Consider the following 144179-nt stretch of genomic DNA (forward strand, 5'->3'; position numbering starts at 1 on the left):
GAATCTAGCCTCAGCATAACCTGCTGCAAACTAATACAAATACTTCTTGAGGTTGTAGGCCCCTATTCTATGGGGTCTACTACCTCATAGGATTTGGTGCCTGGGAATGGGTGGGCACACACACACACACACACACACAAAATAGCATGAGGTCTTTCATCGGAGTCTTCTATTACATGGGACAAAAAGAAGAAGGGCTGATAAGTATTTTGGGAGACCCTCATCTACATCTCTATTAAACTGCCCATTACATGATCACACAAACAACTATCATAGTAAAAACAGGTGTTTGGACGCTCTGCGAAAGGCAAGATACGAGTTGCCAAGACTAACCCATACTCCCGGGTGCATGGAGTACTGTTAAAATACCCTCTTAATTGATGACCATAACTACGATACAAAAAGATCTTATGAGGTGGAAGGAATTGGGCTAGAAGGTATAACCGCTTGGAAAAACCTGGCTTCAATGAATGTTCTATGTAGTAATACTGTGGCCCTAGGCCCAGAGCTTTAGTAACCATCGCCAATCTGATATTGTTCCTAAAATACTCGCGACCCCAAAGCGTTACACAAGTCACTCTATTTTGATATGACCACCATTAGTCTGGGAAACAGAGGTTCCTAATTGCGGGAATAGATGTAGTTCATAATGGTGTAAAGTAGCTCTCCGTGTAGAGTCACCTGATTGATAAAGGTGTGCTATTGCTATAGAAAAAACCAGTTCTCGATTGTAGGCCATTTTCTGATTAACTCACCTGAGGAGCAAATATATGGATATGTAAATTACTTGAGTACAATTACTCCTTACTTTTACCTTGAACGTGTTTATGTATAAGTGTCATCTGGTTTATATACCCACATTTTGAATTTAAGTCGGAATTGGAAGTAATAATTAATCACAAAAAAGTGGTGTTGCTATGTAGTGTATCATACAACGTAAAGATCCTTGCTGGTATACTGTACCCTAGTGGATGGCTGCATGACTTAAGCTGAGTATAAGGTTCAGTTGAATTGGTAAACGGGATGTGTGGAATCGACCTGAGCAGGTTCAAAAAGCTCGTAAGGTAATCCGAACCGGGTATCGACCGCATTTGGTTTTTTTTTAGTTGGTATACATAATGTGAGTTGGTATTATTGGACTTGACCTTGCTTTAAGGTAAATAAAATCTCTCTCTCTCTCTCTCTCTCTCTCTATACACTCATTAGCGTATTTTAAAAGCTTCTCTGTTGAGTCGGCGGGCTGCCTACAACACGCCACTGCCTGCGCTAGGGTTAAGGTGGCAGATGAGTGTAGCAGCGAATGCTGGGGCGAGTTGGTCAAGATCAAACCGGATCTTCAGCTGGGATTGTCCCGGAGTATCTGGCCCGTATAGGCGCTGTCTAATGCTATAGCTAGTCCGAGTCTGTGGCGGATCTGCTCCCAATTTGCTTTAGGAATGTATAAATACCCCTTAAAAAAGTGAGTACTCTTACTCACCTAGCATCGTGCTGTATTCACTTGTGTGCATTCTATACTGTGTGGGTTAGAAAATATTTTCTACTGTGTGATCAATTATGCCGAAAAAGAATGGAAAGGAGATTGTGGAAGCTTCCTCGTCTCCTAATCTACAGGTTAAACAAATTTTCTGTCTTGCTCTAGAGAATTTCTTTAAATTCTGTATTGCTTTGCTGAGACTGTTTTGATAAAGTTTTTTTTAAAAACCCAGTTAATTCATTTCTGGATACTGACCTTTCTTGTAAGGGGTGTAAGAGGAGATATAAGATTGGCTTACTTAGGGATTGATGCAAGTTATGGACTTATGTGGTATGGGTCCGTGAAATCAGTGGAAGGGGAAATAAAAAACTGGTTTTGTATGCTTTATCCTTTTTGGAGGGGATTAGTCTGACACTATCGGCTAAGGAATAATATGACTTGAGCATGTCTAATGGCATGATTATGGAGCGGATTGCATTGGAATAGGTAAAGTTAGCTGGGATTTTTCAATTATTTGATGTATGTTTAGCTGGTCTTTGCATAGAGTCAGAAATTCACAAATATCTTTAAAAATAAGCTAAAAATAGTGTGCATGTAATGTTGGAGACCTATGTCTGCTGTAATACTAAGGAATTGGAGTACATTTTGTACATGTGCTGACCTCAGGCTGAATAAACTCAGAATACTGGTACCGAATTTTTTGGAATGAAGAGACTTTGAATAAATGAAAGGCTGTTTTCAGATTTGCTGACCATATTGGATACTGACCTTTCTTATGTCAAACAGAAAATATCTCTTACTCTAGAGACTGGCAATTGTTTTTTTTGAAGCTATGCTAAAAAAAGTTTTGAAAGGCCTTGAAAAACCAGTAATATAGATTTTTTTAAAATGGAAAATTGTTCCGGAAACTGTTCTTACAGGTTTATGGGAGTAATTTTAGTGGGAGTACATGTCTGCTCTGGGACATATAGGAAATTGTAACCCTCTTTGACTAATGGTGTTTGTTTTTGTAAAATAAACAAAAAAATAGATATATAACCTGGTTCTGGAAACTGACTCTTTCTGTAATGGAAAGAAGTGTGAATGGATCAGTTAAACTAAGAACTAACTAAATTTTTTTTGAATGATGGTTGTAATATGTCTGGTTGCCGTAAAAAGTGCTGTAAACCTGTTTTTTTGAGGAATAATCTGTAATTTAAAAAAAAAAAAATGGGGAGACTGCCAGGTATAAGGGATTTTGACTGCTGAGGGAAGAGGATTGTATGGTACTTAAAGGAAAGGAATTGTATATATGGGTGATGATGTTATGTTCTGTTAAAAACTACTCAATAGATATAATGTACTCTTGAAAGGGATACTGCGGATCGAAAAAAAACAAAAAATGAGCCGTAATGATCTTATAATGTTGAAAACATATTTTGGTTTATTCTAACACTACATTGCTGAGGTCCTTTGAGTAAGAGGACAGTCCCTTGACTGATTCACTTTCTAGTTCTGGTACCTATTCTATTGAATCAGTTGTAGATTATTCTGAGGGCACTTAATATAGGTTTCGAAAATGGTGTCCTGTCGTCTAATATTTGGTTGGTAGTAAGTAGTATCTCATAACCACGTGTAGGAGTAAATTTTGGTTTTGCAAATTGACTTAACCGTTTTTACCATATTACATCACCCACTAGTAAGATCGAATTGTTTTTTAGAGCAGATGCCTATCTCACTGAGTCGGCTAAAAACTATTTTGTATTTACCTAGTACTAGCTTCTGATATGTCGCTCTTTCTCTAATTCTTTAGAAAGCTAAGAGTGGAAACACATACTGGATTGATTAAGAGTTGCAACACATACCGGATTGTCTATAGAGCTAAAGAGTGGCATCACATACCGGATTGATTAAGTTGGTTTCAAAGTTACTTGATCTTTTTTACATCACATACTATGAAGTGTAGTGATAGTGTTCGGTGACTTACCGTTACTTCAACATAGTGATTGAGGTCTGAAGGTCTTGGTTGGTTTGAACCTCGGCTATTCAATAGAATTTGCTTGTCATCATCTGCTGGCTTCCTAATTTCACTCAAGTATATATGAACTAAATCGTACCTAACATCTTGCAGTATATACAAAAAAGCTTCTAGAAGTTGGTTTTAAAGGCCTTGGTATTATAAGGAAAGTCATATAATTCCCTTTAATTGATCTTTGTTGGTTAATCTTTTGTCGTATCTTTCTTGGACAAGGTCTGAGTCTGTTCTAAGGACTGACTCATCTAGGGATTTATGATATATTTTGAAAAAAGAAAACAATTTATTTTTGGCTTGGGCTACAGTATGTCAGGCATGACATGATAAGCATAGATATTTCTTGTGAAATAATGTTAAAAAAAAAAGGGAGTGAGTTTAGGTTTATAAATTTGTAAATTCTTAGAAGATCTTTTTGAAGATATCTCAAGGTGCTTATAAAAAGGGTTCTTGAAGTAGGATCTTCTCTAAAAGATTGTTTTTTTCTATACTTCAAACCACAAGGATGAGGTGGTCCTTAATGGAGCTGTGATCTGGCTTGAGATTAACTATGCCTACCGATAGAGAGTGAAATTCTCTCCAATCAAATTAAAAAAGAAGTTTTTCTTTTTCCTAAAAACTTAAGTGTAGCAAAGAAAGTTTAAAAAAATAAATAAAAAAAAGATATATATATAAAATTGAGGAATAAACAGATACATAGCTGCTTTATGGGTGTTCACTTTCCTTTATCAGATTGGCAAAAATGCCAAAGAAATGTTTTTTTCAAATATAAACAATATATTAGTTAAGAACTATGTGTTTTTTTAAGGTGACATGGATAACAACTGGGATGCCCTGCATCACCTGCGTACAGTCACGTGCTAACGAATAGTTTTCTTGTGGCTATGGGTGCAGGTGAGGGCTACCTTCCTTGATTAAAATGTCCAGTTCTTAACAAATGGTGGATCTCTTAGTATGATGCAAATTTTCGCAGACTTTGGGTTTATGGATTCTTGAGTTGTATCTTGATATCTTCATTACCTTGTACAAAATTTATTTTCAACTGCAAATAAATTATTGTGCAAAGCCACTGTACTTTTCTAGAATTGTTAATCTATGAAGAGTTAGTGTTCATTTGAGTATATATACATAGATTTAAAACTGCTACACACACACACATTGTATATGTGTGTGTGAGAGATAGATAGATAGATAGATTGAATTATCATCCACGGAGGTCAAATATGACCTATGGGATTGAACAGAAAATAGTACAAAGGGGTTGTCAGATACATCCCAGTTAAGGATTGAGGGTCTAGTGAGGGGTGAACAAAAAGAGAAGATAAAATGAACAAAGCCTAAGGAGGGGTAGATGAAGGGGGAGCCGGTTTGGGAGTTTGAAACTTCTGGGGATAATGGCTTTGCCTCCTCAATAAACTACCCATTTTTGTGTCATGCACGCCTCTCTCATCTTTTGTAGTTTTGCCTTCTTCTACTTTAGTTGGGTAGGAGTAAGGTGTTCTCCAAACCAAATCTTAATGTCTTTAAGAAGCTTCAATTTCTTGAGAAGTTTGGTTCGGTCCACCTTGGTCTTGAAAGTGATGATTTCATAGTTAATACGATGTTTGTGTGTGAGGGAGTTGATTGTGCTAGATCCCATTGTATCATGTGGGTTGTTGATTGGATGCGGCAAAAGGGCTCGTGGAACTTGAGATCTAGGTCACCTTTGAGTCGCTTGGGAGCCCACCAATGCCAACATTGAGAGCTATATCATCTTGTCATTGTTGTTCATGTAGCATGGATGCCACACGATGGTTGATCTTGTGAAGGATGACCTCTTGCATTTGATTCTTGACCATGTTGGTGAGAGAGGTCTCTACCTCTACCTTTGTTTTGTTGAACTTGACTTCCATTTGTTCCATCTCTTCTTTCTTGTAGTTCTCCACTAGAGAGAGAGAGAGAGAGAGAGCAAATAATGTACACACACACACGCATAAACAAAGAACACATACACACACAGATTGAGAGAGAGAGAGAGAGAGAGAGATAAGTAGAGAAAACAAATAGAGAGAGAGAGAGAGCAAAGAGAGGGAGAGAGAGAGAGAGAGAGAGAGAGAGAGAGATAGAGAGATAGAGAGAGAGAAAGCAAATAATGTACACACACACACACGCATAAACAAATAACACATACACACACAGATTGAGAGAGAGAGAGAGAGAGAGAGAGAGAATATGAGATAAAAATGTTATATTAAACGTCTTCAAAATTTCAAAATGATTTATGAGACCAATCCGATAAACTCCTTGTGGATCTAATATAATGTCTATGTTGTCCAAGAAAATAGGGCATCGGTTGGTGAAGAGCTGTGTCAATGTGTGTCTTTGTAATTAGACATACTATGACATATATAGATGAAGAGATAGGGAAAGAGAGATAGAGTGAGAGAGTATACATAAGTTTCGGATTTAATTTTAATATGTAAGTTAGAGTTTAGGTTTATATTTAATATTAGAGATTTGGGGTTAGGTTTAGGATTTAACTCAAGATTTAAGGCTTAGATTTGAAGAAGAGGCCCAACCATCTCTCTCCTTTTTGTAGAGCTTAAAGGTGTTTGAAGCTAGTAGCTTGGAATGTTCAAAGTGTAGGCAACAACACTAGGTGCTCAAAACGTTCTCCTTTTGTTGAGCTTGAGTGATGGAAAAGGAAAGTGGATAACTCAGGAATTTCACAATGTATCAAGTTGGCTTGTGTGTGTGTGTGTGTGTGTGTGTGTGTGTGTGTGTGTGTGTGTGTGTGTGTGAGAGAGAGAGAGAGAGAGAGAGAGAGAGAGAGAGAGAGAGAGAGAGATTTCATTATCGTATCAAGTTGGCTTGTTTGTGTGTGTGTGTGTGTGTGTGTGTGTGTGTGTGTGTGTGTGTGTGTGTGTGTGAGAGAGAGAGAGAGAGAGAGAGAGAGAGAGAGAGAGAGAGATTTCATTATCGTCCTCGAAGGTCAAATATGACCTATGGGACCAAAGTTACATGTGATGTAGTATGTGTATGGCTGATGAGTGACTCTTGATGCTCCAAACTTGTGGTGATGAGAGTCACAATGGAGAGCCCACACTGTGGCTGGGAGAGGAAACTGTGTAGGTGTAGGTCATGGCTGAAAATGTGAGAGAAGCAAGTTCGGATGTGACCAAAATATGAGCACTCTAGTAGTGTGTGGTACTCAAACTCTTGAACTTGCAGTGAGCATAATGTGCACAATCGATTTGACTATTCTCCATTGCCCCAACGCCCTGTCTCGCATCGAAGGAAATGGGAGCTAAGCCGAATGGCTGCGATAGTGTGTATCACCGACAAGGAGATAGGCTCAAGCATGTAAGTGTGAGTACGGTTTCCTCTTTCAACGAAGAACATGGTTTTGTAGTGGGGGCAATATGGGTGGTGTAATGTATGAAGCGTGACCCACCGGATTTCTCCCAAGCCATAATTGGCGTTGTAGAAAAGCTTCATTCACTTGGGAGTCAATGGAAGCATCATGTAGCAAGTGTAATGCATCCCATCTCTCAAACAATTTAACTGCTCCAGTTGGAGATACATCTTCAATGACAAACGGTCCATTTCCCTTTTTCTTGAATTTGGGAATGTGTTGCTTAAGGGAATAAACTAAAACTAGGTCCCCTTTTTTGGAGATTTTAGTGACTAGATGTGAATCAATAAACTATTTTTTCTTCCGTTTGTGTCCATAGATGTGTGCTACAGCTATTAGCCTTTGTTCATCAAGATTTTCTAAATCTTCAAGTCTGTCTCACAATTCATGTCCTGTCCACTCAAGAGATTTAGCTACCCTTCGCGTAGGCAATAGAAATTCCATCGGTAGTATGGCATCAAGACCATAAACAAGGTTAATGGGTGTAGCATTTAAAGTTGTCTTGAATGAAACTCTATAAGCCCATAGCGTAGTATGTAGATTCATTTCCCAATCAGTCCTTCCTAAACTAACAAATTTAGTCAATGCCAAGCTAAGAATTTTATTCGTGTGCTCAGCTTGTCTATTTTCTTGTGGACGATATGGAGCGGATTTTTTATGGATGACCATAAATTCATTCAGTAGATACTCAATTACCTCATTGTGGAAATGAGTTTCCCTATCAATGACAATATATATTGGAAGTCCGTATCTTGTGAATACATTCTCATACAAGAATGTGGTTGTGGTTCGAGCATCATTCTTCCTGGTTTCCTTAGCCTCTACCCACTTGGACAAATAGTCTGTAGCTACAATGATATATTGAGCTTGAGTTTAAGCAGGTGGTTGTATTGGTCCGAAAATATCTATGTCCCATTTCACAAAAGCTCTAGCCCCCATTATTGGTCTTAAAGGCTTACTATCTACCCTTGTTGGCATTTTTTTGTCGTTGGCATGCATCACATATACAAACATATTCTTTGGTGTCTACAAAAAGTGTTGGCCACCATATGATGGCGGTGGCTTGATGGCAACTAGGGTGGGTGGTGGCGTGTAGAAGCCATGGTGAGAGAGAGGGAAAAAAGCAGAACAAGAGAGAGAAGAGAGCAGACTCGATACTACAAAAACTCACACTATGTATTGATTGTGTTCCTTTGTAAAAAGGCTTACAATATAAATAAAAAGTGGCCATGAAAATTGTCTCTAAACTACACTTTCCTCTGCATGCTATAAGGAGAGTTTCCCACGGGCTTAGACCATAGGGCTTGAGCACTTATACCAGAGGGCTTGAACACTTAGACCACAGATCTTGAACCCAACAACCCCCCCCTCAAGCCCAAACCACTGACAATGGACTCAAGATAGACCATGGTAGAGTTCAATCACTTGAAACTATGAGTAGAAGTCCCCCCCTTGACACTAACATAGGTGTGTGTGTGCACTTTCCTCAAACAACTATCAGTGTGAGACAAAGGAGAACTGATAATCAAACATTAAAGGGTGATCTTACCACTGATATGTGGCAGTGTCTATAACCGGTACATTTTATTGACAAATGACTGACATAAAAGGAAACATTAAAAAAAAAAACTACAAGACATCACCATCTACAAAAAGTGTTGGTGCTTCACCATTTTCATCACTTTCAACCATGTTGATATGTCGCTTATTCTTCTTTAAAAAATTGCTCTTTCCACAGTGGATGCAAGGATTTTTGCTGAAACAATCCTTGGTTTGATGATTGCTAGCACTACTTATCGCACAAGGTCTAGTGCTGGTATTAGGCCTGGTTGAAGTTGCAGTACTGGTTGAATTTGCAGTCAAAGTGCAACCACAAGCTACATATATAGTTGATATAAAAGAACTAGTATGTGGTCCTCGTTTCTTTTCTTCCTGTAATGAATTAACATTACAATTTAAAGAAGGCAACAGATCCTTCTCTTCTAAACTATTTACACTTTGACAAAATTTTGTAGGTAGGCTATTCAGAGAAATGGCTATAAGATCCTCATCTGGGATAGGAGCTTCAACAAAAATTAGCTGGGTGCGAATGCTACTAAATCTGTTAGCTGTAGCTGCAATATTTTCATCATCACGCATAGAAAGAGAATATAGCTCCATTTTAAGGCTCATTTTGGAGTATTTGGCTTTAGGACCAAACACTTTCTCTAGTTCCATCCAAGCAGCATTTGCAGATTGCACGTCATCCAACTAATGAATAAAATCATCCTCAAGAGATGTCAGAATAATACCTAATTCTTGCTCGTCCTTGCGTTGTTGCTTGGCAAATAATTCTCTGGTAGCTACAGCCGATATACTTGCTTCGTTGATTGATAAGGGTTTCACTATAGTCCATAGCTTCTTCCGCATAAGATAACCTTTCACCTTTATTTTCCATGTATGAAAGTCGGATCCATTGAATTTGTCCACTTTTGACGTCATATTGAAGTCTTCAAGAAGATTTTAGGTGCTTTGTTATTGCATTGGCAAAGCTTCTTCACGAGCAGCTTTTCAAGGTGCTGCAAAAATGGTAGACAATTTCTATTGCCTTTGCCAAGTGCTACCGATGATGACTAGCCAAACTGTACCTTTGGTAAGAGCGTTTTGATATGGTGATGATTTCCTAGCTTTTCCCACTACATTTTGAGATGCTCAAAAATCACCAACTGGTTGTAAACAATAGCCTTTTGATATGCTCGAAAAATTACCCACAATCTTGTCAACGCTTGCAAAAAAGGCAACATTTTGAGAAGCTAGTTAATGAGCAACCACTTTTTGCATAGCCAATTACACAGCTTTTTGACAGACTTTTGAAATGCTTGTAGATAGATCTCCTTGCCACCCTATTTTCACCACAGCATGCACTGTTTTTATGGGCATTTTGAGATGCAATCTGTAGAGGCTTGTCCTTGACGACACTGCATTGTCTCTGCTCGCATAAACGCCAACGCCCACCTAGCGCGCCTTTCAATATGCTCACAATACTATGAATTGGAGTGTTTGGGTTGTCTTCCTGCAGCATCCGCTTGTGAACCCCTTACCCACAGTGTCTTGAGAAGCACTTGAAGCTCCTTGCCTGCAGCCCTAATACCACTTGATGGTGGCGAATTGTTGGCGACTAGTGTGGGTGGTGGTGTGCAGAGTCCATGGCGAGAGAGAGGGAAAAAAGAAGAACAAGAGAGAGCAGAGAGAAGACTCAATACTGCAAAAACTCATGCTATGTATTGATTGTGTTCCTTTGCAAAGAACTTACAATATACAGCAGAAGTGGCCATGCAAACCGGCTCTAAACTAAACTTTCCTCTGCATGCTATAAGGAGAGTTTCCCACGGACTTAGACCACAGGGCTTGAACACTTAGACCACAAGTCTTGAACCCAACACCATATACCTGCCATTAAAATTGCTTTAGCAGTGGTTTCACTAGAAAAGTGACCTTTAGCTAATCCAGTGTGTGCTTGTTCTAGAATGGGTATATATTCCTCTTCATTTGCACAGACATGCAAATATTGATCCTTTCCTCTAGGATACAATTGGTTTCCAATAAGAGCATAGTCTCTTGCTTCAGTTTCAATAGATCTTTGGCGGCGTTTACCCATATCCTCTAGAAATGGTATGCTTGATAAGTAAGTAGCTACATAGTTACTCCACTTAGGAATGAATCACATGAGGTACGGGTGTTTGTTTCTAGAATTGAAAACAGTCTTTCACAAATGAGTGAACATCACTCCTCATGGTTGGCCAAAATACTCCAAGTCAAAGTATCTGTTGCATAGTTCAGTCTTCTGGAAAGTAAAGTCCTACTATGGTAATGTTTTCTCCTCAGGATTAATACACAAAAGCAATATTCCATCTCGATTTCTTTTGTATAGCCTCCCAACAATTAATTGATACATAGTCAATTGCCCAATTGATCTTGGTGTAATAGGAAGTGATATTTGAGAATCCACATGAGCTATAGTCATCAATGAAACCATGTCTTCTGACCAACGGGGTATCATTTCCACGGAGAACAAATATGCATGTGGAAGATCATCTTCTACCCCTTTTGGTGGTACTCCTGAACAAATCCTTGATAAATGATCTGCTCTTTGGTGTGTGGATCCTTTTTTTACAACTTGTGTGTAGTGGAAATTGATTAATCAAACTACACATTTAATGCACTAGTAACTTGTGTGTAGCGGAAATCGATAACATAGTGAGCATTTCATTAAGAAAAAATTCCTAATGAGAATAGAGAGTACTTAATTTGAGAAAGCAACATTGCAATTTACGCCTAGCTAATTTGGCGCAATAGTTGAGGACCAGATTTACATGGAGCCGGTTCCCCCTCCATAAAGGCTTTGTATTATAGCTTCTCCCATCAAAGGAGAAATTTTTACAATACAATCTTTGTGTTCCTTAACAAAACTAGTTGGTGCAATGAATATGTAAGATTCATGCACCAAATAATTCTTGAAAAACACACCTAGTGTCCCTAGCCTCGGTCCCAAGACCTCACACACCTTCAAAAATGGTGAGAGCTAGCAAGGAATGAGGATAGATTGATAGGAAGAAGATGTATCTTACGAGAAAGAAGTATTATCCTCACATAATCCCTCTAAAAGCATAGATTAGCTTAGTAATTAGCATGGTAGAGGAGATGAGCATGCCATTGAAGCTTGGCTCTTGGTTGGATTTGCATTCCATAGCCAAGAGTTGTTGGTATGGGCCTCTATTTCCCAATGCTTGGAGAAGGAGATGGAGTTCTTGCACACATGAGTTGTGTGTGTGTGTGTGTGTGTGTGTGTAGCAAATAAGTTAGACTAAAATGCAGCCCTCTCTCTCTTATTGATCGACCCCTCTTGCTAATTGCTCATGTTGGCCTCCCATTGGCTCCTGTAAAGCTTAGCCAATCACACATTAGAAGAATAATTGATAGCCTTGTGACATGTGTCCCCATTCCCCTTTCGTGAGAGCTTTAGGTAATTAAATAATTCAATTAAAATCTCATTGGACCTCTTAGTCTTCTGGCCAATAGGAATCAGGCAAGCCATTGGGCTGAACTGGATGCTCATTGGACCCCTTGGTAGACTGTCCAATAGTCTTCTAGGGAGCTTAATTTCTATTGGTTCTTTTATCAAGAATTTTAAAATTGATTAGAATAGTTTTACTCTAGCTTAATTCTCATTAGTCCACCTCTATGGCCATCCAATAGGATTTAAAGAAAAATTGGGGACAACTGTCCTAGGAGTCTGCCATGTGTCCAGTATTCCCTTTGGGGATGCTTTGGAGTGTGTGTGTGTGTGTGTGTTTCTCTCTCCTCCCCTACTCTTACGGATCGCCCCCTCCTTGATAGGGATGTGGAAAGACTTTTGAGTCTTCCCTCCACCATCCAATTTTCCCATCTTTGGCCATTTGGACTTTTCAATTGAAGTCTTGGAGCCTTAGCTTATGGAAGTCTTAATGGAGCTAAACCTTAGGTTGTTTAAGCTCCAGTGATGCACATTGCTCTTTTGCAGACTGCCCCCCTTTGGATCCCTGCAGAGATTGGTCTGGCAGCCTTACCAATATTCTAGCTTTTACTCCCCTGGTACTTTCCCATATTAAATGGTCAGTTTAACATGAGAAAATCATTTGGGAGAGTTAGATATTAGTTTTTACGACATTACCTCTCTCTTGAGATCATAGTCGTCCTTGACTATGAAATAAAGAAGATAAAGCCTAGTCATTAGTCCGTTTTCTAGTGGGTAGAGGATCCCTATTGTACCCTACGACACCATTCCAGAGTGGATGACTGGTCCATTTGGTGCTTGAGAGCCTTAGTTTCCGCAAGCATGTTTGCACGTTAGTCTGTATCAATCTTCCATAGTAAAGGGACAAACTCTACTTGGTGTTCGGGAGACGCCGTCTCCACAAACATGATCCTAAGCATGCATACTTACTAACATGTGCACACAATAAAGAAAAAGAGAGTCTTATAAGACAAAAAATTTGTTCATTTAAACATATTTACATTTGCTTACTCTAGGGAATCATTGTAAGCATTGACAAGGTTTAGGTTATCCTTTAATTGTATGCCTTGCATCCATCTAGTATATTCAAAAGGATAATTTTTCAACTTGATAAGATATCATTGGATAGTCTATCCTCCTTGTAACACCTTGTCTTCATATCGGAGAATGGATCTCGGGCTGCAGTACCTCTTCTTGGTCCTCTATATCCGGTGGGTCTTCAATAATTGCTTCTTGAGGTGGCTCTCCTTTGTAAGGCTTTATTAGGCTCACATGGAAAGCATTGTGTATGAGCCAATTGGTTGGGAAACTTAAGTTGATAGGTCATCTCATTGATTGGCCTAAGAATCTGAATGTAAGGTCTCCACCTTTCTAGCTGCAGAGGGATAAACTCAAAGTTTTAGGGGAAAGCATTGGACTTACATGACGCTCTTAGCCATAAGGTTTTTCGTGGGGCTATTTCCACAGTTGACAATCAAATCCTCAACAAGGTTAAAGAAGCTTCCTTGGAAGATAAGGATTATCAAAAACTTCTACAGGTTATCAATCAACATGACCTAAAAGAGAAAGAGAAAGACAGAATCAAGGATTCTTCACTTGAGGAGGGGCTTCTCTACTATAAGTATCGGCTTTACATTCGTAAAATCCAACATTAAAGGAGTTAATCCTTTATGAAGGACATAACGCTCTAGTTGCCGGCCATCCTGGCTATGCAAAGACCCTTAATGCCATAAGGAAAAGCTATTTCTGGCCAGGAATGAAAGGGAATATACTACGCTACATCAGAAAATGTCTTTCTTGTCAAAGGATTAACGCTGAACAAATAATGATGCTAGGAAAACTTCAACCTCTGGACATTCCTCAAATGAAGTGGGAATTCATTAGCATGGACTTTGTAACAGGTCTTCCCACTGTTCAAGGGGGTTACGACTCCATTATGGTGGTAGTAGATATGTTGACTAAAGTCTCCCACTTAATGCCTGTAAAAACAACTTACACTGCATCATACATAAGCTGTCTCTTTATCTAAGAGATCTTCAGATTACACGGTCTTCCTAAGAGAATAGTCAGTGACAGAGACGCAATATTCACTTCAAAATTCTGGAAAGCTTTGTTTGAATCCTTAGGTACTCGGCTATGTTTCAGTACATCCTATCACCCCCAGACAGACGGACAGACAGAAAGAGTGAACCAAGTTATTGAAGACATCCTTAGAGCCTATTGTGGAAGGGAACCCCGGAAATGGATCCAATTTCTTCCTCTGGTGGAATTCGCCTATAACTCTTCCTTTCATCAAAGCATTGCGATGTCACCATTCAATGCTCTTTATGGGCATGAATGTATATCACCCCTAAATTTTTGTGACCCTCCTACAAGAGTAGAAGCTTCAAAGCAAATGTTGGAGGAGATGGATGCCCAAACCAAAGCCATAAGGCAAGACATTCAGGCAGCCAAGGATCGCCAGAAACAGTATGCTGATCAAAAACGGTCTAATCGGGTTTTCAAACAAGGAGATAAAGTATTCCTAAGGGTTCGGCCAAAAAGAAGCACTCTATCCTTGGGAAAATACAAAAAACTAAGTCCCAGATATTGTGGACCGTATGAAGTGATTAAAGTAATCAGTGATCAAGCTTATAAACTAAAATTGCCTGAGCACCTCGAGGTCCAAAATGTATTCCATATCAGTCTTCTAAAACCTTGCATCCCAAATCCAAATCATACTCTAGATGATGAACAAATTGTGATGCAGAAGCAAGGAATTCTTGAACTCCAACCAGATTGTATTCTTGACACTAGGGAAAGGAGTCTGAGAAACAAGGTTATCAAAGAATATTTGGTCAAATGGAAGGACTACCCTACCGAGGACGCCACCTGGGAGGATGTAGTACCCCTTCACAAGGATTTTCCCAATTTTGGTTGAGATGAGGACATCTCAAATCCTTAAGTTTGGGTGATTGTAAGGTTTCCAGTTTTCGAAACCTTAAAAAATTTTACAAAAAGTTTGCAAAACTTAATAAAAAACACTATTGAAGGATTCCAAACACTATTAATTTTGGTATTTTTGGAATCATAAGCAGAGCTTTACTATGTTTAGAAATTTTCAAAATCTGAATTTGATAAAAACTCGAACAGTTACGGGTCCTGGAAAATTACAATAGAAATTCAATTAGTAACAAAAATTGGTGGTTCTAGTATTAATCATTAGCAAAGACTCTTTACACTAAGGTTCTAGAATTACCTAGAAAATTCCAATTTTCATCATTAAAGATCTGCAAAAATCAACCAAGTAAATTTTGGAAGATATGGGGGGAGTGTGGAAGCTGAGGAAACTTGTCAAACACAATGATAGCTGAAAATGGCGCAAATTGCAAGCAGGGGGGCTGCTTGGACTGTGGGAAAACTGCCAAAAACTACCAGGTGCTCAGAAAAAGCTATAAAAGGGTTCCTTCTCTTCATAATTCCACAGACTCGGAGCCTTGATACTTTATCTCTCATCTAGGGAGAACACTACGTAGAAATCATTAGAGTTTAATCTCTAATTGATTAACCCTAACGATAATTATCCTAATCCTTCTTAATTAGCAAGGTTAGATTAAGATATTTGTTAATAAACCAAAGATTAGGCCTATGTATACTTATCGAACCTCTCTTAATTAATTAATCTCTATTGATTATTATAATTAAGCTTAGTAGTATTAAACTAATTAATTATCCTATAATATTAGGACTGAAATTAGCCAAATTAACCATGAACTAATGAAAAATATATTAATTAAGGTTAGATTGAGTTGAAGTAATTATCAGAGAAGGATTAGATAGTTATTAATCTAGAAAAATTATTCTATAAATTTTTGAATAGTTTTCCTAATTAATTTAGCAAAAATACTCTGTTTTTTGAGTAATTTAAATAGGGGAAATTAGTAAATGGATTTCAAATGTTGTGATATATTTATCAGTGGTTAATTAGGTGTTCAAGAACTCATGATAGTTAGGAGAAGTTCAGAAAAGTAACCTAGCTAATTAATTCAGCAGAAATACTCTGTTTTTTGCGTAATGTAAATAGGGGAAATTAGTAAATGGATTTCAAATGTTGTGATATATTTATCAGTGGTTAATTAGGTGTTCAAGAACCCATGATAATTAGGAGAAGCTCAAAAAATTAATCTAGTAGAAATACTTTGTTTCTTGAGTAATTTAAATAGGAAAAACTAGTAAATGGAATTCAAATGTTAAGATATATTATTCAATGGTTAACTAGGTGTTCAAAAACCCATGAAAATTAGGAGAAGCTTAGAAAATTAATCTAGCTAATTAATTTAGCAGAAATACTCTGCTTTTTTAGTAATTTAAATAGGGGAAATTAGTAAATGGAATTCAAATGTTAAGATATATTTATCAGTGGTTAATTAGCGTTCACAAACCCTTGATAATTAGGAAAAGCTCAAAAATTAATCTAGCTAATTAATTTAGCAGAAATACTCTATTTTTTGAGTAATTTAAATAGGGGAAATTAGTAAATGGATTTCAAAGGATGTTATATATTTATCAGTGTTTAATTAGGTGTTTAAGAACTGGTGATAATTAGGAGAAGCTCAAAAAATAAATCTAGCTAATTACTTAAGCGGAATTACTCTGTTTTTTGAGTAATTTAAATAGGGGAAATTAGTAAATGAATTTCAAAGGATGTTATATATTTTTCAGTGGTTAATTAGTTGTTCAAAAACCCGTGATAATTAGGAGAAGCTCAAAAAATGAATCTAGCTAATTACTTAAGCGGAATTACTCTGTTTTTTGAGTAATTTAAATAGGGGAAATTAGTAAATTGAATTCAAATGCTGTGATATATTTATTAGGGTTTAATTAGGTATTCAAGAATGCGTGATAGTTAGGGGAAGCTCGTATAATAAATCTAGCTAATTGTTTTAGTAGAAAAACTCTAAATTTTAGACAAATTAAATAGGGGAAATTCACAAATAGATTTAAATTGAATTAAGATATTTATCAGAGGTTTATTAGACCTCAGGGAACCCATGGTATTTATGCTACCAATAGAAAATTAGTTTAACTATATATCCCAGTAAAATTACTCTAATTTTTGGGAAAAATAAAAAGGGACATATAGTAAAGTAAACCAAAAACCTTTGATATCAATACCAGAGAATGAATATACCTTGAGGAACTATGATAATTATCCTAACCTTAGATAAATAGTTTAGGTACGCATTTTGGTTAAAAGTAACTGATTTTTGGTATATAATGGACAAGAAAAATTAGGAAATGAATTTATCTAATTGCCAAATAATTAACCGAGGTCCAAAATCCTTATTGAAGGATGGGAAAAAAATTACTTATAGCATAATTAAGTTATGGGATGAGAAACCTATCAAATCGACTATTAAAGATCCCTATCTATTCCAAAAATCCTTATTTTTGGGTAAACAAGGAAAATAAAGGTTATTCAATTAATCTTCTAATGGATTAAGTCTTTTTATAAGGCTGCCAAAATGGCTCCCAAGAGAACTAGGGGGAATCCTTTGACTGAAGAAGAAGATGTTAGTAACAAGCGCAACGAAGCAACTAATGACCACGAAGCAGGGCCTAGGCATAGGCCAACAGAGGAGAGTCTACGGGCAGCTGGCCCACAGTACATGGACGATGAGTCCCAGGTGGATTTCTTTTATGTCATTAATAGATTTTAGAGTTTATTTTAAGTTAAGCATTGCATACGTAAGGGTAGGAAGGAAAAAGAACTAGTTGTAAATGGAAAGTAACTTCCACGAAATCCACGAGAAATGATTGTAACTAGGAAATGAATGATTGGGTTATGACTAATTGACCTAGGAAAGAAATGTTTGACCATCCTCAAGACAGCTTGTCTCAAGAAACCTCTGATTCCTTGGAAATATTTTACTCCAGGTAATGAGTAATGATGGAGATACCATTATGGAGGAGTCGGTTACCTCAGCACGTTTGAAGTCTTTACCCCATGCTTGTTTATGTTTATGGATAGTACTTTTAAGTTTATCCTAGAGAAACCGTCCGATTGTATGGGCAACTGGTTTTGGCGCATGGTCGCCCGAACATTGGGTGAAGACTTTTTCCACCCCGGTTATATAAATAAGGAATGGGTGCCGTTTTTCACCCCTGTATAGGTGGTCTTGAGACAAGTTAGTACTGGTCAGTGATACTTGTTTTAAGTTTAAAGATGTTTGTTTTCTGAAAGAATGTCCTCAATACTATTTTCAAAGGTTGTCTTAAGGAATGCAGTTTTGAAAAGTTTAAAAGGAATCATTGTTTTAGTTGTGGAAAGAATGTGGTAGTAATTAAACAACAATAGAATCATGTGTGAGTGCGGGGTGGTAAGTGGGGATTGACTAAGGTTGTCAATCATGGACGGGTGGACCTGATTAGTCAGGTAACTATCCATTCCCGCGCACTAAACTGTTTAGAAACTTCTTCACTTGGACGAGGAATCCACCAACGGATGTGCCCTCACATATGCTAGAGGGAAAAAAGCGTTGGCTAAGGAAACCTTAATCTAAAGGATGAAGATTTAGGGCCGGAATTTTTTTTTATAGGGTCCCGTTTCCATTGCGAGACAGGACTAGGTCTTTTCTAGGGATATAAACCTAAACCATTGCCAATGGTAAGGGTGAATTCCCTGGAATTTTTCTTGTTTAAAGACTTTGACTTTAGTAGGCCTAGAGACCTGTCAATGGTACCATCCTATTTTTGGTGTCGGCGGGTTTGGAGTCCTTACAAAAACATCTCCAAGGCAATCACCACAAGCGTCACATTGGACCTCAAATGGCTTTGAGAGATCCACTAGTGTAAGCACAAGTTGAGAGATAAGCTTATCTTTAAGATTTTTGAAAGTGTTATTCTCCTTGGTGGACCATACATAACTAACGTTTTTCTTTGTTAGGTCATGTAATGGTCCTGCGATTTGTGAGAACTTTTCTATGAAGAGTTTACAGTATGCACACATACCTATAAAGCTTCTTAGTTCATGCAGATTCCTTGGATTAGGCCATCCTTTTATTACCTCTAATTTTGATGGATCCATTTGGATGCCATCTTGAGAGATAATGTGACCTAAATATTGAATCTCTTGTAAGAAAAATTCACTTTTCTTTCGATTATTATAAAGTTTATTCTCTCGTAAAACTTGAAATATTACTAGGAGGTGTTGCTTGTGTTTGTCAAATTAATTAGAGTAGATGATTATATCATCAAAGAACACTCCAGTGAAGGTTTGGTGAGGCCTGAATAGCAGTTAAATGTGGATTGTGCATCGATCAAGCCAAAAGGCATGACAATGTACTCATGAAGACCAAACGTAGTGCGAAATGCGATCTTTACAATAGCTTGATCAACTATCCTTATTTGATGGTAGCCACTTTTTAGGTCAATCCTACTGAAGTAGGTCGACCCATGTAGCTTATCAAATAGGTCTTCTACCCGTGGGACGGGAAACCTAGTTTTGATAGTGATCATATTTAGTGCTCTATTGTCAACACACATACGATATGTGTCATCTTTCTTTTGTACTAATAACATTGGTGAACAAAATGGAGATGATCTAGGCCTAAACATGCCTTTCTCAACAAACTCATGCACTTGCCGCATAATCTCCTCTTGTTGAGCTTGAGAAACTCGATAAAAGGAGGTTTATTAGGCGGTTAGCTTCTTGGAAGAAGTTCATTTGCATGGTCGTCATTGTCTTATTTGGGAGGTAGTTCACAAGGGATATCATCAATAAAAATTGATAGGTGGGCTATGGTGGATGATGGTCTGCAGGACTCATGGCGAGAAGGCTTTGGTGCAGAACAAGAGCAAGAGAGAGAGAGAGAATTCGATATAGCAAGCAATAATAAAAAAGCACACGCTATTGTATTACTATGAATTTCTTACATACATAGATTTGGACCTTCCATGCAACAATCCACTTCAAACTAGAGTGTATAGATGCATGGTATAAAAGGTGGTTCCCATGAGCTAAACGACCACAACCTGGTCTTGAAACCCAACAATCCCCTTCTCAAGCCCGAACTAGACAAACCACTCTCATGATACCTTGAGTTTTTGGTGTACTCGAGAACCGTGAGTTTTAGGTTCTCACAACCAAGGATTTCTGGTGTATCCATAACCAGGTGCTATGATAGTAGAACCCCCCCTTGAACAGATAGGGTGTAGGTCAAAAAATTAGCTACCAATAAATAGAGTTTTTGGTTCACTATCAAACCTTGGATTTCAGGTGTATCCCAGTAACCTCATGAAAAGCAGTAACAAAAAAGGACTTGAGAACAAAAAATTGATAATTTGGGAGGTCTTACCACTCATGTGTGGCAGTGTCTATAGCCGGTACAATTTATTTTGACTAAAAACATGAAAAGAGTTTTAACTAAAGAACGTCATTGTCAACAGAATATATTGCAGGCTTGGTGTCTCCCTCAGTCATATGAATTTGATTTTTACCCTTTTGAAAGCATCTGTTTGACGGATGATTTGTTTTACCACAGTGAACACAAGGATTCTTCTTGAAACAGTCTTTTGTGTGGTGATTGTTGCACCCACAAATGACACAAGATCAGGTTTCAATGAATGGTCGAGATGAAGCTGAGGTAGAAGCACAATTAGTGACTACATAGGCACTTGAAGTATCAGAAGAACTGTTGGGGGATACTGCATTGGAGATTGTATATGCATTGGGAAAAATAGTAGAATTGGTACTAGGTACCCTTCGTTCTTCTTCTGCAATGAATTGATGATACCATCCAAGGAGGGCAGCGGATATTTCTCCTTTAAAACAGTAAGAATCTAATGAAATTTGTCAGGCATACTTTTTAACAAAACGGCTATGAGATCTTCTTTTGGTAATGGGGCTTTAACATAAACAAGTTGAGTTTTAATACTCTTCATCCGGTTAACTAAAGATGTAATATTTTCATCAGCACGCATAGCAAGAGAATACAACTCCATATTTAGATTCATCATTGAATATTTAGCTTTAGCACCAAAAACATTCTCTAGTTGTATCTAGGTAGCACTGGCTGCTTGTCATCCAGATAATGAATAAAATCATCTTCAAGAGATAGCAGAATTATACCTAATGCTTGCTCGTCCTTGCGTTGTTTCTCGGCAGATAATGCTCTGGTAGCTGCAGAGTATGTGCCTGATTCGTTGGTTGATAGCGGCTTGACAACGTTCCACAATTTTTTCTGCATCAGATATCCCTTTACTTTAATTTTCCAGGTGTGGAAGCCGGATCCATTAAATTTATCCACTTTTGATGCCATGATAAATTGGCAAAAGAGTTTGATGTTGAAGGCCACTTTCGAATGAAATTGGTTTGTCCACACCACCGGTAGTAAAAATTGTAAGTCATTTTAAAGGTATCGATTGATTTAACGCCGTTCGAATTGGGGCTTGTAAACTCTCAGTAAAAGATTGCCAATATGCCACCAATCTGGAAGTGGGGCTTGAAAGACATCTTCCAAGATCATTTGCTAATCAACCATGAGTATTGACGAGCACCAAGGGTAATAAGCTTTGTGTGTATGACCTCTTGAAAAAAAACAAGTTTTGTAATACCATAAACCAGCGCAGACGATAGGTCAAAGCAGATATGCGCTCAGGGCCGGCTGTAGAGGCCAAATTGACAGACACTAAAGAATCAAAAAAGCACCAGGGAGCCAGGGCAATCCTCCTGCTATTGATTGCGAGAAAAAATTTGCAGGTCTTTCAACCTCCTCTCTCCTCTCTAAGCGGCCGCTCCCACGTTGGTGTATTGAGCCAAGACCGAGGGTAAAGCTCTGATACCAAGTGATAGGTGGGCTATGGTGGATGATGGTCTGTAGGACTTATGGTGAGAAACTTTGGTGTAGAACGAGAGAAAGAGAGATAGAATTCGATAAAAAAACACACGCTATTGTATTAATTTGAATTTCTTACATATATAGATTTGGACCTTCCATGCAACAGCCCACTTCAAACTAGAGTGTATAATTGCATGGTATAAAAGGTGGTTCCCACGAGCTAGACGACCACAACCTGGGCTTGAAACACAACAAAAACATCTTGAAACCCCTTGAGGAAATTGGTTAACTTTAATTCCTTTTGATTGTTTATATTTTCTTTTGCTAAAGCATTAGGTTCATTTTAAGAATCTTCAACAAAAATCATGTACACAGAAATAGAGCTCTTTATTGACTTATTGAAAGCTTTCTTATGTACAATGGGTATGGTACTACCCAACTCCTTAGCATCTATGTACATATCTTTTTCCCTGAACCTAAAGTAGATTTGCCTTTCAAGGAGTTTAACATTGGTAGTCATGCAATCAAACCATGGTGCCCCTAGGATTACATCCCCATGCTTGAGAGAAGAGATAAAGAAATCCTTCTTGTCCACATAGCTTTGTACATGGAGCCTCAATTTCTCAATTAAGGGAGTGATTGAGGCTTCTTTCCCCTTGAAAGCACCATTGGTAGGTAGGACATCTCCCATCTCATAGACTTGGATGCCAGCTTGGTGGCCAACTCTGTGGATATGAAATTGTGAGTAGAACGAGGGTCAAATAGAATGAAAGCATCATGTTCTCTTACCTTTCCCCAAGCATGGCATAAAGGAGATCCTTTGTGATGAGCATCCTCTCCTTGAATTTCAACCATGGTAACTCTAAGAGGCTCATTACATGTATTCTTGTGGGGGTAAGCACAATAGGCATGCCCTTTCTCCCCGCACTTGAAACAACGATTATCTTTCCAATAACACTCTAGCTCTTCAAGAGAGTGTTTATTTTTGCCTTGATAAACTCCCTTATCCTTAGCTTTGTTGTTTTTGTCATTGCCCTTGGGAGACTTTTGGACGTTGTCCTTCCCCTTAGGCTCGTTACGGTCCTTGTTTTACGGTGGGCTTAAGATTTCTCTCAGCCCCTTGTTGGAAGTTGATTCTTGAATCCACCATGGTATTGTGTATGACCACAAATATGGTGCGTGGACTTTGGGAGTTAACATACTCGATCATATCCTTAGTTAAACCCGCAAAAAATTGTTGTTTTTGCTCTCAAAAATCCATCCTTTTGAAATAGTGGCTTTGAAATGTAAATCCCAAAGCTTGTCTACATATTTGTGAATAGATTCGTAGGGAGAGAGCTTCAAGCTTCACTATTCGGTGAGTACTTGGAATTTGGCATCGGTAACCAAAAACTGCTTCATGATGGAAGCTCTTAAGGATTTCCATGTTCGTGGAGCTTCAACATTTTCTCGTTGGCTAGACCACCATTGCGTATCGTAATTTTGAAAATGCATAGCTACATGACATAGCTTAGAGGACTCCGTGAAGCCCTCGTCTCCAAACGCAGCATCAAATTGTTGGATAAAGGCCAAGACTTTGTCCGTAGCACCAAAGGTACCAATATAGGTAACAAAAGAGACGTTCTTTCCTCTCTCTTTGAACTTTTTGAGCTTGGATGACCTTTTCTAGGTGGCATAGTATTTCCTGTGGCCTCTTCTTTTAGGTGGTTTGAGAGCTGCACCATCACTTTCTTCAGAAGAGGAAGAGTATGAGGATGATGGAGAAGAGGGTGGCCTCTTTCTCGCCTTTTTCTTCCCTTGTTCCTCCTTGTTTGCACTATCACTTTCTTCAGAAGAGGAAGAGGATGAAGAAGATGGAGAAGAGGGTGACCTCTTTCTCACCTTTTTCTTCTCTTGTTTTCTCTCTTTCCTCTTTGAATTATTGTGTAGAGAAGTATGCGATGGTCTTCTGCGTTTAAGGGGTGTTGGAGAGCAATTTTTTCGCTATCTTTGTGGAGCCATATCTGCCGAGGTGGCAAGAGACTCACTTGTTTCTTGTTCTTTTGGTGGGGGCTCTACCATTGAAACTTGGGTTCTCCTTTGGGAGGGAGATGCCTAATGGAGTAGCAACTTTTTGAGCCCTTCGTACGGATCCTCCTCTTCTTCCCTTATTGGAGAGAGTCCTCTTTTGGAAGTCTCACTAGGAGGCTTCCTAGGTACTCTCTCTTCTTGGTGGGGAGTTTGGAGAATACCATGGGTTCGCAATTGCTCTAGCACTTCACCTTGGAGGGATGGATTGCCCAGGGCTTGTTGCAACCTAGAAACAAGATAGTTTACAAGCATAGGGCCATCATTAGTTGCTATTTCATTATCAAAATCAAAGCTATCAACATTCATTTCAATCTCTTTCCCCTTGTCATCCATACTAGCAAATTTTAGGTGTGAATGTTTACCTGTACTTTGGCACTTCAAGCCCTACTTGCTACTCCTCTTTACCTTCAAAGATAAGCACTCAAGAATTTATACCCATGACTTGAATATTATCAATTGCAAGGAATATAAGAGAGGGTTCAATAGGGCCAAGACAGCACCAATCCTTGTCAAGCTTCTAATAGCTCAATAATGGTTAAGCCATAGGCAACAAGCCCCGTAGGACTCCATTGTTAAGACCACAGCTCTTGACGGTATCCCAAGCAGGCGTGCTTCAAGGATAAAAAATCCCTATCCTACTTACTCTTTTGCAATTGATAACACCAACCATTTGTAGCAAGCTTGAGGATCTCTCTTCTTGAGCAAGAAAAGAGGTGGCAGAAGCTCTGATACCAATGTAACATTTAATGCACTAGTAACTTGTGTGTAGCAAAAATTGATAACATAGTGAGCATTTCATTAAGAAAAAATTCCTAATGAGCATAGAGAGAGTACTTAATTTAAGAAATCAACACATCAATTTACACCTAGATAATTTGGCATTGACAATACTTGAAAAGAGAGAGAAATAAAACAATTGACAATAGTTGAGGACCGGATTTACATGAAGCCGGAGGTTCCCCCTCCATAAAGGATTTGTATTATAGCTTCTCCCATCAAAGAAGACCTTTGTACAATACAATATTTAAGAAAACTAGTGGGTGAAATGAAGATGGAAGATTCATGCACCAAATTATGCTTGAAAAACACACCTAGTGTCCCTAGCCTCAGTCCCAAGACCTCACACACCTTCAAAAATGGTAAGAGATAGCAAGGAATGAGGATATATTGAGAGGAAGAAGATGTATTTTATGAGAAATAAGTATTCTCCTCACATAATCACTCTAATAGCATAGCTTAACTTAGTAATTAGCATGGTAGAGGAGATGAGCATGCCATTGAAGCTTGGCTCTTGGTTGGATTTGCATTCCATAGCCAAGAGTTTTTGGTGTAGGCCTCTACTTCTCAATGCTTGGATAAGGAGATGGAGTTCTTCTTCCACACATGCGTTGTGTGTGTGTGTGTGTGTGTGTGTGTAGCAAATAAGTTAGACTAAAATGTAGTCCTCTCTCTCTTCTTGGTCGACCCCTCGTGCTTATTGCTCATGCTGGCCTCCCATTAGCTCCTGTAAAGCTTAGAAAATCACACATTAGAAGAATAATTGATAGCCTTGTGACATGTGTCCCCCTTTCCCGTTTTGTGAGAGCTTTAGGTAATGAAAGAATTCAATTAAAACCTCATTGGACCTCTTAGTCTTCTGGCCAATAGGAATCAGGCAAGCCATTGGGCTGCTAGATGCTCATTGGACCCCTTGGTAGATTTTCCAATAGTCTTCTAGGGATCTTAATTTCTAATGGTTCTTTTATCAAGCATTTTTAAATTGATAGGAATAATTTTAGTCTAGCCTAATTCTCATTGGTCCACTTCTATGGCCATCCAATAGGATTTAAAGGGAAATTGAGGGCAACTAGCCTAGGAGTCTTCCATGTGTCCAGTATTTCCTCTGGGAAAGCTTTGGAGTGTGCGTGTTTGTGTTTCTCTCTTCTCCACTACTCTTAGGGATCACCCCCTCCTTTGAGTCTTCCCTCCACCATCCAATTTTTCCAGCCTTGACCATTTGGACTTTTCAATTAAAGTCTTGGAACCTTAGCCTATGAAAGTCTTAATGGAGCTAAACCTTAGGTCTTTTAAGCTCCAGTGATGTACATTTTTCTTTTGCAGACTAACCCCCTTCGGATCCCTATTTTCTTTCCTTTCGATCCCTATAGAGACCGGTCTGGCAGCCTTACCAATATTCTAGCTTTTACTCCCCCGGTACTTTCCTATATTAAATTATCAGTTTAACATGAGAAAATCATTTGGGAGAATAAGATATTAGTTTTTATGACATAAGAAATCAGGCTGCCCGGGATTTATCAACAGCTAGTGCTTCAGATCCTACGCCACTCTCGATTCATAAGTGCCACCAGCACCCCAAGTTGCCCCTATGCCACATCCCAACCAAATGTCGCTTGCTTAAGCCCTTGTAGAGGATTTTGGGTGTGACATCTCAAGGACCTTCTCAAATCTGTGCAACCACATCCATTTCTGGGCACGGGTGATGATATGCCTACTCAGTTAGAAGAATGTGTAATTCAGATGGAAGATTACTTTGATTTTGTTGGTTAAGTTCAGTATCTCAAGGGATAATGGGGAGAGCCAAGCTAGAAGGAACAACATAAACATGGTGGAAGATCAATTTTTATTCTCGCCATGTAGCAGAGGTCACTCAGAGTTGGGTTGAGCTAAAGCATCAACTCAAGGAGCACTTTATTTCCCTAGACTACACCACCACTAAGATGAATGATTTTCTTTCATGCAACCTGGGGAATAGGTCTATTGAATCTTACTATGAGTAATTTGTTTGACTTTCATAATATTCTCCTCTCATGATAGAGGAACAAAACCTAAGTTGCTTCATCCTTGGGCTTGGAGGAGATTTGGCTCTGGAAGTAGGGTCCTTTCGACCGGCCTCACTTGTAGATGCTCTACTCTCGGCGAAGTCAAAGCATAAGAGCCTTTTTAAGGGAGTCCTTACAACCAATAGGAAGTGAGAAATTCCTTCTTACCCCTGTTATCCCTTTCAAGAAACCAAGGTACCATTCATACAAAAGACAGCTACCCCACCCCAACCGCCATCACATTTTGTTCCTGTGAATGCCCTTCCAGTCACTCAAAGTGGAAGGCAAATTTAGTGCTACAAGTGCCTAGAGTTTGGTCATAATAAGTTTGAATGCCCTAAAGAAAATGACTCCAGTAATTTGGCCCCCCATTTTAACCTTTTGAATCCACCCAATCAAGGGGGACAATTCAAAAACCTTCTCACAAGAGGAAGAAATCCAACACAGGCAAGATCCCTAAAGAGTCAACAAGGCGAACACACTCTTGTTGTTGCTGCAGGCGGACCTCCACCTCTCGCCATCGTTGCCCCCTTGCCCTCGCGCTACCCTTCCGCCCTCCCCTCCTGCGTGCAGTCCCTCTCTCACTGCCCCGCCCGCTACCCGCTCTCCAACCCCACTTGCCACCCTGGCCGCTGCCCGCTGCCCATCCTTCGTCGCTACCCTACCCACCTGCCTGCCCACTACCCCGCCCATTTGCACGCTACCCTTATTTTCTGCCTCTTCTTTGCAACAGCAGACACATATGGACTCCAAGGAAGTCCCCTCACCCAACCCCGTTGAGCCCACTATTCGACCTGCTCTCTCAGTGATCGAGCAAGCAAGCCTAGCCGTAGAGGTGGAACACCTGCAGGCGACTTTTGTTATCTGCAAGATTCTCAACACCAGACCAGCAGAGGAGAGCTGCATGACCTCCAGGACCACCTTCTTGCAGAGGTGGGCAAGATCTTGGACGTTCAGTTCCTCGAACGCGACTACTAGCAAATAGAGTTTGAGACCTTCGAGATGGAATCCAAGGTCATCACAATGAGCCCCTTGACCATCCGAGGAGTTCGAGCCCACTTTTGATAGTGGAGACACGGTTTTGACCCAGCTTCGGATTTTTTGGTAGAGGAGACAAACCTTCCTATCTACGTCTACTTTCCTGGTTTGAGGAGGGAGTACCTACCACTTTTTTCCAGGATAGGCTCACCTAGAGACACCTCACACGGCAGCCTCAGTAGCTGCCAAGGCAGCCGGCATTCCCTCAGTACGAGTTTTGGTTAGGGACACCCACACTCTCCCGAAGGTCAAACTACTTCCTCGGGTGACTGGGGGTTGGTTCCAATAGAGTGTGGAGTATGTAGGCCTCCCGAATCAATTTTTCATTTGGCGATAGATGGGCCATCTTGCGAAGGCCTTTCCACGGAGGACACCCCAACCTACACCACAAGCCCAACCCCAGCCCTGAAGGGTTGGCCAGCACCAGTAAGCAAAGTCACGGAGTACGCAGGTAGAGCCACCCTCTGAGCCTAGGTCTCAAGCGGAGGAGGGCTGGCAGTAGGTTTGTGGTCGACATCGACAAGGGCCACCGCACCAGCCTGGTACTCAGAGTGGTCCTCAGGCTCCTGCCCAGTAGTAGTGGGCTCCCACGGGGAACTGTTTTGACCCTCTTCGGTAGGATGAGGTCCCTGCTCCAGCCTCCACCTCAGACTCACCCTTGACAAGCCCACCTCCCTCCCGAGTCCCCACCCCCCCCTTCTGTCCCTCACCCTCCTCCTCGTCCCTCTGCATCTCCATCTTGCCCTCCTACCTTTTCCCGATCAACCTCCCCCCCCCCCCCCCCCTTGCTCCCTCACCTCCTCCCGCTCTAGTCCCGTAGTCGTCCCAGGGGGCAGGGCCCTCCTTGACTACTAGGAGATCTCTTGGCAGCACCTTTGCCACGAGTCGCTTCGTGAGAGAGGGATAGCCTTTCTTGCGACCCCCTCTTCTGATATAGACATCTTCCTTTGCAGGAGTTCCTCGTGGTCTAACGAGCTTTAACATTTGTCATTGTTGGGATTTCTTTGCCTACGACTTTACATGGTTTCTCAACGACCCCTCACCAGACCTTGAGGTAGCCTGCTTCATAGTTCATGTGTTGTTCCTTGCAGCTAGGGGGATAGAGGCCTTAGAATTAGCTGTTGGCTTCTCTTTTGCCCTAGGCGATAGGGACCACGCTGAGTGGACTATAGAGTTAGTGTTGGAGTGGTTGCAGACTTAGGTCCTAGAGTTCTCTCATCATATGGGAGACCTAGGGCTTGGAGACCTGCTTCAAACTCTTTCGCCATTGGCCAAGTTTGTTGTGACACCTCCAGACGTAGCATGATGTAGATACATTGTGGTTCACTTTTTTGCTAACACGCAGAGCCCACCATTCTATGTACACATACATGAGGACTCTTGGACATAGGAGGTTTCTTTATGCACGGCTCGGTCTACTTGGGCTTGGGCTAGACATTCTATGCAGTCATGCCTATCTCAAGGACGCTTGGATGTGGATTACTCCCCATCCAAGCCTGCCTCGAAGATAGCATGGTTAGTTGTTGCGGTAGCACCAGTTCTCTCTCACTCCCCATGAGGATCGTCTCAAGGAATGTACACGGACTAGGTGGGCCCCAGTTTTAGCATCAGAAGGGCCGGCTTCGTCATGAGCTTCAGTGATTGAACTTCTTATGCTACAGGAGCATCATCTGTGTGAGAGTCGCATTAGACGTTGTGTTCAGCTTTTGCGTGGACGATATGAGACTTTTTGCTCAGCTGCATTTGGACCTGGAGGCATCAAGGGTGGGGTATATATTACTATTGCGAATTCTTTGTAGCAGGCCATTGTAGGCAAAGGGATTATTGTGCCAGGCAAGGCTCAGTGGATCACTATGCAAGTTCAGGGTTGTCTCGTGGGCTTCCTGAACATCTATGCACCCAATATTGTGAGTGCATATGCAAAGTTTTGGTCTCAGATTGTTGAGTCTCTGTCGTAGGCAGAGCAATGGTGAATAGGGGGTGACTTCAACATGCTGGAGAAACCCTCTGACAGGATTGGTGGCAGCTATACTACTGTGCATGGAGTTGAGCTAGTAGCTTGGGAGAGGTTTTGTATGACTTTGTAGGTTTCAGATGTGTGGCAACATTCTAGCTTTGTGAGGCCCCCAGACAGCCTAGCCTTCTCTAGTTTGGACCGTAGAGTGGGAGGTGTGAATCTATCTCGGATAGATCACTTCTACACTAGTGACCACTTCTGTGACTTGGGTGGGACAGTTGGCATTCTGGTAGGGACTTCCTTTTTGGACCATGCACTAGTGATCCTTACAATGATTGATAGGCAGAGGAGGGGGAGCACGATGCTACACATTCCTGAGAGAGTCTTATTGGACTCACTGCTCAGAGAGCGAGTGAAGGATCTTTGTACAGAGAGCTTAGACATGCAAAATTCTCCTTCTGATAGAGTGGATTCATGACTTGCTTAGCTCGGCTGATTCTTTCTCCAAGAGTCTTCGGCTCGCCTGGCTGCAGCAAGCGAGGAGGAGCAGAGTCTCCGACGGGGTGTTGCTTCCTTGTAGAGGATGCACGAGCAACATCAAGACAATCCTTGGTTGGAGGAGCAGCTATAGCAGGCTCGCCAGGAGCTCGTCAGCACAGAGGAGAGGTGCCATAAGTTTGTTTTCCATCGACAAGCATCACAGTGGACCCAGGTGGGTGACTGTGACAGGCACTTTCTTTGAGGTAGTGGGACCCCAGCATATGCATGCCAAGGTCAGCCAGTTGATGAGCCCTGATGGGTCAGTTGCTTTAGAGCTAGAGAGCATACGTGTAGTTGCTACTGACTTCTACCATAATATATTGTCTATAGAGCCTTAGTCAGAGCGTCAGGATGCATGCAGAGAGTAGGTGTGGGCATAAATTTCTTGTCTTGTGACTGAGAAGATGCACCAGAGGCTTGAGCTGCCTCTTCAACTAAAGGAGCTTCACACGGATCTTAGAGAACTCCCCCGTGGTAGCTATCTCGGTGAGGATGGCTTGACTCCTAGCTTTTTCTTGGAGTACTGGGACTTGCTTGGCACAGATCTTTGCAGTGCTTTTCAGTGCATCCTGCACACAGGAGAGATTCCTGACAACATGAGTGAGGGCCTGATCTACCTCATTCCGAAGGAGGGTGGATCCTTGGATGAGATTCGATAGTGGTGCCCCATCACCATCCGCAACTCCGCCTACAAAATTATTGCCAAGGCTCTGATTTTGAGGATCCAGCCACTTCCAGAGAGCATTATACATGGGACACAGACAGGCTTGTCAAGGAGCGTAGTATCCTTGACAACATTTTACTTTTTGGGAGGCTTCTGCCCTCGTGCGGCTCCGTGGTGAGGATCTAGTGTTTCTTCTTCTCGATTTTGAGAAGGCCTACAATAGAGTTGATTGGGAATTTTTGGAGGTCACTCTATGCAGGATGGGCTTCTCAGATGCTTGGATCAGAGGGGTATCAGCTCTGTACAAATGAGCACACAGTCAGGTACTTTTGTCAGGGGTAGAGGTGATGGTTTCATGCTCACACGTTCGATCAGACAGGGCTACCCTCTTGCCCCCTTTCTCTTTTTGTTCTATTCTGAGGTGATGAGAAAGTTTTTGGTTTCTCAGTAGGGTGGTTTGCGTGGCTTAGCACTCCTTATTTGGGGAGATGAGTTACTGGACGCTGAGTTTGCAGACGACTCAGCCTTGTACTTGGATGGCTAGGAGGCCAACCTTCACAGGTGTGAGCAGGCTTTGGAGACCTTTTGTTGTGCATCAAGCACACTGATCAACTGGAGAAAGACAATGGCTTTCTTGGTTGGTAGTGCTCCTACACTTGATTGGATACCAGGTGAGGGTTTCGAGTGGATTCCCCCAGGGGCTACAGTTTGGTAATTGGGCTATTAGGTTGGTTTGGAATTGTATCCCAAGAAGCAGATTGCTCCCCTCCTTGTGTCTATCAAGAGAAAGGTGTTACATTGGAGATTTGCACGACTTTCTCTGGCAGGCAGAGTTGTAGTGGCCAACCAGGTGTTTTTGGCAACTATGTGGTACATCACTTCTTGTTGGATCTTTATGAGTTCTTGTATTAGCCAGGTAGAGAGGCTGATCAAGAACTTCCTTTGTTCAGGGCCTGACACTCAGATAGCCCTGGCCAAAGTGGCATGGCAGGTCATCATTCTTCCTTATTCTCGGGGAGGATTGGGGATCATAGACCCATCCCAGCAGAGTAGAGCCCTTCTTGGGAAGTTTATAGTCAGAGGACTTCTTCCAGGAGAGGAGCCCTAGAAGGAGTTCTTGCTTCAGCGGCTTAGTACTAGGGTGTCTCAGGCTGGAGGCCCCTGGCGCCCTCGAATAGATAGATTTTCACAGAGATGGGTAGAGTTGGCTTTAGCAGGATACTAGAGGACCGCTTCGCTGTGAGTCTGCTCTGATCTTGGGAGCAATTGCAGAGAGGTCTAGAGCAACGTTAGCTTACTTGCATGGAGGAGTGCCTAAGACGGCCCCTTGTTTGGAACCCCATGGTTATCACTCAGAGAGGCCACTTGGTTGGTAGTTGGCCTCATGTTTCCTAGGATCCCATGGCAGAGGGTCCACCACGCACTTTAGGTGATTGGATACATTTTTTAGGTGTAAGGTCTCTGACCCCGATCAAAAGAGCACCATTGTACCTTGAAATGAATATAATGGAAAAAGTTACTATTTTTAGTAGTTTTCTGAATTCTGTCAGTGCCATGATATTTAGAATATTTTTAAGCTTCTAAATGTGAATTAAAATAAATTTTGAAAAAAAAATCCAAAAATAGAAAGTTTTTGGTCACCTGACCCATCCAGTTTTGACCGTCTCGAAAAACTGCACCCGTACTCTAAATTTGAAAAAAATGCATTTTCGGACTCCGGGGGCTGCTAAATATGGCAGGTACTTGGGCCAGTACGCCTTAGTTAGAGCACCGTATAGCCATTTACGGCATCAAAATCCGACTCGTATGACCCGTTTTAGCCTAAAACCAAATTTTCCCAAAATTGGCCGGGGAGGTACCGGGGGCCTGAGGCTGTGTGGGAACAGGTTCCAGCCCACTCCAGCTCAACTTTAGCAGCTAGGGGGAGCCCTCTTGCCTTGTGGAAGTCTTGGGAGAGTTTCTAAGCTTGCCACTAAGTGTGAGAGTCAGTTAACCAAGGCAACCGGACACTTGGTGGGTAGGCAACTGGACTTGCCATGCTTAACTAGAGAGGCTCCCAGATGTAAATAGCAACCCAGATCAATTTTCAGCTTGAGGAGGCCTATTTCAAGGTGTGCTCACACACACACAGACACACATGCTCACACACTCACTTAGTACACACACACACACATACACACACCTTGGGGAGGTGCTGCCGGTACACACACCTTTTGAAGGAGAAGCAAGGAGGGAGGTGCTGTCGAATTCTCCCCTCAAGAAGCTCGATTAGATCAGTGAATTGAGAAGATTATCAGCCCTTAATCACGGTAACCACGGTTTAATTAATGCCTTCTGTAAATTCTTTTCATTACCATCTAAATTCCTCATCTATTATGCTTATTCCTAGTCGTAATTCTCTATACTTACTCCCTAATTTTTCCTTAACCATATTCTATTATGTAATCATCACACCATAGCTGAATTATCAGCCATCCATTATCTTTAATTAATGATTAGTGCATGATTAATAGAATTTCTCTCTCTAGGTAGCATAGTAATTAACCAGTAAGCCGGTAATTGTGTAGACTGACGAGAATCACACTCTTTTATCACTCATTAATATTGTAGCTGAATAATTAGATTCATTTCTCTTATGAATTAAGATATAATTAAGGTAAGATTAATCTGTCATTAAGTCTCTAAGAGGTGGTTTTTCTCACACCTATGCATGCGGTGATTCTGCACCCTCTAATTGCTAGGAAAGAGATTAATCGTGCTTAATTCATCTCTCTTGTAATTTGATTAGTGAAATCCTATTATTCTTAATCATCTAAGCAGAGTGATTATCTTAAGGTACAATTCCCATAGGATTAAATATCATCCATAATTTAAATCTCACAGATTGGCTGGCCAAAGAAGATTGGAAGAATGCGAAGCGAGTAGTGCGTGAGAATCCTGACAAATGGAAGCAACAAAGGGAGGTAGCCAAAGCGCAAGTAGAGGCAGGGAGCTCACACCACTTGGGGAGCTTGGCAGGTGGATATGATTGAGGTCAATTTTTTAAGTGTTTTTTCATTGCTATTTAGGTTTGGTAGTTACGTCTATTTGTACTTTTAAATTCTAACATAATGTATTCTTTGTATGTTTTGAATAGTGGTCGATGACAGAACGTAACCCCACACCGTACGAGCGCGAGTACGCAGGTAGAAAGGGCATGGTTAGTATTTCACTTTACACTTTTACATTTGTTGTATTTCAATGAGATAAGCTAAGAAAATAGATTGTTTTGTAGTTATATGTTTATACTTACATAAAGTTTTATTGATTTTTTTTGTAGAATCCGACAGATATGCCGCTTGGATGCAATGAGATGTCCGATAAGACGATGTCAATCTAGTTGTAGCCAGCTAGTTGTAGCCAGATAGCACTAGTTTTCTTTTGTCATAGCATGTATAATGAGATGACGTGTGTACGTCTTTTTGTAACTATTGAAAAATAATGTATTTTCTCAATAATGACAATTGTGTTGTAACTATTACATTTGCAAAGCTTAACAACAATCAAGTGATTTTGCCTATGATGTGTATAATTGTCATTGATTTACTTTTGTCAATTCACTTTCGTCCAATTATTTTTTTCAGTTTTGTATCTTTATTCTCCAAACAATACTATGCATAATGGAGTTAATGGTTATATTGTCTTGTGGATGACTACTTTGGGTCTATACCTTGCACTTTCTTTCAAAGGTGAATCTGGAAACGTTCAATATGGTTCAATGCTTTGCCACCCAAAAAATTTTACTCTCGGGCGTCGCTATAAGCATCTCTATATAAGGTTCTGCAACGTCGCTATAAGCGTCGCTACAGAAAGACATCAATCATTGCTATAGGTGTTGCTATATGTGTCGCTAAATAGCAACGCATATAGAGACGCTTATAGTGATGCCTACAATGACGTTCTCATCGCTACAAAAAGATTGCAATCAGCGCTAGAGGCCTCGCTATATGTGTTGCTTAATAGCGATGCATATAGCAACACCTATAGCGACGTTCCCGTAGCAACACTTTTAGTGACGGTCTTATCGACGCCGAGGAGTAAAAAAACCCAATGTATTTTTGTCGTTAAAAGCATCACAAGTGCACATAACCTCTTGTAGTCATTTTTGACCCTAAAGGGCGCTTTTGGGGTTCATATTTTCCTCAATGGAACTAGTGCATGAGATTAATCTCATTCCTGGTGCCCAGCCAATAGCAGGGAGCCCCTACAAGATGTCGCCTTCTCAATCCATAGAGTTGAAGAATCAGTTGACTCAGCTTTTAAAACAAGGTTTCATCAGACCGAATGTCTCTCCCTGGGGTGCTCCTGTGCTCTTACAAAAGAAGAAAGATGGGACGTTCAAACTTTGCATAGATTTTTGAGGCCTTAATCAATGCATTGTCAAGAACAATTATCCCTTTCCTTGCATAGATGAGCTACTTGATTGACTTGGGGGTGCTAAATATTTCACCAAGATTGATTTCTGATCTCAGGTCAGGCTATGACCAAGTTGGGATAAAAATGGAGGATATCTAAAAACAGCTTTCAACACAAGGTTTGGGCATTATGAGTTCATCATCATGCCTTTTGGCTTGATTAATGCCCCTGCCCATTTAACCATCTCCTCGCTGAGCTCTTCAGAATAGAGCTAGGTAATTTTGTTCTAGTCTTATTTGATGGCATCCTTATATATTCAAAGAATAGAGAAGATCATGAACGGCATGTACACCATGGCCAACTCTACACCAAGCGAAGAAAATGCTATTTCTTTGTAGAGAAGGTTGCCTATTTGGAATTCATAGTCCCTAAGGATGGTCTCTCTCCCAACCAAGCTAAGGTGGAAGTTGTAGTCCAGTGGCCCATTCCCAAGTCTATTTCAGAAGTTCAAGGATTCCTCGGCCTCACAAGATGGTGTAGAGTATTTATAAAAAAATATTCACTCATCGTAGGTCCTCTCATTAAACTTGCCAAGAAAGAGGAATGCTTTATCTGGTCTGATAAGAGGGATATAGTCTTCAACAAATTCAAAGAGATCTTGGTCGGTGAACTTGTTCTCAAACTTCTAGGTTTTCAAAAAACCTTTGAGGTGATAGTGGATGTTTGCATACAAGGTGTAGGTGGGATCCTACAGCAAGAAGACCATCCCATAGCTTATGAATCGTGACAGCTCCGGATTCATGAGAAGAACTCACACCCATGACCTCAAACTACTAGATATGGTTCATACCCCCAAGAAGTGGAAACACTATCTTTTAGGTCAAATTTTTAAGCTTGTTATCGATCACAAAAGTCTCAAGTGGATTTTCACCTAGCGAGATCTCAATATGTGACAAAGGCAATGGGTTGAATCTATACAAGAGTACAATTTTGAGATCAAATTAAGACCAAGCAAGGAAAATCAAGGTGCGGATGCTCTAAGCCAACAGGTAACTTGGCCCTTTCCATCTCGCTATTCCATTCAACCCTACCAAAAGAAGCTCAAAATTCCCTCCAAATTGATGATCAATTCGGTCTATTGATTCAAGAAATCCAAGCTCGAGTTCAAAAAGATATATCAAGACTACTCTATTCAAGATGGACTCTTATTCTTCAGGAATTGATTGTGTATACCTACACGCTTAAGTACGAAAATTCTAAAGGAAGCTCATGAAACTCCCCTTGCAGCTCACCCAGGTTATCACAAAATATTTTCTTCTCTTTAACAAAATTTAACCTAGCCTAAGATGAAAAAGGATACCCTAGAGTATGTTAAGAAGTGTTTGATATTCTAGAAGGTGAAACCTGAGAGAGTTAAGATTCCTAGGAAGCTACAACCATTAGATATACCTACAATGAAGTGGAAGTGCATCAGTATGTATTTTGTGGCATGGTTACCCAAGACTACTCAAAAATTTGATTCAATTTTTGTAGTGGTAGACAAACTAACCAAAGTAGCTCACCTTGTCCCAATCAAAATCACTACCTCTGTAGCTGATATTGCTCAATTTTTGCAAAAGAAAATCAGATTATATGGAACCCCTCCTAGGATAATCAATGATCGTGATGCCAAGTTTACCTCCAAATTTTGGGAGGCCATGTTCCAATCCTTAGCCACTCAGTTAAACCTAAGTTCAACCTATCATCTAGAGACAGATGGACAAACTGAAAGAGTTAATCAAGTCATAAAAGATATGTTGAGATCATATTGTAGTCAACAGCCTCGTCTTTGGATCAAATATTTACCCTTAGTGGAATTTGCCTATAATTCATCCTACCATATTGTGAGGTCCCCAACCCCGAGAAGATTGGGGTGACTTGATAGATGACCTTCCTTTATTCTCCTTTTCCATTGACGACACCCTACTCCGTTTCCACAAAGTAGAGATACAAGCAACAGAAGAGAGAAAGTCCTCTATCCATCGTATTCGTGGTTATAAGGGTCATACGCCACAAGCCAGGTCAATAAATAAATGATTCTAATGAAAATTGTTTCCTAGCATGGAGATGAAATCCCATGGACATATTTAGAATCCATAAACAATGCCTTTTCCCCCACGTTTAAAAGGCGGGCTGCCATCCATAAACTATAAATATGATATGAGACTTAGTCTAAATTAGCTCAACTAATCAGGTCCATAGCTTTCAAGGGCACGTAGATTTGGGACGTCTCGGCTGTTGGCACAATGAGTCTCTAATTTCACTTCTTTCAATAAGATATATGATATGAGACAGTCTAAATTAACTCGACTAATCAGGTCCATAGCTTTCAGGGGCACGTAGATTTGGGACGTCTCAACTCTTGGCACAATGAGTCTCTAATTTCACTTTTCTCAATAAGAGCGGATACGGATTCCGATGCGCGATTTCGAGTCTCTAAGTTTAGAAGAAGTTTGGCTTCCAAGACAAGAACTCTAAACTTGACTCTCTCCTCTTATTTTCTAAAAGTACTCCTCCTTTCCTAAAATTGCTCTTTCTTTCCTAAAGGGTCAACTCTTATCATTAGATACAATCTTGAGGATTAAGTTTCCTATCAACCTATAGTTTTCAAGTGAATAAAGACCATAAGTAATAGTTCCGGAGTCCGACTTTTGATCCGATCGTTTCGTTTGAACGCATTATGATTTTAACAAAATGCGAACCTTAAATATTTGCAAAGTGAATAAAATACTTTTATTGAAAAATGTTGGGTACATTAGAATCTTCCCAACTTAGGGATTCGAGATGTCCTCATCTCAAGAAAAAGTGAAGATACTCCTACTCTAATTACTATCTCGATCATCATTATATGCAAAGATGTCCTTAGTCTTCTTCACTCGCTATTGCTACTCCATTAGTGAGTCATGGACAAGTGTTCCGATAATGTCCTAACTTTCCATATTCAAAGCATTGAACATTCAAGCGTCGAGAATCTTGTGCATTAGTGGCATAAACCCTTTGTGATTATCTATCGCTGACTCTTTGATTCTGCTCAATTCTTCTTGTAATCCCTTGTTCCTTCATTAAAGTTTTGGCTCGTAGTAAAGTATCTTGTACATAGTGGTAGGTATCAAGGCTTCCAAACTAATTGGTTCTCTTAAACCTTGACAAAAGCGAGCTAACTGCTGCTCTATGGTCATTGATGGTGCGTAGCGTCTAAGCCTTACAAACTTTGAGTAGTACTCTTCCAAGGATAAACTGTTTGTTTCAAGCTAAAGAACTCATTCATCTTTATCGCTTCATGGGCAGGGGGTAAGTATCTTTCCTTCACTACTTGTTTGATTTCCCACCAACTTTGAGAGTTTTCCAATACTCCCATGTCACGACAATGTTGTTTCCACCATAATTTCACTTCCCCTGAGAGGCAAAACATTCCGAGCATCGCTTGATTTGCAAGTGTGGTGCTTGCAGCAGAGAACTAATCATCCATAACTTCAATCCATAGTTCTACATCTCTCTCAATATCATCACCCTCTCCTTTAAAAGAAGGTGGTTGCATTTTTTTGAGATACAACTTCTTCTCCTGAATCTCCATATAGATAGCATCATTCTGAGGGTTTTCTAATGTAGAAGTGATTTGAGGATTCCCCTGAGTGTACATCAATGTTTATAATAACTCAACTCAATATGATACTTTCCAAACTTAAACTTATCCAGTCCACTAAAAGCTCAATCGTATGACTTAACCAATCCTTACTTATTCGATTCATTTAAACTCAAGCACATGACCTAACCAATCTTGACTTAACCAGTCCATCAAATCTTAGCCAATTGACTTAACCAGTCATGATCATCTCAATCACATGACATAACCAGTCATGGGTTATCCAATCACATGACTTAAATAGTCATGGATCATTCAATCCACCAAAAAAATCACTTTCATGACTTAACCAGTCAAACAATTTCTTTGTAGAAAAACAACTCAATCTTCTATTCATAAAATCATCAAAATGTCATATAGGGGTCTACAAAAGATCTCTTCATGAAAAAAAAACATAATAGAGGTTCAACCATAACTATAGTACACGTCAATCGACATAGTGTAATATCTCTACGAGTCGGAAAATTGGGTATAGAAAACTATACACATGAGGAAGCTTGAAGTAGCCAATTAAATCTTTTCAACCTAGGCTCTGATACCAATTGTGAGGTCCGCAACCCCGAGAAGATTGGGACGACTTGATAGATGGCCTTCCTTTATTCTTGTTTTTCGTTGACGACACCCTACTCCATTTCCACAAAGTAAAGATACGAGCAACAGAAGAGAGGAAGTCCTCTATCCATCGTGTTCATGGTTATAAGGGTCATGCGCCATAGGCTAGGTCTATAAATCAAGGATTCTAATGAAATTTGTTTCCTAACATAAAGATAAAATCCCATTGACATATTTAGAATCCATAAACAACGCCTTTTTCACCACGTTTAAGAGGCACGGCCGCCATCCATAAACCATAAATATGATATAAGACTTAGTCTAAATTAACTCGACTAATCAGGTCCATAGATTTTAGGGGCACATAGATTTGGGACGTCTTGACTCTTAGCACAATGAGTCTCTAATTTCACTTCTCTCAATAAGAAATATGATATGAGACTTAGTCTAAATTAACTCGACTAATCAGGTCCATAGCTTTCAGGGGCACGTAGATTTGGGATGTCTCGACTCTTGGCACAATGAGTCTCTAATTTCACTTCTCTCAAAAAGAGAAGACACGGTTTTCGATGCACAATTTTGAGTCTCTAAGTTTAGAATAAGCTTGGCTTCCAAGAAGAGAACTCTAAAACTTGAATCTCTCCTCTTCTTTTCTAAAAATACTCCTCCTTTCCTAAAATTGCTCTTTCTTTCCTAAAGGGTCAACTCTTATCATCATTAGATACAATCTTGAGGCTTAAGTTCCCATCAACCTATAGTTTTTAAGTGAATAAAGACCATAAGTAATAGTTCCGGAGTCCGATTTTCGATCCGATCGTTCCGTTTGAACGCATTATGATTTTAACAAAATGCGAACCTTAAATATTTTCAAAGTAAATAAAATACTTTTATTGATAAATGTTGGGTACATTACACATATAAGCTTGGGAATGTCCCCATTTAAAGATCTTTATGGACAAGATTGTCTCATTGCCCTCAGGATGGCCGACTTAAGTCTCCTAGTGCCTACAGCCAAGAATCTGGGGGGGGTGGGGGGGGTCACTTAATAACTATGTGACTATCACGTGAGTGCAGCGCAGAAAGAGTTATCTATTTTTATTTTTTCTCACACTTTCACATACAAAAGGGTACCGCAAAATGAAATTTTAAAAAATTACAAATTAAATAGAAAAAGGGTGTATTTCATTTGTCAAAACATCACAAATAAGGAGTATTAAAAATAGTCCTTGAATGCAGGTGATATAGACAATTTATATATAGTGACCCCCCTAAGCCAAGAATACACTGAAATGGATCGCCAAATCAAAATAATAAGAGAGAACCTTAAAAGAGCAAGTGACAGGCAAAAGGGTTATCCTGATTTGCATAGATCTCTCGAGATTTTCAGGGTAAGAGATAAAGTTTTCCTTACGGTCAAACCAAAGAGAAGTTCAGTCAAATTTGGTAAATACAAGAAGTTAGCATATAGATATTGTGGACCCTTTGAGGTTTTGAGAAGGATAGGTTACCAATCTTATGAACTCGCTTTACCCCCTCACTTGCACATTGTGCACAACGTCTTTCATGTCAGCTTGCTAAGAATATGTTGCTGATCCTCTTTACATCCTAAATGATGAGGATACTATTATTTTCACATAGGAAGAATTCCAGATGAAGCTAGAGAAAATTTTAGACATGAAGGAGTGGAAGCTACGACATTGAACAATTTGAGAAGTTTTGGTCCAATGGAAGGGTTATCCCATTGAAGATGCCTCTTGGGAAGATTGGGAAAGCCTTACTTCTTAATTTCATCATCTTTTTTTATGGGAATTTTCTTCTTTTTGTGCTAATTTTTTTTTTGAACCCTGCCAGCCCATGTAGTTACCACTACAAGCTCTATCTTAGTTTGTGTCACCCAAGCAATGTAACCTGATTGTCTTTTCTACATATAATAACGAGATTATTGTTATCCTTTAAATTTTGTAACTCGGATCACTATATGGAATTGAAAAATAAATATATAAACATATCTAGTTATGTTAGGAATTCTCTCAAGGACTTCTACAAAATACCAAATACAGGAGACTAAGAATGAATTTAATTGTAGCCATCAAGAGAGATCATAGAAAGAAGGATTCAAGACAAGAACCAAGATCTTAATATACAATGAACTTTTTAAAGATACAATGAAGATTTTTTTTTTACAAGTCAATAAACAAATTCATGACATGATCACAAAAGCAACTATCACAAGCAAGGAATATATTAGGTCTTTCATCCATAGGAAGAATTTGTTGTGAAATTGTTTCACTAATCTCTATAGTATGAGGTGAGAAGTTAAAGGGCCCTCTAATAGGTAAACCAGAGTGAGGGTAAATATATATTTTTCAATGAGAAAGAAGTTGAGCAAGCAAAAAGACGCGCTCAGAAAACCCTCGATGCATTGACCTCATCACACAGTAATATTGAGGACCCAAACCCATAACTTCAATAACCATAGCCAAGCGAACATTATTGGGAAAGTGATATTGACCCCAAAGTGTCCGCCTTGTTATACATCAAAATGTCCACCATCTGGTTTAGGCTAATAAAGTTCCCAAGTTAGGAAAGAGCATGCGCTCATATCACTCCACAAAATCTCTCCTCACAAATTCACTTGTTTGTTGAAGATGAGGAATAGCCATAGTTAAAACCAACTCTTTCCACCAATCCATAAAGTAAGGTAACGAGCAAAGAGACACCCTAAAGGTAAAAAGAGACAAATCATAAGAAGTTCTTAATAAGGAGATGGGAAGAAAAGAGAAAGATAAAGATAAAAATATTGCTCAAATATTATAAGAGATGAAGATAGATTGCACCTTATATAGATGAGCAAGCTAGCAAAGACTAAATTAGCATTACCTACAAGTTCAAATTGTAACTTGTAGTTGAAGATTTACCACCTTCCTTATTTGTTTCAAGCTTAGAAAAGCTCTTTCTTTTTGTTGGGGAGTTTGTAAGAACCTCCTCTTAGCCCTTACTCATGACCAACACATCTAATCCACCAGCTCAAAAAACAAAAGATAATGATAATAAAATACAAATATTTGAGTAAATTCGGACTAAATCCAAGCTCCAAAGTTTACCCGCGAGTTACTTCCAGCTTATGCCATGGGGATAGGGGCATAACAAATGCATGATAAATTACCTTTCCCTCTCAATGAAATTAGAAAAACAAAAAAGAAAGAGAAGATAAGGATAAGGATAAGGTGAGTCGGAGCTTGGTGAAAAGGCCTTGAAAAGGAGGAAAAGTTATCAAGATAAGTAAAAATGACTTATTGATAAAGAAGAAAAGCTATCTAGGTAAGTTAAGGCCTTTATCAAAGTAAGCATAAAAAGAGAGCTTTCCTACTTGTTCAACATTTCTCTTCTCATTTTTGGAAGTGCAAACTTGAGAATAAGCTTGGTGAATCCATAGATAAACCTCTTTCACACATACTCCAACACGCCTCTCCTACACACACACATCTCTCCAAGAGAATCCATGGCCAGAAGCCCAATCAAATTTCTATTACACTCTCCCTCTCCTCTCTCCAAATTCCCAAGATTTCCATAGCTTGAATTCCCTTCTTTTCTTTCCATTCTCTCATTCTAAGTAGCCAGATCGGTAGTCTTCAAGAACTGAAGTAGGAAAGAGCCAGTTACGTCAATAGACTCTTTTGTTACTCTTCCAAAGAGAGGAGAACAATCTACCATACACACACTAAGGTAATGTTTTCTTGCGATTGCACTTTCTTGAAAGTGATTTGCTTTCATGCTTACTTAAATTCATGCTTAAGCTCTCACATTCCATAAGCAAGCTTTTTTTCTTAGGAAGAATATATAACTTCTTAATTTTATTGCTCCTTTCTAATTATGGTTCATTTTTAATATTTACTAGCACATTGCTAACCACTAACCCAATGTTATTTCAAGTTCTGTTATTTCAATTTTCTTAAATTACCAGACTAATATGGCATAAAGAGAGTAGAAAGCGCTCTCTTTAACCTAGGTGATTGGAGATCATATTTACCTAGATAGTATGTATAATTGAATGGTGGCTTATATCTTTAATTATCCCTTAATCTACTGCATAAACTTTTTTATTGATTATTCTCTTACCTGAATTACTCTTATAAAGGTAATGCCATAAATCAATGGCAACTACGTAATGGAATTGTTTTTGGAACTAACCTTATTTTCCAAAAGAGGAACTATAATTTCTCCAAAAGAGATGCTTTTGACTTTGCATAAATTATGTAGGTAAAAGTTTTAGTGACATTCTAAGTTAATATCTAATTTTCAAGAGGAAGTTGAGTTTTGAAGGGTAAATTAGCATAATCAAAGGAAGTTCTTTAAGAAAGAGGATTTTGATTCCAAATAAGGTCATTCCCTCCTTTCCCTCTTGTCAATTGGAAAATCTAAATCTTTAAGCCTCTCCTAGCTACGTGAGTAATCCTCTCCACGGTAGAAGTGGTAAGCCTAAATCCCATCTTAAGAAGATTTTGTTAAACATTCATACTCCCTTGCACGAGCATTTCTCGCTACACGAGCATATCCACTCTTAGGAGCTTTTCATTTTACTTTTATACTATCATTCATTGAATCGTTCTACTCTTATACAATCAAACATCGACTCTTGCATAATCACTCATAGGAAGTTTATGATTGTGGGTGGTGTACTCTAAAGTTCTATGTTTGCAATTCATGACCCACACTAAACCAAAGACTATCATAAAGAGCATGTGCATTGTTCTTTTCAATTTTGAATTCTTTCAAATTGGTTTTGCAATTGTAATATGAGGGGGGGGGGGGGGGGGGGGGGGGGGGGGGGGGGGGGGGTAAAGGGATATATTCACAGAAGTGACAATCATGTTGCTTGAGCATAAAAATCCCATCGCACCATGGAAAGAGAGGGCTTGGGAATCATATACTCTGTAAAAGAATTTAGACATTACCTGCTCACAAACAAATTTGTGTTCTTTGTAGACCATCAAGAATTGTTATACCTAGTGAACAAACCATGCAACACGTGTCGCATTGTTTGATGGTTCCTAATATTGCTTGAGTTTGATTTCATGATCGTGGTCAAAAAAGGAACTACACGTCAGATCGTAAACCATTTGTCATGAATGCTACATGGGGAAGCTCTTATACCCTTGCTCACCATAGATTCATTGCAGATTCAGAGACAACTATAAATTCTCGAACAATCTCACAACTTAGTGTTGATTGCATGGAGGTTATATCAAAGAAGATGATGGCATACTCAAGTTATGCATCAAGCCGTGCAAAAAGAGCTATATCTGCTGCAACAAGCTCATGTACAAATCACGGGCATACGTAATGTCAACACTCAAACATATCACAGACTGATGCTACTTGGAATATATTGGCCTCACATGCAGAAATGTGTGCTTGACTATGTTTTCTCGTGTAATTTTTGTGTAATCAAAAATCAAATTGAACATGCTACATTGTTTAGGATAGCAATAGCACCCAAGTGGGTGATGTACATTGTGGAGTACTTAGAACAAGAAGTTCTACCAGAGAACCTGAGCAGAGCCAGAGTACGATCAATACAACATTAGAAACCAGCTTTATCAAAGAGGAATGGATCACAACTTAAGAATTTGTGCTACAGAAAGCGAGTACCTACCCATACTTGAGCAAGGTCATGCTGGTCCAGCAACGGGACACTTTCTAGCAGAAAAAATCTTAAAAACAATACTCCTAGGAGGGATTTGGTGGTCCACTCTATTTATTGATACGAAACATTACGTAAAACATTGCGACACATGCCAATGTACTAATGTAACGACGTGATGAGCTGACATGCCACTAAGACCATTGATGGGAGAATGCACTTTTGCCAAATGGGGATTAGACTTTGTGAGGCCAATCTCTCCACCGGTATGTAGAACGCATGCTCAATACATTATAGTGGCTACGAATTATTTGACCAAGTGGGTTGAGGCTAAGGCAACCCAAAGCAATGACGCTTGAACCATAGCACAATTCTAGTTATACAAGAACATTTTCACATGCTTTGGCCTTCCGATTGAAATTGTGAGTGATTGAGACACACACTTCCTCAATGACATGAATGAATTCTTGTTGCATGAATTTATGATCATTCATTCTAAATTGGTTCCATATCACCCTCAAGCCAATGGATATGCTAAGAGTATGAACAAAGTTTTGTGCAGAGTGCTCACAAAGATTGTCAGTGAATCTAGGACGGATTGAGAATTGAAGCTACATTGAGCCATATGGGCATACCGGGTAGCATATAAAACACCTCAAAATACAAGTCCTTTCAACTTACTGATTGGAATAAATGCTATTTTGCTAGTAGATTTCTTGATTCCTACACTACATGTAGCTCAAAACTTGGAGTGGACTGGACATGAGTTTTATGATAGATTGGACCAACTAATCCAATTAGGAGAGACCAAACTTCAGTCTGTTGTAGCTATGTATGCGCACAAACGACAATTGAAACAATTCCATGACCAACGTGTAAAAAACAAGGAATTTCAAAAGAGTGACTACGTATTAGTCTATACTATTAAGCAACATTCCAAGAAACTTAAAAAGTGGGGTAACGATCCCTTTATGATCAACAAAAAATCACCAAGTGGAGCCGTCCAACTCGCAACATTAGAGGGAGAGGTGATGTCTAGCTGGATAAATGGTTGCAGATTGGAAAAGTGTCACCAACCTCTCATAGCGAACATGCTAGAAAAGATACATTTATCTGAGTGATAGAAAAATTTCAAGCATTCAAATATCAAGCACAGGAGGAAGCCAAATTATGGAGTTTGAAGAGAAAGAATAAATAGCAACCACCGCCTCTTATTGTAGCAGTTCAAGTCAAACAAACTTGGCTTGGTGGAATGGATGGTCTGATCAATGTCCGGCTAGACAATGGCACAATAGAAAGAGCACTTGTGGATACTGAAGCACATGTCAATGCTATGTAATATTTAACATATCTCAAACTATCAGAGTCTATGATTGAAACTACCAAGATTGAACTAAAAGCAGCCAATAGGAAAACCATGGTTAGTTTGGAACAAGCCAATGTCTCGATTAACGTCGATAGGATCCTCTGTCCACATCTGCTCCATATTATGGATGATACAGATCTCAACAAGCGCATCATCTTTGGGAGTTTTGTGGATGCAAAGTTATAAAGTTGTTCTAGATTGGAAGGATGACGTGTTTTATTATTGGCTAAAGGATCAATCTTATGTTATGACATTTGCACGGACATATCACATCTGGGATGAACAAAAAGGTTCAAGTGCGGATGAAACAAAGGAAGAAGTGCTTGGTTCTATACTTGAACTACCCGTCAGTAATCCAGAAAACTGAATTACCCAAGTCTAGATCAAGAAATCCATGATGGCATCAAAACCAACTCAATTATGGATTCCAAAAAAATGCTTGTGACTTGATCCTTGGCCTCACCACCCAGCAGATTTTCAAGTGGCCAAACCAAAAAAACTAAAGCAACCCGATGCGAGAACTGAAGTCAACCAATTCAAGCTTCAATCGGATTCACCAACTGCAAATGGATGCCCAAATCCAAAGTGGAGCTACCACAAAAATCCACAGCAACCAAATGGGAATGGCAACAAAAACCAACAAACAACCTACTTGTGACGCGACCTTTGGAAACAACCCTCAAATCGATCCCTGGAATACAATCAATCATCTTGTGGGGCCACACAATGGACAATCCCAAATCCAACCATCAAAGAAATGGCATCCGTTGTTGTGCCGCTTTGCGGACATGGGGTGAAAGATGCCAATCTGCATACATATTTGACGTTTTTCCAAACTTATGAACAATGTTAGAAGATGTTATGTCACCAAGAGGATTGAGATGTGTGCTAAATGTTTCCTAGGATAAGAGTTGCTTCATGCAAGCCAAGTTGTAAGTGATGCTGCCAAAATGTGATTTTATAAGCCAAATGTGTAGTGTTTGACGTGCTCTCCATGCCTGTCTTTATGGATTGTCAATTAGAGCTTCGGTGGAGAAGTTATGTTAGTTTGAAATTGGGTGAGTTTGCAGATTTGAGCATAATTGGGCAGTTGTAGATGAAAGGTCGAAGTTGATATGAATGCATGGGCCTAAAGTGCTCACTTTGTGGAGAGCATCGGTCTTTTTAGATCAGTAAACCGAGTTTTGGTTGCCAAGATATCGCAGATTAAAGTTTCACCGGGGGCCAATTTCATACCATTTTGGTTGCCTTGATCGAGGTTCCATCTGGAAGTTTTGAGCTTCACCCAAGATTTGGAATGCGGTACAATAAGTGCTCAAGGCGAATCTTAACCGAAATGTCATCTATTGTAGTGCACTAATTGCTGGATATGCTCGTGGACTTGTGATCGGCACAACCCTGGACGAGGTATATGAATAATGTAGTGGCCATTGCTCGATAGGTTTGTGACAAAGAAGCTTTGGATAATTTAACCGGATGCAAAGGGAAAGGACTTCCAAGAAATTCAATTACCTATTCTTGCAGCTTGAGGCATGTGGCACCATTCAAGACACTAATAGGGGAAACAAAATTCATGATGATATTTTCAGTCAAGGGATGCTGAAAGTAAATTCCATGGGAGGCAATGCTTTGGTCAATATATACGCCAAAAGTGGTGCCTTTACGAAGCCAAACAAGGGCCGGCCATGTTGTGTTGGTAGTGCTTGGTTGACATGTAAACCAAATGTGAGGCATTATGTGGGCATTGGCCGCCCAAAAGTTCGATGGTCGCCCAACTGAGGGAAGGACTTGATGTGGCCACCCAAGAGGAAGGCCGCCCAAAGAGTAATATGGCCACTCGATTAAAACAAATTCTTAATGGGTGTGAACAAAGGGAGAAAAAAGGAGATATGGAGGAGCGTGAGCAGCGAACAACACAAGGGAGAGAGAAGGGAAGCTCGCATTGGCCGTTGCAAGGCTCGAAAGGTAGTGTCCATGAAGCGAGAGTTCGAAAGCTACTCAAGGTGCATCCTTTTGTTCCTAGTCTCGATGCATGTGGTGTTCAAAGCAAGGTTTCCACGTCAGCAAGAGTGCTCTTTTATGCTCCCTAGCAATGAGGCACCATCGTTGCTTAGGGAGGGGAGGATATGTATAGAGATTACATGCAAAGGAAAGGAATATCATCAAGGAAGAAGGGCTATTTTTAGCATGAAGGGGATATAGCGTGAGGGGGAAGAGAGGAAGGAAGCAAGGGAGAGGGAGGTAATGGAGAAGATAGAGAACTTGAAGAGGAGGGGGAAAAGGATCCTCCACAACATAGGTTGGGAGGTCTCCCTTGTGCTCCATCACTTCAGCTCTCTCTCTCTCTCTCTCTCTCTCTCTCTCTCTCGCCTTGCCATCATAAAGAATCCTTCATAGCCATATCTCTGAAGCTCTCATATGCATGATCAAAATTTAGATGCTAGAGGGGGTGAAGGTGAACTACCAATCCCCCTACCCATGATTGATGATCAACAATTGGATGAGCTAGTTGCACAAGGGATATGGCAGTATCTAGTGATACTTGTTGTTGTATGGGATTCTCTGTTACCCTATGATGTAGAGGATGTTGAGCTAGCTTTTGATCTAGAAGGAAACAATTATATGCACGGTCGGGGGCAATTGATTGATGTGTCGTTTGATCCAAGAGGAAACAATTATGTGCATGATTTGGGGCAATTGACGTATATGCCATATGATCCAGGTGGGGTTCATGATGGTTTATGGGTTAATTCATGCTTATGCTCTATTGCTGAGAAATTCTTGTGTTTTCCCTATGATCCTCGAGGAGAGAATATTCAAATAAGCCAACAAGTTGGAAAATTTTTCAAAGCCTGTTCACAATGGGAAAGTGCTTATATGTTTATAAGTTTTTGCTTGCAGTTTGGAATAATGGTTGGCATAGATCGGAGGCTGTGTAGGTTAAGAGGGGTTGGATGTCGTGAAAGATGCAAATCTACATACATATTTGAGGTTTTGCCAAACTTCTGAACTTCTGAAAGATGCAAATCTACATACATATTTGAGGTTATGTCAGCAAGAAGACTAAGATGCGTGCTAAATGTGGGTTTTGGTGCCTAGGATTAGAGTTGTTGCCTGCAAGCCAATGTGATTTTATAAGCCAAATTTGTAGTGTTTGATGTGCTCTCTAGACCTGTCTTTATGGCTCGTCAATTGGAGCTTCGGTGAAGAAGGTATGCCAGTTTGAAGTTGGGACAGCTTGCAGATATGAGTCGGGTTGGGCAGTTTTTGCAGATGAAGGGTTGAAGTTGATATGAATGCATGGGCCTGAAGTGCTCACTTTGTGGATTGCGTCGGTCTTCTTAGATAGCAATCAGAGTTTTGGTTGCCAAGATAGCGCAGATTAAAGTTTCCCCAGGTGCCCGTTTTGTACTAGTTTGGTCGCCTCAATCGGGGTGCCATCTGGGAGTTTTGAGCTTCATTTGGAATGTGGTACAATAAGTGCTCAAGGAGAATCTTGAACAGAATGTCATCTATTGCAATGCACTAATTGCTCGATATGCTAGTGGACTTGTGATCGACACTACCATGGACGAGGATGCATAATGTAGTGATTTTCCATTGCTAGATAGGGTTGTGGCAAAGAATCTCTGGATAATTTAACTCGATGCAAAGGGAAAGGACTTCCAAGAAATGCAATCACCTATTCTTGCAGCTTGCGGGCATGTGGCACCATTCAAGACATTGATAGGGGAAACAAAATTCACGTTGATATTGTCAGTCAAGGGATGTTGAAAGTAAATGCCATGTGAGGCATTGCTTTGGCCAATATATACACCAAAAGTGGTGCCTTTACAAAGCCAAACAAGGGCTGGCCATGTTGTGTTGGAAGTGCTTGGTCGACATGTAAACAAAATGTGAGGCATTATGTGGGCATTGGCCGCTCAAAGGCCGATGGCCGCCCAAGAGGAAGGCCGCCCAAAGAGTAACATGGCCGCTCGATTTAAAGAATGCTTAATGGGTGCGAACAAAGGGAGAAAAAAGGACAAATGGAGGATCCTGAGCAGAAAATGGCACAGGGGAGAGAGAAAGGAAGCCCGCGCTGGCCATTGCAAGGCTTGGAAGGTTGTGGCCATGAAGCGGGAGATGGAGAGCTGCTCAAGGTGCATCTTTTTGGCCCTTGTCTCGGCACATTTGGCGCTGTTCAATACTTAACTTGGAGAAGTAAAGAATGTTGGCAGTCTTAAAGTGCTCTATCGGTCTGTCTTTACGCCTCGTCGATTGGAGCTACGGTGAAGAAGTTATGGCAGTTTGAAGTTCAAGTCGATTGCAGATCCGTACCGGATTGGGCAACTGCAGTTGAGGTGACAGATATGAAATGAATGCACGGGCCTGAAGTGCTCACTTTGTGGAGCACGTCGGTCTTTTCAGATCAGTGATCGGAGTCCCGGTCGTCAAGATATTGGCCGTTAAAGATTCACCGAGGGGCAGTTCCATACCAATCTGGTCGGCTGGTACTGAGTGCCATCTGGGAAATTTTGAGCTTTAGTCAGGTTTTGGGAACTGGAATCTTGTTCTGTATTTCATCTCTTGTAGTGCACTGTTAACTAGTGCTTCAATTAAATTGTATTTCATGACCAGTTAATGAAGATACGATTGATGTGCTCAGTGCCTTGGATGATAAATATGCTAAGTGGATTGAGCTCGAGAAGCATTAAAATGTCATGCTTAGCAATGCCATGCTAGATTATGCATGCTAAAAGTGGTGCCATTACGAAAGCACTTGATGAGCTCATTGTCCGAAATGTCGTCTCATGGGGCGTATTGATTGTGGGATAAGGCTAGCTAGACAGGGCTGCTGGAGAAACATGTGCTTGGAAATGCTTTGGTAAATTTATATGCCAAATGTGATGCCCTTTAAAAAGGCCGCCCAGCCATTGCCTAAAGAGAATGAGATGCCCTTCAAAAGGCCCCCTGGCCATTGCCGAAAGAGGAGTGGCCACCCAATTAAGGGAAAAAAGTGTGAAGCCAAGCAAGGGGAAAAGTGCCGATGGCGTGCAAGCTGCCGAGCAGGCAGCGCGTGGGAGAGAAATCTGCTCACTGCGAGCGCAGTGATCCTCGGATCACGATGGCCATGAAGCGAATGTTGGTGAGCAGCACAGGGCGAACAGTTTTGGCGTTGTCTCTGCCGCAAACGGCGTTGTCAAATCTGCATCTGCCACGTCATCGAGAGAGTTCACGCCCCTAGCAACGACGGCACCGTCGTGAAGTTTTTTTTAGGGTTTAACAAGAGGAGGGTTATCAACAAAAAGGGGATAACGAAGAGAAGGAGGGGGACTTAGGGGAAAAGCAAGGTTGGGAGGGCGAGGAGGTTACGAAGGAGGAGCTTCGAGGGGAGGGGAAGGTGAAGCTCTCTCTCCTCTCTCTCGTCCTCGGCTAGAGGAAGGCGTGAAGGGAGGAGCGAGCAAGCCCCCTCTCTCTCGCTCTCATGCTCCGCAAGGTAAACAAGGCAAGGCTTCTCTCTCTCGATTTTTCAGAAGGGGCAAGCCAAGGCGAGGAGGAAGAAGGCAAGCAAGCGGAGCTTGAGAAGAGCTTCTCGAGGCAAGCAAGCAAAGCAAGGGAGGAAGCTTGTCGAGGCAATCAAGTAGGTCGAGAAGAAGCTTGTCAAAGCAAGCACGCTTGAGAAGGCGAGCTTGGTTAAAGAAAGCAAGGCGAAGAAGAGCTTAAAGATCTTAAGGAAGGGAGAAGAGGGAAGTGAAGGGAATTAACGAGTAGGGCATAACGAAGAGGAAAAGCAAGGTCGGGAGGGCAAGGAGGTGATGGAGCAGGAAGTTACAAGGAGAATATCTCTTTTGATTTTGAGGGCATGAAAGAAGCAAGGCTTGACCAAGGCAAAGCTCTCTCAAACTCTCTTTTGATCTTGTTCTTGAAGCTACGCAAGGGAGAGCTTGGACGACTACAAACCCCTAAGCTATCGGGGTGAGTTTGGCAGATCCCTTAAGGGAAAGTGAAGGAGTAAAACTGAGGAATCTGTGAAGGAGGTAAAGACCGAGAAAGAGAGGGGGATGTTGAAAAATCTCTCTAAATATTTCTCTCAATTAAGCATAAAAAGGACGATAGAGGCGATTAGAGGATGCTACATAGAGATAACTTGCAGAGAATTTGGTAATAATTTAAGCATAAAGATTGAGGCAATCAGCAGAATTAGGTAAATGAGGCAGATAAAGCGACAGAAGGGAATCTCATCATCGACAGCAGTCCGAAGGTTGATTAAGAATTTTGTTAAGTTCGGTGTCGTTAACGGCCCGGTTAATCCTGTAAACGAGAGCTTAAACTCCTAGTTAGCAGATGATCCAAGTGACGGTGATGTTAACAGCCCGCCTTGGCTAAGAATTAAGTTGTACTCAAATCTTTAATCAATTAATTGAAGGGTACGGTGATTTCTAGATTCAATTGCATTTGTTTTTCTCATTCTCTCTCTTTCACACCTCTCACAGTCAGAGGCCCGACTCATGTTTCAAATACATATCCCCCGACATCGTCATGCTTAAAGGAGGGTATCCATCTCTATCCCTCTCATAATCGAGAAATAACACAGGCTTGGGAAACATAAAGAAGGGACTAGATTGACTCTTAATTGGGGAAGAATGATGCGAGCAGACAGAGGAAGGATCACGAGTTTGGGCCGACGAGCAAGTGCTTGAGGGTAAACCTCGCTCAAAGATGAAGGGCAACAAAGAGGATTAGTGAACTGGAAAAGAGTAGTTTTACAGCCTTTTCATGGGAATCTTGGGGATTCAGGAGCAGAAGAACCGTACGGGGTGGGATTTATGCTCGGCAAGCATGTTTCTTCCATCAGGGTAGGGATTTCTGATTAGGGGTTTCAGTTCAAGGTGCAATGTAATCGAGTTGTAACAAGGTTACAAGAGATCATAAATTTGGAAGCTTTTTTATTTGCGAGCATCAAAATCTGTGTCGTGTTCTTATTTTCTATTGTAATTAGCTATGAATTCGACTTTAATCTTCAATTATCTCTTGTTATTAATCATTGATCTTCAACATACACTCTTATTAACACTAAAACCACCCCTAACTATACTCATGCCCTTTGGTTTGAGCCTATGTTGATTTTCCGTCTACAGCCGTCTACAGCCAGAAGCCCGACGCTTTCTTGATCGACCCTAGTAGACACGCACTTCAACATTGCGCTTTAGAATCTTCTATTTGGAAAATGCCACCTCACCAACAAAAACCACTGAACACTTGGTTCAGAACTCACCTCTTGTACCACACTGTGTTACCCATTGCATCTCTTCTCTCAGCATGATAGGGCCACATTACATGGCCATGCATAGACATAATGTATTTACCCATGCACCTCGCACAAACCTTCGTTGGGGGTGAGTCAAAATGGGAAGGGGGGAGTAACAACAAGACAGTAGTTGACAAGCTGCAAGATGATTGAGAGATTATGTGTGCAATGTATAAAGTGTGTTTGATTATTTTAATTAATTTATTTTGAACATTCTTAGCAAATTTTTACTCTTATTCGATAAAGTATTGAGCCATATTGACAAATTTCGACGGAAGGGATACTAAGAATGAGAGTATGTAATATGAGTGTGAGAAATGATTTTGGGAAAAAAAATTGGCCAACTAGTAATAATATTAATAATTTTTGTTGCTTTTTAACCTAATAATGATCAAAAATTTATAATTAGAGCCAAAAAAATTGGAATCAAGTTCTGAAAGAAAATACCAAACCTACAAAGGAAGAGCTTCGAGCATGACAAATATGGAGTGATTTGAGACAAATCAAATTTTGTGTGAACTTCAAATCAATTAGATTTTCAAAATCAGGAGCGAATGACGACTAGAAATCCAAAGGACAAGTCTTCTGAGTCGTAGGTGGTATGTTATGGAAAGTGTGGCCAACTAGCGTAAGTATGCAAATTGCACTTGGGACAGGTCGGACACATATAGGCAAAATTGGCAAATTTGACTTCATTGTAGCTTGCACTTTCAGAGAGAGATAGAGAGAAATCTATTTTGACCTAGAGTCCCTTGCTGTATTTCTTCCTACTATAGCCACCTTGGGACTCCATACCACACCATATTTCACAGGTATGATCCTTATCAATGCATGAACAAACTTGTATGGTCAAAATTGTACAAAAAATACCATAAAAACTCTATCAATCAAATCAAAGGTGGGATTTTCACAAACTGACAGAGGACTTTTGGGGGAGCAAACCAAATTCACATTCAAAAAGGAATGCATAGAAATGATCCTCTTATTTGGCAGAATGTAACCATGTAATCACAGTCTAAAACTTGGGTGGAACATGGATCGTGATCCATGACCCCCCAAGTCCAATTGCAAGAAAAAGTGATGCAAAATCATGATGGGAAAGTCGCCTGCCCACTAATGCAATCACAAAGAAAAAATGTTGTAGAACATGGATCACAATCCGTGACCCCCAACATGGCCAAACTGGGAATTGCCAGCACAAATAATTTATAACTGCCTTGGGAATTGTGTCATTCATTTTTGGCATAAAATGGATAATGCAATCATCAAAAACCAAGGCAAATTGGGTTTTCAATCTGCAAATGGTCATTTTCAACCATGGTTGGGAAAATTTGAACTGAATCCAATAAAAAGTGCACCAATAGCTTAGAGAAGACACATGGAAGCAAACATGTAAGTCTTGTCCAAAGTGGTGTAAGATCATGGATTGCGATCCATGACCTCCTAGAGCAGATTGGCCATAATTTTAGTGCAGAAGGATTGCAGTGATTTAAAGTAGGAAATATGTCACATTGTGGTTGTTTTCTCGTCTCAAAGGGCCTTGCATGTCAAAGTGAGCAAATTCAGAGTGCAAAGTATGGAAATTGTGATTTTAAACAAACTTAAACACTAAAAGAGAGTTTGGTAACTTGTTTGACCAAAATAATGATAAAAATTGCTTGGACTCCAGCTTGCCAAAGAGCCTAAAGGGTCCAAACAAACTCCAAATCAGATACAACTCATCAAGCAGCTAGGATTGGGGTACAACTTCAATTCCAAATCATCAACAAAGTCAAAATGCCAAACAAATTGATCACCATCAAGGATCTAAAGTGCCATCCAAAACCACTTATGGCAAGTCGGACCAAATCAGACCATAAGTTGGGAAACTGGGGAAACTAGAGATAAAATTATCCAATTTTGAAAAGAACTTCACTAGTGTGCTAGAATAGACTATAGGAACAAGCCCCCGAAGTTTCATCCCAGAATATTTCCCAACATGGATCGCGATCCATGACCCCTTCAAGGATTTACTAGCAAAGACCATGTCAACTGATCCCAAATATCAAGGATGACCTAACCCTAGAGTTTCAAGTCATTTGGATTTCAAAATCCTTACCAAAATGCAAAAAAATCTCTAAGTCTGAGAAAACTTTCAAAATTTGGCATAAAATCCCAACCAGTGATCCAAATCCAAAAAAAAGTGAACCCTAGCATCCCCAACTCATGCTCAATTAGATGGTATCACCAGAACTACAAAATGCTACCTAACATGGATTGTGATCCATGCCCCCTGAGCCAGATCTGACCTATAGTAGTTTGACCAAGTGTTTTTAGCTAGCCTAGATTCACTGGTTAAGTTTGGATCAATTTGGGCTTGTTTTGATCAAGTTATACTCATTTTTCAATTTATGGTCAAAGATTGTGTTTTTTGACTTGTCTTGACAACTTGTTGGCCTATTTTTGGATCTAATTTTTGAAATTCTTGATCACAGAATGCCTTGCAGATGAACAAGGAAGCAGTGGGAAGCCCCACCCTACCAGGTTATAGAGATTGCATCAAACGGGAAGGCCCATGTGTCAGATGAGAAGCTGGCACAAATCCCAGCAAATATCTTTATCAAAAGATTTGAAGCAACCGATGACATGAAAAAGAGAACCATATTTTTCAAAGAACCCTAGAATCTATGCCAACAATAAGAAGTGCTTTCTAAGGAACAAGATGCCTCTAGATGGACACATTTTTCCAACTACAGCCATGGGGAACGGACTTTCAGCGGGCACATGAGTTGATGTCCTCAATCCAATACAACGGTGAGGCAATATGTACAGAAAAAGATGGAGCCAAGGTCAAGGTTTGAATCACTTTGGATATGATCACTGCAGACAACGATAAATCTTTTGTGAAGCATCAAGGGCACAAGTTTACCTACAAGGACCTAGTGTACTCAGATATGGAATTTCCACTCCAACTCATTGCACAACACCTCAAGGTCTAGGAGCCACCAAGGTATACCAAACCAAATCTCCACATTGCAGTGGTAATGGCCATCAGATTGTCTAAATAGAGAACAATAAATTGTGATCTCTGCACATACATTCTGGAAAATTTAGTGGAGGCAAATCTGAAGAACATTGACCGCAACAAGACTTACATGAATGGGGGACCGGTGTTGGCAAGGATTGCTTACCAAGCACTGGGCATGATAGATGAACTACCACCAATGGATACTTAGTTGGATCTAATTCACAAATCCAAATGTGCGGTCAAGTCACAACCCCAAAGAAGAAAGCGATTGGACAGAGCTCAAGAAGAAAAACATTTGACAATGAAGAGACGGAATCAGATATACAAATCAACAGGGAGATAAAGCCAAAGAACATGAATACTCCTTCTGAGTATCAATCCTCAAATGATGGCAAAGAGGATGAGTAAGAAGAAAATGAATATAAACTCCATCGAGTATGCCTCAAGAGAAGATTGATTGAGCATACAAACACTATACCTCAAAGGGTTCACCATTCAAACCCCCCCTATGTAACGTGCGCTCGCGGGGTATTAAAAAACCCGTCTTTTAACATGTCTGAATGAATAAAATGACCCCTTATTTTAGAATTTTTTTTCAAACTTGAATACAAAACCCCCTTTTTTTGATGTATCTCTGTTAAATTTCCTAAAAAATTTGCATTTTAAAACCCCTTCTTTCAAACTCACATTATACATTATCATGATTACATAGTGCACCCCCCGAGCACCATATCCTCAAACTCAAAGATCTATGGAGGAGGCTCAAGCTCAAAGGGAGGAGCTCCACAGAAAGAGAGAGAAAGAAAAGAAAAACCTAGGAGCTGAAGCTAACAATGAAGGGGAGGAATATGAGGACAAGTCGCTAGAACAACGCAAGGTGGAAGCATTAGAAAAAATAAAACAATACAAAAGAAGAGCGGCCAAGGAAAATTTGGATATTGCTGCGAGATGGAGCAAAGAATTTGAATGAGCTCAAAACAAAAGAGGCTCAAAGGGAGCAAGAGGCCCAGGGCACCCACTAGGAAATATGTAAGATAGCACGTGCAAACAAAATAAGGGATTTATAATTATGTACATTTACTGAAAAATGTACTTACCTGAAGTGTTTTCTAATTGAGAGAGTGAAAAATGTACTCACATATAGGGTTTTTTAATTGAGAGAGAGAATAAATTCAAAGGTGGATCTCAGAAATGCGCAACCCTTCACACAAGTCATATATGCAGTATGAGCTCAAAGTAGTAGAATCGGTTGCACTTCTGATGATCACACCCAATGAGGTTGTCAAGAACCACCAGCACGAAATGATATCCCTGCCATTGATGCAACAAGAGGCTCTAGTATGGAAAAATAAGCTGTTGCCAAGCCTAGAGACAAATCACAAGGGGGGATTTTAGGGATCCCAGTAATAGCAAATCAAGTACAGACAATCCTCAACAACCAATCCCTCTAGAGAAATAAATGGTTTGAGAAGCACTTGACAAATGAGACATACTACAAACATGCACCACTGCATCTGAGGATCGACCCAACCTATTATCCTATCAATAGAAGGCAATCATGGGATAACTTCTACTCATGGAAACATAAAAAGGCCCGTAGTTTTGAATTTCTAGTAGGTAACTTCCCTCCATCAAAAAATTATATGGACAACACTCTATGAGGAGTTGTCAATCAAATGAAGGATGTCCCTGACCTAACTTGGAAAATTCTAGTGAAGGTTTCTAAGTTGATCATTACTTGCATCACAACATTTGAAGAAATCAAAGCAGCAAAGCAACGTTCGCAAGTATAGTTATGGCCTCCCCACTGAAGCTGAAATGTGGGGAGATATTCCATTTATAAGTCGGTGTTGTCACATCAAAAGATGGTATCTTCTATAATATAAGAAATATGATAGCATACTATATATCAATGGATAGATCTCAATGAGTACATTCTAAATCCAAAAGGTCCAACAAGTTTTGATTTCATTTGTAAAATTTTTAGTGTGGCCCGTTTTGGACAAGAGAGAGAAAGTCAAAGTCCTAATAGGACCCCTTTGAGAGTCCAAATTTTCCCTAATGTGGAATTTAGAAACAAAGATTCCAAGCTAGAACATCATCATGGGGTTGTATGCCCATGTCATGTTTCTACCCTCTTACTACATGCAAAAATTTGAAGAGGCGTTCATGACCGGGTTCTTCGAGGTAGATTCATCTATTTTCAACCCCATGACAAATAATTTACCTGCTTAACACATTGCCTATCAGAGCATACTAAGTAACAACCCTTTCATATATTTGGCAAAAAAGGTGGAAATTGAAACCATAGCAAAAAAATTCAAGTAACTCATGAGTACACCCGAGAAGCAAGCACTAGACTACTAAAGAAAAAAAGCTACATCAACTCAGTCCACAGTTGCCAAAACCAACGTGGACTCACTAACAAGTAGACAACGACAGTTTGCATGAGGGTATGAAAAGACTAGGAAGGAGAGAATGTTGGCGGTCAAGCCAGATAGGCACCCTTTGAGTCGACCCCTCCTTCCATGAGTCTCAAATTTCCATATCTCTTCATTTATTTTCCGAATAGTCCCTAATTATAAATGTGCAAGATCTGAGATGTTAAGCCTATGTTGTAAAGTGGGAAATGGACACCTTATAATTATCAAGTTTTGAAGTACTAAGAGTGACAACTATTTGGCAAATTGTAATCATCATATCTTGGGCTTTAGTAATGAAATTTTAGTTTTGAAACTTGCATTGTGCTCCTTGTTCAATGCTCTTTCAGTCAAGTACATTCATTTTTTAGTTCGTTGTGATTTGTGACTACACATTAGTAGGATAAATCTGTTGATTTGAGAGCATTAATGACTATTTTTTGACATTCTGACCATAGGGGAGTGTTCCTAGACCTTAGGGAGACCTTTCTGGTATGTTTTGTTATAGTTTCTAGGACCTTGATCATGATGGATTGTGATTTTGGTACCTCCTTTGAATACATCTAAAATGGATAGTTTAATACCCCTAAGTGTCTTGGACATCATCCTAAAGTTTTGTAGCATTTGAATTCCATTTGAGTGCAGAAATAGGTTGATGACTGAGTGCGGTGACATAGGACATAGGTAGATTTCTAGACTTGAGAGTGATAGATTTGCATATGCTAGAGATAGTGTTATTCTGTGGGTTCACTTCTTGAAGTTGACACCTTCAACGAGTCTCCATGCCACATTCAAGTTGCTTCCTTGAGGATTGACATTATGTTAGTTCCATATAGCTATGTTATAGACGTCCATCATAAAGACCTAATAACACATGTGGTCCAAATGATATACCTTGTTCTGATAATTATTCTTTATCTGAGTCTTCAGATAGTCCCAAGTTTCTACATTAGGGTTGACATTGTTCTCATTGCAATGGTCTCTCACCAATACTTGGACGTCTTTTCCAATTTGAACTTAGTAATAATAGCCTTGTTCTCTACAAATGAATGAGACAAATCAAAGTAATCATCCATATGCTCAATCTAATCTTCAAAAATTTTGCCTACATCTTTTCCTTCCTTGCTAAAGTTCCCAGGTTGAGCCTTCTGAAGCATAGCATCAGTGTCTCTATAAATGATTTTTGGTTAAGATGCAATTGGTACATTGGAATTTTTAGCCACTACATTCCCTCTAGGAGGCATGGTAACCTACTACACCATATCAATAAGATCACTCTTAGTACAATACATCCTATCCCGTTTTAAGTCTCTCTTAGTAAAATAAATTTGACATGAGAATACGATAAAAGAGAGAAAGAAAGAATAATGAATAAATTAAATCAATTCTACATTGCAAAATTTTTGTAGTTCAAAAACTTTACACTATTTTAAAAGTCCATCAATAATCTCTAATGGTCATAACATAGTGTACCCTATGATAACCGTTATGACATTCTTTAACTATTGGATCATGGTGGTCCCATTCCGGAATTATGTCCATTGGGTCATTCCAGTGGTCTCTCAAGATTTTTGGCGCAAACATTTTTTTGGTTGCGTGTAAATTGTACCACTCCTATGTGAGTGAGCGGTTTGTCATAGGCACTCCCATGTTGTTATGGACAGTTGCCTTCTTGAAGGTGAAGTAGTCATTGAGGTAAAAAGAATCCTTGGGGAGCATGTCCAGTGTCTCACATCCATCGGTACTCTATATACTTGCACAATTTGCTAAGCACTAGGATCTATTGTAGGCATTATACAAGATATTTATGTTGTATGGATTGTGGATCATGGAATCTCCAAGTAGGTCAAAGAATAAGTTCTAGGGAACTGGTCTAAAGGAATATGTGTCATTGGGTAGATATTTATGGCCCCACACATTAAACAAAACAATGTCAAGGCATAGCAATGCCATCAATAAAGGCCTAAACTCTGGGTTTTTTGCAGCGTAGATACCATGCTTAGAAGGTATTTGGTACAACATAATACATTGACAGTAATTTCTTCTTCTTTGTCCTATAATGTTTGGTAATGATTAGCCAATGCACCTACATTCCCACGTGAAGATGCTCTTTGGATACCAACCTTGAGACTATATGAGGACTATATTTATCCATATTCCTCAAGGCAAAATGTTAATCATCTATTCACACACCCCATTTCTCAACTCAGTTAAGAATTGGCAAACTTAGGTTAAAACTTAAATATTGTGACTAATTCAAATCAACTCAAATTTGAATTTGTTTCAATTAAAACTGATAAAATATTACATGCTACTTTGGAGAAGGTGCTTAAATGTGTAAAGGTCCAATAAATTAATTCTTGTTTATTATCATCGAGGTTCTACCCTTATATCTACTTACATCTCGTGTTTCAAAGTCTAAAACTTCTACTTGAGCACTTAAAGTTACGTCTTCTTCCTTATACCACTCTTCCCCATGAGAGATATCTATTGGTGGTAATGCATGAATATAGTTCACATGGGCATGCCATTCACTGACATCCTCTCTATAAAAATATTTTATTGGGGTCATCACCATAATGATATGCTTGAGCAAAGTCCCAAACACATCTAGGCTTCTTATAGTCATCAAAATTGATGGTGACATTGTGAGGATTGCACTTAAGGATAGGGCCGTAGACTTTAATAAACTAGTCTTGAGGTACGTAATAGAATCGATTGCCGCTACTTGACTTCTTTCAGATCCCAAGTATGACCTTTTCACAGAAGCTATATCTTTAGCTAAGCATGAGTGCTTTCTTGAAGATAATAATTTTCATGTCTTGGTACTTCCAAAGGTGAGCATAGGTTAAGGTAATACTTTGATTTTTCCCTTCTGCAGCTTTTCCTCGATCCATAGTTGTGGGTTGACCATGTACCTAACATGCACTTGGGTTCGGTGTTTAGGTTCTACATTGATATAAAATTCCCATGCTACATAGGAGATTGAAACAAGAATAAGTCTAGTCCCTTTTGGAGCTCAAACCACTTTAACTCCCCAATAAACATTGAATCCAGCAGCATAGTGGAAAAAGACATTTCTCGCAAAGTCACTTGGGAGTTCATCTAGACGTTCAAGGAGAACCATCTAAAACAAGACAAGGAGAGATAAGACTTAGTACACCTAGATAGCAAAATTGAGTCTATGCTCTTTTATTCATCAAAATTTAATTTTTATGGTTGCTTACAAAATTACGGATTCTTTGGGGCAAACTCTCTAAATAATCTCTTAACTCTCGTTACTGAGAATTCTCTTAGACCTCTTATACCACAATGTGGTATATAGTTATCCTTTAGTCGTTCCTTCCCTATAATGGATGCAAGTGCTTCAAACTTCTTGGAAATTAAAAAATTCTAAGAATTTGTGAACACATTGCCAAGTAGTAGTAGTACATATCTCCCAGGCCTAGCCACATCATAAGTTGCAGTAGTCTAAGGTTGTTGGCAAACCAATCCTTGCACTCTCATCAATGTAGATAAAGAATTGGCAGAAGGGATCTTGATCATGAGTAAGGTAGTTATGGTCAACACGCTTCCAACAAGTCATAGTCTCTGGCATTGCAAAGATTTTGGTCTCAATCTAACAATAAAAGAGTTCCCTTGCATCCCTCAGTAATTGTGTAAACATATTATTGAACATTATGGCAAAAACTTTGTTCCCTTTCTAAAGCATTTAGATATCACCTTAGGAGCCATTGTTAACTACAAAAAGAAATTCAAAGAAAACCTTAATACACTTTTATTATACTCCACTCAATTCCTTGTAACTCAATACCACATATTATTCACTCAAGAAGACAATTCAAGTAGGTATCACCAATCAATGTCACTCATAGATGCATCATGAATATAGCATTTCTTTTCAAACAACATGCATGAATGCGTGCGTGATGCATAACTAACCCGAAAGTATCAGGCTTCAGGCTATCCTTATAACTTTAGTCTCTGATACCAAGTGAGAGATACCCCTCCCCAAGGGTCCATGCAAAAAAATATACAATTTACACTTTTATACAATTTCAATATAGATAAGAGTTGTAGAAGCGTTTGCATATGGGAGAAGTTCTCAGCACCTGACCTAGCATGGAGTTTAGGCCATTAGCTGGACAACATCCAAAGGCACCTAGTGACTAGTGCTACCTCTGAATGGGTGATATTAATAAAAGCATAAAGAAAAACAACAAGGTGGAGGGTGAATATATATGTACACCTCATTACAAAAGTAGAGAGAGAGAGAGAGAGAGGGAGCAATCGTGACAGAAAAAGAAATCCACTTTATTCATATTTGTCCGTATGGTTGGGGATGACTAACCATTTATCCCCATATAGGTTTATGGACATCAAACACTTGAAATAAACTCACCAAAACAAACTGTAAAGCATATGTGAACCACTCATTCATCTCACAATGTCATATGGTACTCCCTCTTGGTTACACCCCTACAAGCGTAGGTAACCCCGTACAAGGAACGGTTAATAACTCGCCCTCACCAAGTGATATCTGCAATCTAAATATATTTATTAGCAAGAAAATCATTTTTTTTATTTGGTTAATTGAGTTTGTTCATTCGATGAATCCATATGTTCATTCTTCAAAGGAGCCTGGGGTCCAAAATTTTGACCAAGTACAATGGGCAGCAAGTTGTATTTTAACAATAACTCTTTTGCTCATGCAGAATTTTCACATGATACCCAAGAGAGAAAATGTTCTAAATGATGTGTTTAATCTCTAGTTTAAAAGGTTTGATTTATTCATAGCGGTTTAAGAGAGATTACCAAAACAATTTTCCTACCACCTACATGACATGAAACGAAAAGCGCTTTTTATGTACATATGTGATCATAAACACACCCTGTGCATAAAATGTGCTAAACATGATGAAACAAACATAGAGCATCCTTGTACACATCTAAAAATTCCATACATGCCCTCGCATACGAAAAAGAAACTACCAAGTGTGTAGTTACTCAGAAAACGAAGTAGAGGGAGAAGAGATGATGGCTATTTAGAGCTTCTTACCGTGCTTTAGAAGTGATTACCGATTGTCAAAAGGCTTCTTGATTTGCTCGAAGAGAGCGTTCATGAGAGCAACGTAGAGGTTTTTGCCATAGTCATTGGAGAGCGCGTACACCGTGAAAGGATAAGAGAAGATAGTAAGCAAGTAGACAGAGTAGAGTGTGTTCTCCTTCTTCTTCTTCCCATGAACAAGAGAGAAGATATTATGTAGATGGTAACGGAGAGCTTACACCACTCCATATCATACGTACGTATTGTCGTGCGGTAGTAGGACGCAATGATCGGTACTTAAAATTTGAGCACTCTAAGCCAATTTATAGCTTCTCTTCCATGCTGGAGTGTTACCCAAGCTCATAGATGACACCCCCTCTATGGCCAGATATAGCTGCAAGCTTTTAGGAACTTTGCTAAAAAGAAGAATTTTTCTTTTGGGTGGTCAATACCCCCTATTTCCCTTCTTGTTTCTTCACTGGATGGTTATTTTTACACGATGGTGAATAAAAATAATATTATTTATTTTTAGATCATCCCAAAAAGCACGTTGCTTTTCAAAAATGTCAAAAAGAATGAAAAGCTAAAAATAGCGTAAAAAACAAAATTTCTAAAATTGCACCACGGGGTCTCCTTGTCTAGCAAAAGAAGAAAGCAGGCTTGCTTTTCACTAAAAAGCACTAAAAATCATGAAAAGCTAAAGACATCGTACAAAGCGTTTGAAAAGTATATTTCTACAAAATTGATTTATAGTTTCCTCGAGACTCGTAGATTAAAGATCTCACCCTGCTTTTTGCAAAAAAAGAACTGAAAAGCACAAAAAACATGAAAAAGCTAAAAAAAAGATGGATTTTTTCAAAATTGAACCAAACATCGTACTGACCTATCGAAACATGAAAACGACCTTGATTTTCATTTTAAAACCTTCAAACACTATCAAACAAGCATCCTAAACCAAAATTTTTATGAAGTGAGTATTGAAACCTATTTTACTTATTTCTAAAAGAGGCCCAAAAATCGAGGATCTTACAGTCCTTATCTGGAAGAAGCTTGAAAAAATATAGGAGAGTGACAATGGATTATGCAAGAGTGTGTAGGAAACATAGTTTCTCAATAATACTTAGAGCTCATACACAGGCACCAAAAAAAACACTCAACATATAAAAGTGACTCCAAAGAGGTCATCGTACTTTAATAGTAATACTTTTGCATGTCGAGCATCGCATACCATGCCTCCGTTCTTGAATGCATATGTGTATCAGTTAATGGACCGCCATCCCATGTCACAAATACACTAATCATTACAAAATCCTGCCTCAAAAATCTCTCCAAAACATTAATGCCGCGTTCACCATTGCAAGGTAGAATTATTACCATGATTAATGGGATTGGACTAGATGCCTCCATCTCATCCGCATGTGATTATTGTCCATCGTCCCTTAATAGCGGCGCAATTTAAACCCATTAACTGAACTCCGAAGTATAATATCATCTAGATTCTGCAATAGAAAGGCATTCGCACTTACACTTTCTCAAACACAATAGGGTCTCATCCATCGCAACTTAAGCCACCGAAACCTTAATCAATGTATGAATCCGTAGGAGTGCGAATTGGAAATGGTGCGACCCTTTTGTGCCGTTATGACCATGAAGATATATAAAGTTAGGCACTCTCCATTCTATGCATTGTACCTAATGATGATGCTAATGTATTTCGATGAGAATGATACCATTGCTGTGTTGATTCAATTCAGTCTCTTGTACTTATCTGTGTCTAATGGCATTGTCTTAAATGCTATCTATATTTCTCAATGCGCGTGGGCAACACTGGCGACCATGATCGACTTCAAACTAGTGGTAGCTATTGCAGAGTCAGGTTCCAAGGCACTGACCACTTAGACACAACAAATTTCATATATCATCACATACAAGGTCTCATGATCCACCTTCTACCATTCTTCTTCAACTAAGACATCAACACTGGTGGATCCGGAAGACCTGTGGGGGGGCCGGGCATTCAAAAAAAAAGACAATCAAAGTTACAGATAAATTTTCCCAAGTGGACCCGACAGAATTGGGGCGTCTTCCAGAGGAATTTCGTGGGTCCAAGTCTACTCCCAATCGCTCGAAACAGCACCCCCTTCCTTGGATCTAGCTTATGACCCAGATGGTGTGGATCCTTCTGAGCCCGCTTCTTGCTGCGTTAGCTAGATTAGGGCTTGGAGGAACCATTGTCAAAATTGCAGGTGGAGATAGTACCACTTAATATTGCAAGTTGGGATCTCATTTCATTCGGACCCTCAATTTTGGACCGCCTCTGTTTGACAGGTGATACGAGTGCAATTGTGGGATTATCATTCAGAATTTTGGGGATTTCCACTACTTCATTTTTTACTAGACTAGTAATATTAGGAGTTTTGAGTATGGCAAGATTTGGCAATAAGCATCATGGCCCAAGTACAGTAAATTTACGAGAAAATTTGATGATAATCTAGATTCACATGTTCAATCCTTTGCAAAGCAGTATGCAGTACTAGAAGGGCAGTGGTGACAGGGTGCATAAGGAAGCGGTATTTGAAACCACCTTGAGTGGGAAAGCAGCAAAGTGATTGGTAGTCTATCCAATGTTACCATATACATGTGGTATTGATGTGTGTGAACACACTTAGGACTGTCATGGCATTTTTTCCCTCATTATAAGGTTTTTTCCCCGTGCATTGTATATATGTTCATCACTCTAGGTCTAACTTATCTTTCCATTTCACACTAAGTAATACTACTCTCTATTTTGTGCCTTGAGCTTCCTTCATCTTCTCCAAGCTGTGTGTGTTTCCTTGCAACCCTAATTCCAACAATTGGTATCCTAGCGGGTTGCATCCTCCCGGGCTTAGTTGCAAGCATTGCCAACACACACGTGCTCACTTTCTCTAATTTTAGTGAGCTTTGGTGAGTGTTAGCAGGTCGACAAAATACTTCCAGAGAACTTGTAGATCTTGGTCTACTTAGAATTTCCATTCAAGCTCATTTCGGCCTCCTTTTCCACTATAGGCAATACTACGCAGGCAAATTTATCTTTTTGTGCAAAATTTTTGTCATTTTTGTTTTTTGCATAATAGGTCCCGTACATTCTTCTTTGGGTTTTGTTATATATCATGCATTAGTCTTGCTTTTTTTCTTATCTTTTTGGGCAATTTTCACATCAGGTGCAGGCATTCATCATGGATGACAACAACATAGATATGTTCAAGATGTTTGCTGCTGAGGATAGAATGGATGGGGGAAATTACCCAATGTGGACTTACATGATGCAACATGTTCTTGTGTCGAAGGGAAGTTGGAATCTTGTGCATGGAATTGATGTACATCATGGTTCTGTGGATACAGGTGTTGTTGAGGATGCTGCAAGTTTTGGTGGAAAAATTGTTGCTGCTAGAGCTGTTTTTCCAACAGCTGAGCAGGATTGTGGGATATAAGATATGCGTAATCTCATGAATTGATTACATTATCTATGAAGCGTACTATTACTCCTCACATTTGTTCAGCTAATTCTGCAAAACAAGCCTCGGATATTCTCGTTGGTCTTTATGCAAGTCGCAATGAGACTAAAATTGCATAATTGTGTAAAGATCTGGAGTCAAAGATTATGCATGAGGAATATGAAATGGACACTTTCCTTGCTAGTATTAGGATATTAATGAGAAACTTATTTATGGAGACGGTCATTTCTGACAGTTTCCTTGTGCAGACTGTTCTTGATGCTTTGTCAGATTCTTACCAAACATTTGCTAGTACTTGGAGACTTATGACCCAAGGAAATCTTGAAGTTTTTATGTTTGATGCATTATATACATTATATACCAAACTTTTGCTAGTACTTGGAGACTTATGACCCAAGGTAATCTTGAAGTTTTTAAGTTTGATGCATTATATACATTGTTATTGCAAGAGTCACTTTCAAGAAAAAATAGGGCTAAACACTGTGCAGTTGAACAGACCTTTATTGCTACTCAAAGAAACAGTGGTAAGAACAATGTAGCCACTCCTCGTGGTTCTTTACGAGTGGAAAGGCACCTGTTCCTAATGCTTTTACTGGTAGCACTTCGTTTGGTAATTTTGGTGGAAATGGCAAAAGGAAGATGCGTTTCCGTTATTCTAAAGCTAATGATCACTTAATCAAGTAGTGTCCAAAATTCAAGGCAAAGAGGCTTAGGAGAAAGAGATTGGTTCCACTACAAGTGCAGCTATTGTAGTTTCTTCTATGAAAGGAGATTGTGATGGTAATGTAGATGCAGAATGGGATTTTAGTGCAAAGTGCACTTATGATCCTTCCGTCCATGATGCATGTAAGTCAATTATTGCAGATGCTCATGTGTGGTACTTTGACAGTGGTGCTACAAACCACATTACCTCGTATCGTGACTTGTTTCCCTCTCTCAAGGATGTCCCTCATAATAAAACTATCTCTTGTGCAAACAATGCCGCTTATCTGGTCAAGGGAGTTAGAAATATTGTCTTGACTGCTCCAAATGGAAATTCTTTCTCACTTGTTAATGCACTTTATGTACCTGGGATAAAAAAGAATCTTTGTTTTGTATCTTCTCTTGTTAGACTTTGTATTGTTGTCAAATTTGTGGATGGAAGGTGTATAGTCCATGATCTCAATTTTCATGATGAAATTGTTGCATCTAGCATTTTATGTTGTGGGCTATATAAGATCACTCTGTATGAAAAGTGTGGGAAACAATTTTCAAATACAATTGTGGATTCAATTGTTGTTTCAAATGCAAAACTTTGGCATGCACGTTTTAGGCATCTGAATTTTGCTAGTTACAAGACTTTTGTAACACTCCAACAGAAAGCACTTTGTATGTTAAACGTGAGGGCGATGTACTTCTCATTGTTGTTCTATATGTGGATGATTTGATGATCACTGGTCCAAATGACGCACATATTGTGGAATTTAAGATTGACTTGAACGCTATTGATTTGAACACTACTTTCAAGATGAAAGATTTGGGGCTACTGTATCATTACTTGGGCATACAATTTAAGAAGTGTGATGGTGGTATTGCCTTGTGTCAGACAAGTTCCATAGAGACATTGCTATGTAAGTTTGGGCTTGAGTACTGCAAACATATTGCCACTCCCATGGCAACAGATTTGAAATTAATTCTTCATGATGATGGTGATCCTGTTGATGTCACTCTTTACCAAATTGCTATCGCATGCCTTATTTATGTATACAACATAAGGCCATATATTTAGTTTGCAGTCTCAGAGTTTAACAAATTTATGCATAGCCCAGAGTCTAAGCATTGGAAGTCTATCAAGTGGATCTTTACATCTTGGGTTGTTTTATCCCAAGGGGGATCATTGCCGCTAGATTTACATGCTTTTCCAAACTCAAATTGGGCTGGTTGTTTTGACACATATTCTTGTTCAGCAGCTCATGCATGTCATGGTTGGAAACAAAGCAACCTATTGTGGCCACTTCCAGTTGTGAGGCTAAGTATAGGGCAATCTTCATAGCTACAGCTGAGTGTAAAAGGCTCAAATGCCTTATGGTTAATTTAAGTGTTGGACAAGACACCACTAACATCATCTACACTGACAGTCAGAGAACATTGGTAGTTGCAAGGAACCCAAGAAGTTCAAAGATTTCCACAAAGCTTTGGCCTTACTCCCCTTTGTGGACTGATCATGTCCTTAGGGCATGGCACTTACCTATACTTTATGTGCCAGCTCTCATTCACCACATCACTTCCAAGGGGGATTTGTCACCATATACATGTGGTAGTGATGTGTGTGAACACACTAAGGACTGCCGGGATATTTTTTCCGTCATTAAGAGGTTTTTTCCCCTCTGTATTGTATATATTCCCATCACTCTAGGACTCTCTTATATTTCCATTGCACACTAAGTAATACTACTCTTTGTTGTGTGCCTTAAGCTTCCTTTGTCTTCTCAAAGTTGTGTGCATTTCCTTGCAACCCTATTTCCAACATTCGGTTGGTTATTTCAAAACTTTTTTGGATATTCTTGTGGAACTCATGAAACGCTTCCATACGAAGAAAACAACCCCGCAGATATTAAAGCATGTGTGGTTGTGCAAGCAAAAACCATCCAATGTGGAGACTTACACAACTACGTTTTGTATGGTACTACAGAGAGTTGGAATGGCATGTCCACCAATGGATGAGATGTTGAATTCTTACTATGTTCAGGGATTGCGGAAGAGTCTGCAAACAGCACTAGCTACTATTGACCTGGGATTGGTATCATTGAAAAAGGTCATGTTGGCGGCCTAGGTGGCGGAGATATCTCTAGGTGTGCCCTGTTTAAAGAAATCCAAGAAACAGTCAACAAAAAGTGACTCAAAACACGACACGAATAGTGAATCAAAAGAGGATGCAAGCTCAAAATAGGATGAATATCCTCCTGCACAATCAAAAAAGACTAAGGAATCTAAAAAGAAGGCCCTGGTGGTGGCAACAGGAAAGGGAAACCCTCAAAAGAAGATACCTCAAAATTACATTGTACCAAATATCGGAATGATAGGATCATGTGACTAGCAACTCTACACTAGTGACCAAATGTGGTGTGACATTTTTCACGATGAAGAATCAAAACACCAATCAATGCCGATATAATTCTCAAAACATGGCCAATTTACAAACTCAACAAAACACGCAATTGAGTCAAGCACCCAATGCGGTACAAATTATGCAACAAGAACAATAGTAGGAGACCCAGCAAAACTATGCGGGCCCTTTGAAACAAAGATGTCACTTTGGTGGCCGAGGGGGCTATGGTCGGGGAGCACCAAGGCTGCGTTGCTCAATTTGTTTTGAATGATGATCACTGATGTACTGAGTGTAAGGAGGCTGCAGAATATGACCGTAAGAAAGCAGAAAAAGAAAAAGGACCCAGTAACAACATGGCAACCATTGAAATAATGACTGCAAAGGATGACATGGGCGGAGAAGCAAAAATACCCGATCTAGAAGTCAAGTAATTACCCGATCAAGAAGGGAAATTTATTCGAGTAAAACTGCAGTTTTGAAACCCATTGTTGGTGAACAAATAGTTGTTTTGAAGGAAGCAGTGTGCTAGGTGGAGAAGGAGCCGGTACTCTTACACCAAGTCCATCGTGAGCAAGTTCCAAAAGTGAGTAAAGATTACTAGAACCAAATAGAACCACATTATACATAGGTCAAGTGCAGCAACCCACTAAAACCACAAAAGGAAAAGTGGAATGTTACAAAAACTTGTGATATGCCAGTAGAAGAGCTAATTATTATCGAACCGGAGAAGGACCTTGTGAATGGTGTTTTCCATTCAAATATTTGGGATGCGATGGTGCAATTACCGATCCAGATGAAGCTGGAAGATATGCTCTAACTGGTACCTGCCTTTAAAGAGCAGTTGCTAAATCCACCAATGGGACTAGCAACCAACAAAATACCACTGGAGTAATTGGCTCCTTTGGTGGATTACCAAGCCCAATTGAATTACTATGCGGCATCAGGGGAGAAACATAAAAAATTTGTTAGTCCATGGTGGATCTGGTGTCAACATCATTGCATGGGAAACATGTAAAATTTATGGATGGTGGGAGTTGGAACCAATTTTGTTTTTTTTCTAGATGGCGGATCAAAGAAAAGGCCAACCTCGAGGAATGTTGCGAGGTGTCACATGTGATATAGGAGGAATCCTTTTTGTGGTATCCTTTGTGGTGCTAGATCTCCAAGGACTATAAGCTCATTACCAGATGATGTTGTGGTGACCCTAATTGCAACATGCCAAAGTGAAACATAATTGGGTTAAGTATACGTTAGACATATGGAAAGGATCAAGAAATTTTCAAGTTCCATATCAACAAGTCAATCATATTTGTGAGAAGAGTTTACCCATCGTGGCCGAAACCAGTAAATATGATGGAAGGCTAGATTGATGAAGAGGAAGCCAAATTTATACAATCAAATTAGGATTTGATGGCAATTTGCACGGTTGATGTGGAGGCAATTTAGAAACATTATGTGGCCAATGTCTTAACTAAACCATGGTAGGAAAAACTCGATTGAAGCTCCAATAGGGATATTCAAGAACTGGGTGATGAAGGAAAATCTAACCCAGAGCTCATGGATCTGAAGGAGTTATTGTAGGAAAAACTCGATTAAAGCTCCAATAGGGATATTCAAGAACTGGGTGATGAAGGAAAATCTAACCCAGATCTCATGGATCTGAAGGAGTTATTGCAACAAGAACATGAATTTGAGAAGGAGATGAATAAGGTTTCATGGGTTAAGGAGGATGCAATCCAAGCAGTCAACTTGGGGGCACCAAATAAACCCAAACCTGTCAAGATCTGTGCAAATATGGATGAATCTTTTCAAACTAATTTGGTCAAGCTATTGGAGTTCATGGAGTCCATGGATGTGTTTTCATGAGATTATTTAGACATGAAGGGTCTTGATCCTAGATTTTACCGGTATCATATTAATCTAAAGAAGGATGAAGTTCCCACCAAGCAAACCAAGTATCACATGAATCCGAATTATGCCAAGCAAGTAAGAGAGGAACTAGATAGACTATTGCAAGTGGGATTCATAGTCTCAATTGATAATCTAGAATAGATTTCAACAATTATGGTTGTCCCTAAAAAGAATAAGAAGCTGCAAATTTGTGCGGATTACTGCAAGTTGAATGCAGCTACAGTATCGAATCCTTCCCCACTTTTGTTTTTGGATTCTATTTTGGATGAAGTTATGGGCCAGCAGATGTACTCTTTTGCGGATGGATGGCTATAATTAAATTCAAATGGCACTTACAGATCAACCAAAGATCGCATTCATCATCGTATGGGTTGTCCTTGCATGATGATGTGGTTTGGCTTTTGAAATGCTCCAAGTACCTTTCAAAGGGATATGCAACAAATTTTTGGTCCATATCTCACGGATTTCATTTGGATCTTTTTGAATGGTTTCTCTATTTTTCGAGAAAAGTAAAAACATTCGCAGCATTTCATGATTTGGAAACCAAGTGAATAAGTCTAAATTCGATGAAGTATGTGTTTGCTGTGGCAAGCGGGATGTTTCTAGGACATATCTTTCTTGAAGATGGCATTGTGGTACATCCCAGTATGTCAAAATTTGTGGTTTTTAGCCCACATTTTGGTACCATTGAATGCAATGGCACATGTAGATAAGAAGGAATGTGATTTGGCCTACTACCACCTTAAAATGATGCTGACCAAAGCACCAATCCTTTTACCTCTTTATTGGGGAAAGGATTTCCATGTGTTTGAGGATGCTTTCAACATTGCAATTGGGAGTTTCTTGATACAAGAAACTATTGATGGATGGTTATGACTAGTTTATTATGCTAGTTGATGAAGTTTTGATAGCTAAGAAGAACTACTTAATAACAAAAAGAGAATGTCTAGTAATGGTGTACTTGGTGAAAAAATTCCGGCATTATTTGCTCAAGAAGCTATTATATTTTCATGTGGATCACTCGGTACTGCTATTTCTTATTCAACAACCAAATCTGGTGGGAAGATTGGCTAGGTGGATGATCCTATAGCAGGAATTCAGATTCAAAGTTGTACATCGCTCAGGATGGTTATGGAGTATTTGTCCCGGTTAGATTCAGGGGAGGGTCCTATCGGGGTTGACGATGATTTTTTGGATATGCACATGCTCAAAGCTAAACCAAAAGAGAATGTTGCAATTCTGGAACCACTTCCATGGACTTGGTATGAAGAAATGATGATATTCTTGCAGGAAGGTATTATGCCAGCTCATTTGTTGAATGATCAACAAAAATGGGTGGCCTTGAAGAGTATCAAGTTTGAAATCCTCTTAGGCTAGCTATATCCTAGAGATTTGTGGAGAGTCCTACTGTGGTGTGTTCTAGAATCAAAACAAAGAGACATAGTCAAAGAAGTGCATGAAGGTATTTTGGGTGGTCATTTGTCCGGACCCTTAAACGCAAGGAAAGTCGGGCTTTGGCGGCCTAACAATTCTCTTCATTAGCCAAGTATAGTTGAAGGACTAGAGGTAATCTTCTCTCTCTCTCTCTCTCTCTCATATGTGCATGTAGGAAATAGGAAGAGTGATCATGCATGTCAAGGCTATTTTGGCTTGTCTCTACATGTATATGGTAGTAGGTTGTTGTAGTGTGACTAGTTTCAGGGACCAAGGGTTTGGGTACACTTGCTCATTCCTATGGGGTCCCCCTACTCAAGCTCCCAATATTGTTGGTGGCTCTTTTGCAAGTTTCCTTTTGGATCGAGACAGAAGTTTTTAAGAACCAATACATCCATGCAAATACCCTCCTATGTCCTTCTTTGAAAAGAGTCTCAAACTTTCTTGGTCAGCCCTTCCCACAAAACTGCTCGCGATGACTAGTCCTTCCAAGCCATGTTAACACTCACAAATGACGCTTTTGGGGTCACCCAATGGAGTCGGTATATATGTTGGTACTAGTACGGCCGGCCGCCTTCGTCGGCTTCTCTCTCTTCCCTTCTCTTCCTCTTTATCGCATGCGAACAGGGCTTTTTTTAGTTTTGGACTTTAGCCTTTAGGTTGCAGATTGCGACAAGTGTAAAGGGATCCCCCTTCCGCCATATTATGTTAGTAGATTTGCAATTTTGATACCAATGCTCATATGGACACATATATCGATGCTCACCTTGAGCAAAAAGTTTTTTAAACATGTTGTGAGATCTTTTGAGCTCTTGGTGGTAAACAAGGAGCTCCCAATACATCTGTTGTTGGAGGTAACCTATACCTCTCTCTCTCTCTCTCTCTCTCTCTCTCTCTCTCTGCATCGTCATCATCTTCCTCAGCTCCCCTTAACCTCCCCCTAGACTAGGGGCTAGACTAGGGGCTACCTTGTGGGGAGTGGTTAATCGGCCTTGCACTTGTGATCGCCTAGTTGTGACATGCACATCACCCATGTACAGCCCGCGACTGCCAACTGTGACATGCACATCACGCATGACCTGGTCAATCGAGCTCGCGATCTGCACTGCACCTCTATGACCTGCCGCCAGTTGCAAACTTGTGCATGTTTCGCTCGTCTATATTAATATTGGCAAATTAATATTTGCCACTTTGTAACCCTACCCTTGCCCCAAGCTCCTCCACAAAGAAGTTTGCCCATGCCACTCGGGTCTCATCCCGAGATAAGCCCAGCTTCAAAGGGGTCGTGGAAACACCCCCAAAAGATTGACAAGTTCACCCGCCTCCAAACAGAAGTCGAAAGACTATGCAAGGAAAATGGCAAGCTGAAACAGAGGCTTGCGGCCTTTGAGGCTTGGTTCACCATGATGGAGAACGGCAAGAAGGAAGAGTTGCAGCAAATGGAAGTCAAATTTAATGAAGCAAAATTGGAAGTAGAGACCACCCTCACCAAAGAGGTCAACACTCGCGTGCAAGAGGTAATCTCCCACAAGATTGAAGACCGTGTGGCGTCCATGCTACGCAAACGACAACAGCAAGAATGTTGCCCTCAATGTTTGCATTGGTGGGATTCCATGCGACTGCAAAGGGGAGGGGGAACTCATGTTTCACGAGTCCCTTGCCCTCATTCAAAAAACACTCCACATGGTACAATGGGACCTAGCAACAATTACCTCTCTTATGCACGAACATCGTACCAACTATGCGATCCTCAATTTCAAGAGCAAGGCGGACCAAATCAACCTCCTTGAGCAATCAAGGCTTCTCAAGGATACGAAAAGGTGGTTTGCAGAAGATGTTACACCTTCTCAACTCAAACAGAAGAAATCAGAACTCCAAAAGATGCGAGATGCTCGCAAAGCAAGAAAATGGGAAATCTATTGAGGAGGTAAATCCATTATCCAGGAGTTTTGAACTCCCAAACCATTCCCCTCCTCACCTCCTCTTTCATAGGTTTTGTTCATCTTATCTCTCCTTTCTTTTTCACTCGTCCTTCGACCCTCATTTCTTAACTAAGATGTATTGCACAACCCCCTCGCTGGAAAGGATCATTTGTAATGTCTTGTTTTCGGTCCCATAGGTCATATGTGACCTCCATGGATGATAATTCAATCTCTCTCTAACTCTCTCTCTCTCGCTCTCTATAGAGAGAGAGAGAGAGAGAGAGAGAGAGAGAGAGAGAGAGCGAGCGAGAGATATCGATGTACGCTCTTTTGTGTACACACATACATGCACACATACACTCATAAATATACAAATATATTGTGTAGATATCCACATATACACACACCTATACTATTATACACACATACACACATGAAATAACAAGATAATAATAATTCTAATTTTGACTTTCATTTATAAAATTAGTTTTAAAATTGAGTGTTATGTAGAGTTCTTTTTATATTTTGTTTATTGTGAAACATTGGACTTATTTATGATTAGACTTTTACAAATTGTTATTGTTTAAGATTAATTTTTATGTTGTTGAATATTTAATTTTTTAAAATTGATACTAGATTTTTGTGTTATATAGAGTTTTTTTTATGTTGTTTAATATTTAATTTTAAAAAATTGATGCTAGATTTTAGTGATGCATAGAGTTTTTTTTACATTTAGGATTGTTAATGTTTAGAATTAAATTTTTCTTTTGGCTAGTATTAAATTTTTATATATTGTCCATCTAGTCTATGTCATAAGTTAATTAAGTTCAATTAATTTTTAATTTTGATATTTCAATCCTATTGTAATGTTTAGATTTTAAATTAGTTTAATATTACTGCTACACTTAGTTTAAGATAACTATTATAATTAGTTTAAGATTAGATCTAGAGTTACTTTAGGATTACTGTTACGATGAGTTTAAGATTAGATCAAGAGAAATTTAAGATTAGTTTTAATGTCAATTTAACGCTAGTTCTAAAATTATTTCAGAACTAGTTTTAATGCTAATGTAATGGTTAGTTTCAGTATTAGTTTAAGACTTGATGAATTTTATGATTTACCATGGCCTCTCTCTCTCTCTCTCTCTCTCTCTCTCTCTCTCAATGACTATACTAGAGAGAGAAAGCACATGTTCAAGGACAATGAAGCATGCAAAGAAGTGCACTCTTGTATAAGAAGGTGACAAAAGATGAATGCAACTTTATAACTACATGGAAAATTTTCCTAAGATCTCACGAGAATTCTATGAGACTCCAAATGACATAATAGGATTTTCAGTTGGGTGGAAACGGGAGTGGGTAGAAGGGTGTGGTGAGCATGAGGATCTAAAACATTTATATGTTTCTTCAAAGATCCCAAAAGGGGTTAAAATTCCATGTCCATACTCCCATATTTTAAAATCTACCACCTCCTCGTAAAATTCAAAGTTATTATTTTTTAAATATAAGGGGAAAAATTCCATTAAATAGGGCATAACAGGATCATACAAGGTTGGGTTGCAAAAATATTATTATCAAACTTTATATCTTTTCAAGGTCTAAAACTTTGTAGAAGAAGTTGAAAGTTGGTTGTCTATTATTGGAGACTATCTGCAATTTCAAGGGCCTCTGCTAGTATTCCATATACTACTATGTTATGGAGCTTCTTCTTGTCAAGTTCATATTAAAATCCCTATGGATTCCACTAGCTAAAATCAAAGGTTAGTGATTCAAAAAAAGTGCCAATTTTTTTTCACCTATTTGGTACTTTGGAGGGAAAGTTTGGAGGCAAAAGGTGTTTGTATTTATATTTTCTTTATATGTAATGGTATCTCTATAAGAATGTTTGTACAGTTTCATAGTGGGCCACCCCGTGTGAGAGTAGTGGTGTTGTGAGTGAATTTAGTGGTTCCAAATTTTTTTGCCCTGCAATTGAACTCAAGCTGCATAGCATGCTCTTTTCATTTCCATGCGCACTCATGAGATCTCTCTCTCGTCAGTATCGCATGCGCTTGCAGCAAAGCTGCTCTACTCTCTTGCATCAATTCTTCAACCAATGAGGACCCCAAAGGCCAAGGGAGATATTGTCAGTAGAGCGTCACCTTTAACATGAAAACTGAAATTGAACACCAAGGAGAGAATGTCCTCCTTTGGCAGAAGCAACAACAAAGTTATTTCCACCCCATCCCCTCAACAAACAGAGCCAAAGAACAAAACCAAGCCCAACACAAGGGCTAGTGCAAAACAGTGCAAGGTTGCTAATATCGACTCCGAACAAACCTCGGTCCTCTTTGACAATGATGAATCAAAATCTGCCAACAAGTCAAGGGACATGGTAAGCTATTCATTGGCATCATGCATGTGTCAATTAAATGATGCATGTTCCCTCCCTGTGCTTGATGTGACATTTGAAGTTAGATGTATAGTACCAAATTTGGTACTCTAGAGTACCCCATTTGGTACTGTAGGGCATCACACCACATTCAATCTATATCTCATCAATTTTCTCTGATGTTTTTGACATTTTAGGTAAGAATAAAATGGAGGAGTACCCTTAGCAAACCAAGTTTTTGACATAGCACAAGACCTGCATGAGGAGTATGACCTCAGTCTAGAAGGCAAACTCCCGAAGGACCAGATTGATGAAGACTTTCCACTCGAGTAGTGGTTTGCTATTTTAAAGTAAAAGTACCTAAAGAACAACAAGATCTATTTAGACCATTTGCAGCCACATCTAGTGGAAGGCTGATAAGAATGCATGAATGACTCAAAGTGGCAACAACATTTGCACAAAACCAGAGCAATCTAGCAGAGGGACAATGACTGACTACCTACCTGATGTAGAGGCATTACTACAAAGGCCGCTAAAATCGGTGTCACATCTAGGGTCATCAAACCTAACACACCTTAAGGCCTCTATTCAAGAAAACAAGAATTAACTACTAGTATATGAAGGTAAAGAGGGCGTGGCAAAAAAGTTTGATGGAGGACATTAAAACCCTGGAAGCATGTATTATTCTGCTACATGGCAACAAATCCTTGTCCCTGATGAAGAGATCAAAGATGTTGAGGTCGAGTTGGGAGCAAGTCAGTGCTTGTTATGACAACACAGGGTTTCCAAAAATATCTAGAAGCTCCAAGTTGAGGCTCAACATCAGGAGGTATTGTATTTTTGGCTTATTGCATTTTGTGCAACTGTTGAAAGTGTTTATTTTGCACATGGTTTGGTGATTTGGCATGTTTGACTTCTTGACTAGTTTATTTGCTAGCATTTTTTAGGTGTTTTGGTACTTTCTTGAACTGTTTTGGTTCTATCTCTAACTGATTTGGTAACTTTTTAACACTAGATGTTGTCCAGGTACTTTCCTTGGTACTTTATGGTGCTTCTTTATTTCATTTGGTACTCCCTTGAACTATTTTGGTAATTTCTTGTTACTAGATTTGAGTCTTATACGATACTAATGGTTTTGTCATGGGTGCTATGTTTGCACAATCCATGGTACATTTGGTGCATTTTTGTTTGTTCGGTACTCTCAAGAACTATTTTGAAACTTCTTTGGTACTTTCTAAAATTGTTTTGGTACTTTCTTGAAATATTTTTATAGTACTCTGGCAATTTTTTGAAATGTATTGGTACTTCACTAAAGGGGGGCACTATGTATAAAGTGTGTGTATCGCGTGCGTTCAGGGACTATTATAAAACTCCTTATCAGTGAATTTTTTACAAATAAAATATACCCTTTATCTATTCAATATATAATTTTTTTCCCCATTTCCATTTTATGATACCCTTATGTATGTGAAAAAGTGAGAAAATATAAAATTTAATAACCCCTTCTGTTGCACTCATATGATAGTCACATAATTATTAATAAATGACCCCCTGAGGTACTTTATATAACTATTTGGGTAGTTTTGTGAACACTAGATGCTATGTTGGTACTTTCCTTGACACATTTTAGTGCTTCTTTATTACATTTGGTACTGTATTGGACTATTTTGGTACTTGTTTGGTACTCATATAGGGTACCTTTTTTTTTTTGTCTTGGATGCTATGCTAGCACAATCCTTGGTACTTTGGGTGCTTTTTTGTTCATTTAGTGTTCTTTTGACCTCTTTTGGTATTGCTTTGGTACTTTTCAGTTATATTTTTTTTGGTCTTATAGGGTACTGTTGGATTTGACTTGGGTTCTATGTTGTTACTATCTTTGGTACTTTCGGTGCTTACTTGCTTCATTTAGTGCTATTTGGAAATATTTTGGTACTACATTGGTATTGTTTGGGCACTTCTAAATATGTCTTGGGTGCTATGTTGGTATTATATTTGGTATTTTTGGTGTTTTCTATGCTTCATTTGGTACTATTTTGAGCTATTTTGGTAAATTGGTACCGGTTTAAAATATTTTTGTCACAAGTTATAGGGTCTCATTGGGTATTTCTTGGGTCAATTTTACCTATTTTGATATTGTCTTGGTCCCTATTTGGTATTATTTTGAATTTCATTTGGTACTATTGCGGTACTATTTTGGTATTGTTGTAGTTCCTATTCAGTACTTGGCACTCCCTTGGTATGTCTGGGGGGTTTGTGGTACTTTGTTGTACCAATTTCATGCTATATATAGTTTTTTTAGTACAATTTGACCTATTTGGTGTCGTTTTGGTACTGTTTTAATAATATTTTGGTAGTGCTTGTGTTCTTTCTTGCTAATTGTTTTTTTGGGTAGATAAGTTAATAGAATACGTCTGTTTGCAGATGGAGTATGCCAAGCTATACAATGAGTACCCGGAAAACCAAAACCATTACAATTTTGTGAACAAGTTGTGTGCTGATGTGAAGAGGAGGATGGATACACTTTCACTCCAAGGCCTCATGTTGTGGACACTAAAAACACAATTCATGTGTTTGGTACTTGTGTTGCTTGTGGGGAGGCTTTGGAGACTTCTTACATGGTTGGTACCTTCATGCTTCCCTATCGGCATCATTACCATCCACTGTGTTTTGTAGTTGTGTTGAGATCAAAAGATATGTGCATGAAGGCACGTTGCAACACCGCAATCTCTTGTGAGGTAAAGACCTGGGTGTCTGGGAGGTCATTATTGAAGAATAAGTGGGGTGTTGTGGTGGACACTATGCTTCTACCATTTGAATGGATGATCTAATCTTTTCTTTCATCTTTGTGTATATGTAGGTAGAGGATCTTTTGATGAAGACATCATGACAACATGCTAGTGGATCGAAAGGATCTCTGTGGTCATATTTAGATGTGACTCACATATTCCAAGAAGATCCTCACAAGTCAATGTAGGAAATACTGCAAGACCTTGATGCCAACACAATGAAAGGGAAAGGGTTTGAGCCTGCTATAGACTCACGCTTGGGAGAAGATCAATTGAAAGCTGAAGTGTGGGAAATACTGCAAGACCTTGATGCCAGTAGAGTGGAAGAGAAAGGGACTGAGCCTATTGTAGATTCAAGCTTGAGAGAAGATCATCTGAAATCTAAAGTACAGGATATACTAGAAGACCTTGATGCTAGCACAACGGAAGGGAAAGGGGATGAGGGTACTGTGGACTCAAGCTTGGGAGAAGATCAACTGAAATCGGAAGTGTAGGAGAGGATTAAACAGGGTAAAGAGGAAGGGGGACAACAAGAGAACCAACAGAGGGGAAGTGATTTGATTGAGGAAGTTGTTGAAATGGAGATTGACAAAGGTGAGAATATCAATAAAGAAATGATGATTGAAGAGAAGGTGGCAGTTAAAGTTCTCTCGGCGGCAGCATTTTTGGATGAGACATCAAAATTTGCAGAGGAGAAGGTGGGTAGAAAGAGGAGGAAGAAGGAAAAGAGGGTGGCGGAACCTGGTAAAAGTATACATGAGGCTGTAGATACCGAGACCCAAACGCACAGAGGAGGTTAAAGGCGTAGAGGAGGCCAAAGGGGCTAAAGGCACGGAGGAGGCCAAAGGTTCAAGGGAGGGCAAAGGTGCAGAGTAGACACCTGATGCTATGCCCTTAGAAATAGGTGATAGCATTGTGACTTCACCACCCTCTCCGAACACTTCCTTATGAAATCTAGAAAGTATCCCATTGGTCATGGCCTCAAGCCGTGAACCTGCAAGAATTAGCTGTTGTAATAGCATTTTATACTTGCTTCTGGCTTAATATGAAGTACCATCCCATTTTTCTTATGTCAATGTGTTTGGTGTCATGTCACTCTACTCTTGAAAAATGTCAATGTGCTTGTAAGCTGTCATGTTCTACTCTCAAAAATTGGTAAACTTTTATGGTGCCTAATTTCCAACTTTTCTATTGCAAAAAGGCTATGTTCTTCTACTCATATAGTTTAGTGGCACTACAGCCAGGGATAGTTGGTGGCTAATGAAGAAGGAGCGGATACATCAATGTCCGCAGATGTAATGGCGAGCGATAGGCACCTTGTTATTTTGAATGTCAATGGAGTGCTACAGAAGGATTGTGATGAAGAACCCAAAGGTTTATGTAATATCCCATTCTTAGCAGGATGTAGGTCTCGAGATGTGCAAGTCTCCCGATACAAATATTGTGTGGTCTTACCCGATGCGGAGAACTTCGTCATCAACTTGAGGAAGAGTTGCTACGTGATGCTCTGGTCATGTAGCCAAAGGAAGAATTTGATGTCCATAATGAATGCTTGCTTCCCTAAATTGATGAAAATGAAAGACCTCTTTTTAGTTATTTATCCCTTAACTTTCAAACTGGTTTTACTAATTTTGATACTACTGATTTGTACACATTCTAGTATTAAATGGTACTTTGATACTATTTGGTACTTTGCTGCTTTTGGTATCGTTTAGAAAATTTGGTACTGTTGTGTATAGAATTTGGTATCGTGTGGGTTTTTGGTACTCCGGTTATATGGTACTTTGTTACTGTGTACACAATTTAGAAATGTTTTTTGCTTTGGTTCTTTGGTACTTTGGTATTGTGTTGTACCAAGTTTGGTACTATGTCACTGCTATGTATTGTTTGTTGCTTTGGTACTCTTATTTGTATAGTTGTTCTTGTTAAGTATGGAGCCTGATTTACCCTTGTAATTTTCTATGGTAAAAGCGCACATTTGTAAGGCCCCCATTATGAGGAGAAGCCATCGTGCGTGAAGGAAAATTAGTCACCTTTGCATCACCTCATACTGCTTTGGCATCACAGCATTTGGCAAACCCTTCCTAGCCTCGCACTTCTTCAAAATCTTCTTGGTACACCCTCTCGCTAGAGCTACCGCCTCCTCATACGACATTGGGCCATCTAACTCCACTTTATCTCGCACTTCTTCATGCAGGCAACCCATGAATTTACACAATTTCAAAAAATTGGCATTTTCTGCAGCAGTTACCTTCATTAACTTCCTCCATAGGGCTTCGAACTCCCACTTGAACGCTTGAAAATCTCCCTCCAAGCTTTGCTTTAATCTACCTAGCTTCCGCTTTACTTCATCTAGCTGCGCATCATCACAGCATTTGGCAGACCCTGCCTAGCCTCGCGCTTCTTCAAAATCTTCTTGGTACACCCTCTCGCTAGAGCTACCACCTCCTCATACGACATTGGGCCATCTAACTCCACCCTTATCTCGCACTTCTTCATGCAGGCAATCCATGAATTTACACAATTTCAAAAAATTGGCATTTTCTGCAGCAGTTACCTTCATTAACTTCCCCCATAGGGCTTCGAACTCCCACTCGAACGCTTGAAAATCTCCCTCCAAGCTTTGCTTTAATCTGTCTAGCTTCTGCTTTACTTCATCTAGCTGCGCATCCGTAACAAATCTCCTTCGAAAAGCCGCCTCCAGGGCTTCGCAATCTGCTTTTTCTTCTCCACCCAGGCTATCGAACCATAGCTTTGCTTTACCACGAACCAGGAGCGGAAACACCTGTACCGCACCATCTTCCCTTGATAAACCGCTTTCCAACACGAACAATCCGTAGTCTTGAAGCCAAGTTTTTGCATCTTCAACCCCAGTGAAAATGGGAAATCCTACCCAAGCCATCACTAGCAGCACCTGCTCTTCAAAGGCCGCACCTTTGGCATCACAAAAATCACTGCTTCGACTTCAACTAGGAGCATCAGCATACTCCTCAGTGGGGGCACCAGAAGATGGAGAGGGGGAATGGGGGAACACGCCCAACACACAAATCGAGCTGTCGTCTATAGCTCAGGGCACACACAACACCCCAATCCACTTAGTGAGCACCTTCGACTCACAGAATTCACACTATCGCACCCACGATCAAACACAATTTGATGCACCGCAGGGCACACGCACTTAAATAGACCACCAATCAACCCACACCCACAAAACAGCTACAATCATCGCCTACCCTTGCACACATACCACTCGCTCGCTCTCTCTCTCTCTCTCTCTCTCTCTCTCTCTCTTTGCACACACACTCATTGGGGGGGCGCCAAGCCATCACACACCCGGCATCACATGCAACAGAACAGAGTAGGAGAAAGGGGGAGGAAGGAAATAGCACGACAAGAAACTCCCATTTTCAATGGAGGGAACTCACTCCCTGCTCAAAAAAAACACTATAGCCGCACTTGGATTCACAAAATACATAGGAGGAGGCGCCCTCTCGGCCCTCTACAGACAAAAAACACTCTTGGCTCTTTTCCCTGTGGCTCCCAAGTCTCACGAGACGACAAAAAGCCCTCCAAAATGATCAAAAAGACTCCTTTATAGAGGGGGAGCACCCATTTTTAGCATGTTTGGCCTCTTTCCGACACATGGCGAGCTCTTTTAGACTCTTTTGCATAGTTTTTTTTATCTCATTCTCTCACTCTCACTCGCCTACCCTGCTGCTGTGGGACCCTACCCTTACCTGAGGGGGGGAGGCAATAGCGATGTCGCTATTGCCCTCCTCCTCCTCCTCAAAATTTCGGCCGCGGGACCATCTCCCCACTGGGGCCGCCACGTCATCACATCCAGCACTGACGCCGCCTCCACACAACGCGCGGGCGCACCACTTGCGTCGTCGCCCCTTGTCAACTGCCGCCAAAACCAGGCGTCTCCGCCCTGCGCAGTGCACAGGCACTTTCCGCCATAGCCCACGAGCTCCAAGAGCTCTCCACACCTTGTGATACCCTTGAGAGGTACTCGCCCCAGCCTTTATACGGCGGGGCATCTCCAACCACACCCTCTATCTCTGCATTTTGACTCCTCGGCGCCCTCGAACTAAAGCCTCCAAAACGAAAAAAAACCATCTGCAATTGTTCACCACCCTAATGCTCCCAACTTCATTTCGTTGTATCTGACCAACCGAGCATCCGATTGGCGTGCAGTTGATTCTGACTAACTCCACATGGTGAACGCTCCCACAGAGAACCTTGGCGAGGCTCAAAAAATGCCAGATGGCACATCTTCCAATGTGGCCAAGTGGGCTCAGACCCGGCCCCGAAAAATCTTTAACTGACCATATCTTGCTAACCAGAGCTCCGATTCGCATTCCGAGAAGACATGCATGCTCCGTAACTCGAGCTCTACACATGTATCCGCTCACACCTACCTGCGCCACCTGTCCCCAGCTGTCTTGTCCGTCGGGGATGTGCTACATACTTCAACTTTAAACTGCAATATCTTGCACACCGGGGCTCCGTTTGACAAGCCATCTGGACCGGCTTCTAGAGCACGTTGATCACCACATTCTAGCACATAAAACCCACATCTCGGGCACAGAAGGCCACCAAACTGCTTGGCTTTTTGAAGCACTCCTTTGGCCTAAAAAACCGCTTCGAGCATACACCTCCGCTATCCCTTGGCTTCCTAGGGCCTTGGCACCTGCCCTAGCCTTCTGCACTGCACTCACATGCTGCCTCTGCCTGGCATTGACCATCTCCTAGCTTGGACCAACTTTAGCTGCACCACCGGCCACGTTTTATCGATTAATGGAGAAAATATTTAGACCCTAGCGCAAATTCACTGGAGTGTTCTTTGATGATATCATCATCTACTCCAAGTCCTTGGAGGAACACGAGAAACATCTCCAAGTGATTTTTCAAGCATTGAGGGAGAACAAGCTTTTTCAACCAAAAGAAAAGTGAATTTTTCCTTCAAGAGATTCAATACTTAGGTCATATTATCTCTCAAGGTGATATCCGGATGGATCCATTAAAAATAGAGGTAATAAAATAATGGCCTAATCCAAGGAATCTACATGAGTTAAGAAGCTTTATTGATATGTGTGCATACTATAGACGCTTCATAGCTAAATTTTCTCAAATAGCAAGACCATTACATGACTTAACAAAGAAGAACATTAAGTATTCATGGACTGCGAAGGAGAAAAATTCTTTTGACATGCTCAAAGAGAAGCTTACCTCCCAACTAGTCCTCATGCTTTTGGATCTCTCAAAGCCATTTGAGGTCCAATGTGATGCTTGTGGTGATTGTGTTACCATATACATGTGGTAGTGATGTCTTGTGGTGATTGTGTTACCATATACATGTGGTAGTGATGTGTGTGAACACACTAGGACCACCGGGGCATTTTTTCCCTCTTTAGGAGGGTTTTTCCTCCGTGCATTGTATATACGCCCATCACTCTAGGGCTATCGATCTTTCCATTGCACACTAAGTTATACACTCTCTATGTGTGCCTTGAGCTTCCTTCGTCTTCTCCAAGCTGTGTGCGTTTCTCTGCAACCCTAATTCCAACAATTGGTATCAGAGCAGGTTGCGTCCTCCCGGGCTTAGTTGCCAGCTGCTCCAGTACACGCCTGCTTACTTTCTTCGATTTCAGTGAGCTTTGGTAAGCGTTCGCAGGTCGACAAATACTTTGGGCAAGCTCGTAGAGTTCGGTCTGCTCAGATTTTTGATTTGGCCTCATTTCGACCTCCGTTTCCACTACACGCAGTACTACATAGGCTATTTCGTCATTTTGTGCAGAATTTCTGTCAGTGCCTTTTTCTGCATAACAGGTGCCTTATAGTCTTCTACGGCTTGTGCTATATAGCATGTGTTGTTCCCGCTCTATTTCTCCTATTTTTCGGCAGTTTTCACATCAGGTGTAGCATTTACCATGGCTGACAACAACAACACAGATGTGTTCAAGATGTTTGCTCTGCTGAGGATAGGCTAGATGGGGACAACTACCCTATGTGGGCTTATATGATGCAACATGTTCTTGGGTCAAAAGGCATCTAGAACATTGTGCAGGGCATTGATGTACGTGCTAGTTCTGAGGATGTAGGTGATGTTGAGGATGTTGCAGGTCTTGCTGCAAGGATTGTTGCTGTTAGAGTTGTTTTGCCTACAGCAGAACAAGCTCGTTGGGATGTTAAGGATGCGCAGGCTCATGCATTGATTGCGTTGTCTGTGAAGCGTACCATTGTTCCTCACATCCGCTCAGCAAAATCTGCAAAACAGGCTTGGGATATTCTAGCAGTTCTTTATGCAAGCCGCAATGAGGCTAAAATTGCTTTGCTGCGTAAAGAGCTGGAGTCGAAGATTATGCATGAGGAAGATTATATGGACACTTTCCTTGCTAGTGTCAAGGATATCAATGAGCAACTTATTTTTGCAGGTAAAGTTATTTCAGACAGTTCCCTTGTGCAGACTGTTCTTGATGCCTTACCAGATTCTTACCAGACTTTTGCTATTACTTGGAGACTTATGACCCAAGGAAATCCAGAAGTTGTCAAGTTTGATGCATTATCCAAAAAAAACAGGACTAGACAGCGTGCAGTTGAACAGGCTTTTATTGCTTCTCAAAGAAAGGGTGGTAACAGCAATGCAGCCACTTCTTATGGTTCTGTTGCGAGTGGCAAAAATTTTGTTCCTAATGCTTCTATTGGCAGCAATTCGTCTGGAAATTCTGGTGATAAGGGCAAAAAGAAGATGCGTTGCCATTATTGTAAAGCCAATGATCACTTGATCAAGTCGTGTCCTAAGTTGAAGGCCAAAGAGGCTAAGAAGAAAGAGGGTGGTTCCACTACAAATGCTAGTTTCACTAAAAATGCAGCCATTGTTGAGTCTTCTGTGAAAGGAGATTGTGTTGCTGATGTTGATGTAGAATGCAAAAATCTGATATGGTTGCGTCTTTGCCGCCTCTTGAAGAACCTATCAAACATGTTTGTGAAGACTGTATTTTGGGTAAGATGCAGCGTTCTAAGTTTCCAAAGGATGGTTCAGTTCGGGCCACATGTAGGTTGCAGCTTGTGCATAGTGATGTTTGTGGGCCCATGCAAACTCCGTCCTTGGAAAATTACCTGTACTTCGTGACTTTCATTGATGATTACTCCAGGCATGCATGGGTATTTCCGCTTAAATCAAAGTCCGAAGGTTTTATGTGCTTCAAACAATTTCTGGCTATGGCTGAAAATGTCTCGAAATGTACTATGGGCACCCTCCGTTCCGATCGAGGGGGGGAGTATATGTCTCATGAATTTAATGCATTTGTGGCTAGTCGTGGGATAAAACACCAATGTACAATGCCTTATACACCTCAGCCAAATGGTGTTGTTGAGAGGAAAAACAGGTCACTGACGGAAATGGCAGGATGTATGGTCACAAGTCAAGCTTTGCCGCATTCTTTTTGGCTTGAGGCCATCATGTGTGCCACTTATTTACTTAACAGGTGTCCTACGAAAGCTTTTCAGTCTATTACTCCATATGAATCATGGCATGATAGAAAGCATTCTACTGAGCACATGCGTGTTTTTGGTTGTTTGGCATATGCTTTGGTGCCACAAGTGCAGCGCAGAAAATTGGATGATAAGGCTGTCAAATGTATTTTTGTTGGTTATAGTGCTGAAAGCAAAGGTTACAGGTTGTATCATCCACAAACGAAACGTATTCTGGTTTCTCGGGATGTAGTGTTTGTGGAAGATTCTGTTCAGCCCTTGCTGTCATGTACTAGAGACAGTAATGTAAGCTCACAGGACATTTATGACACTTTGTTGCCTCTTTTCAGTGGTGGAAATATTAATGTAAGTTCCAATGAAGCAAATGTACAACCTATGGGGGTTTCTGAAAATGTTTTAGATCAGCCTATTATTGATGGAGATGTACATGATGTACTTGATGAGGAAAGGGCTGAAAATGAGCAGGCTAGCACTATACCAAAATGGTTGGTGCACACTTTGCATGACAGTAAATTGGATGCACCTTTGTCTAGTCGTACTCGTTTAGGCTCTCGCCATGCATCTTATGCATCAGATTGTTATGCTTTGGGTGTGTCTAGCTTACATGATGTTGAGGAGCCTCTGTCTTTTGATGAAGCCCAGAATTCAGAAAATTGGATGGTTGCCATGCAATCAGAATATGATGCACTTATAAAAAGTGACACATGGACTTTATGTGATTTGCCTCCTGGCCAAAAGGTCATTGGTACGAAGTGGGTTTACAAGTTAAAATGCAAGCCGGATGGTGAGATCAATTGCCATAAGGCTCGACTTGTTGCAAAGGGTTATGCACAGCAAAAAGGCATTGATTATGAAGAGACTTTTGCTCCCACTTGTCGTATGACTACTATGCATTTTCTATGTGCATTGGCAGCTCATTTTGGTTGGGATGTACATCAATCAGACATTGTTACTGCTTTCTTGAATGGTGATATATTTGAGGAAGTTTATGTAACGCAGCCTCGCGGTTTTGTCATAAAAGGACAAGAGGACAAAGTGTGCAGATGTAAGAAGGTTTTGTATGGGTTGAAGCAATCTCCTCGTGCTTGGTGTGAAAATGCTGACACTCATTTGGTTAAACGAGGCTTTCATAACAGTCCAACAGAAAGCATATTGTATGTAAAGCATGAGGATGATGTACTTCTCATTGTGGTTCTTTATGTTGATGATTTGCTGATCACTGGACCAAATGAGAGACATATTGCTGAATTTAAGGCTGATTTGAATGCTACTTTCAAGATGAAAGAGTTGAGTCTGTTGCATCATTACTTGGGTATACAGTTTAAGCAGTGTGATGGTGGTATTGCCTTGTGTTAGAAAAGTTACATAGAGACGTTTCTATGTAAGTTTGGACTTGAGGATTGCAAACCTATTGCCACTCCCATGGAAACAGGTTTGAAGTTGAGTCTACATGCTGCTGGAAATCCTGCTAATGTCACTCTTTACCAAACTGTTGTTGGCTGCCTCATTTATGTATGCAACACGAGGCCAGATATTCAGTTTGCAGTCTTACAGGTCAGCAGATTTATGCATAGCCCAGGGTCTAAGCATTAGCAGGATGTCAAGAGTATTTTCCGCTACCTTAGTGGCACTTTACATCTTGGCTTGTTTTATCCCAAGGGGGGATCATTGCCGCTAGACTTACATGCTTTTTCAGACTCAGATTGGGCTGGTTGTTTTGACACGAGAGTGTCCACAAGTGGTTTTTGTTTCATGCTTGGCAGTTCATGTATATCATGGTTGAGCAAGAAGCAACCTAATGTGGCCACTTCGAGTTGTGAGGCTGAGTACAAGGCAGTCTTCACAGCTACAGTTGAGTGTGTATGGCTTAGACGCCTTATGGCTGATTTGGGTGTTGGACAGGACACTACTAACACTATCTACATTGATAGTCAGAGCGCATTGGCAGCTGCGAGGAACCCAATTTTTCATGCTCGCACAAAGCACATTGAGGTGCATTACCACTATGTCAGGGAGAGGCTCTTAGCAGGAGAGATCAGCTTGGCTTATGTGCCAACGCAGGACAACCTTGCAGATCTTTTCACAAAGGCATTGTCTCATGAGAATCGTGAAGCTTTCCGCAAAGCTTTGGGCTTACTCCCCTTTGTGGACTGATCACGTCCTCAGGGCATGGAACTTCCCTTTACTCATGTGCCAGCTCTCGTTCACCGCATCACTCCAGGGGGGATTTGTTACCATATACATGGGGTAGTGATGTGTGTGAACACAGTAGGACCGCCGAGGCATTTTTCCCTCTTTAGGAGGTTTTTTCCCCCGTGCATTGTATATATGCCCATCACTCTAGGGCTATCAATCTTTCCATTGCAGACTAAGTTATACACTCTCTATTGTGTGCCTTGAGCTTCCTTCATCTTCTCCAAGCTATGTGTGTTTCTTTGCAACCCTAATTCTAACAGATTTCCTTGGAGCAGTCTTGCTTCAAGAAGGGCATGACATAGCATATGAGAGCCGAAGGCTCAATACAGATGAACGTGTCTTAGGCATTTATGAGAAAGAGCTTTTAGCTTTCTACATGCCCTAGACACATGGAAGCACTATTTATTGGGAACTCCATTCATTTTACAAATAGACCACCAAAGTCTCAAGTACTTCATGACGCAAACCAAGCTTTTTGACAAACAAATGAGGTGGGAAATTTTTTTTTCGTAAATTAATTTTCATAATGCTCACATTGCTGGTAAACACAATCAAGTGGCTGATGCACTTTCATGACAACCAAAAGTTAATGCGGTGTCTATAGCTACTCACAATGATCTATCTTCTATTATAGATGAGTATGCTATTGAGCCTAACTATAGAGACATAATGTCATCCCTTGCTTTGGGAAAGAAAGAGGAACCATTCACCTTTTAGGATGGTTATCTTCTCCACGACAATAGACTATGTGTTACCCACTCCCTTCATGAGAAAGTCACGTATGAATCCCATGCTCCTCCCTATGCGGGGCATAGAGGCATTCAACCTACTCTTCGAGAAGTACAGATGAATTTCTATTGGCCTACCATGAAAGTGGACATACAACGTATGTCTTGAAATGTGTGGTATGCCAAAAGACCAAGTATGATAGAGGGAAGCAACCTAGATTACTCCAGCCATTGCCTATCCCAAATTCACCATGGGAGAGTATATCCATGGATTTTGTCTTTGGATTACCCAAGTCGATCCATGGAAATACGAGAATATATACAATAGTCTACAGGTTTAGCAAGCAAGCAAGCACACTTTATTCCTATCAAAAAGACTATTAAGATACACCAAATGGCAACTCTCTTCATGTCACAAATTTTTAAACACCATGGATTGCCAACATCCATCGTGGCAGATAGAGATCCTAGAATGATCAGTAATTTTTGGAAAGGTTTCTTTGAAAATCTAGGAGCAAGATTGAATTTCTCTTTGGCCTATCATAAAAAAACAGATGGCCAAAGCGAGATAGCCAAGCTTACGATACTCGATCTACTAAAGACTTATGCTACCAAAGTAGATCAATGCTCACAATGGGAAAAGTACTTACCTCTTGTAGAGTATGCCTACAATAATAATGTACATACTTCTATGGGAAAATCACCTTTTGAAATAATTGTGGGAAGACCTAAAAGTCCCTTGCTACTTAAAGTACATGGGAGGATCTTTGCTGCCAATGATGAGTATAGTCGTGAGCTACAAGAATCTTTTCAAAAGATTAAGGAGGCTATATCCATCTCTCAACAAAGGCAAAAATTTGATGCTGACAAGCATAGAAGTGCCTTAACGTTCAAAGAAAATGATTGGATCTTACTTAAGTTTCCCAAGGCTCGATTGAGGCAAACGACCGCCGGCAAAAATCCTACGGGCCATCAAAAGTATTATGCTAAGCTAGCAAAAAGATACTATGATCCTTTCCAAATCTTGAAGCCCATCAATGAGATAGCTTATCAACTCAAGTTGCCCAACCATTGTCTCATACACAATGCTTTTCATGTGAGCCTATTTAAGCCCTACAAAGGAGAGCCACCAAGTGAACCAATTATTGAAAACCCTCCCAAAATCAAAGACCAAGAAGAGGTGCTACAATCCAAAGCTATCATTCGGCATGAAGACAAGGTACTACGACATGGTAAGATTATCCGACAGTATCTCATTAAGTTCAAAAATTATCCTTTTGAAGATGCTAGATGGATGCAAGGAATACAACTTAAGGATAGTATGAGCCTTGTCAATGCTTACAATGCTACATTAGAGTAAGAAAATGTACAAATTTCTTTTAATGACCAATGTGTTTGTGTTATAAGAATAGTTCTCTTTTTATTGTGCACAAATTTTAATAGGATGCATGATTAGAGTCATGTTTGTGATGATGATGTCTCTCAAACACCAAGTATAATTTCTCACTCTACTTTGGGAGAATGAAATAGACTAAAGAGTAGGCATGCTTACGGCAGCTATGTCTCCTAAGCACCAAATGGATTAGTCATCCATTTTGGAAAGATGTCGGAGGGTTAAAAGGGATCCTCTAACCGTTAAGCAAGATTGACTAATTGTTAACTGAGCCAACATCAGTTAACAGAAGTTGCTAAAGGCCGAGCCTTACAGATGCACATCGAGGATGAATACAAAGAAGCAGTGAAGATTGGAGTTACACATTTTTTCACATTTTCCCAAAATGGTCATGTATTGTAAATTTTCAATTTATTTCAAGCCATTGTAATATTTTAATATCTTACGGGCTCAATGGGAGTTTCAAGATGCAAAGAACAGGTCAGTTAGTGTGCCTAGGTAGCAGATTCAGTAAGTGGTGGAGTCCTAAAGGCCTTGGGCGCCCGGACATTGCATATTTTTACCCTAGGTATATAAGGCAGTGTGTAAAAGAAATTAGGGTTCTCAAGGCCTAAGTGGTGGAGTCCTAAAGGCCTTGGGTGCCCAGACATTGCATATTTTTACCCTAGGTATATAAGGCAATGTGTAAAAGAAATCAGGGTTCTCAAGCTCACACTACAAGAGGTTATGTGCTCTTGTGACGCTCTTAGCGACGGAAATACACTGGGTTTTTATAACCCCCGGCGTCGCTATAAGCGTCGCTAAAAGCGTCGCTACGAGAGCGTCGCTATATGCGTCGCTATAGGCGTCGCTATCTGCGTCGCTATAGACGTCGCTATATAGCGACGATCATAGCGACGTCTATAGCGACGCAGATAGCGACGCTCTCACAGACGAGTATAGCGACGCATATAGCGACGCTACAGAGCCATAAATAGCGACGCTTATAGCGACGCCTGAGAGAATATTTTTTTGGTGGCAGAGCATTGAATGCCTGCCACCCATCAACCATATTGTACTTGATTCACTTTTTAAAAAAAGTGCAAAGGTAAATAATAGACCCAAAATAGTCACCCACAAGACGCATTGTTTGCAAAATTGACAATTGTACACATCATAGACAAACTGAATTGATTGGCAAATGTAATAATGACAATTGTACAACATCATAGGCATAAAGAATTGATTGGCAAAAGGAATTGCGGTGACAAATGTAATAATATACATGGTTCAAAAAGACGTATAAAATCCGTCTCATGATACATAAGCTATGAGAAACCCTAAACTAATGCTATCTAGCTACGGCTAAACTGACGTCGTTTAATCAGACGTCTCATCGCGTCCAAGCGGCGTATCTGTCGGATTCTGCAAAAAAAGACAATAAGACAGTTTTCAGTAAGTATAAACATATAACGACATTTATAAAACAATACAAAAAATAAAAAAGAGTAAACCCTAATACTAACCATGCCGCTGCGAGAACTGAGAATGTCCATCAGGGCGTTTAAGCCCTTCCTGCCTGCGTACTCGCGCTCGTACGGTGTGGGATCACGTCCTGTCATCGACCACTGTCAAAACATACAAAGATTTCATTATGTTAGAACTAAAAAACTCATAAACCCTAAACTATCGAACATGCATAAAGAGCAATGTGAAAAGACTTACAAAATCGGCCTCAAATGATGCCCATCCACCGCTCCCCAAGTGGTGCGAGCTCCCTGCCTCTACTCGCGCTCTGGCTGCATCCTTTTGTTGCTTCCACTTGTCGGGATTCTTGCGCGCTGCTTTCTTCGCATTCTTCCAATCTTCTTTGGCCAGCCAATCTGGCCTATTCCACCCATTCTTGATTGCTTTTTGCACTTCGGAACGCTTGTGTTTGCAGTATTCGCGCATTCGAATCTTCATCAGGTCTTCATTGAAGCGCTGATCCCGTGTTGGAACGGGAAACTCATCATGAAGTATGCTGATGACTCTGTTTTTTAAATCACTTGGTACTTCACTCCATTTGTTTAGTATATAGTGTCTAAACAGCTGAGAGCAAAGACCACGCATGCGCGAGATCACCTTCTTGCCGTCATCATCCATGATGATGCCGCCGCTGATGTCGACGGAGTAAGGCAAGCCCTCTGGCCGGTGACGCGTGAACCTGGGTGTCCCGGCAGGGGTCTCTAGCGGCGTGTCGATGGGGGTACGGACGTCAGGTGTCTCCACCGGCGTCTGGGCCCCGAAGCGAGGAGTGTCGAGTGGGGTGGCTCCTGGCGGAGTAGGTAGAGGTGTGTAGCTTCTAGGAACAGTCAGCCGTGCAAAACCTGGCGTAGACGGCGATGCTGTGGCTGGTGTGGGGGTGGGCAAAGAAGGGGAGGGTAAAGAGCCTCGTCGAACACGAGGCGGTGTGGAGGCATCGGTGGCGGAATCCCCACAACAACCGCCACCGCCACCACTAGAGCGCCGGTGTCTAGAAGAGTGTGACGCTCGTCTCGTCGACGCCGAAGCTTCGGAGCGCGCCGAATGCTCCGAAAGAGAGGGAGATGCGGATGGTGTAGGAACGCGTGATGATGCGCCAGAGCGATGACGCTCCACGTACCACTGTCTCTGCTGCGGTGACAAAGAAGAAAGAAACTCCTCATCATCCATACCTGCATTAAACACACGAATATTTAAACTTAATATTGAATGAATAGAGTAGACAATGACGCAAAGACCATTAAATACAATGACGTAATGACGCATATAAATACAATGACGCAATGAATCGAGTGGTAGAAGAGGCAAGTCGAAAACTCAGAATTTTCAATCAAAAGATGTGAGCGCGAGTAGAAAAGAGCGTTACACACCATGGAAGCTACTTAGAGAGCTAGAGCTTTTACAGCACGGAGCAAAATTGTTCAAATACAATATTTGTGGCTTTAAGAGATCTCTCTCTCATCCTCGCATAACTCAGCATAACTTTCTATATCTATATAGAGCTCTCCGTTTAAACACATATCCTCTGTTTCATTTTGTAGCTCCTCTGCATGCACCCCATATAGAGCAGTAGCATCTTGATGCTCGTCTGGCACCACCGCAGCGGCTTCTGATTGAGCATCTTCTCTGATCTCCTCCATTGATGTCGTTGTGATTGGCACATGGTAGCCTTCATACGTCCTTGCACTACGAGGGGCTAACTCTATGACGTACCACCAGTTTGATGTAGACTTTGTAGGATGAAATACTACCTGCCAGAGCCACATAACTTACATGAGAGCTTTCAAGCACATAACTTGTAAAAGGGGGATGTTAACTATTTATATACTTACTTGTTCACAATGCTCGGGTAGTACGAAAGTGTCTCTTAGGTCAGTCCATTTCTTAGTAGAATCCACCTCAAGAAAACCAGACTCTCCTCTACGCACAGTAGCGTTTCGACCCTCCATGATTATCTTGAACCATTGCACGTCGAACAAGTCGACAAAAAATCCTCTGTAATCGATCCTCAAAATCTCTTGCAGCGTGCCGAAGTAAGTGAGTTCCGCCACCACGGGATCTGCATCAGAGGAACGTCGTCGACTAGACTGTTCAAATTTTGCCATGATTCCACAATCTTGAGTAAAACGCTTTTTGTCGATTCGTTCCACCCTAAAATGTCGACCTTTACACCATGCTGCTGTGTATGACTTATACTACAACGAACAAGGATTATGAGTGGCCGTTCAAACGTTTATAAATAAAGTCACTTGCTAGTCGTACATTGCAAACTGACCTTGGTCGCGCAACCCCGAGAGTACTCCCACTCTTCTTCAGTCACTTCGTCACCGCATTGTTGTGCGCTTTTCAATTGGTTGTGCAACCATCTTAAGCTCATGAAGGTTGGTAGGCTCTCCAGAACCGCTGGATAGTGCATTGGTGGTCGTCTTCCCCGTCTCCACTCGATTCGTGCCCTTTGTCGCTCTTGCTTTGCATCCTCATATTGTGAAATCCACTTTTGCATCACTGGATTGTGAAGCATGCAAAATCGGTTGATTTTAGCCTCTAGATCTTCCGTCATCTTCTTCTCAACACCGAGATTGCACATGACAATCCCAGATATGCGCTCATCATCTATGGTTCGCCATAGCGTGTCCCGGGATTTATCAAATCCGTCTAACCACTCTCCAATGTACACTAGGGACTCTGATACCAACCAACCTTCTGCCATGCTACCCTCCGGACGTGCCTTTTGACGCACATATCCCTTAAGCGTTTTCATGAAACGCTCTAAGAAGAACATCCATCTGGAATGAACTGTGCCAGCTATTTCCACCTCATCAACTATGTGAATAAGAAGATGCACCTGAATGGTTAGCATTGTAGTAGGAAAATGTTTCTCAAACATGTACACAAGCTCCGCAGCATTTAGTTTGGCGAATGGTATGGAGTCTACGTCGATCTCCTTTTGTGAGATCCATTGCACCAGCTTTGCAAGTTTGTAGATTGTGTTACGGATGTCGAGAGACAAACATCCCTCAATGGCAACCGGTAAAATAAACTGTAAAGTATGTGCAGCAATGATATTAAAGTCCACATTTTATGCAATGATATTAAAGTCCACTATGAACGTACCTGACACATTTTATGCCAATCGTGTGACTTCAAACCGGTAAGCTTTCCTTCTTTAGTAAAACACGTTCGGAGCGAGTGCATTACGCCAGTGGGGGTCCGCAAAGATCGAATGGCCTCTTTTACTTTGCGTTCTTGGGCTCCTGTGAAAATCCATGGTGCTTTAGGAAGTTTTATCGATCCATCAGACGCTGTTTGCGGCCAATATTGCTCCATACGATCCACATTTCTAAGGTCAACTCTGGCTCCCAAAGTATCTTTCTTGCCGGTCAAATGGTCCCATAGTAGATTACCCACATTCTTGAATATGTGCATTGGATCGAGCAAGTGATTGATCACGAGTCGAGGCCAGTATGGTAACTCGTACCATAGAGATAGTCTCTTCATCCCTGGAGGCAATCCGTCATCGCACATCTCCTTCTGCTCTAACCATGCTTGTGCAGACATCCTTGGTGGCTCTCTTCCCAAAAAGCCGTCGCGTAACACATGATTCTCCGGAAGATACGCTTGATGACCTTCGTAGATTTGCTTCTTCAGTGAGGGTGCCCTACGTGCATTCAGTCTAGGTCCACATGTGACACATGCTCTGTATCCGCTTGTTTGAAGCCCTGCATGTATACACATGATAATAGATCAACTATGGGAAAAAACCAGATTTACAGTGTCTGAGAGAGGAGTGTCAATAGATCACCTGAGCATTCTGTTAGCCCGGGATAGTCATGCATGGTCCACATTAGAATACCTCTGATCAAAGCATTCCGTCGTCCTGTGTGTCGGCTCATATCCACCACCTCTATGCCAATCCACAATTGTTGTAGCTCTTCCAATAGTGGACGAAGATACACATCCATATTCCCCACTTTATATCGCCCTGGCACAATCAAGCTTAGCCATAGGTGCCCCTTCTTCGTAGTCAACCACGGGGGAATGTTGTAGTTGACGATGACAACGGGCCATATACTGTAAGATGTTGATCTTTGACCAAATGGATTTACGCCATCCATAGCCAGGCCTAAGCGCAAATTTCGAGCTTCCCTGGAAAAATCCGACCATGTTCCATCTATATGTTTCCAGGCTGCGCAATCTGCAGGAATTCGTAGCACACCATCCGAAGATTTATTCTCCTCATGCCATGATGCTAGGGCGGCCATGGACTTACATTCGAAGAAATGCTTGATGCGAGGAAGCAAAGGAAAATGTCGCAAAACCTTTTGTGGAATTTTTGTCCCGTGGAGATCTACTCGATATCTTTCGGAATCACATTTCGGACACTTCTCCATGTCTGTGTATTCCCCTCTGAAAAGAATGCAGTCACATTGTCAGCTGGTAGAATGTGCTCTTTCAGCAATCTACACAACATAAAAATATGATACAGTCGTGTAAAAATCTATCAGATCATTATACACCATGAGTTCTATTAAAGTAAACTAATTGTAATAGATCACCTGAAAAGCGCTGTGACGCTAGTGTCACTCCATCCAAACTTTGCCTGCATGTTGAGAAGAACCAGGAGTGCTTTCAATCTAGACATACGTGCTCCATTATACAATGATGTATCGGCTTCACTTTTCATATCATCATAGATAAGCCTTTCTGAATCCATGATCGTCTCGATCATTTCATCAATCTCGGGCTCAAACATTGCCTCGTTGGGAATGTGCTCTGCATGATCATCCCCCGAGCTGTCAGAGGCTACATCTTGTGGCCTCACATATGCTGCTTGACCAAAGCGCCTGCGAACACGTCTATTGGGTTGCAAGATTGCTGCTTGTTGGCCAGCGTCAGAGTCCGACGAGTTATAATTGGCAACAACTCGATCTATAATAGATGGATCGAACTCGCCAAATTCTCGAACGTGCTGCAAAGAAACACATCTTGTCCGTCGCACAGCATGCTTGCATTGATTACAAGGACATAAGACCCTCGTTGAGAGATAGGTGTTTCGGTTGGACGGTCCCACATCCTCGTCGCTACTCATAATGAGGATAAAAAACTTATAACCTAGACAACAAATTTAATATTCTATTGGCATTCTTCGTCTTATCTCTCTCTCTCTCTCTCTCTCTCTCTCTCTCTTTACCTCACATTCTCTAGTCATGTCCAATCCCCGCACACCTCGGTCTAGAGGTGCACGGAGATCAGAACCACCGGGTTATAATCTCGTCTTTATTGGTCAATACCTATATTTGTGGGTACAAGAAATCTAGACACCCACGTCTACATGATACTGCATGTAGTGGACAAAATCCCTTTGCCTCTTCTCTAGCTGTAGCACTTCACTTCATCTTAACATCTTTTCACAGTAGATCTTTTCACTGTTCGTCTAACTCTAAACCCTAAACCGTAAGTAATTCTTGCGTGGACTCGATCTAACGTAAATAAGCGTAAATCTAAATAAACGTAAATCTAACTAAAAATAAAGCTAAATCTAATTTAACGTAAGTCTAATGACTAGAGGTTGTCTAGATGGTCATTGTGTCGGGGATGTAGTGACTCTTGCCGCCCTGAAGATCCACCTTCTTCCCTATCTTCTGAAGACATTTCACCAGTACTTTTGGATCGACGGAGCCCACTATGAGTGAAGGCAGCAATACCCTATATTCCATTGAGGGCTTTCTTCACCCGCTTCATGCAGGCATCGCAGTCTATGGAGACCCGCATCTAATCTAATATAACATAAATCTAAATCTAGCTTAAATAAATGTAAATCTAGTTAAAAATAAACCTAAATCTAATTTAATGTAAGTCTACATATAACCTAATCTTTAACGTCTTTTAAAATAGTTTCCTACGACGTTATAACTCTCTTCTTCCTGTGTGTGTGCGCGTGTGTGGATGTGTGTGCCAATAAAAAGAGATAAATGGTATAACCTTTCTATCACCCATGCCAAGTATGATAGATTGATTATGCCATTTCTCTCTTGAATAATAGGTCTTCAGTTCAACTCCTCGTCGGCTAGATCTTTAGGTCTTTTAATTTTAATTAGTTTCCTACGACGCTCCCTTAGTTTCTCTTTCTTTCTCTCTCAATGTGTGTGCGTTTTTTTGGATCGTATGCATGTTTTCTTTCTCTTTTCCTCTCTCAATGTGTGCGTTTTTTGTTTATGCATGTTCTCTCTCTCTTTTCCTCTCTCAATGCGTGCGTTTTTTGTTTATGCATGCTCTCTCTCTCTTTTTCTCTCTCAATGTGTGTGTGCATTCTTTGTTTATGTATGTGTGTGCGTTTTTGCACTCTCTCTCTCTCTCTCTCTCTCTCTCTCTCTCTCTCTCTCTCAAAAACACTATATGTGTGTGTGTATGTGTGTGTGTGTGAGAGAGAGAGCGAGGGAGAGAGAAAGAGAGGAAGGGAACATGAGAATGAGGAGAGGGAAGGAGCATACCTGTCTCTCCTTCCTCTCCTCATGTGTGTGTGTGTGTGTGTGTGTGTAAAAGAAAGAGAGAGAGAGAGAGAGTGAGGGAGAGCGTTACCTGCTCTTTGCTTGAGGGCGTCGAAAAACTCAGATCTGAGATCTGAGTTTTTGGGCGCGCTCGGTTATTTTTTTTACCCCAGCTGGCGTCGCTATGAGCGTCGCTATAAGCATCGCTATGAGCGTCGCAAATTTACAAAGAAATTTGCGACGCTCATAGCGACGCTTATAGCGACGCTCATAGCGACGCCGGGAATTTTTTTTTATAGCGTCGCTGTGTGAGCGCCGCTAATGTGAAGAGCCTCTTGTAGTGTCATTTGTTGAGATCACTCTTTGGTGAGAGCTCTTGAGGTGTGTGGCTATGGAGTCCTTGAGATTCTCCTTGCTCATGTGACTTGGTTAACACTAATCAATGCTTAATTCTCTTTCACTATGCCTCTCTCATGCTTCTTATCATTGCCTATGATGCTTTGATTAGCTAGATCGTAACTAATTAGTGGTTAACCCCTCTCTAACTTTTGTGTGATTGCCCTCTCTTGCTTGTGTGTGCATGTAGGTTTGATTGAAGTGTGGTGCTCGATAGATCTATGTGTGTGTGTGCTTGTGATTAGTGTCTTGCATGATAGGATTAGTGTTGTGTAAGTCTTGCAATTGTTAGTGTGTGTGATTGGGTTGATTGGATGTGATTGGGTTGATTGGAGGTGAAGGGAAGTGGATGTGGAGATTGCCCATCATTGTGGCTTAGCTCCTCCATAGGTCGAGAAGCTCACCTCGTAGACTCAACCATTCGTGCTGCCATGATTAGCTCACTAATCGTGTGAGTGTTTCCATGTCCTAGCTGGGTAGCTCATCCCTCCGGATTGATAATTTTGTTGGTCATTGGAACTATGTAACGATGGAGCCCCCAACATTTGGCACTGCTACCTGGGACGATGGACTGTGCTAGTGTAATTGTGGCATAATCGGATGTGTTTCTCACTAAGTTCACTTGTGTGTTTATGTTTTTATGGATTTTGGATGTGTGTGCATGAAGCAATTTGTCCATTATTCCCTAATTTGTCACCGTATCTTGCCAATTGTGTGTTTACACACTCCAATTTCACACTAACCCGTTGCTAATTTCACTAATGTTGCTAACTTACACACTAATTTGCTACGAAGGATTGGAGCTTTCAACCGTTCAATCGATCTTCATTGGAAAGGTAATCAAGGTGGTATTCTCAACCTCCCTAGAATCTAAACATGTGTAGAATTGTGTAGAGACTCCACAATGATGATGCAATGTCAATGCCATGTTGTTGCAATGCAATGTTGATGCTATGATGCTATTAAAATTTTTGGATTGTTCGTTTTCATGCCGTCGTAATGCCGAAATTTTCCAGATTTGGTGGCGTATGAAATTGACAATTTCAATTGCTAATTGGTGAATGTGCGTTGCTAATTGTGTGCCTAATTGATCTAATTGCATGCTTGAATGGTCAATTGCAAGTGTGTGTGCACTAGAATCAAGTGTATGTGCATTCTAATTGAGTGTGTGTGTGTATGCCTAATTTTAGGTGTGTTTACACTATTTTGCCCTTGTTTGTGCACCTAAAAATCAATGTGTGCTTAATGATTTTTCAATTCTGATGCTTGATTTGTGTTGTGGTCATGCCCAACTAGAGATTTGTGAAATCACATTGCAATTTCAACAAGATTAACCCTTTTGTGTGCGCACCTAAAGATCGGTAAAAACTGCCAATTATGTGTGTGTGTGTGTGTGTGTGTGTGTGTGTGCGTGCGTGCCTAAAAAGTGCTTAATGTGTATGATTAATTCAATTTTTGATTGTATATTTGATGTGTGTAATGATTAATTGCTGCGTATTTGAGCTCAAAACAGGGATTTACACACTTCAAATGCGTCAAATTTTGAACTAATTTTGCCGATTTAATTGATCAAATAATTTGGCAATTGAATTGATGTGCTTTTTGTGATTTTATTTGGCTGCACTAATCCCATATGTATGGAGATTTTTTTTTAAAAAAGGGCACTTTTTGGATAAGTTTTGCAATCTTTTGGTAATTTTTTGCTAATTTTTTCTTAGTTCCGTAAAAATTTGATAACTTGTGATCTTTACGAGCTGTTTTGTGTGTGTATTTACGGCTTGATTTCGAGCGCATTTGGGCTTTCGTATGTCAAATTTTGATCGTTTTGCTATTTTCGGGGGTCGGGTTGATGAGTTCGTCGAATTTGGTGTTTTCGATAAAAACTGTTATTTTTTATCTGCTTCTGCATGTCGAATTTGTTCGATTGTGATTGTTAATGATTTTCTAAGACTTTTAGAATTTTTTGGGAATTTTTTGGATTTTCGGGTGATTTTTAGCGTTTAGACTAAATTTGACTTTTTTCGGTTCCCGAGCGTACCTTTCGACGCATAGACTCTTCTCGTCCAAATAGATCTTTACGGTCTCTTGCAATAGTTTCCTACGATGTTAAAATAATTTTCGTTCTTCTTCTGTTGCCGTCGCGCTCTCTCGCGCTTCATGGCGCGTGAACACCACCCACACAATCTCCCTCTCTCTCTCTCTCCTCCCCCTCACCAACGATAATTAACACTATCTCTCCTCCTTAACTCTCTCTCTTCCCCCCTCTTCAAATGATTATTTCTCTTCTCTCTCCTCCCCCACCCTCTCCCAAGCGATTATTTACACTCTCTTTCTTCCCCACCCTCTCTCTCTAACTTTCTCTCTCTGGTCCCGCCCTCCCTTCCGCCAGCCTCGTACTCTCTCTTCTGCTCATGCCCGCCTGCTTGGCGTTTTCCCTCTATCGTGTAGTGCGCACCAGCAGGCCGTATCCCTCCCTTGCTGTCAGCACCCAGCTACCCCGCAAGTCACGCTGCTCTCTCACGCTATTCTCTCTCGCTATTAGTGCAGTCAACCTCGCCATGTCAACCCGTCTACCGCCGTGTCTCTCTTTTCTCTCTCTTTGTTGTGCGTGCCAAGACCCACACACCCCCACAAACTCTCTCTCTCTTCCACGACCTGCAGCCGCGCCAAGGCCGCATTCAGCGCTGACGCCCACGACCTCCCCGCCTTCACGCAGCCATCATCGCATCACCAAAAAAAACACAAAAAATCCATAAAATCTTCAAAAAATTCACATGAAAATTAGAAAATTCCTAGAAAAAATCCCTTGAATAACAAAACTTTTCCAAAAAATTATAAAAAATCATAAAAATAACCCAAAACATAAAAAATTCAAAATCTTACAAAAAAATTACTAAAAATAAAAAGAAGTCGTCGAAAGAGGCAGAAAAGCAGAAGACACACCGTCGAAAGAATCACGCACCGCAAACCGACCAAACCTCGCAAAAGCAAGCAAGTCAAAAAAAGCAAAGCTGGGAAAATCACGAACCGCAAAAGCGAACTAAACATTAGCCGAAAATAGCGAGCAATACGACCAACTCAAAGTCGTGTGCGGTGGGCAAATTTCTAAAATTTATCAAAATTAAGCCGAAAACCGACAAATCAGAATTGTAAAAGTTATCAAGGCTCAGAATTTCGAGCTAGATTTTGGGAAAGATCTTTGGGAACTGGACTTAATCTTTTTTGGCGAAGAACATCAGTGTTTTAGCCCAATTTTGGACAGTGTTCCCACAGTTCAAACAATAAACACCATAGACTGGAAGTCATTGTGCAAACCCAAACAGGCAAGTGCAAGTAATCATGCATTGCAAATTAGTTTCTAATCGGATAAACAGGGGCATAAATCATGGTGGATTGCAGATTAGGCTATTCAGAGCCCAAATTTTTATCATTCCAAAGGCCCATATCAATTCTGACACTGTTGAGCTAGAGTTAATCAACTCTTATGAGTCTGAAGAGCAGTCAACTGCAAAAGTGCTTTGGTTAAAGCAGTCTTTTCGAACCCGAGCATGAGAAATTTTCTAACCGATACCAAAATCTGCTAGGAGACTGTTTTTACAGAAACAGTCGATATGGACTCAAATTGAGTCGAGAGTTCAAGTGCAACCGAGCAAACCAGTAGCAGTGGCAACACATGCACAACGGCAACAGAGCAAATTTTACATCTATATGGCTACAATGGAGATAAAGTTTTATATGCTGATTCAGAAGGCCATAGATACCTGATGAGTAGCAAAAGCAGCACAGGAGCCAAGATCCTATTGATCAGAATAAAGCTAGATTCAAAAAACTCCCAAATGCTCACAGACTTCAGTGGAGCCAGGCATTGCAAGCTCAAAGATGAAGTGCATATAGAAGTTCAAAAACTCAATCCAAGTGTTTATCCAGAAATATGCACAAGCTAGCAAAACATACAGTTGGTGCATATGCAATCAGGGTCATTGTATATGGATTATAGTGTTCAGATCTATACGCGAGAGCCAGAAATGGAAGATCCAACATATCAACCAATTGAAGCTAATCTAATTGGAGAACCGAGCCAAAGACGGTACAAAGGTCAAGACGGAGCATTCTACAGCTTGATGCTCAGTGTTCTGAAAGAAGATGTGCCGACAACTTAGAAAGCACAAAAACAAGAGCTCCTCTTCAAGAGCTTGACATGATAGAGCCAGTTGAAATACCACCAGTCATGGCGTATTGCTCAGATTGTGGACGAAAAGGTGGAATTTTTCTAAATATTGTCCAAGAAATCCAAACAACAAGGACGCATCAACTGTCAAGCAAGTTACAGAGCAAATTGGAAATGCTAATCTCGATGTAAGTGCATCTAACTTTTAATGCAATCAGATGATTTTTTGTTACCATTAGAAGCACCAATAAAAGCACTGCAAGTTCAAAATTAGAATCACTTTTAATGCAATCAGATGATTTTGTGTTACCATTAGAAGCACCAGTAAAAGCACTGCAAGTTCAAAATCAGCATAAAGATGCATAGGCAGCTGAAAAGCTTAAAATTTGGGAAAGATATCACCGAATGTTGGAAAGATTGTTAAGTTTGCAAATGATTTTGCATCCACTGCACAAGTGTGCAATCATTCACGGGTCTAAGGGACACATCAAACAGACTGATGTTAGCTTTGTATGGCACACATAATTCATATGCACACTATGTAGACCAAAAAGAAAAATTTTACAAAAAAGGTCAACCCGTGTTTGAACGGCCCACATACCAGCTCATAGAAGTGCGCCTAGTGATAGATCAGAAAGGATGGTTCATTTCAGAGGAAAGAATCTATTATAGCCCATCCTCTCTAGAACTAAAAGATATTACCCAAGTGAACCCAAAAATCTGTTCAGAGCCAAACTCTCCTCCATCGAAAATCAAAGCTTCAACGTTGTAACCAAACGAGCATACACTTTGACCAAAACAGTCATAGATATACACGAGAGTCTAGCATCTATGATGCCTTGGGTCCTAAAACCACAGAAGCTCATATCATAGGAGACCCATGGGATAGACAATATCAGGGCAAAGATAATGCTATCTATAGCTTGACTTGGGAAATAATTTGTCATGTTTTCACGGAAGTACATAGGAAATATGCAAAAGGTTTACAGATGCCAAACATCAACAGTGCCACCTAAAGTGTGTCTTCATAGTCCCAAAAGGTGAGATTAAACCAGAGCCAAAAAAATTTGAATCTTACAATGAAGCAGGCTATAGTGATCATCCTAGGAAGGGGGGAGCTGTAAATCCATCAAGCTCAGCTTTTGTACCAGGAAATGCTACACCATTTAGCAGCCCTAGAGCCTGTAGCCAACAGACCTCTTCAAAGAAAAAACCATTGAAAGATATGAAGATCATCAAGGACAGAAGTTTCAGCTGATCTCCACAAGTCAAAGTCAAAAACCGACAAATCCCATAGTGTTCAAACAGTTACATGTGACCAAGCTCACATATGCATATCAAGATGCACATGGTAATGAATACCAGCAAGTTCATGACCTTGTACAAACCCATATGGATGGCCCGACTAAAGTCAAAGACTATCTGAATTTGATGCAAAGCCTCAAGCTGCCAGAATAGGTGACAAAAAAATTAAGATCAACGAAAGCTAAAGTCCAGAAGGCTACACAAAGGTCACCACCAAAATCTCCTCCGAAGAGACAGATTCTGCCAGAAAGTACAATGGATCTATTAAGATCAAAGTTACTCAAATCCAAGCAGACAATTCTCAAAAATTCCAAGCAAATGGTCAAAGCAAAGAAAATGCAGATAAAGCTCAACCAAAGGACACTGCCACAACAAAAGCAATTAATTCAAGCACAAATCGTGAGACGATCAAGTGCAACATTGTTGGTGAAAACGAAGGAAATTTTTCAAGTGAAGTTATGCTAGATTTTCAGTTAGACAAGAACCTCATGTCTTTTCGCACTTGGAAAAGATGTGGCCAACCACAATTGGAAGATGCTCCTGAATTTGTGAGCATATCAGGAAACAAACGAGCAGAATGCTGGGAAATCATCTCCACCGCCATTGAAGTAGGTTCACAGATCATCAACGCCCAATTTCATGTGATCACAGCAAAGGATATGCCAGACGATATCATAATGGGAATGCCAATGGCCTAGAAGATGTTAGATATGAAGATGCAGTCTTCAGAGACAACAAAGAATGAAGACCAATATATGGTCACCCACGGACGACATCACAAGGTCCTCAATCACATTTAAAATGGAGACTTATAGCAAAGCAGGTCTTATTGAAGATTATTCATCTCCATCGAGCAAAACTTCAGAAGAGCTTAAAGCAAATCAGGCAATATCAAGTGCCGATCAAACGGAGCAAAGAGCAACCACAAGAGCTATTGAGCAGAGAATGCCACCAACACCAAAAGTTAAGAAGAACGAGGCTGCAAAAAAACAAAAAGCAATAGGAAGTCCAAAAATCCAAACATTGCCACAACTGAACCAACCGATGTAAGTCATATTGGAGAACAAAGTCTCAAGTCACCCTCCATAGAGACACAGTTAGATCAAGATGAGACCATGAAAAAAGCAGGACAAAGATCTTCAATAGAACCTCCAATGAGAATAGTTGTAGTTCTCAGCAGTACAAAAGGAGCAAGTGTCAGATGCAATGCTTTACTAGATAAAGAAGCAAATTGCAATATGGTTGCAGACAACATCCAAATTATTCTAGAGATTACTCAAGGCAAGCCAGATAATAGAGAAATCATGTGTAAGGCTACAAGTCAAAAAGAAATGGTTGCTACCCTTAGCATCCAACAACATGAAGAGCAAGTAAAATTTCAGGTGAAGCCTTCAAAGGAAATGCTTGCAGATGTAATCCTTGGACATTAGTGGTTAAACCAACACAAGGCCTACAAATAAGATAAAATGCTAATACTCTCTTCTCCAAGAGGTAGCCAACAGCATTTACAGGTACCGTTAATGCTAGATTGAGAGTTGCAAAAGCCACAAGAATCAAAGATAAATTTTGTAGACAAAGGTAAGGTCAAAGTGGAACTTCCATTGATTAGCACAAAAGGTGTGACAGCATATGCCTCTACATCAAAGAACCCTCATGGATCAGCTTCTTCAACCAAGTCAGGCTTTCAAAACTTCAAGTCAAATGCTGACCCAATTGAAACCAAAAAAGCAAAGATATTTCAGCCAAAGTACTCAAGAAAGCAAAGGAAAGTCAAGCAAGTGTTTGTTCAGAGCAATATAGTCAAAGTCAATGATCCTGTTTGGATTAAAGACAGGAAATCAACACAAAAAAACAAACACATGGGATAGATAGCATCACAGTGGAGCTTAAAGGAACGGGAGTACTGTGGAGGTAATAGATAGATATGGGTACCAAAACCGCAGGTTAGATCATATGAGGTAATGTCAAGTCCCTCCCAAGAAAGAAGGCCCACAAGGTATCAACCTCGACAATATCCTAGGATAACTAAGAAGCATGTATACAACAGAACACAATCGAAAGATGCTAAAGTCTACCACAACTCTCAAGAGGATACAAAACATAGATGGATCTCAAAGAATGTTCCTCTTGGACAAGGATTCTACACAAGATATACAAAGATTTGGCTACCAGTCAACCATAAGATAGCTAAAACTACACCAGACCTGCATGAAGATCTAAAAAACTCAACAAGATCTAGAGCTCAACAAAGTCAACAATGGAGATACAAAGGTCATCAAGAGATTTGGATTCCGAAGTCTTCCAATGCTCCGAGTCAAAAGCCAGATGCCGACAGCAAAGTGAGGCCTACAACAACATCAAAGACTCCTTACAACACGCCCAATTGGAGAATCAAATAGATAAAGGAGTCTTCACCATCAAAGGACAACCCAACCAACGAGAATGGAGATTCAAAGATGAAAAAGGGTATGGCAAAAGAAACCTTCAATGCCAACTTGGTCCTTCATGAATCCTCTTTTTGAGGATTCAAGCTTATTTTTACCTAAAGAAATGTTTGTAGTAAGCACAAGAATGTAAAAATCAAGTTTCCAGGGTGCAAAAAACACTCTTTGGCATAGTCAGAGTCGAGCTGCTGAGCCATTAAATGAACAAAGAATTAGTCCCAAAGCTTCAAGTCATATTAAAATTTGTGATAAGAGTCGTAGTTATTAGGCTTACGCTCAAGCTGGAAGAGTTGAGCATATCTAAGTCATGTCACTCATGCTGGATGAGATGACCATAAGAGTCGAAGTCTATTAACTTACAGTTGGTGGAGTGTCATAGAGTCCAACACTCATGCACAGTGCACAGTAGAGAGCACATATCTTCGTCAACGAAACCAAGAGATGCCAGCTTGCAAAGCCATGTCATATGCTTTTATAGCTACACCATCTTTCTGAGGAACCCATCAAAATATTTCTTGCACAGCATATTGTTTCCCATGCATTTCTCTGTATGCATAAATAGGATGTCCCATTATTGGACATATGCATTAGACACTTTTTTTGCTTCCACCTATGCACCTTGAGTGGACTACAACACGCAAACCAATGTTCCATCATGCTATCCTCTCATACTTGCTGCCTTTTTTAATTCCATATCTATTAGTAAATAATCCCTTGAGTACTTTATAATATTTTCAATGCTAATAAGTACATCAATAATGCACGTATCCCAAAGGCACTTTTTCCCCCCTGGGTTTTTTCCCTTTGATCATCTAGGTATTAGACTCTAATTTAGAACCTCATCATTCTACTTCCCTTGTACATACTTTTTGTAAATAAACAATAGCCTCACCATTATGCTATTACAACGGACAAATGCAACATCATCTCTCACATCATCAGAAATATTCAGACCAATGAAGATGCTGCAACAAATTGAACCTCATTAACAAATTCAATGACAAATGAAGACAATCAGACCATCACAAACCAATCAAAACCTTCCCTTGCCTCCATGGACACTTTTCAATAGTGCCCGAGGACGGGCACTAAAATCGAAAGGGGGGAATGTTAGCTAAGCCAACGTCACTTAACAGAAGTTGCTAAATGCCAAGCCTTACAGATGCACATCAAGGATGAATACAAAGAGGCAGTGAAGATTGGAGTTACACATTTTCCACATTTTCCCAAAATGGTCATGTATTGTAAATTCCCAATTTATTTCAAGCCATTGTAATATTTTAATGTGTTACGGGCTCAATGGGAGTTCCAAGCTGTAAAGAACAAGTCAGCTAGTGTGCCTAGGTAGCAGATTCAGTAAGTGGTGGAGCCCGAAAGGCCTTGGGCGCCCGAACATTGCATATTTTTACCCTAGGTATATAAGGCAGTGTGTAAAAGAAATTAGGGTTCTCAAGCTCATTTGTTGAGAGCACTCTTTGGTGAGATCTCTTGAGGTGTGTTGCTATAGAGTCCTTGAGCTTCTCCTTGCTCATGTGACTTGGTTAATACTAATCAATGTTTAATTCTCTTTCACTATGCCTCTCTCATGCTTATTATGATTTCCTATGATGCTTTGTTTAGCTAGATCCTTAACTAATTAGTGGTTAATCCCTCTCTAATCTTGTGTGATTGCCCTCTCTTGCTTGTGTGTGCATGTAGGTTTGATTGGAGTGTGGTGCTCGATAGATCTATGTGTGTGCGCTTGCAATTAACGTGTCGCATGATAGGTTTAGTGTTGTGTGTGTCTTGCAATCATTAGTGTGTGTGTGATTGGGTTGATTGGAGGTGAAGGGAAGTGGATGTGGAGATTGCCCATCATTGTGGCTCAGCTCCTCCATAGGCCGAGAAGCTCACCCCGTACAGTCAACCATTCATGCTGCCATGATTAGCTCACTAATCGTGTGAGTATTTCCATGCCCTAGCCGGGTAGCTCATCCCTACGGATTTATAATTTTGTTGGTCATTGGAGCTATGCAACGATGGAACCCCCAACACTAATAACTAAGGCTTTATCTCTTCTACCTCATAGTCGAGGATGACTATGATTTCAAGAGAGAGGTAATGTCATAAAATCTAATAACTAACCAACCCAAATGATTTTCTCATATTAAATTGATCATTTAATGTGGGAGAATAAATGGGAACAAGGGATAGAATATAGACATGTGCTTTTAGATCTATCTCAACACGGGGTCAATTGATAAAGGGGTCCAAATGAGAGATGATCTGTCAAAGAGCAAGGATAGCTAATGAAGCTTAAATACCTTAGGCTTAGCTTCATTCAAGACCTCCAAAGGTTAGTGTTAAAAAGTCCCTTGACCTTAGGTAATCTAGGGCTCAACTTGAGGTAGGAACTCAGCCCAAGCTTGAGGTGCTTGTCGTGCTTGTTGACTGAGGTGCTTGTCGTGCTTGCTAATTGAGGTGCATGAGGTTCTTGTCATGCTTGATGACTAAGGTTCTTGACGTGCTTGAGGTGCTTGTCATGCGTGCTGACCAAGGTGCTTCGGGGTAAGGTGTCCAAAAAGTCAAATCCCATCCCTACAAGAGAGAAGGCGAGCCCTAAAGCTAGGGGGATAAGAGAGAACACACACACCCTCACACAAGGCAAGCTTGGTACAAAGAAATCATAAGGGATACATGTCAAACTCCTCCTCATGTTTCCCTCATGGTGTGCCTAAAGCCTATTGGTTGTTGGAATTGGGTTGCAGGAAAACACACACACACCTTGGAGAAGACGAAGGAAGATCAAGGCACACAATAGAGAGTGTATTTCTTAGTGTGCAACGGAAAGATAGATAGCCATAGAGTGATGGGTGTATATAAAATGCACGGGGGACAAAACCTCCATAAGAGGAAAAAAAAGCCCCGGCGGTCCTAAGTGTGTTCACACACATCACTACCACATGTATATGGTAACAAATCCCCTCTGGAGTGATGCAATGACCAAGAGCTGACACATGAGTAAAGGGAAGTGCCATACCCTGAGGACATGATCAGTCCGCAAAGGGGAGTAAGCCCAAAGATTTGTGGAAAGTTTTGAACTTCTCATGAGACAATGCCTTTGTGAAAAGATCTGCAAGGTTGTCCTGTGTTGGCACATAAGCCAAGCTGATCTGTCCTGTTGAGAGCCTCTCCCTGACATAGTGGTAGTGCACCTCAATCTGCTTTGTGTGAGCAAAAAACTAGGTTCCTCGCAACTACAAATGCACTCTGACTATCAATGTAGGTAGTGTTGTAGTGTCTTGTCCAACATCCAAATCATCCATAAGGTGTCTGAGCCATACACACTCAACCGTAGCTGTGAAGACTTCCCTGTACTCAGCCTCACAACTCGAAGTGGCCACAGTAGGTTTCTTCTTGCTCAACCATGATATACATGAACAGCCACGCATGAAACAAAACCACTTGTGGACACTCGCGTGTCAAAACAACCAGCCCAATCTAAGTCTGAAAAAGCATGTAAGTCTGGCCACTCAAGTAGAAAAAAATTCTCTTGAAATCCTTCCAATGCATAGACCCTAGGCTATGCATAAATCTATTGACCTGTGAGAATGCAAATTGAATATCCGGCCTCGTGTTGCATACATAAATGAGGCAGCCAACAACAATTTGGTAAAGAGTGACATTAGCAGGATCACCAGCATCATGTAGACTCAACTTCAAACTTGTTTCCATGGGACTGGCAATAGGTTTGCAGTCCTCAAGTCCAAACTTACATAGCAATGTCTCTATGTAACATTTTTGACACAAATAATTACCACCATCACATTGCTTAAACTGTATGCCCAGGTAATGATGTAACAGACCCAAATCTTTCATCTTGAAAGTAGAATTCAAATCAGCCTTAAATTCAGCAATGTGTGCCTCATTGGGACCAGTGATCAGCAAATCATCCACATAAAGAACAACAATGAGAAGTACATCGCCCTCACGCTTGACATACAATGTGCTTTCTGTTGGACTGTATGAAAGCCTGGTTTGACCAAATAAGTGTCAGCTTTCTCATACCAAGCACGAGGAGATTGCTTCAACCCATACAAAGCCTTCTTACATCTGCACACTTTGTCCTCTTGTCCTTTCTTGACAAAACCGCGAGGCTGCATTACATAGACTTCCTCAAAAATTTCACCATTCAAGAAATCAGTAACAATATCGGATTGATGTACATCCCAACCAAAATGAGCTATTAATGCACATAGAAAATGAACAGTAGTCATATGGCAAGTGGGAGCAAAAGTTTCTTCATAATCTATGCCTTTTTGTTGTGCATAGCCTTTTGCAACAAGTTGAGCCTTATGGCGATCAACTTCACCATCCGGCTTGCATTTCAACTTGTAAACCCACTTTGTACCAATGGCCTTTTTGCCAAGAGGCAAATCACATAAAGCCCACGTGTAATTTTCTATAAGTGTATTATATTCTGATTGCATGGCAGCCATCCAATTTTTTGAATTTTGTGCTTCATTAGAAGACAAAGGTTCCTCAACATCATGTAAGCTAGACACCACCAAAGCATAACAATCTAATGCATAAGAGGCATGGCGAGAACCTGAATGAGTATGACTAGACAAAGGTGCATCTAATTTACTGTCACACACAAAGTGTGCACAAGCCATTTTGGCATACCTCTAGCCTGCTCATTTTTAGCCCTTTCCTCATCAAGTACATCATGTACATCTGCATTAGTAATAGGTTGATCTGTAACATTTTCAGAAACCCCCATAGGCTGTACATTTGCCTCATTGGAATTTACATTCGTACTTACACCACTGAAAGAGGCAACAATGTGTCATAAATGTGCCGTGAGCTTACATTATTGTCTCTAGTACATGACAGCAAAGGATGAACAAAATCTTCCACAAACACAACATCACGTGAGACCAAAATACACTTTGTTTGCAGATGGTACAACTTGTAACCTTTTCTTTCAGCACTATAACCAACAAAAATACATTTGACAGCCTTATCATCCAATTTTCTGTGCTGCACTTGTGGCACTAAACCATAAGCCAAACAACCAAAAACACGCATGTGCTCAATAGATGGCTTTCTATCATGCCATGATTCATATGGACTCATAGATTGCAACGCTTTTGTAGGACACCTGTTGAGTACATAAGTGGCACACATGACAGCCTTGATCCAAAATGAATGTGGTAAAGCCTAACTCTTGACCATACATCTTGCCATTTCCGTAAGAGACCTGTTTTTCCTCTCAGCAACACCATTTTGCTGAGGCGTATACGGCACTGTACATTGGTGTTTTATCCCATGACTAGCCAAACATGCATTAAATTCATGAGACATATACTCTCCCCCTCGATCGGAACGGATGGTGTCCATAGTACATTTCGAGACATTTTCAGCCATAGCAAGAAATTGCTTGAAGCACATGAACACTTCGGACTTACCTTTCAACGGATATACCCATGCTATGAAAGTCACAAAGTACAAGTAATTTCCCAAGGACGGAGTTGCATAGACCCACAAACATCACTATGCACAAGTTGCAATCTACATGTAGCACGAACTGACCCATCCTTTGGAAACTTAGAACTCTACATTTTACCCAAAATACAGCCTTCACAAACATGTTTGATACTTACTTCAAGAGGTGGCAAAGAAGCAACCATATCAAACTTTTGCAAACGCAGCAAACTAGAAAAATTCAGATGCCCAAAGCGTGCATGCCACAGTTTTGCATCTGAAGCAACCCTTGAATCTGCAACTGCATTTGCAAAATTTTGTCCACACTTGTCATATAAAGTGATCTTATATAGCCCACGGCAAAAAAGGCCAGATGCAACAATCTCATTACCAAAACTGGAATCATGAACTGTACATCTATCATCCACAAATTTGACTACAAGTCCAAGTCTAGCAAGTGCAAATATAGACAAAAGATTCATCTTGATATTAGGTACATAAAGTGCATTAACAAGTGTGAAAGAACTGCCATTTGCAGCAATAAGCACAATCTTCCAACTCCCTGAACAGGATAAGAGGCATTGTTGGCACAAGTGACTGAATTTCCATGAGGGACAGACTCAAGAGAGCTGAACAATTCACGATGTGAGGTAATGTGCTTTGTAGCACCACTATCGAAATACCACACATGTGAATCTGTTATGGAATTGATATTTATCCATTTATTGCAGCTGACACGTGGCAAAAGCATTAGCTGATAATGGTTATGTAGAAGGATATTATATTTTATGTATACTTGATTATTCAAGTGCTCTTTATGAGCTTTGGCCAATTATGACCGGCCGGCTAGTTTGTACTTATTTTTGGGCATTCAAGAAATCTATAAATAAATACGTGCAAGAGGGAAATGCTCACTCTTGCATGGGGGGAGATTGCACCCAGTGCTCGTGTCGATTCTTCTCCCTTCTCCTCTCCTCTCTCTCTCGCCGTGCCAGGCATAGCACTCCGCTCTTGGAGGTGCGCCTGCGCATGTTCTCTTCCTCTCTCTCGCACTCTGTCTCTCTCTGTTCGTGTATCTCGTGATTATGCATCTATGTGGTTGCCAGCTATGTCGATTAGTCTGTTCTATGGTTTGTAGTATGCTATTTCAGGTATTTTGCAGGGAACTCCACGCCTCCAGCTGTAGCAGTGGTATCAAATAGAGTCCCTACCCTTTGCATGACCCCCCTACCCCTCTCGCATTACCGTCGTCTTCCATCAGACAATGGCACCAGCCTGCAAGCATATTGCATGCATGGGTACTACCCGCACCCACTCCCACTTATGCACGGCAGTGTCCCCTTTCCCCCTGGCATGTGTATCTACTCGCATGCAACCACCCTTTTGGGCTCACCAACTAGCACTAGTGCGATCACAAGCTCGTGTAATTGCATTTTATTTTATTTTAATCTATGTATGGTGGCGTACATGCCAACGATAGAGTCTCCATATATATATATATATATATATATATATATATATATATATATATATATATATAATTAATAATAGTATGAATAAAACCAGGGGCGTGTGATTGAGATCGCCTCCGCATGCAGGTCCGCCGGCACCCACAACCGTAGTATCTTACAGTGGTTGTCGTCACCGCTCCATTAACCCCACCTTTTCAACCCCTCTCTCGTATGCTTCCATGCAAGGCGAACGACTAGCACAGAGTGTCCATAGTACACCCTCCCACCTTCCTGCCAGCTAGCCACACTTAGGCATAGCATGCCACATCAAGCATGATCTCTCTTCCATAGAATCCTGGTCGCACCTCCATCGTCTTGGTAACTACAGAGATCATAAATTCCGCTCTCTGTTTCAACTAAATAGCTTCACTACAGACGAGGGAGATGAACGACATGTACTCAACAAATTTCTTGATCTCCATCCACCAGCAGTCTCTATCTCCCTGCTCCTTGTCTCCCTGCTCCCATACGACTACTTACAGAGACAAAGCTCTTCAGCGACGGCTGTAATACTTTCATCATGAGCATTGACGACCATGCTGATGACGACTTTTTTTTAGTCTTTTATTTGTGTTTCATTTTATTTTATACCCAGATATTGTTCTAGATCCTTATGACATTGAATTAGATCATTAAGGATTGTATTCTTGTCTCCTAGGCTTTTGAACACAAGTAATTTAACATTTCATTTCATTTCGCTCTCTTTCTCTACTATGCCTACGTATAGGGGTGGACGTTAACGACGCTCTTCAGTGCTTGCTGCAATATTTTATCCGACACATGCCCATTACTGAGCATTCTCACGCATTGGCGATGATGATACTCATTTTCATCACAATATTAGGCTCTAGGTTTTATGCTTTCAATTGTACTTCAATTTGTTTTATTTTTTTACCCAGGCATCGGAATAGACACACAAAGACTGTATCAGTTGTTCTCACACTTAATTTTACATTTTTAAGACGGTTAACATAACATTTCATTTTCTTTTCTCTCTTTTTTCCCCCCGTAACCAAACTGCGGACCCTACCTTTGTATTCAATTGTCCACAACCGCGCAAGTCGTTGATTTTTTTGGCACCCACACACACACTCACTTGTCAATTCGAATGATATACTTCTAAACACACACACACACACACACATACTGTATGTGTTCTATATGGTCTTTCATAGCTTGAAGTTAATGTTCGTGGCTACGCGGTGTGAGATTTGTGTGTCTATATTTAAGGTGGTGATAAGCGCTGCTATGTCTCTTGGTATTTTAGTGTTTGTTGGATCCATTCAAAGATGACCATCGAAAGTAGTTCCTACAAAATTTTTCATGAGAAATTCTCTTTGGATCAGAGTACTCATAGCAATGTTTGTTGATCGAGTTAGGGCTTGCCAAAAACAATTTTTTTAACTAAAGACAATAAGGGCACACCTAAAGCTTTTTTGTTTTTAGGTCAAAACTTAAAGGTTTTCAAGTATTCACACTAAAACTTATAAAACTTTGCCGATTTACGTGAAGGAAAGCATGGAATCTAGCCGATGTTTTGCTATTTTAACTACTTTGAATAACACTAGTGAAATTTTACTAATTTTCTTGCGACAAAAATAATGGTTTAAACACTTACTCACATATACAGTCCACCTCACCAATATCTAACATCCATCTGTACGACTTGAATTTTGGTTTGTTCTAACTTGCATAACATTACTCACATGATGAATTTTGTTGTTGACCTTTGTTTTCAAGAAATTGTTTAGCATTTGCCGATTTGGATACTAGTCACTTCTTCAAACCACCTCCAGGTACATAATTTCTCGTTGTTTTCCACGGTATTTTAATTCTCCTTAATGAATCCATTCCTATATATATCTACAGCTATCATATTTCTTAAGATCACATCAATTACGCAACATATCTCGTCTGTCTATACTGTAATGACATCCCTTAACATATTCCTACAATAATACTCACTTTCTCTACTTGCTTGGAAGTTTATATTGTTGGTGCATATATTTAAGGACACAACGTCAAGCAGTTTGCAATAAGGATAATACCATTGGAAAATTTGAAAGCAAAAAGATCATTTACTTCCTTGCATTTTCTTATGGCATTTGAAATTAAGAATCCCTAAAGTTCTAGCTTGTGCTTGCACTGCATGTAATTTCTATTGAGAGGATTTGGCATTAATATATGTAGCTACTCATATGAGTTGCGGTGTTTTGAGTTAGTGAACAAAAATTTGTAAGTACTCTGCTACTCAACTACACTCCAATGTGGTGTCACACACGTAGTACATGTTTTGTCTTTTTATGTCTTGTCTAGTCCATTTGTCACATGCACACAGATCCGCCGATTTAGGCAGTGTGTAAATGCTCATCTTGGTGTAGATTCACCGATTTAGGCAGCACCAGTTATCTGTGCAGATCCGCCGATTTAGGAAGCACACTGAAAAGTTACAGATTCACAAGGGTAAATACAAATTTGCAGATTTAGGCAGTAGTAGTGCAGATTCGCCGATTTAGGCAGCACGTCTTATTGGTGTCGATTCGCCGATTTAGGCAATACCAATCACAAAACCATGGTGCAGTGGCCGGCCACCACTGTAACTGGTATGCTTTTGTTACTCGGGTACATAATGAAAGTGATTTGGATTTGGACTTATATTGTGGAATTGGAATTGGATTGGGATTTGGTATTATGGTGATTATTACGGAAGTGTTTATGTGATGAGACTTGACATTATGAGATTGATGATGAGTGTGACCAATGATATCCTGATTCATCAGGGTATGACATATACGGCTTATTCTAGTGGTATGGGACACTAGAATAGGTAGTATGTGGATGACGGTAGGCATAAGCAATGTTGTCTAGTTTTATGGATTTTTTACTATTTGATACAGATTTCTAATCATTGTTTTTGACAAGTATTGTTTGCAGATTTTTATCTTCGCAACTGAGGACAATTGCTTTCCAATGGAGAGGTATGTTATGGAATTGATATTTATCCATTTATTGCAGTTGACAGGTGGCAAAAGCATTAGCAGATAATGGATTATGCAGAAGGATATTATATTTTATGTATATTTGATTATTCAAGTGCTCTTTATGAGCTTTGGCCATTTATGACCGGCCGGCCAGTTTGTACTTATTTTTGGGTATTCAAGAAATCTATAAATCAATACGTACAAGAGGGAAATGCTCACTCTTGCACGGGGGGAGATTGCACCCAGTGCTCATGTCTATTATTCTCCCTTCTCCTCTCCTCTCTCTCTCGTCGTGCCAGGCGGCGTAGCACTCCGCTCTTGGGGGTGCACCTACGCATGTTCTCTTCCTCTCGCTCGCACTCTGTCTCTCTCTATTCGTGTATCTCGCGATTATGCGTCTATGTGGTTGCCAACTATGTCGATTAGTCTGTTCTATGGTTTGTATGCTATTTCGGGTATTTTGTAGGGAACTCCACGCCTTCGGCTATAGAAAAATCTGTAGCAGCTGACATGCATGCATCATGGACAACAGGATTGTAAGTGCACTCTGCACTAAAAGCCCATTCTGCATCAACATTAGCATCACAGTCTCTTTTCACAGAAGACTCAACAATGGCAGCATTTGCAGCGGAACCAGCATTTGCAGTGGAACCACCCTCTTTCTTCTTAGCCTCTTTGGCCTTCAACTTAGGACACTGCTTGATCAAGTGATCATTAGCTTTACAGTAATGGCAGCGCAAATTTTTTTGGCCCTTATCACAAAAATTTCCAGACAAATTGATGCCAACAAAAGCATTAGGAACAAGTGATTTTCCACTCGCAGAAGAACCATAAGAAGTGGCTGCATTGTTGCTACCACCCTTTTTTTTAGAAGCAATAAAAGCCTGTTCAACTGCATGTTGTCTAGTCCTGTTTTTTCTGGAAAGTGACTCTTGCAATAGCACTGTGCACAATGCATCAAACTTGACAACTTCAGGATTGGGTCATAAGTCTCCAAGTACTAGCAAAAATCTGGTAAGAATCTGGTAAGGCAGGCATCAAGAACAGTCTACACAAGGGAACTGTCGAAAATGACTTCACCTACAAAAATAAGTTTCTCATTGGATATCCTTGACACCAGCAAGGAAAGTGTCCATATCATCTTCCTCATGCATAATTTTTGACTCCGGCTCTCTTTACATAGCAATGCAATTTTTGCCTCATTGCGGCTTGCATAAAGACCAGCCAGAATATCCCAAGCCTGTTTTGCAAATTTCGTTGAACAAATGTGAGGTGCGGTTTATAGACAACGCAATCAACAGATGAGCTTGCGCATCATTTACATCCCAGTGAGCTTGTTCTATCGTAGGCAAAATAACTCTAACAACAGCAATCCTTGCAGCAAGACCTACCATATCCTCAACATCGTCTACATCCTCAGAACTAGGACATACATCAATGTCATGCACAAGATTCTAGACACACTTTGACACAAGAACATGTTGCATCATGTAAGCCCACATAGGGTAATTGTCCCCATCCATTCTGTCCTCAACAACAAACATCTTGAACACATCTGTGTTGTTGTTAGCCATGGAAAATGCCTGCACCTGATGTGAAAACTGCCCGAAATGAGGAGAAACTGAGTGAGACCAGCACATGCTATATAGCAAAACCTGCAGTAGCCTATATGGACCTGTGCAGTATTTAGCATCGATAGAAATTTTTCACAAAATGATGAAATTGCCTGTGCAGACCTGGCTGTAGTGGAAACAGAGGCCGAAATGAGCCGAAACTTTTGTCGACCTACGAATTCTTGCCAAAGATCACTGAAATCGGAGAAAGTGAGCAGGTGTGTGCTTGAGCTACTGGCGATTAAGCCCGCGAGGACGAAACCTACTCTGATACCAATTGTTGGAATTAGGGTTTTCAGAAAAACACACACAGCTTGGAGAAGACGAAGAAAGCTCAAGGCACACAATAGAGAGTGTATTCCTTAGTGTGTAATGGAAGGATAGATAGCCCTAGAGTAATGGGCGTATATACAATGCACAGGGGGAAAAAACCTCCTAAAGAGGAAAAAAATTCCTCGGTGGTCCTCAGTGTGTTCACACACATCACTACCACATGTATAGGGTAACATTGGTTGGCCTTCCAAGGGGTCCAATGATAATTTAGTGGATTAAATTAATTTTTTTTGCATTTATCAAGTCCTCTCTCTCAAAGGGGAAAGGGGCACATTGGCCCAAGACTACCTCTGTTGCTTGTAATGCATCCTACATGTGATTGGTCAGTCTTGCAAAGATCCAATGAGCTTCAAGCATGAGCTACAAGGGGGGTCGACCAAGGAAGCTAGGGGCATGCTTGGGGGGTATACTCTCCCACACACACACTCTGTATCTGACCAATGGCACACCGTAATCCATGAGATAGATGTGTATCCATATAGCTTGTTCAAATCACAAACCCATCCCTTATGACTTGGAGAAGATGCTCTCTATAGAAAGTCATCTTCGTGCCCAACTCCTAGTGTCCAACTGGGTCAAATCCTTGTAACTGAGTCTAGTAATCTCCACTCGTGACAGCGATGGTGTATCAAGGATTACTCAAAGGGATGCAAGTTGTCCATGCTAAATCCATTTATCTAAAACCATGATGACATCTATGCATTAAAAACATGATGTCTCCCCATGTAAAGCTAACTAACTAGAGGACTCAAGGGCCAATATGGCATATCTGTCTCCAGTACTATCCCATAAGCTATGCATAATGGAGGCCAATCTCGTAAGCACCTCTATCTCCATAGGGAGGGTTGCTAACTTTGTTCCCATCTATATCCACTAATATATGGTAGGTTCTATCTAGACGCCTAGTGTGTCTTTGAGTAAAAAACAATGTCCCTCTTGTTGAAAATGTCCTCAAATGATTTTACATCCAATCTCATAGAACCATTGCAATTTAATGCAACTATCTTAACTTTAGTGCCATAGGTCTCACATCATCAGGTGGTGCATCTGTCTAGGATCACTACTCTCCCATCTTTGTAAAAGGCAATCTTCCCAGGCTTTCTCTTGCTTGGCTTGAGAGAAATGAAATGCTATATTAAATGTCTTTAGCCAAGGAAACATAAAGATATAAATAAATGAGGGTACCTAGAGTGGGTAGGCATGTAAGATTAGCCTACATCATTATCATCATCACCATCCTCATCACATAATACATCAACTCAAAACATATGGGGAGAGGTACAATCATATGAGGGCTAATGAGGTGCACAATTGGGGAAGTAGACAATGTTGATCATCCCATGACCTCTCTCATGGGTCTCTGTAGTATGGCCTCAATGTCCTCCATGGTTAGCTCTTGGGGGTGCATGCTCGATGTCGCTCAATGATGCTCTATATCCTCCAATATAGACCTTGTCTACGGGGTGTGAAGATCCTTGCATCCGCAAGAGTTGTGAGTGGCCAAGCTAGATGGCTCAGTCAAGAAGAATTCCCCAATGAGGGTGTGATTGGGAAATCTATGGTGGGCCATCCCGAGTAGTCCATTTGTAAAAAGTAGTGATCTGGCTATGTAAGGATCCTCCGATGCATTTTTTTGGTGAGCATGTTTTGGCGAGTGCTTTTCTAGAATCGAGCAAGAGAATTCCAAAAGAGATTACTCTCTTTCCTAATCCTTAAGAGGGTTGGGGGGGTCATGGTAGCATCGGCCTAATTGCAACCCACAACAAAATTATCAATCTGTGGATTGGCAATCTGGTTAGCATTTGGAGGCATGAGCATCATCGGATGCATTCAAAAAGAGGATTCAAGAGAATGCTTCTCCAATGAAAATAGAGATTATCCATGAATTGACTAACTCTAATCACACCCTAATCATCAATCTAGAATAACAAAAATACATTTTTACTCCTCAAAGAGTAGATAATGGAATCCTTCTTTGCCCCACATAATGAGAAGCATGGGATTCATACATGACTTTCTTACTATATGGGTGAGTAACACATAGCCTATTGCAGTTTGGAAGATAGTCATCCTCCAAGGTTAATGGTTATTCTTTCTTCCCTAATGCAAAGACTTTAATTACGACACCACATTTACCCTTGGTTGTTGTGAAAGTGCATCAGCCACTTGATTGTGCTTGCCAGCAATATGAGCAATATGAAATTTAAATTGCAAAAGAAAATTTGTCCATCTCATTTGTTTGTCGAAGAGCTTGGTTTGCATCATGAAGTTCTTGAGGCTTTGTGATCCATTGTAGGATGAATAAAGCCCCCAAGAGATGTTGTATCCACATGTCTAGGGCATATAGAACGGCTAGTAGCTCTTTTTCATATTTGCCCAATACTTGCTTATTAGAATTGATTATTCGACTCTCATATGCTATGAAATGCCCTTCTTGAAGCAAAACAGCTCCAAAGCAATCACCATAAGCATCACATTGGACCTCAAATGTCTTTGAGAGATCTAGTGGTATGAGCACACATTGAGAGATAAGCTTCTCCTTAAGCTTCTCAAAAGCTTCTTGCTATTTTGCAGTCCATGAATACTTCATGTTCTTTTTTGTTAAGGCATGTAATGGGCCTGCTATTAGTATGAATCTTTTAATTAAATGTCTATAGTATGCACACATACCTATAAAGCTTCGTAGCTCCTGTAGATTCCTTGGATTAGGCCATCCTTTTATGACCTCTAACTTTGTTGGATCCATATGGGTGCCATCTTTAGAGATAATGTGACCTAAATATTGAATCTCTTGTAGAAAAAATTCAGTTTTATTTTGATTAATGAAAATCTTATTCTCTCTCACAACTTGAAAGATTACCTACAGGTGTCGCTTATACTCCTCATGAGAATTTGAGTGGTCTGAATATTTTTGTCCATCATGAGTTGAATGCGGCTGGAGCATTTGTCAGGCCTCTTGTAACTTATAAAATAGATCTTCTACCTGTGCGGCATGCAAAATTTTTTGTTTAATAGTGATCCTATTTAGTGCTCTATAGTCAACACACATGTGATATGTGCCATCTTTCTTTTGCACTAAAAGTACTGGTGAACAAAATGGAGAGGAGCTAAGCCTCACCATCCCTTTTTTAACCAATTCATGCACTTGTTTCATGATCTCCTCTTGTTGATCTTGTGAAACTCAATAAGGAGGTTTATTAGGCGGTGAGCTTCCTAGTAGAAGCTCTATTGCATGGTCATCATCCCCTCGTTTTGGAGGTAGCTCACTAGGGATGTCATCAAATGAAAACATCTTGGAATCCATTTAGGAAATTAGACAACTCTAATTTCTCTTGATTCCCTTTATTGCTACTTGTGAAAACATTGGAATCATTTATAGATTCTTCAACAAAAATCATATGCACAGAAGTAGAGCTTTTCATGGAATTATCAAAAGCAAGCATATTTACCAAGGATATGGTGTTCCCCGACTCATTAGCATCTATGTACATGCTCTTTTCCCTGTAGGTGAATTAGATTCTCCTTTCAGGGAGCTTCATGTTGGCAGCCATGCAATTGAACCATGCTACCCCAACGATAACATCCTCATGTTTGATAGGGGAGATGAAGAGATCCTCTTTGTCCACATAGCTTTGGACATGAAGCCTCAATTTTCCAATTAAGGGAGTAATTGAGACGTCTTGTCCCTTGATAGCTCCATTGTCTTTCAATGCATCTCCCATCTCGTGGGTTTGTATGTCTAGCTTGGTGGTCGACTCCGTGGATATGAAGTTGTGAGTTGAATGAGGGTCAAACAAAATAAAGCCATAATGCTCTTGTATCTTTCCCCAAGCATAGGAAAGGAGAAATCCTTGGCAATGAGCATCCTCTTTTGGAGCTTCAACCATAGAGGCTCTAGGCGGCTCATTGTGTACATTTCTTTAGGGGCAAGCACGATAGGCATTTCCTTGCTCCTTGCACTTGAAGCACCGGTTATCTTTGTGATAACTCTCTAGATCCTCATGAGAAAGTCGATTCTTGGCTTTGTAGACTCCTTTCTCCTTAGCTTTATTGTTGTTGATAGAGTTGCCTTGGGAAGAATTTTGAGAATTGTTCTTCCCCTTTGCTTCATTTTAATGTTTGTTTTCCATGGGTTTGTCATTCCTTTTAGCCCCTTGTTGGAAATTGATGTGCAAAGCAACCATAGTGTAGTGGATTACTTCCGTGATAGAACCAGGCCGTTGAGAGTTGACATACTCGGCCATTTCTTCAAGTAATCCCACACATTATTGTTGCTTTTGCTCGACAAAGTCTATTTTTTGAAATACAATAGCCTTGAGATGTAAATCCCAAAACTTGTCCACATATTTGTGGATAAACCCGTTGGAGAGCAGCTTCAAACTTTGCCATTTGGTAAGCACTTCGTCCTTTGCATCACTTGCAAGGAATTTCTTCATGATGGAAACTCATAGATTTTTCCATGTCTTTGGGGCTTCGCCGTTGCCATGAAGGCTAGCCCACCTTTGACGATCCGATTTCTGGAAGTGCATAGCTACATGGCATAGCTTGGAGGATTCCATGAAGCCCTCATCTCCAAAGGCCACATCAAATTGCTAGATGAAGTCCAATACTTTGTTGGTAGCACCAAGGTGCCATCATAGGTGAGAAAAGAGATACTCTTTCCTCCCTCTTTGAATCTCTTGAGCTTTTGAGACCTTCTCCAAGAAGGGTAGGATTTGCGATGTCCTCTCCTCTTATATTCTCTAGGAGAACAGTTGTTGCTTTCGCAGAAGCGGAGGAAGGTGAAGAAGAAGGAGAAGAGGGTGACCTATTTCTTACCCTTTTCTTCCTTTGTTTTCTCTCTTCCATTTTGGAGTCACGAGGAGAAGGACTGTGGGTTGACCATTTCCTCTTTAGAGGAGTTGGCGACCGTCTAGACCGCCATCTTTGTGGAGCCACATCTTCAAAGGAACTTAGGGATTCATTACTTTCTCGTTCTTTGGATTCCTCCTCTCATATGGGAGAGATGTCTCATCAAGAGGCCTCTTAAGCTCTCTCTCCTCTTGGAGAGGAAGGGAAATCCCATAAGCTCGAAGTTGTTGAGTATTTCGGCTTGCAAAGCAGGGTTGCCCATAGCTTGTTGCAACCTAGTAACAAGATAATTAACAAACATGGGGGCATCATCATTAGCACCTTCATGTGAAAAATCAAAGTTGTTAATATTCATTCTACTCTCTGGTTAATGTCAACCATGCTAAATAAACTTATGTATAAATTACTTTGTGCTTTTGTACCCTCAAAAACCTTAGTCGCTACTCTTCTTTACCTTTGAAAATTAGTTCTCAAGCAGCCACACATGTGGTTTAGAAACTTTTGATTGCAAAGACTAGTGGAGAGGGTCTAACATTGCTCGGTTGATTATAGTTCATGTTGAGCTTGCTAGTAGCTCAATAATGGTTAAGCCAAGGCAAGCCCCGAGAGACTCCATTATTAAGACTATAGTTCTCAACGGTGTACCTCGAACTAAGTCCTTCTCAACCAAAATAATAGATCCCTGTCCCACTTACCCTGTAACATTTAATGGCCTAATAACTTATGTGTAGCGGAAATTAGCATGAACATAGTGGGCATTTCATTAGAATAGATTCCTAATGAGAATTACAAGAGTGCTTGGGTGGAGAGAGCAACAAAAAGCATAACACCTAGTTAGATAGCATCAACAATACTTTCAAAAGAGAGAGAAATTAAGCTATTGACAACAATTGAGGACCGGATTTGCATGGAGCCGGTCCCCCCTCCAAAAGGCTTTGTATTATGGTTTCTCCCATCAAGAGAGACATTGTACAATACAATTCATTGTGTTCCTTCAAGACTAGCTAGTGCAATGAAGATGGAAGCTTCATGTACTAAGCAAAACACTTAATCAAACACAACTTGAATTATCCCCGTTCTCAGACCCGAGACCTCACACACCTTCGAAGATGGTGAGAGATAGCAGGGTATGAGAGTAGATTGAGAGGAAGAAGGAGTATCTTACGAGAAAGATGTACATCTCCTCACATAATCACTCATATTAGCATAGCTTAGCTTAGTAATTAGCTTGGTAGAGAAGATGAGCATGCATTGAAGTTTGGCTCTTGGTTGGATTTGCATCCACATGCCAAGAGAGTGTTGATGTAGTGTTAAGGCGGTTACGCCGCTAGCGGAAGCTAAATAGCGAGAACTCAACCAACAACAGAATTTGTCAGACGAGGACGAAGCTTGACCCGCAAGCGCATGGAAACAACTAGGTGGGTGTCAAATCACCTACTCGACCTTCTAATGACAATCACTACTAAGGAAATCAAATCTAAGTTCTAAAATACGCAAGTGACGGAAATCCGTACTACGAATGAATGCTATAAGAAACAGGATCTAGAATCATCGAATCGATCTCAAACTCAAGGGGAAGTCTATGCACTAGGTAAGAACAACACCCTAAAGACTTGAACTGCAAAATCAACCTATAACCACTCCATGCGGCAAACGCGTATGAAGACAGGCCGAAAAATACAGGTGACCGAAACTTGACCCCGAAGGTACTAATGTGTAGCTCTACTCGTTGTGGTTCTATAGATATGCTGCACGCTCTATTCCGACACACAAGTTGGAAGAAAACTCACACCGAAGCTCGTAGGAACTTACCACACATAGAAGCCGATAGCGCGCACTCTTGGTATCTGTGCGTAGCTCTCACCGTTGCTAACACAATGGCGGTGTCGCTTCTCCAATGGCGGCCCCGTAGCTCGCGTAGCAAGAAGAAAGACTCTCTCTCTCTCTCTCTCTCTCTCTCAGACACAGTCACGGCGCTCAAAAACTCACTTTGATTAATTGAGTCCCCTTAAGTTACAAAACTTTGGCTTATATACCTCAGCCTTGGAGGTGAGAACATCTCTAATTATTTACATCAACAGGTGAAATTACTTCGGGATTACAAGCTGGAAACTCAATTGAGTCCCATTACTTAATGAATGGCTCAAATCAAAATTAATGTCGGAAAGACATTTATTACAATCAATCGTTACAAAATGATGGGTGTGAGCAAAAATGTGGGTGTGATCCTCTGCTGGCTCAACACTCCCCCCCCTCCGCGTTCATGTCGTCCCTGACATGACTTTTAGGCTTGGTCAATAGAGTCCTGTCGTCTTGAGCATCTGCAAATGTGATTCGTAGCGTAGGTTGCCGATGGTCAAGGTTGGGCCGAATATTTTTCTTTTGTGAGTGAAAAAGACGGTGTAGAAAGCTTCTTCGAATGTTTGCATGTGGAAGCTAGGCAAAAACATAATTCTTTGGTATAAGAGATGTAACACCTTTGGTGATGGCTGCAATGAAAGATCATACATCATATCCGTCACTGTGTCGGCCATCGATAGTAGACTCGAGGTCGTGGCTTTATCTGGAGCGAACACTTCAATGCATGCTAAGAGAGTCCTGCAGATTTTCTTTAGCATCTGACACGAAAGGTCAGGAGAGCCAGTAAAGAGTTTGATGGTGCCCGTTAGGGTTTTCACCATGTAGGCTTTACCTATTCTCTCTCCTGCCTTTGGTCCTGGCATCCTTGGGTAATTAAGCCAATTTGGCTTCTTTTCTGCAATCCTGCCATGCTCTTTCCAGCTTCTGACTCTTGGCATCGGGCAGAAGGTTGCATCCTCCCGAATCTCCTTTGGAGCCTCTACCAAGTAGATGAGGTAGGCTGGGTATTTGTTCAGCCAACCTTTCCTCCATCTAGGTTGAGAATCTACAATCTTCTTTGATTGTTCATCTTTTGTGATGTCGCCTTCGTAAAGAGCGACATACTGCTCCTCCTCTATTCTCTTTTTCGTCTTTATCACTTCAAATTTCATCAGAGGGAAAGGCAGGCTGGGTTGCATCCACTCTTCATGGAGAACTTTTGTGTCTAAACCTTGAAGTCTAATGGAGATGAGGAGTCTCCTTTCCCATTCCATTTCGGCCTTGGCACTTTCCTCTATTGACTTTTCTATTTGGTCCTGGAGCCTTTGTTCTTCTTCTTCAGAGATTCCTGAAGTTGAGGCCACTTCTTGAACTGGGGCTGGATCTTCAATTGTGGTTGCCTCTCCAGTTTCTGGTAGCTCTATGGCTGCTCCCCCTGCTTCTTCTTGTGGTGTCTCTGTTTCTCTTCTTTGTTGCTCTTGGAGGTCTTGGACCTGTTTGTGGAGGGCCTCATTTTCTATCCTTAGTGTTTGGTTTTCTGATGTGAGCCTCTCCTCTGCAGCCAATGATCCCTCCGCCATGTGCAATCTTTGCACTTGCTCTAACCTTAGCTCTCTTTGCAAACTTCTGACCTGATCTTCCAGAGCTGGTACGAGGGCTCCCTCTTGTTCTGTTCCTGCTCTGCTAGCTCTAGGGGTGGTCCTGAGTCTCGTGATTGTCCTTTCTTGAAGTTCGACTCTTTCCCTTAGCTCAATGAGCTCATCCTTGGCTGCCTCCAGCTCATCTTCTATTCGCTCCTTTGCTTCCTGTGAACTTGTTACCTCTCTTGAAGCTTCGGCTAGTTGGAGTATCAAGCCGTCTCTCTCGTTTTCTGCGTCGTAGAGTGATGCTTTATGACTTTCAGATTCAGTCATAGCATTCTCTAACTTATTCTGCAACTCTGCTTCCTTTTGTTTTGCTGTCTCAATTGCTACTTCCTTTGCTCTAGATCTTTCTTTAATCTTGCTGAGCAGTTCATGCACCATGTGCATGTCTTTTTCATCTTCATCTCTCAACTTGACAGCTCTTTCTGCCACCACCTCCAATGGCTTCGGCTCTTCTAGTAAGTTCTGTTCGTCCATTTTCTCTTCACTCTCCATTGTACCCTTTGTCTTTTCCTTCGTCCCTTCTCGATCATCTTGTTTTCGTAGGGATATCCCATAAACTGCCTCCAGGGCCTCTTCTTCACTGTATCCGATCGCTACCAGATCCTCATAATCATCTTTCTTTTGCTGAACTGGATCTATCTCCTTTTCCTTGGTCCCGGCCTCCGGCTTTTCCATAACTTCTGTTTCTATTTCTATTGTGGTCTCCTCCACAATAATTTCCGTCTTCTTCGGGCTTGGTACATCAGTAAAGGAGGGCTGATTGTCCTCAGTCATCTTGGCTTTCCCTTTGTTTGCTTGCCCATCTTTCTCTCGAAGTTCAGTAGACTCATCTACTTCCTTCTTCTCCTTGTCGTCCTTTTTTAGCTCAGCTTTTAAAAGCTGTACTTCTTCTTCAGTATAAGGCTCGACAGGTTGCTGCTCCAGTATGGCCTCCAACTCCTCATAAGCTCTAATATATTGATCATATTGATCAACATGTGGCCTGGCTGAGCTGGTTCCGACTTTAGTGGGGTCTGGCACCCACATTTCTTCAAAGTCCCCCTTTAGAGCTCTTTCCGCTCTAAACTGCTCCACCAGCCTTTCCATTCTTGCAGCTTTTTGACTTTGGTTTGCTTGGGATCAGCCTTCTTCTTCGCTTTCTTCTTGAGCGGCTCGTCCACAGCCTCTTCAGGTTCTGAAACTATTTCTAGTTTTCGGCGTGCTCTTGTGGACGCCCTCTTGGATACTTCTTGCTGTTCTTTCTCTTCATCGGCTTCTCTAAGCCACTCATTCTGGGAGGGAACCCGTGGCCCTTGATCCCTCGCTCCAATAGCTTCATAAGCTATTCTTGTTAGGATTTCTCCTCCTCCTATGTACTTTGGCTTCTGGTTGTGCATGGCAATTACTTGCTCGTGGATGTATTGAGCATAATTCACCTCTTTTGGCATGTTGCTCTTCAGTGCCCATGTGATGGTTGTCGCAATGGCATGGGGTGGTGTAGTATACTTCTGCGGTCTTTTACTGCACACATGGAGAAACTGGTTGTAAAATCGGCAAAGGGTTGCCGCTCGTTGATCTGCCATATCTCCGTAGGTTGTATTTTGTTTCTTTGATCCATAGACCTCTATGGCCTCCCTTCTTTCTCTGACAGAACTCCCTTTGTTGTGCAGCTTCAATGCATCTGCAATGAGCTGTGGAGTGATCTGTACTTCAACTGTTTCTCCATCCATGGCTGTCAACGTGGCTTTCCCATCCTTCTGAATGGATGTTGCCAACTCATACACTCTTCTTGTGTCTACACCTGATGGTCTCGAGGTGAAGAACCTGTGTAAGTCAGCCTTTTCCAGGTATCTGCTGATGTTCTCTGATCTGCTATAATCCACTAATTCTCGTGGGATCATAGGTACATCGACCGATTTCCCTTGAGGATCTCTGAAAGTCCCCTGGTAGATCTTTATTCCCTCTTTTTCTAGTACTGCTTCCTCCACCCAAGTCTTGGTTGGCTTGAGGGTTTCTGTTGGAATATCAAAAGGTTCTGCTTCTGCAAGAGCATCCTTGATGGTTGGTCTTTTTCTCTTAGTGGCCGATGACTTAGCGGAATCCATGGATCCTGTAACTCCAATTACAGAAGTTAGCGTCTTTTTAGTACTGAAAGCCGAAATGAAGCTTTTAACTATTCAAATGACTTGAAAATTGAAACATGAGCTATTCAGGGCCTAAGGATGCAATGTAGGTGAAAAAATATGCAAACTGGGCTCAAAAACATGCTTGAGACATCATACGCGTATGATGTCTTTTGTGTCAGAATGACTTCATATTGGTTGTGCTTGTAGCTGATAGTGTATACATGAGTATCATATGCTTGGATTTGAGTTTGGATCCCATTTGGTCAAGTTTTGGCCAGTTTAGTCCAGTTCAGGCTCTTGGCAAAATTTTGAAAGGGAATTGGATTTTATGATCCAATTTGGGTAAAACTTGGTGGTTCACCTTCAAATGGCATGTAGAACACTTCTGTTTGGTGGTTGAAGCCCTGAGGTGCCAAAATCACATAGTGAGACATCATACGCGTATGATGTCTTTTAGTGCATTTTTGGACCAATTTTCTCTATAAGCTTGGTTTTGGCTTTAGATAGGCTTATTCAGTGGATTTATCAAGTTTGGATAGAATTTGGACTAAAAATGGCTCTGGAGACATCATACGCGTATGATGTCTTTTTCATCAATTTTTCATGGGATTGGTTCTGTGGACTCTCCATGTGCTAGTGAAGGACTGTTTATACTCAAATCTTGGTTTGGACTTGAATATGTTGGATTTGGGACAAAAATAGGCTTTGTATGAAGGATTTTCTCTTAATTGGGCTAATGGGGTGATCCACTTGACCAAATGGTTCCAAACTTCATATGTAGCATGTATTAGATATATATAATGGATGTATGATGACAAATGAGCATTTTTGGCTCTGTAAGTGCAAATAGACATTATACGCGTATGATGTCTTTTGTGTCAAAATGGTGCTTTTTGGTTCCAGATAGCTTGTAGATGTGTTAATCAACAATCCTACAAAGTTTCAATGAGTTTGGAGTTATTTTGACAAAATTAGGACCAAAAATCAATTTTATGGCCTACTTTGCGTCTTTTTGGTTTTCCTTGGGTTTTCTAACTCCAATTCTCATGATACTTGGTTCATAGGATGTGATTAACATGTGGAATGAGGCTATGCACTCAAATGTTGAAATGGATGTGAAAATCATGCTGTGAGACATCATACGCGTATGATGTCTTTTCTTGAAATGTTGGTCTTTTTGTGCAAAGAATGCTTTGTGCTAGTGCCCTAAGCCCTGCTAACTAGTTTTCAACTTAAAAAGTCATCAGTTTAGCTAAAAAGCCCCCTTATAGGCATTTCAGTCTCGAAGTCGTCTTTTTGCCTTGGAGTTGAATTTCTTCAACTTTTCTTCTTGAGAGTTGCATTTCCAGCTCATTGGATATGTTGTGAAGCCACCTATTTGGTTGAACTTGACTTTGGCTCCCCGTTCTCCATCTTTCTCCATTTGGTTGCCCGAAAGCGTCTTTTTCACCATCGGTAAGTGAATCAGCTTTCTTTTGGGTTTTGCTTGCAAACATAAGTCATCCATGTATATTTGAAGCTGCTTGTGAAGTTTCATGTCATTTGGTCGTCAATTTTAGCCGTTATGCCAAAATGACGCTTTGTGTGTCCGCAGCCGAATCGGTTGTTCCGACCTACTTTTGGTGATCCAAACCCGGAGATACTCCATGGTTGCATTGCCCTCGATGTTGTTAAGCTTCCTGAGAAGTTTTGTGTCGTTCCGACAACTTTTTTCTGTTTGCCTCTTGCAGGCTCTGTTGACCTAGGGTTTTTCCAGTCGTTCTTTCTCGAGCTTTGAGTGCTAGAAACTCATCTCCTATACTAGGGTAACCCACCTCTAAGTTCTTGCAAGGTTTGGTTAGGCGGTTGTGCCCCTACCTAGCGTTCCTCCCCATTCCCCGTCTGCTCTTGTTTCTTGGTTTTGGTGAGTTTTCGCGACAAAAGTTAACGATAAGCATCAAAAGCTTATGGCAACGAGTCTACCTCTCATGTCTGGTGTCCTCTGAGCTCTCGTAGCAGTCGTAGAAGGCGGTAGAAGGTCGGATGCTCCTGTGTGCTCTTTGCTCTCTCCAAGAAGGTAATAGTGGAAATGAGCTTGATAGTGAAGTGAAAAATACTTAACTTCGGGCTTCCCGGATCACTTGTTACCAAATTTGACATGTGCTCCTATCTCGTCGTGAAATGCACTTTAGGATTTGAAATTTCTCAATTTGGACTCCTTTTGACCTGTTTCTGAGAAATCTGTCCACTTTGCCAAAATATTGTCATTTCGGGCTTTCCGCAACTTTTTCAGAATTGTACCCAATTTTTACCATGGGTTGCCCTTGTCATTAGGACCATCACCGTCTATTCTTTTCTTTTTTCCGATCTCATTTCACCTGCTTTTTTATTTTTCTTTTACTTTTATTAAGAAAATCATAAAAAATAAAGGAAAATAGCAAATTGAAGCCAAAAAATTCCAAACATACACGATAAATAGCTGGTAACCCTGTGTATATGAATATACACTTCTTTGTGATTTCTGGACTTGGATTACCACTTTTTTCCACTTTTTAGCTCCAAAAACACTCTTATTTAGTGATATTTACACATCTAGAGACCCAAATTCATCATTTGATCTCTTCTTGTTGCAAAACAAGGTATATAAGGGCATAAATATTATCAATATCCGCAATCAAACATAAAAAATTGCAAAATCATGTAAGACACTGCCCTTGTAATATAATTTTTGTTTTTCTTTGTTTTTCCCGCTTGTAGCTGCTTTGTAGCTCCTGTATACCTCCCCCCCTCCTAGTCTGAGTCCTCCCGGACGACTATGAAGTGTCTGTGGGCGAAGCATTGTAGTTGTTTTGGTCATAAGTTCCCAATGCAATTGTAGAGCGACGATACAACATTCTTTCCAATAAAGCTGCTCTTTGTTTGATTGATGGATTGGTGGTCGGGTTTTGGGTTGGTTTTGGCAATTTGGTAGTAGAATCAGTAGATGGATTCTTCGTTACCTTGTTGTCTTTTTTCACAATCCAAATCTGCTTCCGCTTTGCTTGTGCTTGCCACAAACTCTTTGCGACCCAAACCTGCTTTGTTCTGTGTGTTGATTTCCTCGCCTTGAAATACCTAGGAGTTTCCGTGATTGTACTGAAGGGAGTTCCTGTTTACAAATCTTTGGGATCCAAATTTGCTTGCTGTAGCTTTGTGCCGTCATGAACTTCTTTGGAATCCAGATCTGTTTCACTGTCCTTGATTGTCGGGGATCACTCTGTTGTTTGGTATTGAAGACTCTGTTTGTGTTTTCTGGCACAGCCTTTTTTGGTCTCCATACCAACGTTGACTCCGTTTTTTCCCAAGGTTGAGCTGTTATATTATTGCTTGTCTTCCTTATCCAATGTTGAGAGTTCCTCGTCGACGAGCAATCCAGTTGTGTAGAAACTTTTGGTTGCCATTGCTTTTCTTTTTCTCTGTTTGTTGTTTGCCCTTGTCCGTGGATTCTTCCTTTGGAGTTGGCTCTGCTCCTTTGGTGAACTTAACTGATTGACTTTCACCTTCGTATTTGATAAGCACTGATTTAGAACTCCAGTCAATCATTGCATTGTATTGCTTCTGCCATGGTTGTCCTAGCAATAATGGATGTTGTGTAGCTTGGTCTTCAACCACGTAAAACATATGAGGATACACATACTGGTTAATCTGTATATGTAAAACTGTGCATCCGACAGTTTTGATTGAATTCTCAGAGTAACTTTTTAACTCTTGCTTGGCAGTTTGTAATTTCGTGTCATTTGTCAATTGTCTATACAAACTGAGTGAAAGTAGGTTAGCTTGAGCTCTTGAATCCAATAGTGCTCTGGCTTTGATTTGGTTGGTCCCTACTTTGCATTCAATGATGGGTTCTTCTTTGTCATTCCCCATTTCTGTTATACTAACTGCGTTTATTCGTATTGCTCCTTCATTGCGCTGTTTCTGACGCAGTAGTCTTCTTTTCTCCATTCTTTCCTTCGCCTCAGCTTGCGCTTCCTCTACAATCTTTTTCTTTTTTTTGACACGCAGCTTTTCTTGATGTATTTTGAGAAACATGTCTTGTGTTAGCAGCAACAGATACTTTTTCACTCTGCATCCACTAATCCAATTGGGCATTTCTTCTCCGTCTAATGTAGCAAGCTTGACGGCTCCACTTGGTGATAGATCTTTAATCACCAGAGGTCCCATCCCTCGCTTTTTAAGCTTCTTAGCATGCTGTTTCAGAGTGTAAACTAGAACATAGTCCCCAACTTTAAACTCTTTAGTCCGCACATGCTTATCAAAAAATTCCTTTTGTCGCCTTTTTTGAGCGTAGATGGAAGCTACTGCTTTTAGGCGAAGCTCATCTAGCTTTTCCAGGTCATCTATTCTATCAGAAAGCTCGTGCCCTGTCCACTCTAGGTCCTTAGCCACCCTTAAGGTTGAAATCAAGAATTCTATTGGCAAGATAGCATTTAGCCCAAAAACCATGTTATATGGGGTCGTTCCTATGGATGTTTTATACGCCACCCTATATGCCCATAATGTTGAATGTAACTTTTGGTCCCAGTCAGTTCTCGACTCAGATACAATCTTCGTGAGGACCGTACATATGGTTTTGTTTGTTGCTTCAGCTTGTCCGTTTGCTTGTGGATGATACGGGGCTGATTTCCTATGGATTACCATGAATTCATCTAGAAGGATCTTTATCACTTCATTTATAAAATGTGTGCTTCGATCACTCACAATTTCTATTGGCAATCCATATCGTACAAAGACGTATTCATACAGAAATTGTGCCGTGGTCCTGGCATCTGCTTTTTGAGTTGCCTTTGCTTCGACCCACTTTGTTAGATAGTCTGTAGCCACAATGATGTATTGTGCATGAGTCTTATATGCAGGAGGTGAAATGGGTCCGACATAATCAATCCCCCATTTTGCAAAAGCTCTTGCCCCCATCATTGGTCTAAGCGGCATATCATCTCTTTTAAGTGGTACTTTGGTCCGCTGACAGTCATCACACCGTTTAACGTATTCCTCAGCGTCCATATGTAATGTTGGCCACCATATTCCTGCGGCTAAGACAAGTTTTGTTGTCTTATCACCTGAGAAATGGCCTCCACCTACTCCTCCATGAGCTTGCTCCAGGATTATCACATACTCAGACTCTGATGCGCAAATCCTAAGCTGGTTGTCTTTACCTCTCTTATAGAGTTGATCTCCTATTAAAGCGTAATCTCTAGCTTCTGTCTCTACAGATTTCTGACGAGCTTTTGACGTTCCTTCTGGGAAAGTTCTATTTGTGAGATATTCAACAATATACTGACTCCATTCTGGAGCGATCATTATCTGATATAATGTCGAATACTCGGCTGGCGGTTTTGATGAACATACAATACATACAGTGACATATTCATGTACGCTTTCTTTCATTCCTGGCCAATAGACTCCCAATTGTAACAAATTCCTATATGTGTTCCTTCTTGAACAATGAAATGCACATTCCTGAACATGTGCTTCGCGCAGATATATACTATATTCCTCAGGATTGATGCATAGTCGTAAAACATGATCATTTTCCAATTGATACAACCTTCCTGCAATCAATTGAAGATTCTTGGATTGCTGAATAGCAATATGTTTCAGGTTGTATTCTCTTCTATCGAACTCTCCTCCATAGGTTAATAGGTTAATGACATTTTGAGACCACCTCGGTATCATTTCTATGTTGAACAAGTACGCGTCTGGCATGTCCTCATCTACTCCTATAGGGTCTTCTCCATTCGTCAATCGCGAAAGATGATCAGCTCTAAGATGTGTTTTTTCTTTCTTTACTACTACCGTGAAGTCGAATTCCAGTAAGATAATGAACCATCTCACTATTCTCCCAGTATTGCATGGTTTATTCACTAGGTAGAGCAAGGCTTGGTGATCCGTAAAAAACACAAACTTGTTGGCTAGAAGATAATGCCGAAATTTCTTCATAGCATAGATCATTCCTAATCCTTCTCGCTCTGTTGTGGTGTAATTCTTCTCTGCATGGTTGAGCTGTCGACTGGCGTAACAGATAGGAAATTCCATGTTTCCTTCTTCTGGCTGAGCCAGAATACATCCTATTGCATATGCCGAAGCATCTATATGCACATGGAATATCTTCTCCCAATCTGGTGATTTCAAGACTGGAGCAGTAATGAGTGCCTCTTTCAATTTCTTGAACGATTCCTCACACTCCTCTGTCCATTCAAAGTTCACTATTAGCCTGTAAAGTGGTTGGCCTATTATAGCGTACATGTAAATGAATCGTCTATAATATCCACAATGTCCCATAAAGCTCTGTACTTGTTTCGCATTGGTTGGTCTAGGCATATCCACTATAACTTTTATCTTCTCTAAATCCGTGGATATTCCGTTTTGTGAGACAATATGTCCCAGAATTCTGCCCTGTCGGACCATAAACACACATTTCTCAGGATTGAGACAAATGCGATATGTCCTACATTTCTCAAATACTTTTCTTAGGTGTTCTAGATGCTCATCTCTCAGTAGAGAATGTACACATAAGTCATCCATGTATATTTCGAGAAACAACCTTAAGTATTCTTTGAAAGCATGCGTCATCAGCCTCTGGAAGGTTGCGGGAGCATTGGTTAGACCAAAAGGCATAACCCGATAAGCATAAATTCCCCACTCCGTTGCAAAAGCTGTTTTATGTTGATCTTCCAGTGCTATGGCTAGCTGGTTATATCCTGAAAAACCATCAAGAAAGGAGTATGTTGTTTTCCCTGATACACGCTCTAGAACATGATCAGTTATCGGCAGGGGATAATTGTCCCTGATTGTTGCAGCATTCACTTTCTTTAAGTTGACACACACTCGGAGTTTTCCGTTCTTCTTAGGTACTACCACAATCGGAGATACCCAATCAGTGTGTTCAATCTCGTATATGAATTCAGCTTCCATTAGCTTATCTATCTCTTCCTTGATTCGCTTAGCAAAAGTATCATTATATGTGTATGGTCTCTGTCTGCTAGGCTTTGCGTCTTGTTTCAGTGGGATTGAGTGTTGGCATATCGATGGGTCAACTCCCTTTAAGTCCTTATAAGACCATGCAAACACATCCCTGTACTCTCTGAGAAGACTCAAAAGTCTCTCTTCCTCGCTTGGAGACAAATCTGTGGCTATGTACACCGGTCTAGGCGTCTCACCTGGAGCTGCTAAATCAACTTTTTTTGCATCCTCCGGTCCGTCATAAGATTCGTTCTCCTTCCTCTCTCGAATAGGTGGGGTTAATATCACCTTCCTATCCTCTATTGTGAATTTCCTATAGTGAGAGGGAACATCCATGTTTTCCTTGATTTTGACGTTTTCGTCCTCTCCACTCTCAATTTCTGTCGTCCAAACTTCCTTCAGAGTTTTCTTGAGCTCTCTGTACTTGTTTCTACGTTCTAACTTGGACTCCGTGTATTCTCTGTTGCGCTTGTTCTTTTCTGATTTTTCTGTTTCAGTTTTCGTTCCATTCTTTTGAACTTGATTTCTTGAGCCTCTTTTGTCTTTTCGTAAGCTCTTTTGATCACTGCCTCTCATTCTTCCAGAAATCTTATCCTTAACACAATCTTCAGCCTTTACTAGCATTAGGAATTGATTTTTTCCTCTTATTCTAGTCATCGGATTGGTTCTAACCCCTTTTGTTTTTTTCTTTGCTCTATAGTGTTTCTGGCGTTGTTTAGTTTGGTTCGGAAAATCATAAAATCGGACATCCGTTATAGTTTCTTCGTTTCCGCTTGAATTGTCCGTTGACTCGTTGTCTGCTTCATTTCCCCACTCTGGATGATTGGGAATGTCGTGAAACACCTCTTCTTCATCTTCCTTTTCCAGTGTATCGTTCTTTTCAGTTTCTTTTTCAAGCACAGTTCTCAACATGAAATACGGAACCACGTCGTACCCGTCCTTATCGCAAAATTTTGTTGTGGGACCATCCGGAATTGCACAAACATCTAGGGTTGCTAGAATGTGTGTCCATTCTAATGGTTCAAACGTGTCCTCTGGAAAGGGTTCTCCTACATAAGTTTCGTCTTCGATAGCCCTTTCTAAAACACATTCTTCTCGTTTTAGACTTCCACATTTCGAAGCTCCACACATCCATAACTCCTTGGGTTTACCTAACCAAGCTGGAAATTCGGATCCCGCCAAAGTAGCTGAATCAAACTCCTCTACCGTTGTTCGGTTCACATCTTTGTAGCTATGGTCTTTCAGGTTCACACGTGTAGTGGTTTCCATATTTCTCAAGTATATGTGATCGTAGCCCCAATCTTGGACCATTTTCAACTGTCTCATGAATGGTCTTCCCAATATGATATCATAGTTATTCTCCTTGGAAAAATCGACAATAGCAAAAGTATGTTCGTATTCAATGCCGCAAGAAGTCACTACAACTTTCTCTAATAACCCCATAGGTTTCTCCATGTGTCCATCTGCTAATTGGAGTTTCAACCTAGTCTTCCTTATTGCTGGTTTCCCCCATTTTTTCCAGATTTCTTTTGTAGCAATGGCTACCCCAGCTCCGCTGTCTAGTATTGCCATCGTGTTTACTCCTTGGAATTCAACTGGTAAGGTTGTATTCCCCTCTTCACCTTCGCAATACTCTCCGACCTTGTTTAAGGGTACAGGCTTAGCGTTCTTTTGTGGTTTACTCAGATCTTGTATACCCTCTTTCAGTCTCGATGTTGGATCTTTTATCCCAAATTTCTCCAAGCATTTTCCTATAGTGGTCCACATATGTGGTCTTAGCCTTAAAAGCTCAGCTAAAGTGATAGTGCATGTCACTGGTGTTGACAAAATCTCTATCAATCCTTGCGAGTCCATGACTTTTTCTGATGAAATTCTTCGTGAGGGAAGTGCTCTAATCTCGGATTTTGCTTCATACTCTCCTAAGTATGAAGGTAGGTTTTCAGTGAATGAGGTTTGCTCTCCATTGTTCTAACAGAGCCCCCATCTCCCCAGTAAGATTGCAGATCCAAGTCCACTTGAGATCCTGCCTCAAATTCCACTATGGGAGGATTCCTGATGTCCTTTTCCCAATTTGTCTGATTAGCTTGGCAACTTAGCTCGTTTGCAAAGTTTGCCTCTCTCACTTGTTTCCAAAATTCATTGTAATCCTCATCTTTTCCGTAAATCCTCTGTATGACTGGATGAAAACTCTCTATCTCCTGATCGGTTGTGTTCAATACTATGCGGTCATCCTTTTGTGTATTTTCAGGCTTTTGTGCACTGGGAGTCTTTTCAGCTACCCGTGAAACGATAGTCTCTTGCTGAATTGGGTTTTCCTTTCCACAATTCATTGTTTCTTTTGGTGGTTCTAATAAGGCTTGTGCAGTCTCGATCATTCTCTGGCACATTTCAAGTCTCTGCTTTTCCAATTCCGCGTTTGGGTATGTCATCCACCTCTGTTCTTGTGTTTGGTTGTTCTTTAACCTAGCTTCGTAAGCTCTCATCAGTGCGTCCAATGGTTCGTGTACTTTGTCGACTAGCACTGATCCCCCTGAGCTTAAGCTCGTTGTTTCTTTGATACTCTTTTGTTTCGTTCTTTCCGGGCTCATCTCTCGTTTCCCGTTTTGACTCTCAAGTTTTTCTAATCTAGCTTTAGTTTGCTTTAGTTCCTCAGCTAGAATAGCGTCTTCACGTTCTTTCTCAACTTCATGCGTGCTTTTCTAGCTTTCCATGTGTTTTTTTGACTCCGCGGTCCTTGACTAACCACTTCAGTCGCTAACTTTCCATTCTCAGGTTCTCTAGTGGTTTTCTTAGCTTGAGCTCTAGTAACAACTTGCGTTGGTATCAGAGTTTCATTTTCAGACCCACTACTGGTAGGAATAGTTTCTAACATATTCAATGTCGTCTTTTGCACTTTGTTTGGATTCTTTGAACAATCCTCAATGAAGTGAGTAACCCCACACTCAGTGCAATAAGCGTTAATTCTAATGATTTCCGTATGTGGGCAAACATTCATCAGATGGTCACCCCCACACTTGTAACAGGGTCCTAGTGCTGGTCTTGGTCCCATTTGATTTGTCCTTTGTGGATAGGATGGTCTTTGTCCTGTTAACCCTCCATGAGCTATGAACATCAATGTTCTTGCATCCAAATTGTATCTCTCTTCATCAGAAGCACTTGTAATTGTTGGTATTCCAACATTCCCAATCATGCCCCATGGTTCTGGTTGTTTGGGTTCTTCTGGTGGGTAATACATAGTTGGAGACATGTGTGCACCAGATTCTTCATAATAGGCTTGAACAGGCACTAAGGCTTGTTCTTCTTGATTGTCTAAGGTTGATGCATATCTAATGCCCACTGGTCTTGCTCCTGGTAAAGGTGGTTGTTGTCCCAATACCGGTTGCGGTCTTTCTATCCCCATAGGTCCTGGTACACTTCCCGTTGGGTATCGAGGTACTGGATGTATCTGAGGTGGTGCTAATTGAGCAGGAGGTGCATACTGGCGCTCCCTTACATACCCTTTGTTGTAATAACACTCCTCTGTTGGATGATTTGTCCATTTTTGTTCAATAGCACACCATTTCAGTGTTTTTGGCAATGGTTTTTGGTATGGTGCCATCCTTTTTAGAGCATCTTCTATCATTTTCTCTACATTTGGCATGGTTGTTGTTTGAACATTCTTTTTAGTGGTAGTATCGCTCGCTACGGAGGAGGAGCTACTAGATGCAAAATCTGTATCCGCTGACACCTCTCCATAAATCGTACAGTTATCCACTAAGTACAATGCCTCTCTCGTTACTTGCTCGAAACTTGTACAAGCTTTCAAGTGCAAGTCCTTCTTGAGAGTGTCGTTCCTCAGTCCCTCAATAAAGAGAACAGATAGTCTGTCATCTTGTGGTCGTTCATGTACTGGACATCTCTCAATGTATTGTTTGAAGCGAAGTGAAGCTTCCTTCACTTTTTCGTGTTCTCTCTATTTAAAAGCATATATTTGTGAGACCGTATTGTGCTTAATCCCTCGTTTTGAGAATTCCTCAGCAAAATCTCTTAGAAAATGGTCAATGTCATGGAATCCCCCTATGTTCATTGGTTGAAACCATGTCAATGCAGTACCTTCTAGAGTAAGACCAAATCCCTCGTATTGTGTATGGAAATCTGTTATTTGCTCAGCTCTTAAGACTTGCTTAAAGAGTGACACATGTGCATACGGATCTCCTGAACCACCATACTTCTTTGGCATACACTTCGCGACTTGAGATGGTCTCATACGTCTATGGTCTGCTACCAGTCTCATTGCTCCTGTGTCTCGGCTAAAGCTTTCTCTAGCATCATGGACTTCATGGGTTACCCTTGTCGGTTCCCCCGCCCTGAATCTACTACTAGGAGGTAAATGTGATGGTTCCGCTTCAAACCTTGGACCTGGAGTGGTATAGGTGGGGATTGGAACTGCACTACCTTGATTTGTCTCCATTGACTCTTTGGAATGTAATGATCCCATTGGTCCGAGCTTCGAGTCCCAAGGTTGACTGAAAGAGTCAGCAACCTGAGTTCTTTGTCCTCCTGTTGTCATTGAGTTTTGCACTCCAGCTGTTGGTGCTGGTCTATGTGAGTTAGAAGTAACATAATACTGATGTAGTGGTCCCCCAAAGTATGTATATCCTTCTAATTCTTTCTTGCCCATTGTTGAGTATTGCCTGCCATACTTATCGTAAGCAGCAATTTTCACTTCTGATCCCTCTGTGTAGGTAAAGACATAGAGTATTTTTTGGTCTGTCAACTCTCCGGTGTAGGGTTCTTCACATCTATAATAGAGATCTTGCTCCCCATTATTATATTTGTATAGCCCCATATAGATGTTATCAGTGTTGATCCTTGTAGTTTCATTCTCTCTTCTTAACCTCGCATTAGGGAAGTTTATTATTGGTGCTTTCTCCTCGAGTTCTTCATCTATTTTGTCTTTGGTGCCCATCAATCCCCACTTGTCCACAATGTTAGGGTTTAGGACTACCAAGTACATGGTACCCTCGTCATCTAGATATCTATCTCCGCTATAGCTCACAGGCACTAAGTCCTTGAACTCACTAGGTCTTTCTTCTATCTTTACACAATAGCGGTCCATTCCATCTTTGTAGATCTTTGCACCTTGCTCATTGTCGTACTGATATTTTATGAACAGTAGCTTCATTGTGGAGGAAGGGTTTGATGATCTTGCTGCCATATTTTCTCTGTTGTTCCTGTTCGAGTGTTCGGTGAAAATCTCGTAAGACCTCTCCGAAGAAGTATCAGAAACACTTCCTTCAAAGATCGGCTCTAATGGTTGCACCCAACTTTGGTTTACACTTCCCTCGGTTGATATGACACTTGCTGGTTCCCCTTGTTTTGGTTGATTATTCCGGAGATTCCTGCCCGATCGCAAATTCATCAATTCCCCTAAAGGACTGTAACTTTTCCGTCTCGGCAATTTGTTTTCCCCAAGTTTTTGTGGTCAGAATTGATCCAAACTGATTGATACTTGGTCAATTGTTT

The sequence above is a fragment of the Adiantum capillus-veneris genome, chromosome 14 (genome assembly GCF_014529385.1).
Source record: "Adiantum capillus-veneris isolate H3 chromosome 14, ASM1452938v2, whole genome shotgun sequence".
Classification (NCBI taxonomy): Eukaryota; Viridiplantae; Streptophyta; class Polypodiopsida; order Polypodiales; family Pteridaceae; genus Adiantum; species Adiantum capillus-veneris.